At 39.4% G+C, this 134,474-nt stretch overlaps 2 protein-coding genes across 2 annotated transcripts; one reads left to right on the top strand and one right to left on the bottom strand.

The window, feature by feature from the left end:
* Positions 1–11,317: 11,317 nt before the first annotated feature.
* On the bottom strand, positions 11,318–66,569 carry LOC118908927 (serine/threonine-protein kinase TAO1-like). The gene is given in 19 exon segments (XM_057499494.1): positions 11,318–12,569; positions 12,572–12,832; positions 15,901–16,083; positions 16,981–17,184; positions 23,883–24,131; positions 26,476–26,679; positions 29,222–29,350; positions 37,481–37,705; positions 41,343–41,681; positions 43,529–43,645; positions 46,180–46,261; positions 47,685–47,778; positions 51,151–51,248; positions 53,695–53,808; positions 55,331–55,427; positions 55,991–56,036; positions 57,297–57,398; positions 60,005–60,076; positions 65,449–66,569. Coding segments are annotated over 19 exon segments (2,934 nt in total). The 5' UTR covers positions 65,581–66,569; the 3' UTR covers positions 11,318–12,383.
* Positions 66,570–70,413: 3,844 nt separating this feature from the next.
* On the top strand, positions 70,414–116,736 carry LOC130683228 (uncharacterized). Its single transcript, XM_057499495.1, has 7 exons — positions 70,414–70,424; positions 71,980–72,291; positions 105,491–105,540; positions 106,217–106,279; positions 110,812–110,910; positions 114,125–114,226; positions 116,438–116,736. Exons 1-6 carry the CDS (start codon positions 70,414–70,416, stop codon positions 114,199–114,201), a joined length of 612 nt encoding a protein of 203 aa, XP_057355478.1. The 3' UTR covers positions 114,202–114,226; positions 116,438–116,736.
* Positions 116,737–134,474: the final 17,738 nt, after the last annotated feature.

The raw sequence follows: 134,474 nt of genomic DNA on the forward strand, positions 1-134,474 counted from the left end.
AATTGGTAGTTAGGAGCAGAGGCTTGAACAGCTTCAACTCTGATTTTTTTTTGGCAAGACTATATCATTAGGTGGTGTTGAGTTCTTCTATCAGGAGGAACATGGTGCCTGATTCTTTTTTGTGATGTTAGCAGTCATTCAAACAATTTGTTAGGGACTGCAAAGTGTTATATCCCATTCCTTCTGCATTTATTAGCTGGACTCTGCCTATAGAAAAACTTATACTCTTTTCTATTATTTGATTACATAGTGATTGATTACATATGATTACATACAAAGTTTATGTACTCCATCAGTGGACCCTGGCATAAGTGGACCAGAGAGGGCAGGTCCCTCTCTAAAGGACACACAGTAAATTGGGAGCAGGTCTAGAATTTCAAGCAGGTGCTGCATTATATGCAGCACCAATCTGGAGGCATGGTGGAGCAGAGAGGGCTTGGGTCTGGGAATCAGAGGCGTGGACGTGAATCTAGGGACTGACATCTGTAAGCAGTGGGAGCTTGGGCACATCATGTGGCCCTGATGCTCTCTATAATGTGGGGATAACACCCCCTTCCTCATACAGCTCAAGGTCATCAACCTTTCAGCCCCTTGGTAAGAAGGAACTTGTAGAAGCCCAGCCTGACCTTGCAATGTGGGGAATGTTCACAAGCCAACACTCAGCACATGCTGCCCATGGCCTCCCACTTTAATTTCCTATGGCGGCTTCAGGGACCCTCCTTTCCTTCCCAAAGGAAGGTGACTGAGGAGTTTCTCGGAAAGCTCAGGCCTCTCTCAGCAAGGCCGTGAGCTCAGGACCGGCCACATCATGTGAGGCCTTTTCCTCAAAAATGATTATGAATGTCAAGACAGCAACAGCAGAGCATCCGACCAAAGCACAGGGCCTTCTGCACACCGGCCCTTCTGCACAGCGGCCCTGTGTGACTGCGCAGGTCACAGGCCCACAGAGCTGGCTGGGCAGAGCTCTGTCCCAGCAGGACTCCTCTCACCCTATTCAACAAAATTTGAGTGTGTAAGTTGGGACCTGGTGGCCATAACCAACCAAACCCCAATCCAGCTTCAGTTAAAAGGGAGTGTTTACAGTGAACATTATTGAACAAAGTCATATAAATGCTGTTTCATGTCTTTGAATCTTTTGAGGCAAGATGTGGACAAAGCAGTTAAAAGTTGATTGTGGAGCAGAAGAAAACATGCTTGTCAGGAACACAATGTAAAAAACGTAATGCTGGCCAGGTGGCATTTAAACAGGGAGAGGAGGTGGTAGGGACATCGTATCTGTTCTTGTCTCACAAAAAAACTGCCTAAAGTTGAACAAAAGAAATGGACATTTAAATATAGGTAATCAGTAGATACATACTAGATGTAAATTCAAAAGTTGAGAGGAAGGAGATAGGAGTATAAGTGAGCTAAATTCTTACCAACCTTACAGAGAAATCAGGGGATTTGGTCTCCAGTTGTAAATCAAGAAATAGCTGTATAAGCATATTGCCTAGAGGTAGGGAGATTAGCGGTCAGAAAAACACAAAAGGAAATGTGCTAAAGAGTTTGCCTCTGGAATGAAGAGGGAAGAAGAGGGTGGAGCCCCCTGCTTTCCTTTGTAAGCTCTTTTGTATAATTTGATTTGTTACCATGTTACCACGTTTTGTTTTGATTATACTTTAAAATTTAAAAGGGGTGGGAATCAATTGGCAGATGTGGAAAGAAGGGCAGAGGGGCCGATCTCAGCTGACTGCTTCAGGGCCTCATTCTCCCAGACCCTTATCACATGGCCACCGGAGGCTCTGGGAGCCTGAGGCTTGCAGTTCATGAACCAAGGGGGAAATACAGAGTATTTAAGGGAAGGACTCTGATCCGATCCTAGGCCCAGCCTTTGGACCCATCCAGGGCATGCTGCACTGTGACTGGGGTCATCAGGGCCACGTGACAACCCACCCACCGCCACCCCATTTGTCAGGAAGGCTGAAATACCCCAGGCCCAGACAGAGTGGTAGAGGAGCAGTTCTCCAGGGAAGCAGTTCTTGAAAGAAGGGGAGAAGGAATGCTGGGAGACTAAACCAGTAGATGCTCATGACACTGAGACTGCCATGGGCCAGGCCATGGTCAGGGGTGTCAGGTGTGGAAGACATAGCAACATGGAACCTTTACTGGGATGGGAGATGGAGATAAGGGAACGAATAGCTGTTATCCAAGGGAGAATGTGGAAAGAGCCCCAGTGATGCTCGCACAGGGTTGTCACACATGGGAGCGGGAGGACAAGCACGTGCTGCCGCGGGGACACTGAGGCCTTATCACTTCCAATGGCACCCCAGAGGCTCCCAGGTGTGGCACGGTGAACTGGGTCCAGCCCCCATTTCTGCTCAGGAAATTACTTCACCTCTCTGAGCTTATTTCTCCATTAGTAGAATGGGACAATAATTCTAATTTAGCAAATGGATTGGTTTGGGAAGCTGAGTGCAGATGACCCTTGAAGAACGTGAATTTGAACTGCTCAGTTCCACTTCTACTTGGGTTCTTTTCAGTAAACGTATCGGAAAATTTTTTCGAGATGTGCAACAAATTTGAAAAGACTTTTCCTCTAGCTTACTTTACTGTAGGACTATAGTGTATAATACATATACCATACAAAATATATGTTACTCGACTATTTATGTAACCAGTAAGGCTTCTGGTCAACAGCAGGCTATCAGTAGTCAGGTTTTGGGAGGGTCAAAAGTAATACATGGAGTTTTGACTGCATGGAGGGGTCATTGTCTCAACCCCCACATTGTTCAGGCGTCTGCTGTACAGAGCTCGGCACAGAGCAGGCATTTCCCTACTCTCCCAGAGACCCAGGCCACCTGCCTACAGTGCCACCTTTTCTTTGAAGTTAAATTGGTTAGTTCCAACTTAGCTTAAAATGACAATACAGGGTATAGGTCTTTCACTTCCTTGGTTAGGTTTATTCCTAGGTATTTTATTCTTTTTGATGCTATTGTGAATGGAATTGTTTTCCTGATTTCTCTTCCTATTAGTTCATTGTTAGTGTATAGGAAAGCTACAGATTTCTGTGTGTTAATTTTGTATGCTGCAACTTTGCTGAATTCCGATATCAGTTCTAGTAGTTTTGCAGTGGAGTCTTTAGGGTTTTTTATGTACAATATCATGTCATCTGCCAATAGTGACAGTTTGACTTCTTCTTTACCAATCTGGATTCCTTGTATTTCTTTGTTTTGTCTGATTGCCGTGGCTAGGACCTCCAGTACTATGTTGAATAACAGTGGGGAGAGTGGGCATCCCTGTCTAGTTCCCGATCTCAGAGGAAAAGCTTTCAGCCTCTCGCTGTTCAGTATGATGTTAGCTGTGGGTTTATCATATATGGCCTTTATTATGTTGAGGTACTTGCCCTCTATTCCCATTTTGCTGAGAGTTTTTAACATGAATGAATGTTGAACTTTGTCAAATGCTTTTTCAGCATCTATGGAGATGATCATGTGGTTTTTGTCTTTCTTTTTGTTGATGTGGTGGATGATGTTGATGGACTTTCGAATGTTGTACCATCCTTGCATCCCTGGGATGAATTCCACTTGGTCATGGTGTATGATCCTCTTGATGTATTTTTGAATTCGGTTTGCTAATATTTTGTTGAGTATTTCTGCATCTACGTTCATCAGGGATATTGGTCTGTAGTTTTCTTTTTTGGTGGGGTCTTTGCCTGGTTTTGGTATTAGGGTGATGTTGGCTTCATAGAATGAGTTTGGGAGTATTCCCTCCTCTTCTATTTTTTGGAAAACTTTAAGGAGAATGGGTGTTATGTCTTCTCTGTATGTCTGATAAAATTCTGAGGTAAATCCATCTGGCCCGGGGGTTTTGTTCTTGGGTAGTTTTTTGATTGCCGATTCAATTTCGTTGCTTGTAATTGGTGTGTTTAGATTTCTGTTTCTTTCTGGGCCAGTCTTGGAAGGTTGTATTTTTCTAGGAAGTTGCCCATTTCTCCTAGGTTTTCCAGCTTGTTAGCATATAGGTTTTCATAGTATTCTCTAATAATTCTTTGCATTTCTGTTGGGTCCGTTGTGATATTTCCTTTCCCATTTCTGATTCTGTTGATGTGTGTTGACTCTCTTTTTCTCTTAATAAGTCTGGCTAGAGGCTTATCTATTTTGTTTATTTTCTTGAAGAACCAGCTCTTGGTTTCATTGATTTTTTTTATTGTTTGATTGTTCTCAATTTTATTTATTTCTTCTCTGATCTGTATTATGTCCCTCCGTCTGCTGACCTTAGGCCTCATTTGTTCTTCTTTTTCCAATTTCGATTAATGTGACGTTAGACTATTCATTTGAGATTGTTCTTCCTTCTTTAAATACGTCTGGATTGCTATATACTTTCCTCTTAAGGCTGCTTTTGCTGCGTCCCACAGAAGTTGGGGCTTTGTGTTGTTGTTGTCATTTGTTTCCATATATTGCTGGATCTCCATTTTAATTTGGTCATTGATCCATTGATTATTTAGGAGCATGTTGTTAAGCCTCCATGTATTTGTGAGCCTTTTTGCTTTCTTTGTACGATTTATTTCTAGTTTTATGCCTTTGTGGTCTGAAAAGTTGGTTGGTAGGATTTCAATCTTTTGGAATTTACTGAGGCTCTTTTTGTGGCCTGGTATGTGGTCTATTCTGGAGAATGTTCCATGTGCACTTGAGAAGAATGTGTATCCTGTTGCTTTTGGATGTAGAGTTCTATAGATGTCTATTAGGTCCATCTGTTCTAGTGTGTTATTCAGTGCCTCTGTGTCCTTACTTATTTTCTGTCTTTTGGATCTGCCCTTTGGAGTGAATGGTGTGTTAAAGTCTCCCAAAATGAATGCATTGCATTCTATTTCCTCCTTAAATTCTGTTAGTATTTGTTTCACATATATTGGTGCTCCTGTATTGGGTGCATATATGTTTATAATGGTTATATCCTCTTGTTGGACTGAGCCCTTTATCATTATGTAATGGCCTTCTTTATCTCTTGTTACTTTCTTTATTTTGAAGTCTATTTTGTCTGATACTAGTATTGTAACACCTGCTTTTTTCTCTCTGTTGTTTGCATGAAATATCTTTCTCCATCCCTTGCCTTTGAATCTGTGCATGTCTTTGGGTTTGAGGTGAGTCTCCTGTAAGCAGCATATAGATGAGTCTTGCTTTTTTATCCATTCTATTACTCTGTGTCTTTTGATTGGTGCATTCAGTCCATTTACATTTAGGGTGATTATTGAAAGATATGTACTTATTGCCATTGAAGGCTTTAGATTCGTGGTTACCAAAGGTTCAAGGTTAGCTTGTTTACTACTTTACTGTCTACCTTAACTCGCTTATTGAGCTGTTATAAACACAGTCTGATGATTATCTCTCTCCCTTCTTATTCCTCCTCCTCCATTCTTCATATGTTGGGTGTTTTGTTCTGTGCTCTTTTTAGGAGTGCTCCCATCTAGATCATCAGTCCCTCTACCATACCCTGTAGAGGTGGTTTGTAGGAGGCAAATTCCCTCAACTTTTGCTTGTCTGGGAATTATTTAATCTCTCCTTCATATTTAAATGATAATTGTGCTGGATACAGTATTCTTGGTTCAAGGCCCTCTTGTTTCATTGCATTTAACATATCATGCCATTCTCTTCTGGCCTGTAAGGTTCCTGTTGAGAAGTCTGATGATAGCCTGATGGGTTTTCCTTTGTAGGTGACCTTTTTACTCTCTCTGGCTGCCTTTAATACTCTGTCCTTGTCCTTGATCTTTGCCATTTTAATTATTATGTGTCTTGGTGTTGTCCTCTTTGGGTCCCATCTCTCGGGAGTTCTGTGTGCCTCCATAGTCTGAGCAACTATTTCCTCCCTCAGTTTGGGGAAGTTCTCAGCAATTATTTCTTCAAAGACACTTTCTATCCCTTTTTCTCTCTCTTCTTCCTCTGGTATCCCTATAATTGCAGATATTGTTCCTTTTGGATTGCTCACAGAGTTCTCTTAATATTGTTTCATTCCTGGAGATCCTTTTATCTCTCTCTGTGTCAGCTTCTATGTGTTCCTGTTCTCTGGTTTCTATTCCATCAATGGCCTCTTGCATCTTATCCATTCTGCTTATAAATCCTTTGAGTTTGTTTCATTTCTGTATTCTCCCTCTGGAATTCATCCCTTAGCTCTTGCATATTTCTCTGCAGCTCTGTGAGCATGTTTATGATTTTTATTTTGAATTCTTTTTCAGGGAGATTGGTTAGGTCTGCTTTTGCAGATCCTCTCTCAGGTGTTGTCTGAACTATCTTGGACTGGACTAAATTTTTTTGCCTTTTCATGATGATAGCGGTGGCTGTAGGCAGGTTGCGGGTCGGTCAGCCGGGAGAAGAAAGTCCTTTCCTGCTTGCTGGATGCCTTGTCCTCCGCTGCCTGTGTTGGTTACCTGCACTCCTGGAGCAGCCACTGGGTTAGTCCCCTAAGCTGCTGTGGGCGGGGTCTCCATCAGAGCAGTGTGGGGCCCTGCGGGGAGTGGCAGGCACACCAGGTGTGCTCCTCTATGATAGCGGCGCCCCTGCCGGGCAGCTGTGTACCAGCAGCGGCCTTTGGGTCTGGTCTGGGCGGCTATGCATTGGACTGGGATTCCAGTCGGCTGCTGGGAGTGTGCCTGCTCCCTCTGGCTCCGCTGCAGGTGTGTGCAGGGCACTCCTGCGCGGGCCTCTACCGGGCTCCTCTGGCTCCACTGCACTGCCACAGGTGTGCGCAAGCCACACCTGGACTGTTCGGTTGCGATCTGCTCCGGGTCCCTTCTGGCTCCGCTGTCCCCGACACGCAGTGCCACTCTCCTTCTACTGGGCCGGTGTGTCAGGGTCTGCGCCAGTTGGAGGAATGACTGGCAGGCTGCTTAGTGCCATGAGGGGCTTCAGAGCTGTGCTGCCTCCTCAGGGTTTAGGGCACCTATGGTTCCCCGGGATTCCCAGCTCCTGGCTAAGTGTGCCAGGACGACTTTGTCTAGCTATGGGGTCCCTGTCTCTTTAAGACTTGCAGAAAGCACTCATTTTTCTTTTGTCTCAGGGTTGCTGGTTGTGGGGACCTGCCCACAGGTTTTGCTTTTCCATTTGTCTAATATCCAGCACCCCATGCACCTTGTGTCTGCGTTCTGGGTGTGGATTTCTAGAGCTGGTTGTTTAGCCGTCTTCCGACTCCTTTCTTCCCACCTGGTTCTGGGGTGGGGAAGCGTTCGGGTCCCGCCTGGCCGCGGCTTGTATCTTACCCCCTTCGTGTGATGTTAAGTTCTCACAGATGTAGATGTATCCTGGCTGTTGTACAGCATTCACTGGTGTCTCTTTTAGGAATAGTTGTATTTATTGTATTTTCATAAATATATATGTTTTGGGGAGGAGATTTCCTCTGAACTACTCACGCCGCCATCTTCCCATGATCCCTGTATCTTACCCTTTTAACGAGATGCTGAGCCCTCGCAGATGTAGATGTAGCCTGGCTGTTGTACTTTATCTTCTGGGCTCTCTCTTAGGAATAGCTGTATTTGCTGTAGTTTCAAAATATATATGGTTTGGGGAGGAGATTTCCACCACCCTACTCACACTGCCATCTTGAGAATCTCCTCTTCACTGCTGAATTTTATCATTTAGTGAATACCTAATACCCAACCTCCTTAAAGTTTTCCAAAAAGTAGAAGAGGAGGGAATACTCCCAAACTCTTTCTCTGAGGCCAGCATCACTCTAATACCAAAACCAGGTAAAGACATCACAAAAAAAAATAAAATTACAGAACAATATCCCCGGTTTGGGTCAGGCCGTTAAACAATACAATTGGACATCTGGAGCCATGTGTAGCTGAGCTTTGCCATGAAGTTCAAATTTGTCATTGAGAAAGAGGGCAGCTGTTTTGACAGGAAGCTCCATCCTGGCCTCGCAAACAACAACGAAGCAGTTTAAAGAGGCGAGATGTTTACCAAAAGCCATATCCTAAGGCTTGGTATGGGGAGTTCCTGGGGTTACAGTTTGAGGTTTGGATAATCTTAGCCTAGCCTTGTTCTTATAGAGCAAATGAAAAGAAAATGAACTATCCAAGAATCTAAATTGAAATGCAAATAACACTCAGTTGTTACTCTGAGTAACATGTTACTCGGTCCTGGAAAAGTTACCTAGCTCCTCCTCCCCCACATTCCTCACCTAACATTTTTTCATCATTTCTGATCAGGACAAATAACAAAAAATGAAATCCAAAGAAGCCATTCTACTGCTGGGTAACAGCCTCTGCATTATTCTTGATGAGGAAGAATGTCTGACACCCGGCCCCCCTCCCCCAGCACCTGGTGCAGTGGGGATTTCATTAATTAGGGTCTCCTGTCCCATGTGCAGGACTGTAGGATTATGCAGAACTGCCAGCAAAGTGGAAGCAGCCCCGTGGTGTTTTAACACCCCTCACCTCCCCCCTCCCCACCCTGCTGAAAGGGCCCCTAAGGACTAAATCTGGATCATGCCTCTAGGCCAGATACTATGGGACTCTGATTTTTTAAGATAATATCTTTTGGAGAAATTATGGTTGGTTTCCTTTCCTTTTTCATAGGAAAGCAAGCTTGCAGGGGGTGGGTACACAGACATATACCTTTTCGGGTATAGTCTTGAAGCTCTCAGAACAGCAGAACAGCCCTCGTCCAGGTTCCACTAATTCCCTTGGACCCACAGCACTAACACCTAAGCCCTCAACTATTTCTCCTCCGTGGCCTTTGGGCTCACAGGCTATCTCAGGAAGCTGCTTCTTTCTCATCTCCTCATCGCTACTTGATGGCATCACTACTTTTTCAGTCCCCTTTGGCCAAGAAAGTACAGTTCCTATTCAAGCAGGTTTGGGTAACCATGTCCTTTAGTCTAGCAGTGAAGGAATCACCTGAATTGGCTCTGCTTTGGTTATTAGCAAATCACATGACACCAGTTAGAGAAACCCCAGCTACACTTTTCTGAGAGAATGTGAGTCCCTCCTTGACCAGAGTAAGCTACAAGTTTGAGGAAGCAAGGAACAGACAAACCCAAAGTACCACTGACTTGGAGTTTTCCAGGTAGTGAGTCTTTAGCGATCCTCTCAGGCCTCATTTGCAACCTCTGGGTCTCCTCATTACTCATAAACACCTCCAGGCAGTGAGGGGGAACACTCCAGTGACGTAATTAAAGGAGGCATTACTTCTGAAGTAGAGACTGGGTCCTCTGTCTACACCAATGAATCAGAATGCAGGAAGCAGACAGCTGCCTCTGCAGGCTTCTTTGAGTTCCGCTAAGTTCTGATTTCTGATACCTAAGTGTCTTGCCAATGGGTTTCAGTCCTGGGCAAGTTCACTATGGATTCAATGTGACCAAAGAAATTGACAGCAAAACGTTCTTGGGGTGAAAGGGTTATTCCCAACTTTATTCCCAGGTGGCAGGTCAGTCACTAAAGTCCTGTTCACTCAGAGTGAGTCTGCATGCAGCAAGTCGGTCTCTGCCTCTGGGCTTCTCTGCCTGCACACTCATCCCACACAGCGGTCCCCTGGGCCTCTCTGCACAGTCGTCCCACACAGCCGTCCTCTGGGCCTCTGTCCTCAGCGCTGCCACCACTCCAGCCTCTGCTCTCCTGCAGCCTTGCAGCTGTGCCACAGTGTTGCACCCAGAACACTGGGAAGAGCTCTTCATATAGAGTCAACAGTCATCTTTGCCCACAGGTGTGCAGTGAGCTAGTCAACCAGGGCCAGGTGAGAATCCTGGCCCCAGGAACTCTCATTTTATTCACACTAAGGCTGCTAAGTGATAACTTAACTCTCCTTTCTAAGACTTGAGTACTGTTAGAAAAGAGGGACTGATACAGGAAGTGTCATCTTGGATTATATATATATAACCTCAAAACCACCCGAGTCAGAAGCTCCTCTGTACTCATCTTCCACCCAGACCACAAGATCCTTTGTCAATCACTCTTAGTAACATGCCAAGATCTCTCTCTCTTTAGAAATGAACTTCAGCATGAATCCTCTCCCTGCTTAAATAAGCAGATATACTTGGTCACTTTGGTAGAACTTGGTAACAATGCCAATGACTATCAGTGATTCTACAGCCAAGCCACAAAGGACAGCATCAGAAAGTGCCTTCACTAGTTTGCAGAGATAAGATTGAGAAGTTGCACCTATCTGGGTGCCCAGAGATGGAATGAATGCCTCAGGAGGCAGTTTAAGCGCCACATCATTGGTGGGATATGCAACCTGGACTGCCACTTGGCACACATCATAGAAGGACATGTGTGGGGAAATAAGGTGGCCTAGATTAGATGTAAGGTCTCTTCTCATCTGAGAGCCAGTGAACTGAAATAATGCTATTGAGCTCAATGGCTTATAAAATTGTCTGGTTGGTTTATGTACTTGAAGATTAGATCACAGACCTGATCCAGATCCTGAGAGTTGGGAGATGACATAAAGATTTTAATTAAAATAACTCTGCTAAAGTGACCAGAGGATGTTTTAAAATAGCCAGTAATCATGCACTAAAGTGTCCAGGAAGAGCTAAAAGTTTGAAAAGTGGAATTTCATGAAAACAAACAATAGAAGACACCAATGCATCAAAAAATAAACATCTCTAGCCTTTCAGCCATCCTGTGTAATCAGAGAGTACCTTGCCCGAGTGTTTATCACTAGTGTGGCTGAACAAAAATCTCTCTCCAACTCGTTTGCCTCTGAATAATATATAAATTACAGTTTCCCTGCAATGATGGCATGTCATTATTTTTTGAATGTCCAGAAAGAAATGTTCTGTCTGTCCTCTGAAGCTCTCTGTGTGCTGAGCCATGCTCGCCCGCCTGTGGAGCTGGCAGAGCCCCCTGTCTGCCCTCCATCCTCTAGGTGCTGCTTCTGTAGATCTAGCCTCTGTGCCCAACATTAACCAGTAGCAGCTCTGTTTAATCAACAACCTGGCCTCCTGCTCTGGGCTAATAATTTGCCAGCAAGCTCAAAATTCCCCGATTATCAATGGTACCTATGTAGAGATATTTTCCAGAGGGCAATTAGTAACTTGTGTGGGGGATAGAGCACTGAGGTAGTTTGGAGATGTGGCTTCTTGTTTCTACTTCATCTGATCATGACCTTGGGAAAGTTATTTCATGTGTATGTCTCACTAGTTTGCAGAGATAAAATTGAGAAGTTGTACCTATCTGGGTGCCCTATGAAAAGACTGAGACTGTGAATAGACCTTAATTTGGTCTGTTAGAATATAATGAAACAGTCAAAGTAGCTAGATCCTGTTCTCCGAGTCTATTTAAGACCTCTATGATGAAATGGCATCTACTTTCTGATCCGAATCTATTCACTTCTTACAAAGCCAGACGTCCCAGTTATTAATTCCATTGCAAAGTTGGGAAGGGCCTGGAAGACGGGCATCTCTGAGGCTCTCAGGCTGGGCCCTGGGCTGCCCACTGTACACTCCCCACACACAGACACACACACTCTGAGAACCATAATATGGCTGATGAGTCTCACACTGGTTCATTTGTTCAAACCAGAAACCACCTGTTTTCCTATTTCTTTTGAATCATGGTCAGAGAAGCTGTGGTTAAGGTCTCACAACTAGTATTGATGGTACTGAAGATGACCCAGATCAGTGCTGTGAAGCAATTCCCACAAAACTTGTGACCCCCTGAAGCACCTCCATCTCACCATGCCTCAAAGAAGGCACAATTGAATGGACCAAAAAAAAAAAAAAATCAGTGACAAACTTGCAGCATTGAGAAAAAGAATTAGGTTGTCTTCTACTCTCTGAAAAAGTCAATGCAACCCTTTAGTGTTCATGGATTTCCACTTTTTTTCCTACTTCAAATGAGGCCAATTTAATAAACCAAAGTCAGACAAAATACATTTATTTAATAAACAAAATACATTGGTGAGGGGATACAGGTGTGTTTCCATAATAACTTGTTTTGGCATATGCTGCCTGCTGTGAGTGGCTCATAAGAACCTGGGTGGGGTATACGGAGAAAGGCTTTAGATCTTTTCACAAATTTCTTAGGATAGAGTTGCCCAAAGGTGATGATGACTCAGGCCACTGCTGAATTCTGTTTTTGGAGTTTTCAGAAAATACCCTATCTAACCAGTTTCTTTTTCCTACGTGCATTATGTGTGTGTGTGTGTGTGTCTGCATATTTGATAAATACACATACACACCAATTCCCCTTTTCATAAAATTTCCCCAAAAGTTAAAAACAAAAAACACAAAACCCAACAGCTAAATACTATGACATCCCAATTAGTAAACACAAAACAAAACGCTTTACAAAAATGAGTAAAATATACCACATGCACTCAGCTTCCACACGGTATTAGCCAAGTGAGGAGGCTGCTGGGGTGATGTCTGTAGTGGCGGCCAGCTCAGCGGAATTGCCATTCTCAGTTATTAAGTTACGTGTAAGACATGTGTGACCCACTGGATGTTTGTGAAGTGACGCTCGTGCTTCTGCTCATGCCCTATTCGGTCCGTCCCCCGGCAGCTGTCCGCCTCAGAGCCTGAGGGCCATTGCCAACTCCCATACTGCTACCTCGGGGTACCCAATGCATTGGCGTGGAATGGTGACCTCCATGACTAGGGACCCACCTTGCATTGGATGGCCGCAGGCTTGTGGTGGGCCACCTATGGGATGCCCCGAGTGAGGTCCTGGACCCCCAGTTGGATTGTGAGGCCAATCAGAAGCTCTGGAGGAGCTGTGGCTGAATGCGTCAGGGGCAAGGTTACTAAAACCTAGTCTCTCGCTTTCGGACTGGAAAGCTTTCATTTGTGTTGCTCGACGCTCCAGCAGGCTTTGTATTCGTTCCGTAGATTCATTCTGAAACGTCAGTACCTCTTCTTCTATCTGTTGTGTTTTGGGGGGGGAAGCAAAAAGAAAGCTCATTTATTTAAAAAAATCTATAAACTACAGAAGCAATAATTATTGTGGTTTAAAGTGAATCATAAAATGTCCACTCAGGCTATTTTAAAGGATGTACATTTAAAAATCAAAGAGATGTACTGTAGGAATCATATATAACTTATATTGCTAAAATATATAAAAACAAGTTCTTAAAAGCAAAGGTAATAACCTCTATTAAAATAATAAATGAAGGCAATTATCATCAATGGCTACTAAATCCATTAGGTAAAAATAATGAAAAAGAAAATGTGTAAGGACAATCTAGCCTTATTAGACATACCATCATGTCACTCTAATAAAGTAAATATGGTATTGGTGTAGTAACCAGCAATTAGTAAAACAGAAACAGAATGAAGCTTGTAAGCTTTTAATGCAGGACAAAAGCACTAATTAATTTAATGGGAAAAACAACACAGGCACAAGTGGCCAACCACCTGGAAGAAAATAAAAATGGAACCTCATCTGATACCATATTTCACACAGATCAGAGCATTAAGTGATTAAGAGTGTAAGTGAATGCACTGAACAAACAAAAACTATAAAGTTTCATGAGAAGTTAGGACACTCTATGTACTTAGAAATTATTGGTTGGGTAGCCATCACAATCAGTTCTGGACAACTCACAGGCTTACAAATACATATAGCTGACTATAAATTTTTTTAATGTGAAAAAATACATAATAAAGTCAATGACAATGGGAAGAAGTTGATGGAGAACTTGTTAATGAATGAGAATACCTGAACCCACTCATCAAATATCACTTCAAAGTGGGACAACTAGACATTATATATCTCTTGATGTGATGCAAAAGGAAGTGTAACACAGTAACCCTTACGAAAATTCCTCACAAAAATTTTTAAAAGAAAAAAATTTTTTAATTTAATCATGCCCCTAGATCTAATTACCAGTTTACAGGAAATATAAAGTAAAGAGGAATCCATTAAATGACACCATGAGGTTGGAATCAGCCAAATCCAAATGTGAGAATTCCTACAGAGCAAATGACCCAGTCCACAATAATACAAGAAAGGGCAGGGGAGACCGAAAGGCTTAAAAGACAATCAAATGCAATGTCTAGATTGTGTTTGGGCCCCAGTCTAAATAAACCAAGAAGACATTTTTTAGATACAAAGGGAAATTTAAGTATGGACTGAGTATTAGGTAATCTTAAACATTTATTATACTTTTGTTAGTTAACACAATGGAATTATGACTATGTTAAAGTAAAAGAGTCCTTATTTCCTTATCTGTGTTGGGAGTGAAATGATTCTATGCTGGGATTTGCTTTAGAATATTCCAGATACTCTGCCCCATATTCTGCTCCCCTAAAAAGCTGCATGTGGAGTGGGGAAACAGATGAACTATTAGCAAGATACTGGTAACTGTTGAAGTTGGGTAATGAGTATTTGGGGACTTCATTGTACTAATTCTTAATAATTTCACTAATATTTTTGTGTATGTTTGAAAATTTCCATTATACAAAGTTTTTAAAAATAATAAATAAAGAGTATTTGTAAATAAATATTCAATTAGGTTTCAAGATATTTTGAGGACTTAAACCAATAGTCATTGCTCTCTACAGAATTCTAGTTCAACAGATATGTTTAATTTTTATGTATTTTTTTTACTAAGTTATCATTGAAATACAATCTTATGAAGGTTTCACATGAGCAACATTGTGGTTACAATATTCACCCATATTATCAAGTCCCCTCTTATATGTCATTTTTTAAAGTGCCCTTTAAAAAAAACACAATTTAGCATGGAAACACATGCAAATAAAAAACTACCACATAATATGATCAGACGTAATAACAGATTTATAAGGTGAAGCAGAAATACAAAGGGATGGAGTAATTCACTCTATAGAGGAAGAAGAGTGAAGGATTGACATCTAAAATATATAAAGAGTTCACACACCTCAACAAACAAAAGGCAAATAATCCAATTAAAAAATGGGCACAGGATCTGAGCAGACACTTCTCCAAAGAAATTCAGATGGCCAACAGGCACATGAAAAGATGCTCCACATCGCTAGTCATCAGGGAAATGTAAATTAAAACCACAATGAGATATCACCTCACACCAGTAAGGATAGCCACCATCCAAAAGACAAACAACAACAAATGTTGGCGAGGTTGTGGAGAAAGGGGAACCCTCCTACGCTGCTGGTGGGAATGTAAATTAGTTCAACCATTGTGGAAAGCAGTATGGAGGTTCCTCAAAATGCTTAAAATAGAAATACCATTTGACCCAGGAATTCCACTTCTAGGAATTTACCCTAAGAATGCAGCAGCCCCGTTTGAAAAAGACAGATGCACCCCTATGTTTTTATCGCAGCACTATTTACAATAGCCAAGGAATGAAAGCAACCAAAGTGTCCATCAGTAGATGAATGGATAAAGAAGATGTGGTACATATACAAAATGGAATATTATTCAGACATGAGAAGAAAACAAACCCTACCATTTGCAACAACATGGATGGAGCTAGAGGGTATTATGCTCAGTGAAATAAGCCAGGCAGAGAAAGACAAGTACCAAATGATTTCACTCATATGTGGAGTATAAGAACAAAGAAAAACTGAAGGAACAAAACAGCAGCAGAATCACAGAACCCATGAATGGACTAACAGTTACCAAAGGGAAAGGAACTGGGGAGGATGGGTGGCAAGGGAAGGATAAGGGTGGGGAAAAGAAAGGGAGCATTACAATTAGCATGTATAATATGGGGGGGGACAGGGCGGGCTCTACAACACAGAGAAGACAAGTAGTGATTTTACAGCATCTTACTACGCTGATGGACAGTGACTGTGAAGGGGTATGTGGGGGGGACTTGATGAAGGGGGGAGCCTAGTAAACATAATGTTCTTCATGTAATTGTAGATTAATGATACCAATATATATATATATATACACACATATGGTTTTGGGAGGAGATTTCCACTGCTCTACTCATGCCGCCATCCTGGCTCCGCCCCACCACAATTACTTTTTCCTATTACTTATACCTGTTGTTGTATGAGTGCCCTGCGGTAGGAGACCCTCTGTTCAAGCTCCCGAAGCTCTCGATCATCTTGTGCCTCAACCTGCAGCTTGATTTTGCTCTGATATGAATTCAACAGCTCCAGTTCCTGCTGCAGCTGCATTTTCAAAACCTGGCACTCTGCCTCCTGTGCTTCATCCAAACGCAGCTGAAAGAGAGAAAGAAAACAGATATATCCTCCTGTGAGCTATGAGCTATCTTTTCATGACGTCTGGAAAGGAGGAGGTGTAAGTTAAGACAGACTACTCTTCTATAGGGCACAGCTGTTCTCTCTCACATCTTTCAGTAAACATCTCTGAAAAAGGAAAACACAGCACCAATGATAGCATTATAAGGATAAAGCTATCATAAGCTATTTGGATGATGCCTAAATAATCATTATTTTTTTAAAGAAAAATATAGAATCTGATTGATGTAAGACTGAATCTTTTCTCTCCAATGGAAATAACTATAGAACAGGGACAAGCATGCTACAGCTTATGGGCCAAATCTGAACAGCTACCTGATTTTTTGTTTTTGTTTTTCAACAGCCCACTGATTAGGAATGGTTTTTACATTCTGAAATGGTCACATTTTAAAATGGCAATGTAAATACCCACATAATAACCTCAATTTTTCCTCCTGGCCCACAAAGCCTAAAATATTTACTATCTGGTCCATTAAGAAAACGCCTCTAAACTTTCATAGCAGATATTTTGTATCTGCACTCAAATGGAACCACCTGGATTCCCAATCAAGTACTACTTTTCAAACACTGCTTAACAAAGCTGCTTCTCCAATCTTGATACGCTGTTGGTGTATGTACTAAACCCCTGCAAGGCACCAGCAGAGAGCCTATGAAGAACCTCATGTCCAAGTGTATCAAAGAGGATTATATATGCATCATGCATATTTCCAAGCAATGCTGAGAACAATAAGAATATGGATGAGCAGCACTATTTCCCAAGGTGCAGCAGAGTTTTCATTTCCATCTTTGTTGGGATTTTATTAATGTGGTGGAAGGAAAGGGGCACATATTTGTTTTGCCTAAGTAAAATAAACTTACGGCTTGAGTGGAGAGCATTTCACAAATGCTGTGGTCACACTGCTCAGCTAAGATGGCTAACTTCCGGGTCTGCTCCTCCTTAAGCCGTTTCAGAACAGCTTTGCGCTCACTCTTTGGTGTAGATTCCCGTAAGTGTTTTCTTAAAGCTTTGTACTGTCTGGTTTGGATTTTGCAGGTGTCCTGGAACTGCTTTTTGATTTGGAGCTTTTTTTTTTTTTTTAGATAATTATTTTTTATTGAAGGGTAGTTGACACACAGTATTACATTACATTAGTTTCAGGTGTACAACACAGTGATTCAACATTTATATACATGATAATTCTAAGTACCAGCTATCACCATACCAAGTTGTTACAATATTTTGACTATATTCCTTATGCTATACATTACATCCCGGTTGCTTATTTATTTTACAATTGGAAGTGTGTACTTTTTCTTGGTTGTTGTTGTTAGGGCATCTCTCATTTTTATTGATCAAATGGTTGTTAACAACAATAAAATTCTGTATAGGGGAGTCAATGCTCAATGCAAAATCATTAATCCACCCCAAGCCTAATTTTCGTCAGTCTCCAATCTTCTGAAGCATAACGAACAAGTTCTTACATGGAGAACAAATTCTTACATAGTGAATAAGTTACATGGTGAACAGTACAAGGGCAGTCATCACAGAAACTTTTGGTTTTGCTCATGCATTATGAACTATAAACAGTCAGTTCAAATATGAATACACATTTGATTTTTATACTTGATTTATATGTGGATACCACATTTCTCTCTTTATTATTTTTAATAAGATGCTGAAGTGGTAGGTAGATACAACATAAAGGTAGAAAACATAGTTTAGTGTTGTAAGAGAGCAAATGTAGATGATCAGGTGTGTGCCTGTAGACTATGTGTTAATCCAAGCTAGACAAGGGCAATAAAACATCCACATATGCAGAAGATTTCTCTCAGAACAGGGGGGGTAAGGTTCTAAGCCTCACCTCTGTTGATCCCCAATTTCTCACCTGATGACCCCCCAGCGACTGTGCCTGTCTTAGGTTGTTCCTCCCTTGAGGAATCTTACCCGTCTCTGGCTAACCAGTCATCTTCCGGGGCCACACAGGGAAATGTTAAGTTGGTAAGTGAGAGAGAAGCCTTATTGTTTGAAATGGTTAGCTTTTTATTTCTTTGCATATTTATGCCCTGTGGCTTCTATGCCCAGCATTTGTCTTGAGGTATCTTTACCACTTGGAGGAGTTATGATACTCGGTAAATTTGATATGAGGCACGAATTCTATTTAAGAATTCGTTGTAATTAGGAAGGAAGAAGAAAAGCTATAGAAGTAGCAGGCGGGAGAAAACATGGGAAGATTGATTATTTCTTTGACATATCTTCTTGTAGAGTAACTTCAGCATGTATATATTTTAAGCTACTACTTAAATTGCGCACACACATTAACATAATAGGAGTATAGTTACATAACCAAAGCATACCTGTAATTACCAGCCATCTCCAGTGAAACCAAGAAAACCAGTTAGGCACCCTAGGCATTTGTGAAAACTTATCAATGATATGATGGTTATTATCTAACTGAATTTGAATAGTTTGAGAAAAATCAGACAAATTAAAACAACCCATTCCTGGGCACTGTTCACATCCCATATGTTCTTTTAACAGTAAATAGTCTGTAGTTGTAAGATTTTGGAGCGCTACAATTTGCACTTCTCCTAATTCTTGGTTGAGTTCCAACAGTATAGATCCAGTCAAATTTGTTGTTTTACTGTATGCACAGGCCAGCTTAGATATCTCCTTCATTCCCATGGCAAGTCCAGGAGCTGGTGGGATGAGTGCATCTACAGCTGTAGCAGTGCGTGGATCTTTGTTGGGGTTTTTTGATGATCATCTTCTGGCATGAGTCTTCCCGAGAGTGCTGATGTTGGAAGTTCTCTTTCATATCGTTTCTTAGTTCATTTTCGGGGTAGCCAAATTAGGCTTTGATCCTCTGTATAAACACAAACAGACCCTTTGCCTACACTTTTATATGTCCTTTATATTATTGTGTAGAACTCATTAGAGGTCACCACATAGGAACTGCATTTTTTTTTTTTTTAATCATTAATCTACACTTACATGACGAATACTTACGAATACTTTGTTTACTAGGCTCTCCCCTATACCAGGTCCCCCCTATATACTCCTTTACAGTCACTGTCCATCAGCGTAGCAACCTGTTGTAGAATCACTACTTGTCTTCTCTGTGTTGTACAGCCCTCCCCTTTCTCCCACCCCGCTATGGATGCTAATCTTAATACCCCCCTACTTCTCCCCCCCTTATCCCTCCCTACCCACCCATCCTCCCCAGTCCCTTTCCCTTTGGTACCTGTTAGTCCATTCTTGAGTTCTGTGATTCTGCTGCTGTTTTGTTCCTTCAGTTTTTCCTTTGTTCTTATATTCCACAGATGAGTGAAATCATTTGGTATTTCTCTTTCTCTGCTTGGCTTGTTTCACTGAGCAAAATACCCTCCAGCTCCATCCATGTTGCTGCAAATGGTTGGATTTGCCCTTTTCTTATGGCTGAGTAGTATTCCATTGTGTATATGTACCACATCTTCTTTATCCATTCATCTATCGATGGACATTTAGGTTGCTTCCAATTCTTGGCTATTGTAAATAGTGCTGCGATAAACATAGGGGTGCACTGATCTTTCTCATACTTGATTGCTGCATTCTTAGGGTAAATTCCTAGGAGTGCAATTCCTGGGTCAAATGGTAAGTCTGTTTTGAGCATTTTGATGTACCTCCATACTGCTTTCCACAATGGTTGAACAAGTTTACATTCCCACCAGCAGTGTAGGAGGGTTCCCCTTTCTCCACAGCCTCGCCAACATTTGTTGTTGTTTGTCTTTTGGATGGCAGCCATCCTTACTGGTGTGAGGTGATACCTCATTGTAGTTTTAATTTGCATTTCTCTGATAATTAGCGATGTGGAGCATCTTTTCATGTGTCTGTTGGCCATCTGATTTGGAGCTTTTTAGACTGTAATGAAAAGAAACAGACATATAATTTTTAACATATGGCATTTGGTATAGCATACGCTTACATGAAAAGGCTAGAATAGAAAAGAAGAGGAAACAAAAACTCAGATCATAAGGTCGCAGGTACCTCTATACTTGGGTCAAACCACTGGATTCCATGCAATTTTATAACAAACTCTAAAACATAAGAATACCAAGAACTTCATTTATCATAGGACCTCAGGCAATACTTATTTTGTTTTTAATTTAGTGACCTGAGTAAATATTAAAATTACCTTGATTACTGTGTATATTGATGGCAGAAAATTATATTTCTTTTCATGCACTTAGTAGATGTAAAATAATTTTACTGGCCAGTCATTATTTTATCAGATCCCTGAAGCAGAAAATAACTATATTTACTCTGTTCCTCATCTAAGACATTTTGCTCCAATTTCTTTTAATGACAATCTCAACTGTAAACATAGTCTGTGATGGACCCCATAAAAGTAGGGCACTAGTAACTGACTGATATTGTTATTACAATTGTCTTTTTCCTTAAGATACTGAACTAGGTAGAAACTACTTAATAAGGGTTTACTCTTTAGCACCATGAGCAAAAACCTGAAAGTTAACTAATCTTTCAAAGGTCAAAGAAAAGTTATGAGGCAACGGAAGGGATGACAACCCTTCTTGTGGTAATGATAACAGACATGAACTACATAAGCAGTTTTGAGATAAAATAATTTGAGTTCAGAAACAGAATAACTCTGGCTTTAAATCACAGGTTAATTATTCTATGAACTCAAATTTTAACAAAACTTAGTAAGATGAGATATATTTTATAAGGTATACCCATCAAGTCTACCAGTAACAACACTCATTTACTACACAAAGGCAGAACCTATAGTCGAAATTATTTCCCTCAATATATATACTGCCAGATATTGAATGGTTGAGTCAGTGTGCAAATGCATGTATGACCAAACACTCTTGTCAAGGAAGTAGTTCACACTCTTTGCTCCAATACTACAAAATCAAATATATATCCTTTTCTGCATTTTACACCAGTTGAGGTACTAAGTCATAGTCATGTACCTTTATTCTGTGAAGGGTCAAGAAATGTCTAGCTAGAAAGACAAACTCTTGGTTTAGTTGGCTCAGCACTGCTCTTAAATACTGCCCTTGGTTAATAAAATTCCTCCAAGTTAGGAATGGAACAATGAAATTTAGAATTCTCTTCTGACTTTGTGTAACAGACTCCATTCTTTAAAAAACTTTTAAATATTCAAATATTTTGCCAAGAAAACTATAGTCACTCCGTATCACTAGCTAATGACAAAAAGGAATGCCCTGAAAATTTTTTTCAACAAGATTAATACTTATACAAAGAATAAACTATGTCCCTCAAAGTTTCACTCAAGTGAAAGCAGGATAAACATGTTCCAGTTGTTTCTTAATCACTTAATACTGACAAAACATCACCTGATGGCAGATGAAGAAATGGCAGATAGACAATAGGTGTTTACCCAAGTCATTCCACAGAAATGGTGCCCAATGTCTACAAATACTGTCAGCTTATCTAAGCGTGCACACTGACATCCTCCTATCCCCCTTAAAGTCTTGGAGAAAGCTGGAATAGTTGCCACTATTGCAGTTGAGCTATTACTTAGTAAATAAAAATTTACCTAAAAAAATTGCAACTGTTACTTACATAAATGAAATGATCTGATGTTAATATAGAGTCTGTTTTCTCCACAAAGGGACTAGGGTTACCAAAGGGAAGGGATTGGGGATCGTGGGTGGGGAGGGAGGGAGAAGGGGATTATAGGGCACTATAATTAGCACTCACAATATAGGTGGGTCATGGGGAAGGCAGTACAGCACGGAGAAGACAAGTAATGACTCTGTAGTGTCTTACTATGCTGATGGACAGTGACTGCAATGGGGTGGGAGGGATTGACAGTATGAGTGAATGTTGAAACCACAATGTGCTTATGTGAAACCTTCATAAGATTATCAATGGTACCTTAATTTAAAAAAAAAACGGTGTTTTGTTCAAATGGTGCAAGTAGATACATATATACAACTAAGAGGAACATGGTGATTTTCTTTCCCACTAAAGTAACAGAACAATTTCTTTAATGGAAAATCTTGAGCTTAAGTATCACGAGAAGGAAGCTTTCTATCCAAGATCTGACTATGATTGTGAAACATTATTTTTCCCCTTGATTTTTTAATAGTATCTGTGAGAATAAGACTAGTGTTGCACAAGCTTTCAAACTGAGAAGGCTGCAACAACAGGGGAAAAAAAGGGAGGGTTAAACAGCAAACAACTAACCTATTCCAAGCCCCAGAGAAATGAAGTCATATCAGATTTGTGGTCTGACCAAATAAAACCAACAAGCTTTCAGTTTGGTTTACTTCTGGGTGCTGCTCACTTTAAAATTGTAATTCGTTTTATAGACATGCTTTAAATATCTTTTGGTGGGAAATTCTACTGTGTAGCTACTACAAAGACAAAATAAATCTGGAAAATCATTAAGAAGTCTGATTTTCATAAGCATTAACTAATGATGGTTATGTGGGTAGTCAACATATGAGCCACTCTGGAAACGATGTTCATTAGCTGTTTTGAAGATACAGTAAAGTAACATTTTACTTAGATTCACAAGGAAAGGGTGAATCTTAGCTTTGCTTCTGTATTTTGTTCAGGACAACCTGTATGAATGGAGCTGAATAGGAATCAGAGATACCTCTGATTTAGCTTCTGGTTTTGACACAGATTACTTCTGTGAGTGAAGTTCACTTCACTTCAAGACAGTTATTCAGGTAAGTGTTGTTACATGATAGTTCTATAATTAAATTGTCAAAGAGTTTGAAAAAGGGGGTAAAGAAGATACTGTGGGATCTGGGCGGATGTAAATAAAAGTTTAAAATGTGCAGACATGTACACATTAATTGAGGTACTACTATGGATGACAACTTATATAGTGGGTTGTTTCAGTTTTATGTTTATTAAGATGCATGTGACTATACTTCACATATTTATTACAAGTTATAAAATTTGAAAATTCCTTGGAATTGTTAACTCTGGTTGATTTTGGTAGAGGGGGCTGGACCAGGTGGCTTAAAGGACAAGGAGAGGGAAACCTTTAACTTTATAATAAATACACTTTGGCATCTTTTGAATTTTGTTTCCTATGTATAAATTCATCTATGCAAAGCAAATACAAAATTTAAAGTCCTTAGATATTATATATCACCAACAGTTGTCTCTCCTTATTTGTCTACAAGAGGGCATATAATAATAGCTTGCTTCACTCTGATGTGCTAATTAAAAAAATACACTCCAACTACACATGCCCTGGTCTTACCTATGCTACCAAGCACAGAAAGAATGGGAGTAACAATGTGATAATTCCACTATTCCTCTTGGGATGAGTATAGACAATGAAGGGAGAGGGAGTAAAAAGGCATTTTTCATTCACTGGTTTCTGTACTAATCAAGAATTTACTACCTCTTTTGGATACAAATTACATTCAGAGGAAATAAGATCCCAAAACTATAAAACTTGGAACAACAGAGAGAAGCCAACAGGTTAGTATGTTGATATATAGTTGTAGTATCAACATTGGACATCTGGGTACAGTTAAAATAAGAATTTTGAATCTCATTTATGGCACTTTCTGCAGTTAAGAAGTTCTGGCCATTTTTTGGTACTCTGCTGAGAAATACATAAGCAGAAGTCTAGCTACAGACCCTCTACATCAAAACTAACCAAACATGCTTAAAGTGAAAAGAAAAAAAGCTTATTCAATTTCTTTATAGCAGACATCTGGCTTAGACTTTTAGTGTTTACATGATGCCTTTTATCTGTTCTCCTTTGTCAAGAAGCTTAGGCTAAAGGTACCTTCAGACTCTTAGACTGTTGTTGAACCTCCATGGCATGCTTTCGCCTTAGTCCTTGTTCTCTCCGTTTATTATGCTCCAGCTGGTTAGTGAGCTCGGCTTGATGCTGCAGTCTGATCAGCTCAGAGCGCATCTTCTGCCTTCTGTTGAGCTGGCGGAACTCCAGTTCTTGCATGGATTCGTGATGACGCAGTAGCGTTGCATGCTCCAAGTCCATTTGAGTCTGCCTCTTATTTAACTCCTAATTCATAACAAAAGACAAAGGCATAATTTACTGATGTACAATGCCAGGAGAAAAAAATCCTAAGAAACAGAATAACCAGGATATAGATGTAATCCTCTGATTTAATAATGGCTGCACAGTAAATATTAGAGTTTTATTAGTGTAACTGTAGAAAATGGGCAATTGGTAGCATAATTTCCTTATCTGTTCATTAGCTATTTATACTATTTTTAGCAATAAGCTTAAGACATATCAAATCTGTCCCAAGAGACTTAATGTCCTTTCCACTCTCTTTCATTAATGTTTCCTGATTTTGTATTTGAAGAGGACTTCTAAGTCATCCTTTGAATTTCTTCAGTGTATACATTCAATTCTATTACATGCAGTATACCCAGTATAGTGTAGTGGTTAAGAACACAAGACTCTAATAACAATGAAGCAAAACTGAAGGAACAAAATGGCAGCAGACTCAGACTCCAAGAACGAACTGGTGGTTACCAAAGGGGAAGGGTGTGGGAGGGTGGGTGGGGAGGGAGGGAGAAGGGGACTGAGGGGTATTATGTTTAGTACACATGGTGTGGGGGATCACGGGGAGAACAGTGTTTCACAGAGAAGGGACATAGTGGATCTCTGGCAACTTGCTGCACTGATGGACAGTGACTGCATTGGGGTATGGGTGGGGACTTGACAATATGGGTAAATGTAGTAACCACATTGTTTTTTCACGTGAAACCTTCATAAGAGTGTATATTAATCATACCTTAATAAAAAATTAAAAAACAAACAAAAAAGAACACAAGACTCTAGGGCTAGACTGCCTGCTTTCTAAACCCTGGCTCTGCTACCAACTAGCAGTGAGTCCTTGGGTTAATTACTTAAACTCTCTGTGCTTCAATTTCATCACTTCTCAAATGGAGACCATAACATAGCTGTTTCATAAAATTAACGTGAGGCTGAAATGAATTCATAAGTGGAAAGCTCTCAGAATACCTACCTCATGATCAATAAATGTTACAATTTTTTCAGTTTAAAAAGATCAAATATACAACACACACACATACACTCACACACACTCTCTCTCTTTTTCTCTGTCGAAGGAAGCCAGACTTGGCCCTTTCGCCTCTGCTGCCCCTTCTCCAGGGGCCAACATTTGGTGCATATGTTTCCCAACCTTCCCCATGCTATCGTGACACAACTATTGCACAAAAACATACAGTTTTAAAATTGAATTAAAATATATATTACAGGCATATAATATGCTTTCTTTACCTAAAAATATAATGGACAAATATCCAGATCAGATCAGGACATACAGATTTTTTTTTAAGTTTTATAGTAAGCCTCTGCTTTGTGATGCCATAGTTGTTCCATTTTTTGCTTATGACAAATTTTCAATAAACATCTACACATGATACACCACATGATTATGTTATTATTTCTTTAGGATAGAATTTGAGAAGTGGATTTGATGGATAGAAGATACATGCAAATTAAATTGTAAAAGCTGCTGAATTATGCTCCAAAATGGCAGTAGCAATTTATACTCTTCCCAACGTTGCCCACTTTCCCGTGCCACTACTAGGACTTACCAATTTTTTAGACTGATCTTATCGAATTGATTCAATTGTTTTAATTTGAATTTCTTTAATTATTCGTGAATTTGAATAATTAACTTATATTTGAAGTTTATTTTAAGTCACTCTTGGAAATAAATTGATCTTTGCTCAAGGTATACCTGATAATGAGAACCGTTGTTTTCATTGGCATAAGTTTCTACATATGCCCAATGAGTAATTTCATGATTATAAAAATGTTAAATGGTAGTATATACCTTCATGGCACCCATTTCAGATGAAAAGACATAAATTATCCAATTAATTTTCTCACATTTAAAAATTAATACTTCTTTCACTCATGGATTTAATATTTATTAAATATTTACTTAATACATAGTTATTGAATACCTGTTATGGGCCAGACACTAGGTATAAGGCCTGGAGATATCTATCCACTGGATATAAAAACCTTGAACAGAACTTGGGACTTGATATAATTTCCATTCTCCTTGGGGAGAGAGAGATCCCCATAAAAAGTGTGCACATGTGTGTGTGTGTGTGAGAAAGAGAGAGAGAGAGAGAGACAGAGACAGAGAGAGGAGTGCAAGAATATTTAAAGAAGGGAGAAGGATTTGGTGATCAGAATTGGGGAGATATGAAGTGAGGGAGAAGGTGAACCGTGTGGGTTGGGTTTCCAGGGAAGAAGGACTTAGGCAAAGGGAAGCAGAAGCGCTCTCAGGCCTTGAGGGTGGGATGTGACTGACATCTTTTCTGGAAGATTCTGATTTCACACCAGTTAAACATACCTCCATGACAAGGTCCTGCTCCAAGTTACAGCGCCCAAGGAATATCTTTCTTTGGAAGCGACGGCATTGCAGCCCTAGGCACTGTCTCTGATGTTGAAGAAGATCAGTCTTTTCCGCGGCTTGGAGATGCTGGATGTTCTCTATCTGCTTTGACAGCCATTCCTGTTTTTCTTTCCTTGGGGCGCTCTGGCTTTCATTCAGCGCCTGGCAAGATAAAAAACAACTGAGTTCAAAATACATAAAAATTAACTACATGAATATATTATTTGGTAGCTGGTAATCTTCAGTAAAAGTACTTAATTTGTGCCCTCTCTCAAGGGCAGGCAGGGCGATGACCTTAAGGAAGTAGGTTAGTATTTTTCCATTTCTTGAGTTATCCATGAAGTAGGACAAGAAAATAAAACATACACTAGAAAACATGCATACTTTTTAGCTTTGCACAGCTATATTTATGATGGCTCATTGCTTTGAGAGCACACAATGATTGGTGAATGAAGTAAAGCATCTTTCTTTAAATCCCTCCCCAAAAGGGGAAGAAGGCAGTGCTTTCAAGTAAAAGTCACACACGAATTAAAATCAAGGTTAAAATATAGTTATGTCTCACTTCTTGATTTTCAACAATAGAAATGCTAAGTTTTTGGCAAAGTTAAGGATGGTTTCAGTATAAAAGACTTTGGAAATTAAATGGAAAACGAAGAAAACTATAGGAAAATAGAGACCTTTTAGAATGGATTTAATATTCAGCACTATAACCACTGCACAAGGCAAGACCAATGTTTTTCTACAACATTTTAAATATCATCTCACAAACTACCTAAAAAAATTCATTTATACTGGACAATATGAGAATATTGACAATACATTCAATGATACAAACCCGAGGATGCTAATACTAGTATATTTTCAACCTAAAATGCATCAACCTTGTAGAGAATATAAATCAGCCATCTTTCCTAGGTCTAAGATGACTTTTCAGAGACTATTAACCTTATGGTTCTTCATCTGTTATTCAAGAAAGAAACCAATTATTCATTACTTTCATTAATAAGATATTCAAACACATTAAAATAAAAAGCACATAAGCTTGTAGTTCTCAACTTACAGATGTCAGTGATAAGACAGGGATAATACAGGCATGTACACAAAGCTCACTTGGCTGTTTTTCAAAATCTTTTGCCAAGGAAACTCCCCACCCACCAAGACTCTAGTAGGTTCCTTCCTCTATACTGATAATAATCATTCTAAATGAACACACACACACACACACACACACACAAATACACACACACACGCACACACAAATACACAAAACTACCTTCTAAAAGAAAATGAGCTTATTAGTTAGACTATGAATTATATGCTTGAAGGATTGATTATCTAAACCAACACATTCATTTATAAAACTCAAACCTCATTTCACTAATAAACAACTATAGAACTGCATTTTGTTGGGTATTTATTTACAGTTGAGAATCCTATTTACCATCTTTTCAAATTCCATGTTCTAGTACTGAGTTTAGCTTTTAGATTACAGTAATGGGAATACATACCAGGTTATACTCTTTCGAGTCAGAAAAATCTTATCAATGAACCTCACTTGGCAGGGTATATATAGCAAGGCTTTGTGCCACTAATATGTCTTTAATAAGACTTAAATATCTAATTATAGGTCAAATTTCTACACACACAAAAGCACTGTACCAAAGATATTATGGTTATGTTATCAAGATTAATTTATCTGTGTGCTAATAATTTATTACATGGGCTAAAAATTTCAGCCCATCAGTTTGTAAGAGTGGGTGTAACTGGAGAATTCTTGGTGGGTGGGGAATTTCCATGGCAAGAGATTTTGAAAAACATAGCCAAATGATTCTTTGTGTGTACGCCTGTATTATCTCTGTCTTCTCATTGACATCTTTAAGTTGAGAACTACAAGTTTATGTGATTTTTTATATTTATGTGTTTGAGTATCTTATCAATGAAGCTAATAAATAATTGGTTTTTCTTGAATAACAGGTGAAGAACTGTAAGGTCAATATTCTCTGAAAAATCACCTTCGACCTGGGAAAGATGGCTGATTTATATTCTCTGCAATATAATAAATATGCAATAGCTGACACATATCATTTTCGTGTCCTGACCACTATCCTGAATAATAACCCCCTTTCAGAAATCGCCTTGGAACAACCATGGCTTTCCTCAAAGTTAGAGTACATCTGCAATAAAAAGAAGTTCAAGAAAGCAGCACATAAAGGGCAAACACACATGAAATCATGTAACCATAAAGACATAATTAGCATGCTTTCCTATTAAAGAAAATGGGATGAGCAGAAATGCCTCTTATCCTTATTCTGTGTTAAAATCAGAATAAGAACAAATTATTGTAATCTGAGCCCAAAGTAAGAAGGTATGATTTACTTTTAAAGGAAGAAATGTATGGCTCTTTTTCACAGCTAAAGTATTTTTATTTCTAGTGACTCAGTTACTAAGTGCTTAGGAAAGCTATTATAAATAATAGCTTCGTAAAATAATTTAAATGTTCAAGAGATCACTCTTTTTGGATCCCACTCAACTGAGGATATCAGCCATTGAGAATAGGTTATAATCAATGTCCTCACTTAAACTGATATATAGCTAGTGGCCACAAACAAAAGAAAAATTTATGCTAATGGTTCTATGAGTAGATCACTATTGAATATAATCAGTAAGCGGGTAAGTGGCTTGAAAAGTTCTATAAAGTAAATACCTTCTTAAGCTGTTCCTTTTGAAGTTTATATTCTCTCTTCTGGGACTTCAAAAAGCTGTTCAGTTCTTTCTTCTGCTGGGCCTGTAGATGTTGCTTAAAATTTTCCTCCTCCTTGGACATCACTTTAGCCTATAGGAAATTTTTTAAATGGATCAAATTAGCTAAGCAGGTAAGTTCAAAGCAGCCGTTTAATACACATTAGCAAGGATACTTCCTCCCACCTAAGAATATAACATCAGTATAATCATTACCAAAGCAAGAATATCCAATAAATTATTAAGTATTACTCAGCATCCTTATTTGAATTTCAGAGAACCAATAAAATGGAACTCATCTTTAAAATGCTGATCTTTTACAGGGTCAGTGTTTTCACCTTCTTTCCCCCATACTGGAGTATGCTGCCCGACGCCCCCCCAATAAAACAAAACAAATGTAATTAAGTTATGACCTTTTATCTAGCTTGACTTGTATATTAAATAATGTAATACATTCATCTTCAAATTAATCCCTGACTTTTAATTTGTATTTTAAGTAATATGAAAATGTTAAATATTAAATCCCAGTATAATATTATCTTATTTCTGATGATATATGCAATAGTTGACCCATAAAAAATGTGGGGATTAGGGGTGTTGACTCCCAACATAGTAAAAAAATCCTCATATAACTTTTCATTCCCCAAAAAGTTAACTACTACTAGCATGCTGCTGACTGGAAGCCTTACTAGCAACAGGAACAGATATTCACACATATTCTGTGTGTTGTATAAATTATATACTGCATTCTTACAATAAAGAAAGCTAGAAAAAAGAAAATGATCTTTCAAACCATCTCTCAAAACATTTTCCAAGATCTTTATTGAAAAGCAATATGTGTATAAATGAGCCTGTGCAGTTCAAACCTATGTTATTCAAGGGTGAACTATACATATTCATTGCAGAACATTTAGGAAATACAGAAACACACAAAGAAGAAAAATCTTATATGATTTTACCAGCCAGAGATAACCAATATTAACATTTTGGTGCGGATCCTTCCTAATTTTTTCTAGGCATATATAGACATAGATATAAATATATAAAATAAATCTAAAATCATATTGCACATCATGTTTCACGAATTGCTTTCCTAAACATGTTAGTATCTACCAGTTTACAAATTATTCAAGAAAGTACAAATAAGTAGAAACACGATTCTAAATATTTTTACATTCTCTCACCAAATTATTTCAAAATCAAATATTCATTTACACCAGAAATTATTTTGCTAAATTCTCTATTACTGTGAGAGAGTGATTCTTCTTTTTTTGCAGGGAAGGGTGAGCAGGGTAGCTATAAATGCCTCAGGGTGGACCAGCCAGACATATTTGAAGATATAGTGTAAGTTTACTGAGAAGTTTACATTTTACTTGACAATTGTAATTATCAAAATAAATTGAAACAAATGGGAAACCAAGGAAATTAGAAGACAAGTTTTCACATAACTCCTAAAAAAATGCACCTTTATCATATAGTCGAATGATACTTATTTGCAGTAAACAAATGGGCTAAATCTGGATCTGAAACCCTCTTAATCCCTCTCACTTTAACATTCTCTGTATATTATAGTACTCTTCAATTCTTCTGATATAGAAATGCTACTATAAATTTAAGGTTTCCAGAAAGTACACAGAGAATGATGAATGATTTCTGAAACCAAAATTAAATACTGATTTATCAAACTCCTCAGATAACCAGTGTCCAAGGCCTAGAACAGAATACTTAATGACTTTTTTTTTGGTAAGTTATCATTGATATACACTCTTATGAAGGTTTCACATGAAAACCAATGTGGTTACTACATTCACCCATATCGAGTCCCCCCTCAAAACCCCATTGCAGTCACTGTCCATCAGTGTTGTAAGATGCCACAGTCACTACATGTCTTTTCTGTGCTACACTGTCTTCCCAATGATCCCCCCCACACCATGTGTGCTAATCATAATAGCCTCAATCCCCTTCTTGCTCCCTCCCCAACCGCCCTCTCACACCCCTCTCCTTTGGTAACCGCTAGTCGCTTCTCGGAGTTTGTGAGTCTGCTGCTGTTTTGTTCCTTCAGTTTTGCTTCATTGTTATACTCCACAAATGAGGGAAATCATTTGGTATCTCTCCCTGACTTATTTCACTGAGCATAATACTCTCTAGCTCCATCCATGTTGTTGCAAACGGTAGGATTTGTTTTCTTTGTATGGCTGAATAATATTCTGTTGTGTATATGTACCACTTCTTCTTTATCCATCCATCTACTAGTGGACACTTAGGTTGCTTCCATATCATGGCTATTGTAAATAGTGCTACAATAAACATAGGGGTGCATATGTCTTTTTGAATCTGACAGCTTGTTTTCTCTGGGTAAATTCCTAGGAGTGGAATTCCCGGGCTAAATGGAATTTCTATTTTCAGTTTTTGGTGGAACCTCCATATTGCTATCCACGATGCTTGAACTAGTTTACATTCCCACCAGCAGTGTAGGAGGAATCCCCTTTCTCCACATCCTAGCCACCATAATTGCTCATAGTTTTTTCTATGTTGGCCATACTAACTGGTGTGAGGTGATATCTCATTGTGCTTTTAAAATTAGTGATGTGGAGCATCTTTTCAAGTGCCTGTTGCCCAGCTGAATTTCTTCTTTGGAGAAGTGTCTGTTCATATCCTGTGCCCATTTTTTAATCAGGTTATTTGCTTTTTGGGTGTTGAGGCATGTAAGCTCTTTACATATTTTGAATGTTAATCACTTGTCAGATATGTCGTTTACAAATATATTCTCCCATACTGTAGGATGCCTTTTTGTTCTGCTGATGGTGTCCTTTGCTATACAGAAGCTTGATGTAGTCCCATTTGTTCATTTTTGCTTTTGTTTCCATTGCCCAAGGAGATGTGTTCAGGGAAAAGTTGCTCATGTTTATGTTCAAGAGATTCTTGCATATGTTGTCTTCTAAGAGTTTTATGGTTTCATGACTTACATTCAGGTCTTTGATCCATTTTGAGTTTACTTTCATGTATGGGGTAAGACAATAATCCAGTTTCATTCTCTTGCATGTAGCTGTCCAGTTTTGCCAACACCAGTTGTTGAAGATGCTGTAGTTTCCCCACTGTATGTCCATGGTTCCTTTATCATATATTTATTGACCATATGTGCTTGGGTTTTTATCTGGGATCCCTAGTGTGTTCCACTGGTCCATGGGTCTGTTCTCGTGCCAGTACCAAATTATCTTTGCAGTAGAGCTTGAAGTCAGGGAGCATAATCCCCCACCTGCTTTATTCTTCCTTCTCATGATTGCTTTGGCTATTTGGGGTCTTCCGTGGTACCATATGAATTTTAGAACTATGTGATCTAGTTCATTGAAGAATGCTGTTGGCATTTTGATAAGGATTGCATTGAATTAGTAGATTGCTTCAGGCAGGATGGCCATTTTGACAGTATTAATTCTTCCTTTCTATGAGCAAGGGATGTTATTTCTATTTATTGGTATCTTCTTTCTCTCGACTGTCTTGTAGTTTTCAGGGTATAGGTCTTTCACTTCCTTCATTCATTTTATCCCTAGGTATTTTATTCTTATTGATGCAATTGTGAACGGAATTGTTTTCCTGATTTCTCTTTCTGCTAGTTAATCGTTAGTGTATAGGAATGCAACCAATTTCTCTGTATTAGCTTTGTATCCTCCCACTTTGCTGAATTCATTTATTAGTTCTAGTAGTGTAGGGGTGGATTCTTCAGGGTTTTTTATGTATAATATCATGTCATCTCAAACAGTGACAGTTTAACTTCTTCTTTTCCAATCTGGATAACTTTTATTTCTTTGTGTTGTCTGATTGCCATGGCTAGGACCTCCAGTACTATGTTGAATAAAAGTGGGGAGAGTGGGCATCCTTGTCTTGTTTCTGATCTTAGAGGAAAAGCTTTCAGCTTCCCACTGTTAAGTATGATGTTGGCTGTGGGTTTGTCATATATGGCCTTTAGTATGTTGAGTTACTTGCCCTCTATACTCGTTTTGTTGAGATTTTTTACCATGAATGGATGTTGAATGTTGTTGAATGCTTTTTCAGCTTCTATGGAGATGATCATGTGGTTTTTGTCTTTGTTTTTGTCAATGTGGTGGATGATGCTGATGGATGTTCGAATGTTGTACCATCCTTGTAACTGTGGAATAAATCATATTTGATCATGATAGACGATCTGTTTGGTATATTTTTAAATTTGATTTTGTTGAGTATTTTTGCACCTAGGTTCACAGGGGTATTGGTCTCTAATTTTCTTTTTTGTGGGGTATTTGCCTAGTTTTGGTATTAGGGTGATGCTGGCTTCATAGAATGAGGTGGAAGTATTCCCTCCTCTTCTACTCTCTGGAAAACTTTAAGGAGGATGGGTATTAGGTCTTCACTAAATGTTTGATAAAATTCAGCAGTGAAGCCATCTGATGCACAAGTTTTATTCTTAGGTAGTTTTTTGGTTACCAATTCAGTTTTGCTGCAGGTAATTGGTCTGTTCAGATTTTCTGTTTCTTTCTGGGTCAGCCATGGAAGGTTGTACTTTTCTTGAATGTTGTCCATTTCTTCTAGGTTATCCAGTTTGTTAGCATACAATTTTTCATAGTATTCTCTTCTAATTCTTTGTATTTCTGTGGTGTCCGTAGTGATTTTTCCTTTTCATTTCTGATACTCTTTATGTTTACTCTCTAGTTTTTCTTGATAAGTCTGGCCAGGGGTTTATCTATTTTGCTTATTTTCTCAAAAAACCAGCTCCTGCTTTCATTGTTTCTATTGTTTTAATCTTCTCAATTTATTTAAGCGAGCTCTAATCTTTATTATGTCCCTCATTCTACTGACTTGGGCCTCATTTGTTCTTCTTTGTCTAGGTTTGTTAATTGTGAGTTTAGAGTGTTCATATGGAATTTTTCTTCTTTCCTGAGGTAGGCCCATATTGCAATAAACTTCCCTCTTAGCACGGCCTTTGCTGCATCCCACAGATTTTGTGGTGTTGAATTAGTGTTGTCATTTGCCTCCATATGTTGCTTGATCTGTTTTTATTTGGTCATTGATCCACTGATTATTTAGGAGCATGTTGTTAAGTCTCCATGAGTTTGTGGGCTTTTTCACTTTCTTTGAGTAATTTATTTCTAGGTTCATACCTTTGTGGTCTGAGAAGCTGGTTGGTACAATTTCAATATTTTTGAATTTACTGAGGCTCTTTTTTGTGGCCTAGTATATGATCTATTTTGGAAAATGTTCCATGTGCACCTGACAAGAATGTGTATACTGTGGCTTTTTGGTGGAGCATTCTGTAGATATCAGTTAGGTCCATCTGTTCTAAAGCATTGTTCAGTGCCTCTGTCATGTTACTTATTTTCTGTTTGGTTGATTTGTCCTTTGGAGTGAGTGGTGTGTTCAAGTCTCCTAAAATGAATGCATTGCATTCTATTTCCCCTTTTAATTCTGTTAGTATTTGTTTCACACATGTAGGTACTCCTGTGTTGGGTGCATAGATATTTATAATGGTTATATATCCTCTTGTTGGACTGACCCCTTTATCATTCTGTAATGTCGTTCTTTGTCTCTTGTGACTTTCTGTGTTTTGAAGTCTATTTTGTCTGACACAAGTACTGCAACTCCTGCTTTTTTCTCCCTATTAGATGCATGAAATATCATTTCCCATCCCTTTACTTTCAGTCTGTGTATGTCTTTGGGTTTGAAGTGAGTCTCTTGTAGGCAGCATATAGACGGTTCTTCTTCTGTTATCCATTCAGTGACTCTATGTCTTTTGATTGGTGCATTCAGACCATTTATGTTTATAGTGATTATCGATAGTTATGTACTTATTGCCTTTGCAGGCTTTAGATTTGTGGTTACCAAAGGTTCAAGGGTAACTTCCTTACTATCTAAGAGTCTAACTAAACTCAGTTACTATGCTATTACAAACACAATCCAAAGGTTTTTTTTTCTCCTCTTTTTTCTTCCTCCTCCATTCTTTATATATTAGGTATCATATTCTGTATTCTTTGTCTATCCTTAACCTACTTTGGGGTAGTTGATTTAATTCTGCATTTGCTTAGTAATTAATTTTTCTCCTTTCTTTACTGTGCTTTCATGACCTCTGGTGACAGCTATTTAGCCTTAGGAACACTTCCATCTATAGCAGTCCCTCCAAAATACACTGTAGAGACAGTTTGTGGGAGGTAAATTCTCTCAGCTTTTGCTTTTCTGGAAATTGTTTAATCCCTCCTTCAACTTTAAGTGATAATCTTTCCAGGTAGAGTATTCTTGCTTCTGCTTCATTGCATTAAATATATCATGCCACTCCCTTCTGGTCTGTAAGGTTTCAGCTGCAAAGTCTGATGATAGCCTGATTTATTTTCCTTTGTATATGATCTTTTTACTCTCTGAGCCTTCTTTTAATACTCTGTCCTTATCCTTGATCTTTGCCATTTTAATTATTATATGTTTTGGTGTTGTCTTCCTTGGGTCCCCTGTGTTGGGAGATCTGTGCACCTCCATGGCCTGAGAGACTATCTCCTTCCCCCGACTGGGGAAGTTTGCAGCAATTACCTCCTCAAAGACACTTTTCCTTTTCTCTCTCTTCTTCTTCTGGTACCCCTATAGTACAAATATTCTTCCATTTGGATTGGTCACACAGTTCTCTCAATATTCTTTCATTCCTAAAAACCGTTTTGCTGTGCCTCAGCTTCTTTGTATTCCTTTTCTCTACTTTCTTTTTCATTTATTGTCTCCTCTATCATATCTAATCTGCTTTTAAATCCCCCCATTGTATTCCATAATGAATGGATCTCTGTCTTGAATTTTTTCCTGAGTTCTTAAATATTTTTCTGTACCTCTATGAGCATGTTTATGACTTCTTTTTAAAATGTCTTTCAGGAAGGTTGATGAGTTCATTTTCACTTGATTCTTTTTCTGGTGTTTTTGGGATCTGGGGTTGAACCTGAGAAGAATGTGTATCCTGCGGCTTTTTGGTGGAGCATTCTGTAGATATCTGTTAGGTCCATCTGTTCTAAAGTGTTTGATCCCTTTGATGTTTCATATCTGTATGTGGCACCCTCTATTACCCAGAAAGTCTACTCTCTGGAGCTGCTTAGCCCATGGAGGGAAGTCAAGGGTTGCAGGGGAGTGGTGCTGGTCACTGGGGGTTGGGAAGAGCTGTTTCCTGCTTCCTGGCTACTGTGCCTCTCTCCACAGCCAGACCAGTGGGCCGAACACACAGGTGTAACCCTGTATGCTTTGCATTTGTAGCTGCTGTAGGCAGGGCTTCACTCTGGCTGGACTGACACCAGTGCAAGGGCAGCTGGTTTGCAAGCCAGTGCCAGCTGTCTGGAAGGTGCAGCAGGCTGCGTATCATGGTGGAAGGCCTCGGAGCTGGGTAGCTAGCCTGGGGGATGTAGCGCCTGAAGTTTCTGAAAAGTTCCCAATCTGCTAGGCAAAGTGTACCTGGACAATTTTGTCTACCTGTCCTTTTTCCAGAGCAGCTAGCCCTGTGCAATCCTTGCCCCTTTAGTAGTCCTCTCACTGTTAGGAAGTCTGTCATACTGCCTGCCTTTCTTTTGTCCCAGAGCAGCCAGATGTGGATCCCCATTTTCCACAAGTGGCTGGAATCTCAGTCTCTCCAAGTGTTCCTCCTGTCTTAGCTTTCCAACCTCACTAATCGCCAGAGCACCATGCAATGTGGGTTTGTGTTCCCACAGCACAGCAGATCTCCAGGGCTGGGTGTTCAGCAGTCCCAGGCCTCCACCCATCCCCACTGCATTTCTCTTCCTTCTGTCAGTGAGCTGGGGTGGGGGAAGAGCATGGGTCCTTCCGGATCATGGCTTTCATATGTTACCCTTTTAGAGGTTTGTTTTTTCTCCAGGTGTAAGCAGTCTGGGGCAGACTTTTTTTCCTGTTGATCTTTTAGGGTTAGTTGTATTAACTATATTTTTGTATTATATGTGGTTTTGGGAGGAGGCCTCTTCTCACCTGTCACGTCGTCATCTTTAATCTGATCTACCTGACTTAACCACCGTTACACGATAAAACTATCAAGTCATCAATCCCATATCTACAGGTTCCCAGACTCAGCACTGGAAATTTTACCTATTATATAAATATTACTCTCTTTCCCCAACTGATTTGCTTGGTTCTGGGGAACAGATACCCTAATAGCAAAATGCCATCTTGGTTAATTTTGAAATAGTCACAAGTTAGGATAAATACATTAGTAATACTGATCAGCTACCTCTTTTTCCAGAGCAGCCTGATGTCTCTTTATAAGTTTCTCCATTTCTGCCGCAAAGTTGTTACACTGAGTTTCAAAATATTTTTCTAATCTGAAACGATGCTCATCCATCTCAGCCTTCAGCGTGTTTTCCAGAGTCACCAGCTTTTTTCGATGTTGCCACCTCATTTCGATGTAACAAAACATTTGTTCTCTAGGCTTGTGTTCTTGCATTTGCCTTGTAACCTACAGCAATGGAGAGGAAAGAGTGAAATAAAGCAAAGCCTTTTTCTTTCAAAACCATCTTAGACCAGTCCACTATCAACTAAGCAGGTAATTCATGTAGGAGAATCCAGTCAACAGTTTCTAATAAAATTTCATCTGAAGAAGCAAACTAGCTGGTTCTATAATTTAAATGGGAATGTAAAGGACCTAGAATAGCCAAAATTTTGAGTGGGAATAAAAAGTTGGAAGATATAAACTTCAGTAATCAAAACACTGTGGTATTGGTGTAAAGACAAACTGAATAGAGCAAAGGTACATAGTAAAATCTGGAAACTGACCCACATATATTCAGTCAATTGATTTGCTACCAAAACGTCAAGTTAATTCAAAGAGGAAAAGAAAGTGTTTTTAGCAAACCCTGCTGTAACAACTGGTTCTCTGTATTCAAAGTGAATAAATGCTTAATCATTCTATATAGAGAAACTGATTTGAAAAGAATAACTTGACCTAAACCTAAAATCCAGAATCATACAGCAGAAGAAAACACAGAATATTGTCATGACCTTGGGGTCAGCAAATATTTCTTGGAAAGGACAGAAAAAACACTGATTATAATGAAAAAAAATGTAACAACTGCATTCTCAGAGACAAAATTCATAATGTAAGATTAATCATGTAAAGTGAACAGCTGAGTAGCATTTTGTATATTCATGATGTTCTGCAACCACTGCCCCTACTATAAAGAAAAAAATGTACAAATTGGGTTCTTAAATAGAGGCAAAATTCACATAATGTATGATTAATCATTTAATGTGAGGAATTCAGTAGCATTTAGTATATTCATGATGTTCTGCAATGACTGCCCATATCTAGTTACAAAGCATATTTAATACCTCAGAATAAAACAGAAAACCCTGTATGTTTTAAGCACTTGCTCCCCATTCTCCCCTTCTCATCACCACCAAACTATTTTCTGTCTATGGATTGATCTATTTTAGATGTTTCATATACTATGTGACCTGTTGTATCTGGCTTCTTTCACCTAGCATGTTTCTAAGGTTCATCCATATTGTATAGCATGAATCAGTACTACATTCCTTTTTATAGCTGATTAATATTCCACGGTATGCACATACCCTAATTTGTTTATCCATTTATTTGTTGCTAGACCTCTGGGTTATTTCCCCCTTTTGGCTATTGTGAATACTGCTGTTATGAACATTTGTGGATATGCATTTGCTTAAGTACCTGCTTTCAATTGTTTTGGGTATATATCTAGGAGTAGAATTTCTGGGTCATGGGGAAATGCTATGTTTAACTTTTTGAGAAATTGTCAAGTGTTTTCCACAGCAGCTCACATTTTACATTCCTACCAGAAATACAGAGCAGGAGTTCCAATTTCTCCACATGCTCCCTAATTGTTATTTTCCATCTTTGTTTTTGCGTTTCTCTTTTAATAGCTAGCCATCTAACAAAACAGCAGCAGACTCACAGAGTCCAAGAAGGGACTAGCAGTCACCAAAGGAAGGGGGTGGGAAGGGTGGGTGGGGAGGGAGGGAGAAGAGGATTAAGGGGCATTATGATTAACACACATAGTGTAGAAGGGGGAGACGGGAAGGCAGTAATAGCACAGAGAAGACAAGCAGTGACTCTATAGCATCTTACTATGCTGATGGACAGTGACTTCAATTGGTGTTAGCACGGGACTCGATAATATGGATGAATGTAGTAACCAATGTTGCTAATATGAAACCTTCATAAGATTGTGTATCAATGATACCTTAACAAAAAAACAAAATAGTTAGCCATCCTAGTGGCTGTAAGGTGGTACCTCATTGTGGTTTTGATTTGTGTTTCCCTAATGACTACTTATATTGAGCATCTTTTCATGTGCTTCTTGGCCATTTGTATATATTCTTTGGATAAATGTCTATTCAGGTCTTTAACACATTTTTAAAAATTGAGGTATAGTTGACATATTAATTCTAATAATCTTTTGGTAGAGTCTTTAGGGCTTTCTCTATGTAGTATCAGGTCATCTCCAAACAGTGACAGTTTGGTTTCACTTCTTCCTTACCAGTGTGGATGCCTTTTATTTCTTTTTCTTGCCCGATTAATGTAGCTAGGACTTCCAACACTCTGTTGAATAAAAGTGTTGTGAGTAGGCATCCTTGTCTTATTCCCAATTTTCGAGGAAGCTCTTTTATGGCCTTTACTCATTTTTAATGGGTTGTTTAAATTGGATTTTAAAACTAAAAAGTTTTAATTTATTACAGATGGATAAAAAATATTTGCAAGACATATCTGAGATATAATACTTGTACTCAGAGTATATAAAAAAACTCGTACTAATTAGTATTAAAAGATGAACACCTGAATAAGAAAACAGACAAAAGACTTAAGAAAACACTTCACTAAAGAGATACACGAATGGACAATAAACACATGAAAAGGTGATTCTGGTGCCATCGTCAGTCATAGGGAATTGCAAAAACAACTATCATGAGATTCCATTTCATTCCCACCGGAAAGACTAAAATAAAAAAGACTGACAAACCAAATGCTGGAGAATATGTGAACCAACTGCAACTCTTATACATTGTTAATGGGGATGTGAAACAGTACAACCATTTTGGAAAGGTGTTTGACAGTTTCTTATGAAGTCCAACATACATATGCCCTATGACTCAGCAATATTACTCTATGTATTTGTCATAGAAATTAATACATCATGTTCACATAAAGACATGTACAATGTTTATAGTATCTTAGTATGCTGATGGACAGTGACTGTAATGGGGTATGTGGTGGGGATTTGATAATAGGGGGAGTCTAGTAACCATAACATTGCTCATGTAATTGTACATTAATGATACCAAAATAAAAAGAATAAAAGTATTTATTTCATTTTCCACTTGCCCCTTAGCAACCTCTAATCTACTTTCTATGAATTTGACTATCTTAGATATTTCATATGAGTGGAATTCTAATAATATTTGCCCGTTTGTGTCTGGCTTATATCACTTAGCATGTTTTCAAGGTTCACTCACATTGTAGCTTACATTAGAATGCCATTTCTTTTCACAGTTGAATAACATTCCATTATATGTATATATTATGGTTTCTTTATCCATTCATGTGTTGATGAACATTTGGGTTGGTTCCATCTTTTAGCTATTGTGCCCAGTAACTTTTTGGTAATATTGAAAGCAGTGAAGTTAAAAAGGAAGCATTTCCATCAATTGCAAAAAGGAGTTACCTGACCTTCAAATGTTTTCAAGAAAATTTAAAATCTTACACGTGAAAGTGTAGCAAACATCCGTATTTCCTAAACCAAGAAGGTGTAATTTTCTACAGTTACACTGTTTTACTTAAAAAATGTAAACATTATGGAAAATGCAAAAATCACTTTTGATTATCACCCACCTTAACCCTTTCTCCACTTCCCAAAGGCAACCATTATCATTAATATCATGTTGTATACTTACTATTTTTAAATACCTTCATTTTCATTTATGTAACTTCAGATAATACATTATATGGCATTTCTTTCTCTCTTTCTTTGAAGATTTAAAAAATATTCTTTTTGCATTCCAAAACATGTTCCCTAAATGCAGACATTAAACTGGGAATTTAAAAGCCTTTTGCCACTTTAAAATAAGTTCCCTAAAATTATGTTCCAAACTTCTGAAACATCAAAGGAAAAGAAAGAAACCCAAACTCTTAGACTAACCAGACTAAGAAAATTAGTTATTAAATTTGAAATTTTTTTCACTGAAATCCAAATACTCACAGGTTTTAAATGGGTGGCAGAACTACTAGGCGTGACTGGGTGGTTTCCCTCCATCATGTCTAGCTCTCTCTCAGCATCTGAGGCATCTGGAAAACTGCTGACACTAGTGCTTTGACTACTGGCCCCGCTGGACATACTGGGAACAGCCTGATGACTTTCAACACTATTCACTGTCCCTTTCCATCCAACACAGTAATCTAGTTCCTGAGGGAAAAGAGCATTAGATTCAAATATCTTTATCTCCTAAATACTTGATTATTAGCACCTAGCACACTGCTTGGCACACAGTCTTTAGAAAGTTGGTGATTTATTTTGAGAAATTCCTTGTATTTGCCAAGACCAGGAAGTTTATCAATTGTTAGTTGACAGATAAAAAAAAGTGACCAAAAAGTAAATACCAAAAAGCCCAACCATGTGAAAAAGTGAATCAATTCTGAGTTATTTCCAAAGTGTAGTCTTTTCTCTAAAATTTTTGACATTAGTTTGAAATCCATTTCTACTACACATCTCACGGGGTATACACAGGGACGCTGCTCATTTCTCAATGATTCCAATGGTGAAAACAAACCCCAATCTTTTTTTTTAATCCTATAAACATCATTTTTACTTATTTTTTATTGAAGCCTTTTATATTTCTTTTCTTCTCAGAATATAGTCTTTAGGCTAAACTTTTTCCACTAAGTAATTTAATATTAATTCCTATCTATTTCTGTGTAAAATTAAAAATTGTATATTTAATCATAATTAGAAGACTATTCCGAACAAATCCGGCAAGCTTTGGTATCTGGGCCCCAATATTATAGTCTTACCATACCAAAATTATTTAAGATAAGCAGAATAATAAATACAGACCCAAGGTATCTAGAGGGTCTTTTCTTACATGCACAGCCTAAAAAAGTTGCTGTTATTCTAATGTTTAATGACATTAGAATTTTATTAATTTCACTTTACTGAAGTATTTCATATACCTAAAATAGCCCCAATTTTCTAGTGACTACTGTTAGAACTAAAAGGCAATATCAAAAACACCAAAACTGTATGTAAGAGAGTCTTTTATTTTATAGTTCATTAATCATGTAGTGCTTTTAAAAAGAAAAGTAACTACTACTCCTCTTTTCAGAATGCAGAGATCTTTCTCAGTAGAAAACAATAAAAAAGAATCAAAGCTTTGGCATTGTGACATGAGCAAATAAGAAAACAGAAAATACTTAGACTAAAAAAGATAGCTCCACAAATAATAAGCTTTATATTTTCCTTGTGAGAAAGTTCTATAACATTTCTCCAGCAAATTTGGAAACATGGCAAAATGGAAAGAACTTGGTCTCAGGAGACATATATGAATCCAAACACATATGCTTCTACAGTATTAAGTTAGTTAACCACTCTGGGCCTTACTTTACTCGCCTATAAAATGAGTATTTTAGAACCATGTAGAGGAATGAATCCCTGTACACAACTGAAAAGAATCAAGTGTTCTTAGTAACAGAATAAGAATGCTTGGTAATTTTTTTCCCTCAGGATAAGTTTAGTTATGTCACATGTTTATTTTATTTACTTATTTATTTTTAACGAAGCAAGAAATTTCCAATTTAATAAACACTTATGAAACATTATATAAAAGGCATTGGGGGAAAGGTTTATACAATAACCAAGATAAGGAGAATGGTTGGTAATTCTAATGACTTCTGTGTGAGCACCGTCAACTTCCAAAGCCTGTAATTTCAAATACTTCCAAAAGCATGTCCCAAGCCATCAGACAATCAGCAAAAAAGCGCCCTGTAACCCAGAATTTTGAGAGGGACTAGATTAAATAAAAGTTGAACAGGTTTCTTTAATAGACTTCACAGAGCTTTACTATGGTAATGTGCACTACCAAGAGGATGGTTTAAAGAATGTAAAACCTTTTTCCCCATCTGGGTGGAACCTTAGAGAATCACTGTTAAGGCACAATCTGGAATCCACTGATATAAAAGATTCTTGGCAAGAAAAGTTGCATAAGGAAAGAAGTCAATAAAGAGACCCCAATACTTGAGCCATTTCTAAGTTATTACCTCTTCTTCCTGTGATTCTACTGCTGGTCCATTATGTGCCTCCTGGGAAAGCACCTTTGTTCTTTGAATTAGATCTATTAACACTGTTTCAGGGCGCTCCCGAAGAACAAACATGTGCTGGTTAAGAGTAGAAGGCAAAAGTCAGGTTGAGAACTATATATTTTTTCATTCAGGACAAATGAATCCCTTCTTAGACCCCAGAGTTACTATCCTAAATAGTGATAGACAATGCATGTAATCTATAGCTACCTAGTTCTGTTATGCTTTTTACTTTTTATATTTATAAAATTTAATTTACATGTATACACTCTGTGCCTACATAACATCCCCTGTACTTTTTATGAAAACTTTGAACATGACACCTTTGTTGGCCAACTGAAAATGCAGAGTTGAAATAATGAGAGTCTAAGTAAACATTATGAATTAAATCCAATTACAGCCCTAAGTAAACGCTCACAAATTCTTAGAACTGATTTCATAGAGGAGACACTTTCAGTTCTGAATTACATTAGATTTCAACAGGAATGTATTCAGTGATGGTGAATTACATAACATACCACTTGGGTATTACGGGTTCCTTTATGTTGCTTAATTGACACTTCATAAAACACTAACAGTTGATTAAAAGACATTATGTATTAGTGATTTTTACCATTAATACTTAATAAAGCTTAACATTATCAAATACAGAAAACTAGAAAGAACAATTCTACCATAAGATTATCATTGTTACTTTTGGTATTTTTTTGATATTTATTTCTTCTCAGAAATTTTCTGTGTATAGATTTTGTTTTGTAGTTAGCACGGATTGCAGAAAGATGCCTTGTGCACTGGAGTTCATGAGATAATCTTGAATTCTTTTAAGACTTTTACCTCCTTTACTAGCTCAAATTTATTTCTTCTCTGAAGAGTTGTAACTATATATTATTCTCTTTTCATTGCTGTAAGTATTATACTATTTCAACTCATAAACATAATGCCTACAGACTACTTCATCAAATGTTCATGCCAAAATTACATAACTGTTATTCTTATTCTGGATAATTATTTTCAATTTTGCATTCTGAGACAAATAGCTTCATACAGTAAGTCACTTTTTTCCATCTTAGTTTTTTTCCTTATGACAGACTGTAACAGAAATGTGATCAGGCCAAAGTGAAGGATGCACTTGATAGATACTTCCTATCACTTCCAATAAGGTCAATATACAAAATGGACCAGTTAAGTGAATGCATGTTTGGGATCTGATCACCCAAGGCCAAGTATCGGCTCCTGGAGAGTTGGGTTATTACCAACAGGGCTTCTTTTGCCTTCATTAGGCAAATGTAAGAAGCCAGTCACATTCTTCCTTTTCCTGAGCCTTAGCTTGGTATGTACCACTATTTATGATATTTGGTCTTTTTTATCTGAGAATAATATATCTTATAATTCTAAGTTATTTAACAGTTTTCTACAAATGGATCCTGCTTATTTTTCACTAACATAATTCGCAGCTCTACTAAACCTTCTGTTCTTACCATGAATACCTATTTTTTGGGCTTTCATTTGAGACTGTGTGCTTATGGCCTAGAATTCCCTAAGTGTTACTGAAACTTTATACTGCTCTTCTACATACTGTAGTTGCAAATGACCCTACTGAATATGTACATGATCCTTTCAATATCCTTGCATCTTGAACTGTGTGTTGGTGAAAATAAACTGAACTTCTTTAAAATTCTAAAACATTCATGCAGAAATTCTTATTTTCTAGTGAAAAATCCACAAAATTCCTTAGGGTCACAAAGAGATAGAGTTAACTGCTACTCAATAATGCCTTATCTAGATGTTTTAAAAGCTATATTAAATCGAATAATACTATTATTGCTATTAATAAGATATCAACCTCAAAATGAAATAAATTTATCTTGTAATTCTAAGTTATTTAACAGTTTTCTACAAATGCATCCTGCTTATTTTTCACTAACATAACTCATAGCTATACTAAACCTTTTGTTGCTATTGTGAATACTTATTTTTGAGAACAGAAAGCATATACTAATAATTTATTTAAATTAGGTAACCAAACCTACTGAAAAATGAATAGAATTCACATTACTTTTAAAATATTTTCATTGCTAAGTTAGAAAAACATATTTCTCAAAAGGAAACAAAAATGTGCTATCAATTATTAGCAGTGCTTTTGAAATCTCTTTTCTCCCACGGTATTTACATAAATGTATTACACATCATTTCTCCTACTTTCATATTATTTTATATATGACAGATGGATATATCAAGTGTGGTACATACAAAAATTAAATCCAAAGTTAAACTATGTTTTGCCAATTCTGAAATGCCATGGTTCCACATGAATTAAAATTTATAGTTGTAACTCATGAATATATGCTTGCACATATAAAAATTAAGCCATTTAATACTACTAAATTGAATATTTAACTATATATTCTATTCAGACATGGTAAAAGCAGTTAATTTTGAAAAACAAATGAAAAACCTTAGTAACTATCAAAGTTTCCAAGGAAGAACAGTATTATGAAATTAGTATTTTAGCAAAAACCAGTACCATAGTTAATACTGATTCGGAATCAAAGAAGAATAAAACACATTCTTTAAAACAATTACTTGAGTGTACAAAACAGAGTATAACTGACCTTTAGAAGTTCCTGTGATGTAGGGCGATCTTGAGGGATTTTCTGGAGGCAAGAATCTACAAATTGTCGAAAATGATAAGACCTATTGTAAAGGAAAGTATCAAGTGAACATATTGCTATTTCCTTTAAAAACATGTCCACAAATAAAGGCATGTGCCTATGGGTGGGAGGGAGAATAGAAATGATGAAAAAAAAAGCAGACAAAATACACTATATATTTCATCATGTAAATCTATAAAAAGTTATGCAAAGTAACTAACGAAACTTTACCATTTCCCAAAGATAAATTTGCACACATTATTTTAAAATCCTGCTCTCACATACTTAAGTATCACAACTCATTCTACGTTGAGGTGAATTAGGGAAGTCAATCATTTTCCTTTTCACATTCAAATCTAAGATAATATTCTTAGTTTTTTTTTTCTTTTCTCTAGGCACGTCTTTTTCTTGCTTGACCCTTGGATCATCTTCCATATAGCATGTTTCAGAACATCACGCTATTTGTTTTGGAAGGAACATTTTTTTATACCTAAGTATTTAGCATTCTTGAGCAAATGGATAAAAGTTCCAGAAAACAGTAAGGTTTTTTAAAATTAGAATTCTGTAACATACTATTATACAGTGTTAATGATGAGAGTTCAGTAAGGCAGTAGGTAAAAAATATTCTATCAATATTTGTCATCAATAGTCAAATAAGATTTTTAATTCTTTTATACAAGAATGTTTGTCATCAATATTCAAATAAGATTTAATTCTTTTATACAAGAATTCTTTTTTGCTAATTTATGCATCTTACTTGTGAATTTTAAAGTATTTGTTAAGTATGGTAGGTAGTCCCCTAGAACTTTTCAAATGCTAGATACAACTGAAGAATTTCCCATTAAAATTTTTTATCACTGATAAAAATCCTTGTTTCCTAAAATCATCCATCTGTTTTCAATAAACTTCTTTATATGAATAACAGTATTATCAAAGAAGCACTAAGAGATGCAACATCAAAACACATTCTGAATAATAAATAATGACAATTAGAATGATCCAAAAATTAATAATTATCGGGTAACTCTGATAAATTATCTAATCATTTTTACCTATGTTTTATACCATATCAATTATAAACCATTCCCCAATTAAATATTTCTACAGGTTGTGGCAATCTATATATTGCAGTTACAAAATATGAATGTTTAAATCATGCTATTTATTATATAATTAGGGTTGTATGTGTTGCTAAGGTACAAAAAATAAATTAATTTTTATACAAAAATCATACTTTTTGCTCCCATGTAGCATCATGTATCTTTTATTTCTAAACTGAGTTACTTATATGCTATGAAAAGTAGAGATAATAAAGGATAAACATGATGTATGGATAAAATTAAGCTATTTTAATATTTCTGCAGGTTATATACACTTCACCTCATTGAAATGACATCCTTTTGATAACATTATGAAAAATATTTAAATTTTACCATGTGAACAATACATCTCTCAGCCATACTCACCATTCAGTAGACTGTAGTGTAGGGGATTCACTTCTGATTATATGACTGAAGACACTTACTGAACTATTACTCTGTAAAGGAGGCTTCATTTCCGCTATGAAAGAAAGAAAACTTCCTGTTAAAATATGTACCTGTTATACAGGAGAATGGAAGTACTGTTAGTTTTTTTTTTTAAATAAACCCAAACTTAGTAAAAAAGTTGAAAGTAGAGTTCAGAGAACTTATTCAAGGGAGTCCAATAGAGAGGAAATTGCAGCCCTGATGCACATCATCTCCAAATAGTGTATTTTTCCAATAAGCAAGAACATTCTAAGAGAACCTAGTACATTCATTAAATCAGACCATTGATATGAATACATGACTATTATCTAATCCTCAAACTCCATTGCAGTTTCAATCAAATGTCCCAATAATGTCCTTTGTAGCAAAAATGAGCTTCAACCATCTGCATCCTTCAAGGAAATTGTCCATTTTTTCTAAGTTTTAAACTTACATAAAATTGTTCATAAAATTTCCCTATAATCCTTTCAATATGTGTAAAATCTGGAGTCATGTCCCCTGTCATTCCTGATATTGGTCGTTTGTGTCTTCTTTCTGCTCAATCTAGCTAGAGGTTTATTAATTTCATTACTTTTCCCAAAGAACTAATTTGTGATCTCATTGATGATCTCTACTGCTTTCATTTTCTCTGCTTTGATCTTTTGTGGGTCTCTTTATTTCTGCTTACTGTGGATTGAATTTGCCCTTCTTTTTCTAGTCTTAAGGTGACAGTTGAAGTCATGACCTTGACAATTCACAAGTATAATTTTGACTCTCAAATGTCCCTCAGTTTGGCTTTGTGCTGTTACTAAATTTGGTTTCAACATCTCTGGCAGGAATATCACAGAAGCAAATATCACGCTTTTCTCAGTGTATTCTGTGATGTAGTTCATGGTTTCAGATCGTCTTGTTTTTGATGGTGTTCACTTTGATCACTTAAGGCCATTCCACAAGTTTTCATGGTAAAGTTTCACTTTTTTCCTTTGAAAAAATCCTTTGTATTGAGTCTGACAATAAGAAACCTCACTCTGATTATCCTTAATATATGTGATGAATCCCCCCTGTACATAGCCAGTCTCCCATCTTGGCCACCACCCTTTCCGCTTTTCCCCATCAAGTTTTCAAACCCCATTCCAAGTCTGTCTACTTCATCCACTCAGTTTCTGACACCCCATCCAAACTGGATCACTTTCTGCGGTGAGGCCCTCCTCATCAGTCCTCAGGAGGGAAGCCCCCTTCCTTTCAGTCAGGCACCGCCATGTGTCAGGTTTACCCACCCCAAAATGTGGACCTGCTCCTTGGCCTCTGACACCCCATGCTGGGCTACTTCCAGGTATGAGTGCTTCGGTTACCCCACCAGGACTCTGATCTCCAAACGTGACTGCCGCCCTTCCTGCATAGGTTCTGCTTCCACTTACAAGGCACTCTGTCTGTGGGAACTCCCTCCTCTCCTCACAGCACTCTGACACGCCACTCCGGGCTACCATGACTCAGCAGGTGACGTGGACACCTGCTTTATACTGTCCTCCCAACAGCTTTAAGAATGACTAGTTTGATCCAGGAAGGGGAAGGGATTACTGAAGAAATTCTTAATGAATAAAATAACTTGTGTTTCTACTGTGATTTATTAAAGTATTCAAAAATTCTAAATGGTGTACCATCAGTATATCAGACCAGAGGATGATTTTTGATTCTGTCATTTACCATAAACCTGACCATCTCAATTTAGTCAAAGAACACTGCACTTCGCTAAAAACCATAGAGATTTACTAAATCTAAACTGTGGGAGCCTTCAGTGGATTCAAAGGATATTTTACATTTCAATTATTTTTTAAATGAAAGTATCCTTTATATTCAATCTTATATTGATTTCAAGTATACAACACAGTGGTCCTACAGTCACCCATATTAAATCCTCACCCCCCCCACTGCAGTTACTGTCAACATAGGAAAATGTTACAGAAGCAGTGCTTTTATTTTCCATGCTATACTACTATCCCTGTGACCAACTTATGACTGAAAATTTTTGTGCCCTTTTATTCCCCTCACCCTCAACTACTCACCCCAACCCCTCCCCCATAGTAGCTTTCTTCTTTCTCAGAATTGCTTTGTTCTTTCTCAGAACTGCTTTGGCTATATGGGGTCTTTTGTGGTTCCACATGAATTTTAGAACTATTTGTTCTAGCTCATTGAAAAATACTATTGGTATTTTGATAGGAATTGCACTGACTCTGTAAATTGCTTCTGGCAGGATGGCCATTTTGATGATATTAATTCTTCCTATCCATGAACATGGGATTATTTCCATTTATTGGTTTGTTTCTCTCGTGAAGAAAGTATAGGTCATTCACCTCCTTGGTTAGGCTTATTCCTAGCTATTTTATTCTTTTTGATGCCGTTTTAAATAGAATTGTTTTCCTGTTTTCTGTTTCTGCTAGTTTGTTGTTAGTATATAGGAATAACAGATTTCTGTGTATTAATTTTGTATCCTGCAACTTTGCTGAATTCGGTTATTAGTTCTAACCATTTTTTGGTGGAGTCTTTAGGGTTTTCTATATGTAATAATATGTCATCTGTAGACAGTGATAGTTTTACTTCTTCCTTCCTGATCTGTATACCTTTAGTTTCTTTTTCTTACCTAATCGCTTTGAATGTTATTTCCAATACTCTGTTGAATAAAAGTGGTGAGGGGATATCCTTGTCTTGTTCCCAATCTTAGAGGAAAAACTTTTACCTTTTGGCTACTAGGTAGGATATTAACAGTGGGATTGCCATTTATGGACTTTGTTATGTTGAGCTATGTTCCCTTTATACTTATGCTAAGAGTTTTTATCACAAGTGGATGCTGAATTTAGTCAAATGCTTTTCTGTGTCTAATGAGATAATCATGATTTTCAGCCTTCATTTTGTTAATATGGTGGATCACACTGATCTGCAGATAGTGATCCATATTTGCATCCCTGGGATATGTCACAGTTAATAATGGCTTTAGAGACCCTTCATACATGGTAAATCTATAACCATAGACATAATCTAGGTGTTTAACAAATACTCATTAAATGTTAGACAGAGATATCTCAAAATTAATACCACGTTATAAACTATTTTAGACCTAATTTAATACAGCTAACCTAATACACTATAAACTATATACTATAAATATACTATAAACTATATACTATAAATATACTATAAACTATGTAGTATAAATGTACTACAAACTATTTTAGACCTAGTTTAATACAGCTAATCTAATACACCTAACCTAATATATATATAAATTGCCAAATAACCAAAGTGACAACTTTAATACATTTATTGCTCCCCTTAAACACTGACATAAAAATTAAAATCTGTAATTCTGTACAGAAATTGAGGTAAAACATTGATCAAAACTTACTACACAGTAATAAAGAGCAATACTTACCTAGTTCAATACATGTTTTTCCAAGAGACCAAATATCTACTTCGGTACCATATTGTTGTTTTTCATTCTCCTTGGCTAAAATTACATCTGGGGCCATCCTAAAACATAAAATGTCACTTAAAGTTAAAAAAGAAAAGAAAAGTATACTATTCTTTAAAAACGTAATGACCGTCTACATGGAGAATACCCGTGTGAATTCCAGATGATATAACTGGACATAAGAATTCTTGTAAAGGGAAATAAAGGCATTACAGGTTGGGAGGTAAATATTTACCATTGCATATACAGTGTTAGACTTATTCTCACCATTTGTCATGATCATGTAACAGCATCCTGGAGGAAAGATTCCCCAGAGCACGGTTGTATTCTGCATCAATTCAAGTTTGCAGATTCTAATATTGTATATCCTTTATGCCAGTGAATCTCAAACATTTTCATTTTAGTATCATACTACAAAAGTCTAAGTTTTGCTTGAAAGAGGGCATTTTATCACTGGCACTTGTTTCCTTGAAGTAAACAAGCTCACTACATTTAGCTGAGAAATTATCTGCCACAATAAGCAACAATGAATAAGCAGTTTGTCAGTCTTTTTTGCAAATAGGAGTAGTGTTCTGTGATAAAAGTGGCTAGGCCACTCATAACTAAATAAATCATACAATTATTAACTTTGTAGGCATCTTGGTTATAAAATGAAATGCTAATTCACATCTTCAGCTAGACTCTAATGTTCTCACTGGTATGCTTCACCTTATACTTCCTTTGAACTTGTTGTTAAGCACAGACAGACATTTAGAACAGTTTCTGACTGCTTAGTAAGATTGTCACCAGGCGTATGTGTGTTCCTCTGTGTAAAAACATGTAAATATGTACACAGTGCTGTGTTTCTAATATACTATATACAAACTGATACATATGTAACTTCCAATTGCCAATAATAAAGGGCGTCTAATGTGTTAAGATGTTGAAGTAAGCTTGGGGAGTCAGTAAGTTAAAAAGTTAAAAAAGTAGTTTTGTTTTTAATGCACAACTTTCTAGCTCCTTTCTAGTATAAAATATTGATCACTGATTTGTAAAAGGGGACCACGAAAAAGAATTATTTCTTCAAAGAACCCTTTTTTTATACAGGGGAAGAGGATTCTATCTAAACTGGGGTTCAACATAAGTAAGTTTTGGTCATACAGAACAGTAGCCTTCAAACTTTTTATTTTCTTACTTCCAATGAATTTATTTTAAAAATGTATCTGCTTGTACATTTTTGAGTTGGTATCAAAATTTTATAAACTTAGTTGCAAAGGATAAATGCACACATATGTATATACATTATTTTGTAAACGTGCTTTATAGATATTTACAACTTGGAGCTGAGGACCTAGCCCATTCAATTCATTAAAAACACTGCTGTATAATAACCTAATTAGCAAACCCAGTCTGCATGGTCATATCAACCATTCAAATCAGAATTATTTTCTATCAGGAAATGCCAAACTTCATTTTTCAATGTAAATAACATGTTAATGTGTCCCCATGGCAATTGTCCCAGTTATAAGTGAGGTAATTTATGATCCACTAGAAAAGAAGATGCGAGGGAAGATAATTGGGGAAAAGAAAGAGCAAGGAGTAAAAGGAAGTGAAGAGAGATGACTGTGAAGGCAGAAGGCCCTTGCCAAAACTTTGTGTCCTAACTCTTCAATATTTCTGATGCTATATATTCTAGATGTTATGTATTCTCAAGTTGTCCCTCTGGTGATGGTTTGAGCCTTTAAATCCTCAGAGCAATGCATCATTCTACTTTCAGGGTGGGTGAGAAGCCTTTCTTTAACAAAGTGGGAGTTGGGAGATTTGAAAGGTAAGTGGAAAAGAAGATGCGGTAGACCTAAGACACCTCTCAACATATACAGAGAGAAAACACCTATGGAAGTTGAAGATGTGGAAAATTATTCCCTTCGGACTTGCTGGCATTGATATGGAATTATTTATGAATAAAATTAGATGATGTCTAGAACTCGCTTCAAATAACTGGAGGTGGAGGGAGGGCAAGAGGAGCAAGTACACAGGGCAGCTGGGCCCCGGGCTAGTGCTGTTAGGCTTAGCTGACCGCTGTGTGAGCCTTCCTTATATTTTTGTCTATTTCCCTGTATACTTGAAATTTTCCAGAATAAAAAATTAAAAAAAAATTCGTAATTAGCTACCAGTCTTCAGATACTCGTATTCAGAGATACTGACACACAGTAAGTATAAATCTAAAGAAAATTTCCACTTAGCACTTCTATCCTCTCCCTTCTTAAATATTTAAATGTTTTCACTCCTACACCCAATACATGATGTAGATGATAAGAGGAAAGAAACATTGGGGGGGACAAATGAAACAATAGGAGATACAAGGGCAGCACTCCAAATCTATATCTGAAACTAACTATAGTGCTTAGAGTAATGTCTAAAGCAGCACTGTATTTCCAAGAAAAAAGATAAAGCATCTGAAAAAAGTACAACCACACACTGCCTATTTCAATTATGAGGATCAATACCAGACAGGACTATTCTTACCAATACAGCGTTCCTGCAAAAGAACTGGCAGGAGAGACCATGGAAGCCAATCCAAAGTCAGCAAGTTTCACCTGGCCTTGTTCTGTCAGAAGGATATTTGCTGGTTTGATATCTCTGGGTTTAAAGAACACAGAAAATTATTTGTCTTTCCTTCATAAGATTATACTGAAAATGATAAAAATCATATAAAATTTTATAAAACACAGAAGGAGAAATCAGAATAATTAAGGCCTTTGATAATCTCTCAGTTGAGATAATGAGAATTAAGATCCAAATTAAGAAGTGAGATACATAGAATTCCTGTAAGTATATAGTAACAATTTTCTAAAAGAGAAGATAAAATAGCAGTAGAAACAGGAGAAAAAATTAGGTAATTAATAGCACATACTCTATATTTGAGTTCCTGTTCATTTGTACAAATAATGGTTTTAAAAATTTAGCTGAACATTCTTACATAACTGTAAGATTTCTGAGTATACCCTTAACATTAAAATGGAAAAAAAGAACCTCATGCCCTAAATTTGTTTTTTTTAATTACTCATATCATTCCAAACTTTAGCATAGTTCTCCTACCTAAATATGAAATGAAAACTGAAACACATGGATAAGGTAATATCAATGATCCCAAATTTACTTTTAAGATCTTTTCTAAATCAACAATTACAAGTGAACTAAGAAAATTATAATGGGATTGTATGCCCAATGGGTACCATACATTCAAAAAGAAATAAATTTCTAAGCACTTGTCAATTCATACTAGATAGTACTACAATGGATATAATAGTAAGTCAATCTATTTTCTTCCATTTGATTTTTTAAACAAATGGATAGGTTCTTTGAAGTTGAGAAGACCTTAGGTTTTACTTCCAACTCTTCTATTCTCTTACTTACTATGCATGTGGATTCTCTTGGACCTTAGTATTCTCATCTAAAAAACTGATAGCCCATTAATTTGCAATGACTCTACTATATAAGTTTACTCTGTATTGTCTGGTTCACATAGATAATTTAAAAAATGCTAGCTTCCTTCTAAAAACAGGGAAAACCAATACCAATGCTAAAAATGTAGTTCATGATGGTTTAATCTTTAAATTACTATTCACTATCAAGGATTATCAAGGATTATCTCAAAAACATAGAGTCTTAAGTAGCTTTTACTTCTCTCTGTCATGGAATCAAATCTGGCATTATGAGTCACCAGGAGGACAAAAGATCTAGGTTAGTTCTAGTCTAATCTATCTTGCTTGTAAGCTTTGGGAAGTAAGTCACAAACTGGGGCATCAGTTTCTTCATCTGTAAAATGAAAAAAGTAAGAATACATCATCCCTATCGTCTCTTCCACCTCCCAAATTATTCTATAATTAAATTTCTATCACAAACCTATAAAGTGCACATACTTCAGAAAGCCCAGCAGCATGTGTAGAAAAAGATAAAAATTATCCTCAACAAAGAGATCAAATAAATTAGTATATTCTTTTTAAGACATGGATAACCTAAAAAAATATGAGTTTGTAAAACTCCAGAATACTTTTATTTACCTAAAACAAATAAAGCTTTCAAGATTAATAAATTCTAGGTCTGATAAATTCAATAAGCCATTTGCTTATTGACATATGATCATTTTTAAAGTACTTACCTATGGATCATGGTATGAGAATGTATGTAGGCTAATCCCTGGAGAGCACCATGTGTAATTGCTGCTATTTCCATTTCTTGTAATGGCTTTTTGTGAACTTAAAATAAGAATTCATTTGAAAATGATTATTCTAAAGAACATTTCTATTTAAAAATAAATATACACATATCTAACATATGGGGAAATTTTAAAAAACTAACATTTAGCAAGAAGGAACTTTTTGCTTTCCAAGATAATAAAACAAGGCAATTTAACTTTATAACAAATGTGCAGTTGTGCCTATTTGTTATAGTTCACAGGCAATTATCCTCAAAGTTAACAAACATTTAACAATTATTTTGTGATTATAAAAACAATGAAAGAGAAGCTTTCCCTTTTTATATTCCTACATATCTTCATTCTGAACAGAAGGAACCAATCAAGTTTAATGATAAAGAATGCAGAAAAATGCCTGTTAAATCATAATGAATGAAAACTCATCTGTATGCTAAAACATAATATTTAATGAGGACAGTGCACACCACGCTGAGACTCTAGAAAAGACAAAGGTTTTCACTCTTCCTGAAAAGTTTTAACATTATTAAAAAAATCTCTTACTGAACAAATTCTCATTTTATTATACTAATACTTTTCTTTTCTTAATAAATAAAGGAAACTTACCTTTCAGGAAATCTGAAACAGATCCTATACAATATTCCATTACAAGCTACATGGGGAAAAAATGATAAAAACATTAAAATACACTATTAAAATTAAAAGATTCTATATGAGATAAAACAAATTCAGCAAGGAGATCGAGAAGATACTTTGAAGTGAAACAAACTCTAGTTATCAATTACCTTTAATTACACATTTTGTGAACTTGTCAAATGCATACATGAAGTTAAGCCAATACTACATTAATCTTTTATAATGCCAACATAGAACTGCTTGCAGATGTGTGTTTCATATAATTACTAACTAAAGCTATAAAGGAATATACATATTCTATTAATATTAACCTATAGTAGCAATACTGGTATTGTTAGGAAGCAGAAAATTATCCTCTGGTACTATATATACAAAGTTTAGGTTACAGTTTAAATCTTTCCTATAAAGCCAACACAGAGCACCTCTTATGTGCAAGGTATTTTATATATATTAACTAATTTAATCCTCATAACCACATTTGGAAGTAGACCCTATTATCATCCTTGTTTACAGATGGAGAAACCTGAAAGACAGAAAGGCAGTCTACCCTGTCAGCCACTGTTTTTTCTTTAACTGCAGCCTCAAATTTAGGAGTACCATCACCACTAAATTAAACCAAATGTTACAAATCTAAATCTAAGTTCAGTATATTAAAATGATAATCAGCTATAGCTTATTAAAAATAAAAGGTCATTCCTGTTGAAAGAAAATTTAGCTTTCCTCTTAAAAGACATAATTACTATGCCTATACTGTTGTAAGATTACTACCTTATCTTAGTTTAAACAATGGGGCAAAATTAATTTCCATTTTCTGCAATAAAATGTCTCAATTTTCTACCTTTAGTATCATTCAGCCAAAGAATCACAATCAGTTCAGATTTCTTCAAGATTCACCACCGACATTCCACACAAGATCCTTGTGGTTAAATAGTTTACAATACATTTATGTCAAAAATATATGCTGATTTTCATGCTTGAGTGATAGGATTGTTCTCAACAAATGTTTGATAAAGCATTTGAAGAATGATACCGCTAACATACATCAGAACATTTTCCCATGCACGTAATGATCAGGTGAATCTCTGAAGTAAACTGGCAAAATTTCTATTATCTCCTACTGCCCAAGAGTTCCAGGAAAAGCTGCTCCTCCTTTCTCAGTATGAACTAACATTTCAAGGTGTTTGTGCATGGCTTTACACGACTATTTTGAGACATTTTTGAATTAATTATAAACTAAACCTACTAAAATTACAGCAAGGGGAGAGCAGATACCTACCCATGCTGTGTGCTCACTTAAATAGCAGCCTTTGTATTCTATAATGTTGGGATGTTTTAATATTTGTAGAATCCTGACTTCCTTAATAATGTCCTGCCATTTCTGTGGGGAGAAAAAAAGAATAAAGGAAATAATTAGGAACAGTTGCTTTTCCTTAGAAAGCTATACAAGTAAAAAAGTAATTATTAGATTAAAATGTTAATAAGAACATACAACTTTGTTTCATTTGTAATATTTAAATGTCAAACTAATACATTTTAAAGAACTTACGTCCATATAGTTTACAACTCAATTACATAAAATTCATTCCAGGTAGGACATATTTTTATTTTCATCAAAGTCATTATCAATGAGTCTTATTAAAATTTTACAACCACACACCAAGCCTGTTGAAAACTATATACTATATTTAGTGGTTTTTCTTCAAAAGTTCAACCTCTCCCTTCTTTTGTGCAGCTTTATTGTTGCATAATTTACATACCTTAAAGTTCCACTATTGTGTTTTTGGCTTATATTGTCTACCGAATGTTAAGTTTTTTCTGCTGTTTAAACTCAAATCAAGTAATTACCTAAATTCCTTGCACATATTCTAAAATGCTAGTGAACACTTAGGTTATAACAGAGGGGAGTTCCCAGAAAAACCAAGCAGCATGAAAACATTTTCCTATAGGATTTTAGGAAGAGCCTTCCCATTGATGCCTACTAGTAAATAACAGATGAACCTTCAGCAATTAAAGCTACTCTATGACAACTTCAGAAACTTAGGCCATATCCTAACTATAGTTACTTCTAAGAAGCAATCAGGGAACTCTGAAAATACAGGTACTTGGGCCCATACCCAGAGACTCTAGGAGCTTAGTAGATGTGGGATGGGAACTTGGAATCTGTATTTTGTTCTTGTTTCAGCTTTTCTAAGCTTTACCACTCACTTGTGTCATATTTCTAAAGGTAGGGGAACTAGAATACAGAACTTGAAGAAATGTTTTGTACTAGAATTTAAGATCCTATATCTCCTATGTTATTTCATAAGCCCTCAACAAAATAGAGCAGAAGATATTAACAGTGTAAAATGTGTTAGCTGGAAGATGCTAAGTTTAGAAAGTGTTTTATGGGCTTTACATTTCAAATTTGAATGCTCTGGGAGCAAACTCTCAAAACAAAACAAAACAAAACAAAGCTAAAACCTGTATTCGTCAATGTAAAAAAACACTTCCAGGAAGAATACAATATTAGATGAGAGGAGATGCTGCCCTAGGTGAAACTTTTTGTTCTAGGTGTGACTAATTAAACAGACTCCAACACAAGTTGGCTAGGAAAGCTAGTTGTAAAGTTATGCTATGGAATGGCAAATAAAATTACAGTAAACTTGTAAAAAATGGAATTTTTTTAGGGGTTTTAGAAATTATTAAGAGTTTTTTTAGGTATCAACATAATGGAACAGTGATCAATCACAACAGTGTTATCATACCCGTAAGTGTGATTATCACAAAAAACAAGATTTACCATAAAATAGGGATTCCAGAAATATACAAAAAGAAAACCTTTAAAAATTAAAGACTGATCCAGCAATTCTACCTCTGAGCATATATCCTGAGGTATTAAAAGCAGGGACTCAAAGAAATATTTGTGTACCTATGCTCACAGCAGCATTATGCACAATAACCAAGGGGCAGAAGCAACTAAGGGTCCGTTTACAGATGATGGATGGACAAAATGTGGTGTTTTTACACAGACACACACACACACAGTCACAAACACACACAACAACATGGATGAACTTTGAGTGCACTATATTAAGTGAAACAAGCCAGTCACAAAAGGACAAACAGTGCATAATTTCAATTACATGAGATACCTAAAGGAGTCAAATTCAGAGAGACAGAAAGTAGAAAGGTGATTTCCAGGGGCTGCGGGGAGAGGGAATGAGGAGTTATTGTTTGATGGGGGTAGAATGTCACTTTTGCAAAATGAAAGAGTTCTGCAGATGGATGGTGGTGTTGGTTGCACAGCAATGTGAATGTCCTTAACGCCACTGAACTTACACTTAAAGTGATTTAGATGGTAAATTTGTTTTGTGTACTTTACCACAATTAAAAATAATTAAATTTTTGAAGAATTAAAGAAACAGATAACACTTAGGAAGTAGACATTATATAAACTTATGCAATTAAGAACTAATCACAATACTGAAGACCAAAAGTACATGCAATACAGTATCAATAATTTTATTTTTCAGATTATTACCCACTGCCTTATTTTTCAGACTAGATATATGCTGCCTGATGATTATTTGAAACAGCCATTAGATAATTTCTCTACCATTAAAAATTTATATCCAGTATACTTACTATCAAATGTACCTTATTCTAGTTTACTTTCGTAGACATGATAATCCCTCTATTATAGAATATTATAGAATAAACTGCTAAACAACAATTTAAAAAATTAAACTCGTGTCAGCAGCACATATCTAAAACAATTAAATGTAAGGGACACAGTTGGGAGGTTTCTGGAATGTCAGGAATGTTGTTTACGGCTCTAGGTACAATTTAAACGGGAACATTGAGTCTGTAGAAGAAAATTCACTGAGATATACACTTAATATTTGTATGTGTTTCAACATTAAAAAAAAAAATTCCCACCTATCCCCAATTAAAATGGTATGGCTTTCTTTAACATGCCAATACAAACATATATATCTGACCTACCTTCATACGCCGCATTCCAGTATAAGATAATTTCTTGATAGCCACCACTTCATTGGTGCGCACATCTCGTGCCTAAAAAAGACATAAGAGCATTGTAAAAATTATCAGATTAAATCTGGGAAATCATTTCTTTGAGAATAAAAGCATTTATAAACTACCATGTCAAAAAAGATATCAAAACTGCTTTTAAAGAACATTAAAAAAATAACTAAATAGATAGCAAAAAACATCAAATTATCAAGGAGCTGGTACTTTAGAAATAAAAATAATGAATGTTTATCTTTTAATGAGCTAGTTGAGAGGAAAAATATAGAAATTTGAATGGAACTGTAAACAAACAAAAAAAATGACTAGTACATACAAGTCTATGCTAGGCCCGTAAACTTCAAAATTTCAATGAAATGGACAATTCTCTAGGAAAGAACTACTAAAATTGATCTAGAGAAGAACATTTGAGTAAAACAGTGGTGGCAGACTGAAAAGAATACTAATCATCTTTAAAATAGTTGTGAGTGGAAAAGTTTCACCAGGGAACTTCCCAGGATAAAAGGGGAGAAAAAAGGAAAGCTATCCCATTAATTTTATGGAGGCAGTCTAACCCAGCAACTAAACCCTCACCAGCAGCACAAAATAGAAACTTAGGTACCAATTTGACTTATAAATTTAGACAAGGGAACTCAAAATAAAAATTTTAAACCAAATATTACAGGGCATTAAAACAATATTTCATTTGGATAAAATACATTACCACAGAAGTGCAAAATTTTGATACAGGAAAACATTTCAGAATTTGCCATATTTTTTTACAAATCAAAGGGGGAAAATATATACTTATATATATATATATAAATGCTCAATAAATGCTGAAAATGCAGAAAAGGCCCAACTCCAAATGTATTCAATGCAGGGAAGACCAAACTCTTAGAAAACCCACACGGGAAAGGTAATTCCTCAACATGATAAATCATGTCTATTGTAAACAACTATTAACTAGAATTAAGACAAGACAGCTAAAATGCTACCACAATTACTATTTACCACTGTTCTGGAAATTTTGATAAAATAAAAGCATAACAGAAACATGAAAGTTAACTCTTTAGAAACTAAGAACCAAATTCTCATTATGTGTTTAAAAAAGAAGATTATATGTAAAGAAGGCACAAGAGGATAGCTGCAAAATATTTCAAATGAGTTCACTAAAAAGGGTTAATCATCTCTAGTCATCTGTGGAAGAATTCATCTTCAATTCAGTCTTTAATGAATTCCCAAAGATAAAATGTTTTAAATTTAAAATTAGATTATGGTGATAGCTACAAAATTCTAACTTACTAAAAATCTATGCAATGCACACTTAAAACTGGTGAACTTAGAGTATGGAATTTAAATCTCAAAAAAACTGTTAAAAAATTAGACAAGCACATATATATATATACATATATTCTTTTAAGTGGGTCCTGGGAACAACTAATGACATTCCAATTTCAATTACTGGCAGACTGGTTAATGAAAACGTGCACCACTTACCATAATGGGTGAAGTGGATCTATCTGCATAAGATCTTGAATATGAATTTATTTTTCCAAAATGTTCTCTACTCATCTATTTGTGAGCCCCTTGATTTTAGTCAATAGGTCTAACCAGCTATATTCTTTTCTAACAGTTTTAATGAGATACAATTTACATACCACACATTTCACCCATTTGAATGTGTGTAATTCAATAGCTTTTAGTACACTGAAAGATACACGGCAATACTGATTGATATGACAGATACATGCAATTTACTGATAACTACAATTTTACAATGTTCATTACCTCAAAAAGAAACTCCAAATTGTATCATTTAAAAATGATTAAAATGGTAAATTTTATATTATGTGTATCTTATCTCAAAATTTTTCCCAATTAAAAAAAAAGAAACAAAACCCCACACCCTTTAGCTATCACTCTCCTATCCCTTTTCCTCACCCCTTCAGCCCTAAGGAACAGCTAACCTACTTTCTGTGTCTCTGGAGATTTGCCCATTCTGTACACTTTGGAACCATATAATATACAGTCTTTTGTGACTGGCTTCTTTCACTTAGCATAATTTTTCAAGACTTGTGACAAGTGAGTGTTGAGCATCTTTTCATGTGCTTTTTGGTCATTTGTACATCTTTGGAGAAATGTCAATTCAGATCCTTTGCACATTTAAAAATTGGGTTGCCTTTTTATCATTGAGTTGTAAGAGTTCTTTATATATTCTAGACACAAGTCCCTTAGCAGACATATGATTTCAAATAATTTCTCCTATTTTGTTGGTTGTCTTTGCACTGTTTTGAAGCATAGAAGTTTTACATTTTGATCAAATCTAATACCTATGTTTTTCTTTTGTTCATGTTTTTATTGTCATTTCTGAGAATCCTTTGACAAAACCAAGGTCATGCAGTTTTACCCTAAGAGTTTTATAGTTGTAACTGTTATATTTAGGTCTTTGATACATTTTAATGTTTATATATGGTAAGAGGTAAGGGTCCAATTTCATTGTTTTGCTAAAGAGCTACCTTTCTAATTAGCACAAGATAAAGCTCAAAAGTGGGTATACTAAATGCAGTGCAGTATCCTGGAGTAGATTCCAGAATAGAAAAGAGCACAAAGACTGGGAAAATCTGAATAAAGTATGTAGTTTAGTTAATAGTATCAGTGTGTCAATGTTGACTTCTTAGTTTCGATAAAGGTGCTGTGGTTATGAAACTTGTAAACTTTAAAGGATTTGGGTGAAGATTATAGGGTAAAACTTTACTATTATTGCAAAATCTGTAAATCTAGTATTACTTTAAAACAGTACATTAAAGTCATGGTAATTTATTAAAATCCAAACATTAGATTACATTAAAATTAAATCAGATTAAGAGGAGATTACTTTTGCCTATCACACACACACACAAAAAAAAAACCCACAGAAAAATATTTAATGTCCACAGTCATGTTTCTTTCTCCCTTCAGGATTACAAATTGTGCTTACTCATCATGTTTTATTCATCTCCTCTAATCTGGAACAATTTGCTCAACCCTTCCTTGTCTTTTGTAACACTGGCAGTTGCTGAGACTACACAGCAGCACTTACCTTACTAAATTTGTGTTTGTCTGAAGCTTCTTCAAGATTAGATTCTGGTTACACATCTCTGGCTGAAATACTACATGAGTTACATTGTGTCCTTTTCAGGGTATCATATCTGGACACATACAATGTCTGTTCATCACTGGTTACTAATTTTCATCACCCACTCAAGGTATTTGACTGTTTCTTTCCAATGTATATAGTTATAACCCCTGTTTCCTACTTTGTATCTAACAAGCAATCTGTGCAGAGATACTTTTAAACTATATAAATATCCTGCTCATCAAACTTTCCCCCTAGATTTAGCAACCACTAAAGATTCTACCCAAAACAATCTTTGCAATGATTGCTGCAATCTTCAAAATGCTGGTTTTTCCCAACTCTATCATTCCCTTCACATGTATCAGTCAGCATTCTATTATAAAGAAAATCCCTCCCTTTCCAACTATCTATCCATCCTTCATCTATCATGGAAATAAGAAATTCCTATTTTATTCAATGGGTTATTATCAATAGATGTTTATGTTGATGCTCAAATTGTTCCGGATCTGGCCAGTGGGAGCACCTTCAAGCTGGTTCTAGCATTCTCTTGAAAGGGCCCTTTTTTTTTAAAGCACTTTATAACCTCCTGGTACAAGATATTCTAGAGCTTATCTTTAATGATCCCTGTCCCCACAATAGAATGAACCATTACTCCAAGAGCTCTTGATCCATGTAGTGAGGAATTCAAGATCTGAGTGCTAAGTGTGCTTGTTGCTACTGGGATATCAATTGAACTAGAATCTTACAGAAGAGAGAGCTAGGAAATATATATGTCATATAATTAGTTCATATTAATGCCACAAATTCCTATCCAATACCTATCTAGTCCCACATGGTTCTTCCTTACTTTTGCCAATTTCCTATTTCTATCATTCTTTCAGTTAGGATCTGACTCAAAATTGCATCAAAATTACTCATTGCTCAATCTTGAAACACACAGTTTCCGAACTGTCACTCCCATTCCAATATGAAACAAATTTACTGAGTAGAGTTCAAGATTTGTTTGCAGTTTCCTCTTCCCAAGGAGACAGAGGGTATAAAGTTAAAATACTGTGTATGAAAGTTACTCGTATTAGTTTTGGTTTTTACTCCAATGTGGTTATAGCCCAAATACAGTTGGATTCATTGTTCCTGCTTGCCTTTTCATGACTCCCCCATACATAATGACTTAATTTAAACTTTTAACTATACAGAATATTTATTATCAAAAGAGGTAAAACAAGTTATCATTCTGTCCTCTATGTACTTCTTTCTAGTCCCCACACTATCACCATTCTGTATCTTGAATAGTTGTTGTATGGCATATAACTTGTTTAATTTCTTCAAACTATACATTTAATATATCTGTATTTACTGTATATAAATTATACTTAATAAAGTAAGTCAATTAAAAAATACTACTCATTGAAGGGCTACATGACAGGGATCTTTTCAACAGGGTTCTCTTATTGGGTCCATTTCTAAGAGTCTGTATATTTTTTTCCTTTATTATTCTATATTTCTCCACATTAGTATTAAGGAGAACAACAGGAGAAGTGTACATTCAGACAAAACTGTAACACAGAAAAAAGGTTGTTAATGAAATACCTGTTTCTGAGTGCCTCTTCCCTTATTCTGTGTCCAACTCAGAAATCAAACAAACATAACCTACATCACACACACACATAAAGCATGTGTACACAAAAATATTCTGAAGGATGTTTATCTAAATTTTAACAGCAGCTGTCCTTGGGTAGGAAAATTACAGAGGGAATTTCTAGTACCTTATTTTTACCTCTAATTTACAAATGGGAAATAAATAAAAAGTTCAAATTGTTACAAATTTGGAACACTTTTTCTCTGAGGAAATAATATTTCAAATTGGTGTTTTATTCTTAAGGTACCCATTAAAACTAAAAAACGAAATCTCTAATACTACCAAAATATTAAACATCTATACAAAACTTTTTGCTAAGTTAAAAAAAAGCAATCTTAATAGGAAGAAATAATGAATGAATAATAATGAAATGTGTGTACGGGACTTTACGTAAGTCAGTGTTTTGCAATATTTGATTCAACAGCAATGTAAGTCATAAAACTGCTAAAGTAGTGTAAACAACATGGAAATTAAAGCAGAATATCTTTCCCATTTTTTCAATAATCTAAGAAGCTCAATAAATAAAATGACCTTTTCATATACACCTAATGCAAGTGACTATAAAATAGACTATTGCCTATATCTCTTTGTATTACAGATTTTTACTCTTCCAGGACTGGATATTAAATAAACGCTGGTCACTGACATTAAGCCTTTAACACTTACAGAGTACACTGCTCCAAAGCTCCCATGGCCAACTTCTCTGAGATCTGTGAAGAGCTTCTCTGGATCTTCTTTGAAGAAGAGTTCTGCAGTTTCAGGGTCCTTCAGGCCCTCTGTTGGGATAGTCGACGGCATCCTGCTGGGCAATCAGCTGTCTGATTCTAATGGTATAGCGCTAGCCCAATCCTTGGTTCATCCATATGAATGAAGCCACTTTGGCATAAACTATTGTAGAGAAATAAGAGAAGAAAAAAGGAAAAGCAAAGTTGCTAAGAATAATTAATATAACATCATTTTCTGACTACATATATAAAATTATCTTAGACCTGGAATTTCACTGAAAAGAAGTGTTGCCTAGTAGTGCAGGAGTCTTAAACCCGGCTCATCATCACAATCACCTACGCTGCTTTAAAAAAAAAAAGATTCCCACTATACATAGTATGTAAGTACATACTATACATACACTTCTAAAACTTAGATAAATCTTTATGTCCTGGAAGGCTTTCTGTATCAGTACTTAAAGATTTATCTAACTCTGATGCAATAAGCTCATCAGCAAAAGAGGTAAATATAGTAGGAAGACCATTAAAAACATGCCCAACAACTCAAAATGTACCCATAATATGTTTCTGACAACAGGAAGATTCCCACCTATTAATGACCTTCAAATGCAAGAAAATAAGGCAATAGATTTAATTTGGTAAATTAAATCAGTAAGATTTCTTTTCCTTTCAGATACCACATGGCAGTGTTTAATCAACTTTAACACAGACATTCCTAAGAAAATTGAAATGCGAGAAAATAATGAATTTAACATAGACAGATAACTGTTTCCTTCATAACCTGATTCACATTAAAATATGGCCTCATCAAATCTGCTTCCTTACATAAGTAGATACACTACAGAATTCCTGGTGGTTCTGATAGCAGTTCCTTTATATCACATTACCAAATTTTAAAAATGACTGCCATAAATGAGAAGCTTCAGAACCTGGTTCTAGAATGACACTGCTTAGATAGGAATCCTGGCAACAATTATTTACCAACTATGAATTTGGGTAGCCTCATTTTCCAAATCTATAAAATGAAAGAAATAACCTACCTCCTAGGGTAGCTGTGAGGGTTAAATGAGTTGATAAATGTTAAGTACAGAGTAGTACTCAGGAACAACGAGCAGTACATTAAATGTTAGTTATCATGACCTCCTTAAATGTACCAATTAAAATGAAAAACTCCAAAATTGATTTCATTAAAGTCATAAGGGAAAATAAAGCTCTAGCCAGTTCTTTCCATGCCCAAAGCATATTTTTTTAATATTTAAATGTTAAAAATTTTTTTAATTTCAAAAATTTTTTAAACTAAAGAAAAATTTTTAAGCCTGTCTCATTTTTAGTGAAGTCAACTGAACCAATTATAATGCTTGTTATTAAACTTCTAACTACATAAAACAGATTTACATATCTTTTGCTCCTCCCTAAATTAATACTACATTGCAGTAAAAACTCAAATCATTAGTTTGTATTCCTTTTCTAACATATTTTCAAAGCTGCCCCATATTCTACACTTTTACCAATCTCTCTGCTCTGGAAGTTAGTTCCCTGGAACAGAGCTTCAATTACAATTCTTCCAAGAATATGTGACCACAGGAAAGTCACTTAACTTATCACTTCTAAAATGAGGAGACTGAAATAAATTCTATATAAATTACACACTACCTCTTACAGTTAATATACAGATATTTGTTGGACTAAACGATTACTTAATTATTTTCCCTACAGCCCCTTTAAAATTTTTTAAGAAATTTTGCTCAAATTTGAGAAAAATAAAATAGAATATTTTAAAAACTACAACACAAACTCTGATTAGGGAGACTATCCAAACAGATTATAGCAAATTTTTTAATCCACAAAAGACTAACTCATTAAAAAAATTTCTATGTCAAAAAATTTGAGTCAAACACAAGAACAGAAACATCCACATTAAGGGTTAATATTCCTTAAATATATATACATTATTCAAATCATTCACAAAGTACCTAATCCAACAATATATAAATGGCCAAAGGATATCAATATTCCATAAGCAGGTAATATAAATAATTGGACAGAGAAGTCAAAACCTGAAATATAATGGGTGTAGTCATGAGTTTTCTGATTCCGCTTTCCTCTATCTCCCGGCTTTGACCAAAGAGTTGCCTGAGTAATTATTTTGATAGTACTGATGACAAGAAAACCCTTAAAAGGAATCCTGCTCTTCTGTCCCAAAGGGGACCCTGTGAGGTTCAGATTGTGAGGAAATATGCCACTTTTCCCCTTTTCTTTTTTCTCTCAGCCGCAGACATGCAGTGCCAAAGGAACAGAACAGCCCTGTGAGAAAAACCTCACTCTCAGGCCAGGAAAGCTAGGAAACAGGGTCTCTGTCGTTCACAAAGGATGAGGGGAACTGTCATTATGCTTTTTCTCATTTTCTCTCTTCTTTCTGCACTTTAAGCAAGGACAGCCCCAGTTACAGGGGAACTGTACAATGCAGAAGTCTAAACACGTCTGTGTCTTTCTGATCAAAGTAACTGGGAAAAAGGCCACTGGAAACTGAAGAGTATGGAGGAAATCATGGAGAAGAAAACAAGTGGAAAAGACAACCCCATGCTGGGTATGAAGTAATACAAACAACAACTTGTGTTTGTTGAAAATAGACTCAGAAAGTATAGCAAAGACTATGAGAAAGAGAACTAATAATGGATGACATATACTACTGCCTAAGTCCTAGGCTATCAGTGAGAGACATAGCACAGGGCAAATGCAAAGAGCTCGGAAAGTTTTGAAAACAGAACTAGTATTAGAAGCACCACATACAGAAAGTGAGACAGAACGTGTCATCTAAAACAAACAAATTATGACCTCACATCAGTAAGGATGGCCAGCATCGAAAAGACTAAGAACAACAAATGCTGGCGAGGATGCGGAGAAAGGGGAGCCCTCCTACACTGCTGGTGGGAGTGCAAGCTAGTTCAACCATTATGGAAAGCAACATGGAGGTTCCTCAAAAAACTAAAAATAGAAATACCATTTGACCTGGGAATCCCACTCCTTGGAATTTACCCAAAGAATAAAAGTTCTCAGATTCAAAAAGACATGTGCACCCCTATGTTTATCGCAGCACTTTTTTTACAATACCCAAGATATGGAAGCAACCTAAGTGTCCGTCAGTAGATGAATGGATAAAGATGTGGTATATATACACACTGGAATACTATCCGGCCATAAGAAACAAGTTGTACCATTTACAACAACATGGATGGAGCTGGAGGACATTATGCTCAGTTAAATAAGCCACGTGGAAAAGGCAAATGCCAAAGGATTTCCCTCATTTGTGGAGGATAACAATGAAGCAAAACTGAAGGAACAAAATAGCAGCAGACTCAGGACTCCAAGAAGGAACTAATGGTTACCAAAGGGGAGGGTGGCTGGGGAGGGAGGGAGAAGGGGATTGAGGGGTATTATGTTTAGTACACATGGCGTGGGGGATCACGGGGAGAACAGTGTACCACAGAGAAGGCACATAGTGGATCTGCGGCATCTTGCTGCACTGATGGACAGTGCCTGCATTGGGATATGGGTGGGGATTTGATAATATGGGTGAATGTAGTAACCACATTGTTTTTTCATGTGAAACCTTCATAAGAGTGTATATCAATCATACCTTACTAAAAATTAAAAGTAAGTAAATAAAACAAATCAACCTTCTTGAGAAGATGAAAACATGACTCAGAAATCACAATATCATATTCAATATGGCCAGAATAAAATTCAAACTTTACTCCACATGCTGAAACAAACAACACACACATACACACAACTGGAAAATGTGACAAACTATCAAGGGAAAGAAAGGACAGATGCCTATTTTGAGATGCCTCACGCTGGAATTATCATATAAAGACTTTAAAGCAGCTGTTATAAGCATAGTAAATGTGCTAATGGTTAACACTCTAGAAAAAACTGGAAAGACTTAAGTTCTTAGCAGAAAAATACAAACTATAAAAAAAGATCCACATGGAAAAATTTAGAACTGAAAAATATAATTAAAAGAAATCGCATGGGCTCAACCACTGAACAGAGATGATAGAAGAGTCTGTAAACTTGAAGATAACAAAGCAATAGAAATTACCTACACTGAAGAAAAGAGAGGAAAAAACATTGGAGAAAATGAATACATCCTTAGAAACTTGTGGGACAGTATCAATTTGTCTAAATTTCACATTATAGGTGTTATATAAAGGAAAAGAAAATTTAATTATTTTAGAGAAAACAATTCTTACTAAAAGCTGAAAAGATCACAGATTTGACAAAAACATAAATTTAGAGATTCAAGATGCTCAGCAAGCCCCAAACAGAGCAAATTCAAAGAGTTTAGGTCTGAGAAGGCCTCAACTCAAAATCAGTAACAAACAGTCAGGCCTGATAAGGCCTAAACATGTCATAATGCTGAAAACCAAAGATAAACTAAAATTTGAATGATTACAGATTTTTCATGAAATACAATGGAGGCCACAGAATGTGGAATAATATCTTTAAAGTGAGGAAAGAAAAGAACTGCCAACCCAGAAGAGAATCTTCCATCTAAGCAAAAGTCTTGTGGAATGAATGTAAAAAAAAATAGAGAAAGACACAGATGATGGAAAGCTAAGAGATTCTGACCTCCATTAAGAGAAATGTGAAATATTAAACAAAAGAAAGCTAAAGGCTATATTATTACCATATATTCGGAGCTTCAGAGTTATGAAAATTACAAAAAGTAAAGAGGGACATTACATAATATTATGATTCCATTCATCAAATTCCAAATGTACACTCACCTGACAAAAGAGCTTCAAATTACATGAAGGAGAATTTGATACAACTGAAAAGAGAAAATTCAGTAACTCGAACACCACCACCATAGACCAACACCACCAACCAACAGGACCGAATGACATTCAGGTATGTAACGTGGCCACAACACAGTGGACATTCTTTTCAAGTTTGCATTATGACATTCACTGTGACATCATATTTTGGGCCACAAAACTAATCTTGACAAGTGAAAAGCAGCCAAAGAGAGTAAAAAGGTCACATGCAAAAGAAAACCCATCAGGCTATCATCAGAACTTCTTAGCAGAAACCTTACAGGTCAGAAGGGAGTGGCAGGATACATTTAATGCAATGAAGCGGAAGGGCCTTGACCCAAGAATACTCTACCTGGCCAGGTTATAATTTAAATTTGAGGGAGGGATTAAACAGTTTCCAGAAAAGCAAAAGCTGAGAAAATTTAGCTCCCACATAGACAACAGGAAAGAAAGTAGTACAATCGATTACTAAGGAGTGTAAGATTAAGCAGGCTTAAAATAAGATAATGATAAAAATGGCAGAGAAAAGAGTTAGGAAGTCTGACCTTTTAATGAAACTAGCCTTAAAGCCTTTTCAAGTATTCTTTATTAGGCAATGAATTTCTTTTATTGTTAAAGTTAGAGTATTTTGTAAATTGCAGCCGAAGGTATCATAAAGAACGTAAGATGAAAAAGGCCCAGACAGGAAAAAGGAGATTCTAGGTGCAACTGACCTATGTAAAAGATGTAAATGTATACTAAAACTATTAAGGAACATTCTGAATAAATCAAGAGGCCATTGAGGTAAACTCAGAAAAGACTGCGAGAAACAAAACGAATTAATATGTATACATTCTCAGCCTTGGCCCTTATAACCCAGCCTACCAACAAAAGGGAATTTTGCCTTCACCTTGTCACTTACAGGTTGTCTTCTACCTGGCTCCCTAGCTTCTTTGGTACAAAATTGAGAGAAATGACTGAGGAGGCTGGTGGGAAGAAGAAAACTGGATATCAGGGGGTTTGCACTGATTAGGTAGTAAAAGACGGAGGGAGAAATTCCAGGGCACTAATGGGGAATAAGAGAATGGGAGAGGAAAAGAGGATATTAACAAGAGTTTTATGATTTATGGCGCCTGCCAGGAGATAAGATTATCCAATGCAACAAGTGATTCTGGACTGGATCCATTTGCTATAAAGGGCATCATTGTGACAATTGATTTAAACTTGAATGGAGGATGTAGGTTTAAATGTAATAGAGTATCAGTATTCAGTTTCTGATTTTGATGGTTGCATTGTGGGCGCATAGAAGAATGTACTTACAGGATGTTGGCAACTTATTCTCAAGTGGTTTATTCAGGAAAAAAAATTTTGCACTGCTTTTGCAACTTTTCTGTTGGTTTCTGAGATTTCTGTAAATCTGAGTTGTCAAAATTAAAAAAAAAATAGCCTTAATAAAAAAACTTTCTTTAAGAGACACAAGTCAATATTAGGACTCTCTCAATTGTTTTGGATTGCGGGAGAATATTGCTTTGTAGGAGTTGCTGTTCAAAAACTAAGATTCATTTAGCTGTAGCCAGTTGATTCTAAAGAATTAAGTATGCAAAAAGGGAGTCAGGAGTAAAAAAAATTGTATGTGCCCACTCCAGTTAAAAGCCTTCTCCGCGTGGAAGCCCGGCGGAGGCCAGGTGGGCTTGTGAAGCGGGAGGCGCTGAGAACCGGACGACGGTTGCGCGTGGCGCCGGCGCGCGACTGTCAATCAAGGCTGCAGAGGGGCGGGGCGGTACTTCCGCCTGCGCTTCGCCGCTCGGCGGCGCCCGGGACAGTCGGGAACCGCGCCCGCAGCCGCCGGCCGAGTGGCCGGAGAGGGCGATGGAGCTGGAGCCCGGGGTGTTGCTGCAGGAGGCTCGCGAGAACGTGGAGGCGGCGCAGAGTTACAGGCGGGAGCTGGGCCAGAGGCTGCAGGGGCTGCGGGAGGCGCGGAGGCAGGTCGGAGGGCCGCTCTCGGAGGGGCGCTGTGGGCCCCGGGGAGGGCACGGGGTGCCCAGCGGGTGGACGAGGGCAAGGAGCGCGCCGAGCGGTGAGAGTGTCCAAAACTCTGAAGGGAGAAGGCAAGAGTCTCTGAAGGTGCAGGGAGACCTAGCGGGGCCCGGGAATGGGGGAGGTGGGTACTGGAGGTTGTCTTAAGGGGAAGAGACAAGTTTGGGGGATCGAGGGAGAGTGTGAGCTGCGTTCCCTAAACTGTGTAGGGCCGTGATGGGGGTAGGGGTGGAATCCGAGGTTGGGGAGAGTGAGGGACCGCCGCAAAATGAGAGGGCGTCACCGAGGGTAGGGATGAAGGAGAGTTGGGGGAGGTGGAGATTCTTTGGAAAAACCTGCCGTGGGGATGGAGATTGATTAGAGAGCCTGAGGAAAATGTGGGGCAGTGACTTGGGGAGAGCTGAAGGTGGAGGCAACATGAATATAGAAAGGGAGGGCTAAAGAGAGAGGGAGATAGGGAGGGGACTGAGAAGCAGTAGCGTGAACAGTAAATGAATGGGATTAATGCCTGAAAGGAGTACTTCATTATCTCATAGGATCTTGAATGCCTTAAAAAAAATTCTAGATGGTCTGGAATTTAAGGTGAAGCTGTGTTGGAAGAGCAAAAGAAGGAAAATTAAGTACTCGAGGGATGGCATAAACGGTGTAGGGAAACGGAAAAACAGGTTTAAAGAGAGGAGTGCTGAAAGGAGAAGCTAAATATACTTTCAAGTGACAGCAGTCATCTGTTCCATGGGGACAAGGTTATCAAAGACATAGGAAGGCCACATGGTTTCTCTACCCCTTGGAACGTATACAGAAAGAGATGTAACTCATTCTCAACGTGTAATAGGACAGATAATCCTCAAGCTACTGTTTACAGGGGTAGCGTAATAAATGCTCTTTGAATGTGTGGGATTCCATCTGAGTGGAATCGCTTGGGCGGGTGGGATATTTCTCCATCACACTTGATATTAATCTGTATTATCAGCATGGTAACTCCCAGGGTGCAGAGAATCTGAAAATGTGCATCTAGTAGAATAGTGCCATGGTGCTAGTGCCTTTGGCTCTCATCATTAAGAATGCTCAATATGCTTCACGTGTTATATATTTTTAAATCCTTGTAGAGCTTGTGTAGACCAAGCATCATTCACAGTTTAATAGCAAAATCTAGATGTGGTTGTCCTGATTTGGTGAATGCTTTTTAAGGTCTCTTCCAAAACATTCATCTTGATTTCCATTTCATCTACATGATTACTTCTGCTATTTTGAAATAGTTTCTAAATCTAGGACATTGTAAAGGAGATTAAAGTATTTCTTATTATATGACTAATGTTTCAGCCAGTTAAGATACCTTATATATGAGCATGTCCATTGTTTAACTGCATCAAGCAATTAAAAAGCAGTAGAGTTGATACAAAATGAATAGAGTTAGCACCCAGGAATAGTACTTATTAATTTCTTGTGTAATATGGAATGCATTAAAAAAATTTAATATCCCTATCTGAATGGTTTAGTATTCAATTTCCAAACTTACATTCCTTTACGTTTTCTATGCAATAATTTAAATACAGGACATACTTTCTTATAATTTAGTGTAGCTTAGTAAGGGTTTTTGTTTTGCTTTGTTTTTGAGGCCCATTGTCTTGGGCTTGAGACAGAAAACATGAAGAGAACATCCATCCATCACAGTTAGGTTCCTGATGACACTGCCTTCTGACTAGACTGAATGACAGTGTAGTTCTCTTTTGTGAATTGGAATGTGTTTTGTGCCAGTGCCAGTTACAGCTGCGTCTCCCCTCAAGGGTAATTCTAGTGGATTGTACACATTTGGCTTTGTAGAATAAGTCCTCAGTCAACTTGGATTTGAAGGAAGGCCCGTGTTACAAAAATGTTATCAAAATAAGCAGCTGCTTTTGTTTGGTGGTTAGGATATTTTTAGGGTTTCAGTCATTTTCAGAATAACTACATAATATATGTGGCTTTTTAGTCTAAGATTTTGCTTGGAGGAAAGATGAGAAAAGCAGAGAGAAAGGGATGCTCCCCTTTGTGTATATTTCTTACACACTGATTTTATTTCCTTTTGGCATATGATTGTTTTATTGATACATAGTTTGCATACCATAAAATTCTTGCCTTAAAATGTGTAATTCAGTGGTTTTTAGTATATTCACAAAGTTGTGTAACCATCACCATTATCTAATTTCAGAACATTTCCATAACCCCAAAAAGAAATCCCATACCTACTAGCTGTCACATCCCCGGCCCCTGGCAACCACTAAATTATTTTATATCTCTGTTTGGACTTGCCTATTCTGGACATTTCATATAAATGGAATTGCCCAATATGTGTCCGCCTGTGACTCGTTTCTTTGACTCAGCATATTTTTTTTTTTGTATCATTACTCTACAATTACATTAGGAACATTATGTTTACTAGACTCCCCCCATCACCATCAGCATATTGTTTTTAAGGTCCATCTTTATGGGGGCATGTATCAGTACTTCAGTCCTTTTTATGGCTGAATAATATTTGTTGTATGGATTTACCGTATTTTATTTATCCAGTTGATAGACATTTGGGTTATTTTCACTTTTAGGCTATTATGAATAATGTTGCTATGAACATTCACATATAAGTTCTTATGTGGTCATGTTTTCAGTTCTTTAAGTATATACCTAGGAATTGCTGGGCTATAAGGTAACTATTTAACCTTTCCAAGAGCTCTTGGCTTACTTTTTATCTTTGCTTTTGTTTCTTACCCTTTACAAATCTCTCGTGAAATTTGTCTCATGCTAAGAAATCATGTCTATGAAAATCTAGGAGGAGGAAGAGTAAAAATCTTTTAAGTTATTCCGTCAAAAACAACTGCCAGCATGTAGCAGTTTCTCCTCTTGTGGTTAAATTTAGGCCCTACCCTCTGTCTTCAGAGAAAAGGAAGTTCTGTGAAGGAATGCAAGGGTAGTCTGTAACACTTACTGTTTGAATAAATTAAAGGCTAGAGAGATGTTTGCTATCTTCTGGAAATCAGATAATGTTTATAGCCAGCCTGGCCTAACTGATGTTGAAATTATTAGGAATGGTTCTCTATAGCTCCCTGAAATCCTTTGTATTAAGATGTAAATGCCAAAGAAATGAACTCCCACTCTCCTTAAATACTCATTTGTTCATTCACTCATTAAATATTGGGCGCTTACTATGGGTCAGAGATACTTACAGGTTCTAGGAATATTTTGGTCAAGGAAACAGACTGTTCCCCTCATGGATTTACTCTTTCTTTTGTGGTTGATCCTTCAAAGACAAAACAAATAGGAAAAACCTAAATTCTTGTATATTCATTTTTAGATTTCACTTCCATTGTGTTTTTCATCACTTGTTTATTTCTACAGGATGGGCTTTCCTGCTTGTTGTAAGTAGAGATAGCTGATCTATCATGTAGCATCATGTAGTGATGTCAGGTGATCAGTCACATATGCCTCACAGGGTGACACTACCTTGATAACACTGCCACTCTCTGGGGCCTAGTCCTTAAGCTTTGCAAGTCCAAAAATGTCCTCCCTGTATACTAGCAAAGGTGATTAGTTGGAGGTACTGGAGGTGTTTACAGTGAAAAATACCGATATTCTTGTCTATATATAGTTGCAGTTCACTCTGAAATGAATGTGTTAGCCTTCATGTGCCTTTTAGTTCGTGTGTCTCAGGGCTTTAACAAAAGCAAGTCTGTTCTTTCAGAGTAAAGGGCCAGACCCTGGCACCTAATTAAGAAATTATTTGGTGAGAAACCCTGCCAGTTCTGACCAGTGATGTCCCTTTGATCCCTGCTCCTGCAAGTGTGGTCCATGACCCCAGCAGTGGCATCATGACCTTGTGAAAAATGCAGAAATGAACCCGACCCAGACATACTGAATCATAATCTGTATTTAACAAGACTTCCAGGTGTGATACTATATGCGCATTAAAAGCTGAGGCACTATGCTGATGGACAGTGACTGTAATGGGGTATGTGGGGGGGACTTGATAATGGGGGGAGTCTAGTGACCATAATGTTGTTCAAGTAATTGTACATTAATGATATCAAAATAAATAAGTAAGTAAGTAAGTAAGTAAATAAATAAATAAGCTGAGGAATACTGTCTTAGAGTATATATCCTCACTGCTTCATCAGCTCTCTACTGATTTCTATAGTTTAACCTCAACCATAGGTGTGCTGTCATAAATAACAGTGGCTTATCTTCAAATTAAAACATAGTTTGAAATAGCATAGATTTGTTAGATAATTATACAGCGATATACAGGTCAATAATTAACAAAGCCAGTGCTTATCCTAGCATATCTTAACACCTGTAATGTGGCCATTTGTCTTTTATATTTTGTTTTGGATTTCACGTAATCTTTTAAAAATTTAACTAGAGGAGGGGCAGAAGATGGCGGCGTGAGTAGAGCAGCGGAAATCTCCTCCCCAAACCGCATATATCTATAAAAATATAACAAAAACAACCCTTCCTAGAATAAAGACCAGAGGACACAGGACAATATCCAGACCACATCCGCACCTGAGAGAACCCAGCAACTCGCGAAGGGGGTAAGATACAAGCCCCGCTCCGGCAGGAGCCGAGCGCCCATCGCCCCAACTCCCGGCCGGAGAAGAATAGGCAGAGCGGGAGGGAGACGGAGGCCAGGTCTGCCGAACACCCAGCCCCAGCCATCCGGGCTAGAGTGCAGGGCCCTCGATACTAGGAAAACAGGGCAGCAAGAACAGTGAGCGGGCACTGGAGGCTGGGCGACAGAGGACATAAGAAAAGCGCGCGACCATTTTTTTTTTTTTTTGCTTTTTTGCTGTTTTGTTTTGGCGAGCGCTTTTTGGAAGTCTTAAAGGGATAGGGACCCCAATACTAGGGAAACAGGGCAGCAAGACCGGTGAGCAGAGGCCCGAGGCTGGCACCGGAGAATAAAGAAAAACGAGCGACCACCTTTTTTTTTAATTAAAAAAATTTTTTTTCTTTTTTAAATTAAAAAAATTTTTTTTTTTTGGTGGTCGTTTTGTTTTGGCGGGTGCTTTTTGGAAGTCTTAAAGGGGCAGGGCGGGACACTTAATCCAGAGGTAGGGAATCCGGGGATCTCTGGGCACCCTAACCCCTGGGCTTCAGGGAGCAGGGAGGCCCCTTACGGAGATAAATAGCCTCCCAGCTGCTCCTGCTCCAACGCGACTCCACCACTTTGGAGTAGCTGCCCGAGCCAGGCCACGCCCACAACAACAGCAGAGATTAACTCCATAGCAGCCGGGCAGGAAGCAGAAACCCTGTCTGCACGCAGCTGCGCAGCACAAGCCACTAGAGGTCGCTGTTCTCCCAGGAGAGGAGGGCCACAAACCAACAAGAAAGGAAGTCCTTCCAGCCGTCACTCGTCCCAGCTCTGCAAACTATTCCTATCACCATTAAAAGGCAAAGCTACAGGCAGACAAAGATCACAGAGACAACACCAGAGAAGGAGACAGACCTAACCAGTCTTCCTGAAAAAGAATTCAAAATAAGAATCATAAACATGCTGACAGAGATGCAGAGAAATACGCAAGAGAAATGGGATGAAGTCCGGAGGGAGATCACAGATGCCAGAAAGGAGATCGCAGAAATGAAACAAACTCTGGAAGGGTTTATAAGCAGAATGGATAGAATGCAAGAGGCCATTGATGGAATTGAAATCAGAGAACAGGAATGCATAGAAGTGGACATAGAGAGAGACAAAAGGATCTCCAGGAATGAAACAATATTAAGAGAACTGTGTGACCAATCCAAAAGGAACAATATCCGTATTATAGGGGTCCCAGAAGAAGAAGAGAGAGGAAAAGAGATGGAAAGTATCTTAGAAGAAATAATTGCTGAAAACTTCCCCAAACTGGGGGAGGAAATAATCGAACAGACCACGGAAATACACAGAACCCCCAACAGAAAGGATCCAAGAAGGACAACACGAAGACACATAATAATTAAAATGGCAAAGATCAAGGACAAGGAAAGAGTTTTAAAGGCAGCTAGAGAGAAAAAGGTCACCTATAAAGGGAAACCCATCAGGCTAACATCAGATTTCTCGACAGAAACCCTACAGGCCAGAAGAGAATGGCATGATATATTTAATACAATTAAACAGAAGGGCCTTGAACCAGCATGACTATCATTCAAATATGACGGTGGGATTAAACAATTCCCAGACAAACAAAAGCTGAGGGAATTTGCTTTCCACAAACCACCTCTACAGAACATCTTACAGGGACTGCTCTAGATGGGAGCACTCCTAGACAGAGCACAGCACAAAACACCCAACATATGAAGAATCGAGGAGGAGGAACAAGAAGGGAGAGAAGAAAAGAATCTCCAGACAGTGTATATAACAGCTCAACAAGCGAGCTAAGTTAGGCAGTAAGATACTAAAGAGGCTAACCTTGAACCTTTGGTAACCACGAATTTAAAGCCTGCAATGGCAATAAGTACATATCTTTCAATAGTCACCCTAAATGTTAATGGGTTGAATGCACCAATCAAAAGACACAGAGTAACAGAATGGATAAAAAAGCAAGACCCATCTATATGCTGCTTACAAGAAACTCACCTCAAACCCAAAGACATGTACAGACTAAAAGTCAAGGGATGGAAAAACATATTTCAAGCAAACAACAGTGAGAAGAAAGCAGGGGTTGCAGTACTAATATCAGACAAAATAGACTTCAAAACAAAGAAAGTAACAAGAGATAGAGAAGGACACTACATAATGATAAAGGGCTCAGTCAAACAAGAGGATATAACCATTCTAAATATATATGCACCCAACACAGGAGCACCAACATATGTGAAACAAATACTAACAGAACTAAAGGGGGATATAGACTGCAATGCATTCATTCTAGGAGACTTCAACACACCACTCACCCCAAAGGATAGATCCACTGGGCAGAAAATAAGTAAGGACACAGAAGCACTGAACAACACAGTAGAGCAGATGGACCTAATAGACATCTATAGAACTCTACATCCAAAAGCAACAGGATATACATTCTTCTCAAGTGCACATGGAACCTTCTCCACAATAGACCACATACTAGGCCACAAAAAGAGACTCAGAAAACTCCAAAAGATTGAAATCCTACCAACCAACTTTTCAGACCACAAAGGCATAAAACTAGAAATAAACTGTACAAAGAAAGCAAAGACGCTCACAAACACATGGAGGCTTAACAACACGCTCCTAAATAATCAATGGATCAATGACCAAATCAAAATGGAGATCCAGCAATATATGGAAACAAATGACAACAACAACACTAAGCCCCAACTTCTGTGGGACACAGCAAAAGCAGTCTTAAGAGGAAAGTATATAGCAATCCAAGCATATTTAAAAAAGGAAGAGCAATCCCAAATGAATGGTCTAATGTCACAATTATCGAAATTGGAAAAAGAAGAACAGATGAGGCCTAAGGTCAGCAGAAGGAGGGACATAATAAAGATCAGAGAAGAAATAAAAAAATTTGAGAAGAATAAAACAATAGCAAAAATCAATGAAACCAAGAGCTGGTTCTTTGAGAAAATAAACAAAATAGATAAGCCTCTAGCCAGACTTATTAAGAAGAAAAGAGAGTCAACACAAATCAACAGTATCAGAAACAAGAAAGGAAAAATTACAACGGACCCCACAGAAATACAAAGAATTATTAGAGAATACTATGAAAACCTATATGCTAACAAGCTGGGAAACGTAGGAGAAATGGACAACTTCCTAGAAAAATACAACCTTCCAAGATTGACCCAGGAAGAAACAGAAAATCTAAACAGACCAATTACCAGCAACGAAATTGAAGCGGTAATCAAAAAACTACCAAAGAACAAAACCCCCGGGCCAGATGGATTTACCTCGGAATTTTATCAGACATACAGGGAAGACATAATACCCATTCTCCTTAAAGTTTTCCAAAAAATAGAGGAGGAGGGGATACTCCCAAACTCATTCTATGAAGCTAACATCACCCTAATACCAAAACCAGGCAAAGACCCCACCAAAAAAGGAAACTACAGACCAATATCCCTGATGAACGTAGATGCAAAAATACTCAACAAAATATTAGCAAACCGAATTCAAAAATACATCAAAAGGATCATACACCATGGCCAAGTGGGATTCATCCCAGGGATGCAAGGATGGTACAACATTCGAAAGTCCATCAACATCATCCACCACATCAACAAAAAGAAAGACAAAAACCACATGATCATCTCCATAGATGCTGAAAAAGCATTTGACAAAGTTCAACATCCATTCATGATAAAAACTCTCAGCAAAATGGGAATAGAGGGCAAGTACCTCAACATAATAAAGGCCATCTATGATAAACCCACAGCCAACATTATATTGAACAGCGAGAAGCTGAAAGCATTTCCTCTGAGATCAGGAACTAGACAGGGATGCCCACTCTCTCCACTGTTATTTAACATAGTACTGGAGGTCCTAGCCACGGCAATCAGACAAAACAAAGAAATACAAGGAATCCAGATTGGTAAAGAAGAAGTTAAACTGTCACTATTTGCAGATGACATGATACTGTACATAAAAAACCCTAAAGACTCCACCCCAAAACTACTAGAACTGATATCGGAATACAGCAAAGTTGCAGGATACAAAATCAACACACAGAAATCTGTGGCTTTCCTATATACTAACAATGAACCAACAGAGAGAGAAATCAGGAAAACAACTCCATTCACAATTGCATCAAAAAAAATAAAATACCTAGGAATAAACCTAACCAAAGAAGTGAAAGACTTATACTCTGAAAACTACCAGTCACTCTTAAGAGAAATTAAAGGGGACACTAACAGATGGAAACTCATCCCATGCTCGTGGCTAGGAAGAATTAATATCGTTAAAATGGCCATCCTGCCCAAAGCAATATACAGATTTGATGCAATCCCTATGAAACTACCAGCAACATTCTTCAATGAACTGGAACAAATAATTCAAAAATTCATATGGAAACACCAAAGACCCCGAATAGCCAAAGCAATCCTGAGAAAGAAGAATAAAGTAGGGGGGATCTCACTCCCCAACTTCAAGCTCTACTATAAAGCCATAGTAATCAAGACAATTTGGTACTGGCACAAGAGCAGAGCCACAGACCAATGGAACAGACTAGAGAATCCAGACATTAACCCAGACATATATGGTCAATTAATATTTGATAAAGGAGCCATGGACATACAATGGCGAAATGACAGTCTCTTCAACAGGTGGTGCTGGCAAAACTGGACAGCTACATGTAGGAGAATGAAACTGGACCATTGTCTAACCCCATATACAAAAGTAAACTCAAAATGGATCAAAGACCTGAATGTAAGCCATGAAACCATTAAACTCTTGGAAGAAAACATAGGCGAAAACCTCTTAGACATAAACATGAGTGACCTCTTTTTTAACATATCTCCCCGGGCAAGGAAAACAACAGCAAAAATGAGTAAGTGGGACTATATTAAGCTGAAAAGCTTCTGTACAGCAAAAGACACCATCAATAGAACAAGAAGGATCCCTACAGTATGGGAGAATATATTTGAAAATGACACATCCGATAAAGGCTTGACGTCCAGAATATATAAGGAGCTCTCACGCCTCAACAAACAAAAAACAAATAACCCAATTAAAAAATGGGCAGAGGAACTGAACAGACAGTTCTCCAAAAAAGAAATACAGATGGCCAACAGACACATGAAAAGATGCTCCACATCGCTAATTATCAGAGAAATGCAAATTAAAACTACAATGAGGTATCACCTCACACCAGTAAGGATGGCTGCCATCCAAAAGACAAACAACAACAAATGTTGGCGAGGCTGTGGAGAAAGGGGAACCCTCCTACACTGCTGGTGGGAATGTAAGTTAGTTCAACCATTGTGGAAAGCAGTATGGAGGTACATCAAAATGCTCAAAACAGACTTACCATTTGACCCAGGAATTCCACTCCTAGGAATTTACCCTAAGAATGCAGCAATCAAGTTTGAGAAAGACAGATGCACCCCTATGTTTATTGCAGCACTATTTACAATAGCCAAGAATTGGAAGCAACCTAAATGTCCATCAATAGATGAATGGATAAAGAAGATGTGGTACATATACACAATGGAATACTACTCAGCTATAAGAAAAGGGCAAATCCAATCATTTGGAGCAACATGGATGGAGCTGGAGGGTATTATGCTCAGTGAAACAAGCCAAGCGGAGAAAGAGAAATACCAAATGATTTCACTTATCTGTGGAATGTAAGAACAAAGGAAAAACTGAAGGAACAAAACAGCAGCAGAATTACAGAACTCAAGAATGGACTAACAGGTACCAAAGGGAAAGGGACTGGAGAGGATGGGTGGGTAGGGAGGGATAAGGGGGTGGGGAGAAGTAGGGGGGTATTAAGATTAACATGCATGGGGCGGTAGGTGAAAAGGGAGGGCTGTACAACACAGAGAAGGCAAGTAGTGATTCTACAACATTTTGCTATGCTGATGGACAGTGACTGTAAAGGGGTTTATAGGGGAGACCTGGTATAGGGGAGAGCCTAGTAAACATAATATTCGTCATATAAGTGTAGATTAGTGATACCAAAAACAAAACAAAACAAAACAAAAAGGGCAGTTCCTGTGTGGTAACCTCCAATGAGTTCTACACAAGGGTATAAAGGGCATATAAAAGTGTAGGCAAAGGGTCTGTTTGCGTTTATACAGAAGATCAAAGCCTAATTGGGCTACCCCGAAAATGAACTAAGATACGATATGAAAGAGAACTTCCAACATCGGCACTCTCTGGAAGACTCATGCCAGAAGATGATCATCAAAAAACCCCAACAAAGATCCATGCACTGCTACAGCTGTAGATGCACTCATCCCACCAACTCCTGGACTTGCCATGGGAATGAAGAAGGAGATATCTAAGCTGGCCTGTGCATACAGTAAAGCAACAAATTTGACTGGATCTATACTGTTGGAACTCAACCAAGAATTAGGAGAAGTGCAAATTGTAGCGCTCCAAAATCTTACAACTACAGACTATTTACTGTTAAAAGAACATAAGGGATGTGAACATTCCCCAGGAATGGGTTGTTTTAATTTGTCTGACTTCTCTCAGACTGTTCAAGTTCAATTGGGCAATATCCACCATATCATAGATAAGTTTTCACAAATGCCTAAGGTGCCTAACTGGTTTTCTTGGTTTCACTGGAGATGGCTGGTAATTACAGATATGCTTTGGTTATGTAACTATACTCCTATTATGTTAATGTGTGTGCGCAATTTAAGTAGTAGCTTAAAACCTATACATGCTGAAGTTACTCTACAAGAAGATATGTCAAAGAAATAATCTTCCCAGGTTTTCCTCCGCCTGCTACTTCTATAGCTTTTCTTCTTCCTTCCTAATTACAATCCTTAAATAGAATTCATGCCTCATATCAAATTTACCGAGTATCATAATTCTTCCAAGTGGTAAAGATACCTCAAGACAAATGCTGGGCATAGAAGCTACAGGGCATAAATATGCAAAGAAATAAAAAGCTAACCATTTCAAACAATAAGGCTTCTCTCTCACTTACCAACTTTACATTTCCCTGTATGGCCCCGGAAGATGACTGGTTAGCCAGAGACGGGTAAGATTCCTCAAGGGAGGAACAACCTAAGACAGGCACAGTCACAGGGGGGTCATCAGGTGAGAAATTGGGGATCAACAGAGGTGAGGCTTAGAACCTCACCCCCCCTGTTCTGAGAGAAATCTTCTGCATACGTGGATGTTTTATTGCCCTTGTCTAGCTTGGATTAACACATAGTCTACAGGCACACACCTGATCATCTACATTTGCTCTCTTACAACACTAAACTATGTTTTCTACCTTTATCTTGTATCTACCTACCACTTCAGCATTTTATTAAAAATAATAATAATAAAGAGAGAAATGTGGTATCCACATATAAATCAAGTATAAAAACCAAATGAGTATTCATATTTGAACTGTTTATAGTTCATAATGCATGAGCAAAACCGAAAGTTTCTGTGATGACTGCCCTTGTACTGTTCACTATGTAACATATTCATTATGTAAGAATTTGTTCTCCATGTAAGAACTTGTTCGTTATGCTTCAGAAGATTGGAGACTGATGAAAATTTGGCTTGGGGTGGATTAATGATTGTGCATTGAGCATTGACTCCCCTATGCAGAATTTTATTGTCGTTAACAACCATTTGATCAATAAATATGAGAGATGCCCTCACACACACAAAAAAAGATTTAACTAGTAATCTTGATATTGCTGATGTACAATACCAGGTTCTCTATAGAGCATTATTTCAGTAGAGTTTGAAAACACATAGCATACTAGTTAAAGACTGAGACAGATACAGAACTCAGCAGGAAAAAAAAGTTATTTTAGAAAACCAGGGCAGGAAGTCTTAGTAGCTCAGCAAAGAAAAGAAAGCTATTATTGCTTCTTTTATCTCCCACTTCCCTTTCTGTTACCTATTTTCAAAACAGTTTAAAAATCTGTTTGAAAATCATTTGTTCCTGCAGTAGTACTTAAAATGTCCCTGTTGTAGTGTCCTAAGAAAAGGTTAAATCTAGAGCTGAGAAAAGCTAAGAACAGATGAAATAATTTAAAAATAACTCATAATTCTACTACTTACAGAATACCAGTTAACATTTTGGTGTATCCTTCTAGACATATTATTTTGCAGTACAGTATATGCAACTTTGTATCTATTTTTTTCTTTTGGTTAGCAGTATATCACACATTTACTGTGGAAATTTTCCCATGTGCAGTCTAATTTTTAATGCATACGTGAATAGAGTCTATTACATAGGTACTTATGGAGCATTTGTTGGTGGTAGGCTGAAGTGTATGACTCAGGTATGCCAAAATACTGGAAGCTGAGCTCTAGAAGCAAAACAGATCAATGAAGAAAAAAAAAAGTTGCACATATATTTGTGGACAAAGGACCACATATTTACATGGGATTTTCAGTCACCTTTTCTCAAGTAACTCTTTTTACAAATTGTCTTTAAATATGACACTGAAAGCTGCTTGTTGAGTCCAAGACTCACATGAAATATAGGATACAGGTGAGAATTAAAACAAGCCTTCTGAATGAATAATGTTAATTAACATCAGTGATGTTAATTAAAAAGTATGTGACTGTCACAGAGGTGACCAGTTTTTCTCTGTGTAGGTTTTTTTTTCAATGTAAATTGTCATGTAAAATTTTATTTATAGAGAATAACTTTTTTACAGATAGAGAAGAACTATTCTTACTACTATAAGCCTAGTAATTAGTATGGCTAATTTGTGACCTAAAAAGCCAAACAAATGTGGGACAGGCTTTATTATTGAGGAGTATCAATGAATCACTTAACATTTGCAGTTATTTTACTTTGTTAGCATTTGTTGCTATTTGCCATGAGACCCGGAGAACCTTAACTTTCCTGATCCTCACTTTCCTGTCTGTACAATGAGATAAGGAGAGTACCTACTTTACGTGGTCAATGTGAGAATTAAAATGAGAAATGGATTTAAAATGCTTAGTACAATGCCTGGGACATATGAAGCGCTTAATAAACTTAAGTCATGACAATAATACCACTAAATGTTATTGTTATTCAAGGTAACATCCCCTACTTCTCCAACTGGAACTTACTCTGTAAATGTCTCTTACTCTCTTCCCCAGCAGAATACCCCTTTTGAGCTCCTATGGCAGTTTGTGTCTGTCTCGCTTATATAAGAACTTAATATATTTTTTTATAGGGAGGTCTGCATGCAACTGTCTCCTTTACCAGAGTGACAGTTTTTTGAGGTCAGAACATGCTAGGCCTCAATACATACTGAATGAGTGCCTTTATGAATGTTGTGGGTGTAATTTTGTGGACATTCTTTTTAGACTGCCTATGGTCTTGATTATATGCACCCTACTCATTAATGCAAATAACAAAGATTTAAACAATTTATTATATGGTTTGGTTATGTGTTGCTGCATAATAAACTATGACAAAGCGGAATGGCTTAAAAAGCAGTCATTTTATTTGTTTACTATTCTGGAGATTGACTAGGGCTCAGTTGGACAGTTCTCTTGATTTTGCTGGCAGTGCACATGTCATTGCAGTCAGATGAAGCTGAGACTGGGATTTTCAAGACAGAGCATCCACTTACTAGTTTGGAGCCTTGAGTGATACCAGGTCTCAGTTGGAATGCTGGCATGGCTGGGCCTTTATGCCAATTTCTCTTCCTCTCGCATCTCCTACTCTTCTCCACCTTCCCCTTGTTCTCTCCAGAAAGATAACCATATTCACATGGTGGCTCAGGCCCCGCTTAAGTGCAAAAGCAGAAGTTGCTAGGTTTTCTTAAGGCTGCAACCTGGACCTGTCCCAGGATCAGTTACACCCTATAGCTATGCAAGTTCCTGCAGTGCTAGTCACAGGCCCCGCCTACGTCCTAGGAGGGAGGACTAAACAATGATAAGACTACCAGCAGGTGTAGTTCATGGTTCACTGGGGCCACTGTGTAACAGAGTACCAAATCATATAATAAAGATTTTCCTTTTGGAAGTTTTCAAATAAGCATTAAAAAAAATGTTGAACTGTAAGAGAGACAAGATGGACATGTAAAGTCCTTACAAGAATCAGACAATTCAAATTCTCTGCCCCTATCCTAGCTTCATGCTGTCACATGTTCATCTGTATTACCATTTACAGATGCTTTTTTCCTGGGTTTGTGGTAGAATTTAAATGATACCGTGTAATAAGTATCTGGCACATTATAGGTTTTCTAGATGATAGCTTTTGCTGTATTGTTATTGCCATCATCATTTTTTAATGACTAAAATATTGGTGTCAGTGCAAAGAAAAATAGCTAATGCAATACATTTCATATGAACTGAGAAGAAACATTTTGGTTAGCTTCTTCAGTTTCAGTTGGCTGTGTCCTTACTTCTTCAGTTTCAGTTGACTGTATCTTTCCTTTGTATCTCTGGTCTGTAGATAAGATTCCACATAGATTTTAAGACTTTTTAGTAGCTAAACTCTGGAGGAAAGTATGTCTGTCTGTACTGTCTTGGAAGGCTAGGAAGTATATATTTACTAGGCTTTTACATGGCTTAGTATTGGTGTATCAACTTGATGATTTTTAGTATTTTGTGACTCATGCTCATGTTAAAACTTTAAAAATACAGTTGCTTGGGGATTTGATCCAACTGCAGTGGAAATTTTGTAAATACATTTTAATAGTCTGTTGTGATAGAGGTTTTAGTGGAAAATTGGTTCAGAATATTATTAATCAACATAAACAAAGCATATTAAAGTTTTCTTTTTGAGGGGCCTTGAGTTGTGTGTCATTTATTTTCTTCTTAAATCTATGTTGTTACAAACCACCATAGTTGTTTTGCCCTAAAATAGCTAGGTAGCATTTGGGGCTGGTTCCTTGTCTATCACATGATTCTTCATGCAGGGGAAAGAAAGACATGTTACAGCAGGAAATGTCTTCAGTCAGTACATAATTACAGGTTTACCTGGGAACTCTTTAAAATGGGATGGGTTAAGTATGAGACAACCCAGTACAGGGGTAAGACCATGGTCCTTGGAGTCAGACAGTTCTGGCACTGTGAAGCCTTGGAGAAACTGACTTCTTCGAGCTTCACTTTTTCAACTGTCAGCATCAGTACAGAGATGTTGTGAAGATTTAATGAGCCAAGAATGAACGTATTGGGCCATTGGACCACATCAGATATGAAGAAATGCACTGAGCAGTGAAGTCTGTATTTTTAAGTGTTTCATAAAGCCAAGGAGATGAACTTGATTAGTTACACGATTGGATTAAAGGTAACTGAGGCTTTAAATGATGAACTATTTCAAGGAGAAGAAAATGGTGCTGAGGTAGTATCAAGTTTGAAACAGCTACAGTTGGGATTCCATGAACAAAGGGACCAAATTTACAATGAATGTACAGAAGTGGATTTGGAAACGGATTCTAGCCCTCTCACTTCTTTGTGTTCACATACTTCCTTTTTTTCCTGAGGTTCTGAAACAAAAACAAAATGTAGTCGGGCCCTGAGACAGCTGAAGGAGCTTTTGAATTCTTTCCAAAGAGCAAATTGACTTTACCTAACCAATGCACTTCCTGTGTGTGCCGTATCCGTTAAAGAGTGAGACAGAACCTGGTTGGTACGTTGCTCAACTGCAGAATTTCCTCTTGGTAGTAGGACTGCAAACTATATTTCAGTGCTTCGACATGTTGTCTCATTTATTCTGGTATTTGTAAGGTCTGTATGAATTACCCATGGATCTTGTTCAAAACGTAGGTTCTGTTTCAGTAGTTCTGGGTGGGGCCTGAGATGCTGCATATCTAACGATATTTCAGGTGATGTACCAAAATCACAAGGCATTCTCTCCCTGGTTTGCCTGGTTTTGGTATTAGGGTGATGTTGGCTTCATAGAATGAGTTTGGGAGTATTCCCTCCTCTTCTATTTTTTGGAAAACTTTAAGGAGAATTGGTATTATATCTTCTCTGTATGTCTGATAAAATTCCAAGGTAAATCCATCTGGCCCAGGGGTTTTGTTCTTGGGTAGTTTTTTTATTACCACTTCAATTTCTTTGCTGGTAATTGGTTTGTTTAGATTTTCTGTTTCTTCCTTGGTCAGTCTTGGAAGGTTGTATTTTTCTAGGAAGTTGTCCATTTCTTCTAGGTTTTCCAGCTTCTTAGCATATAGGTTTTCATATTAGTCTCTAATAATTCTTTATTTCTGTTGGGTCCGTCATGATGTTTCCTTTCTCGTTTCTGATTCTGTTGATGTGTGTTGATTCTCTTTTTCTCTTAATAAGTCTGGCTAGAGGCTTATCTATTTTGTTTATTTTCTCAAAGAACCAGCTCTTGTTTTCATTGATTTTTTTCTATTGTTTTATTCTTCTCAATTTTATTTATTTCTTCTCTGATCTTTATGCTGTCCCTCCTTCTGCTGACTTTAGGCCTCATTTGTTCTTCTTTTACCAATTTTGATAATTGTGATGTTAGACTATTCATTTGGGTTTGTTCTTCCTTCTTTAAATATGCTTGGATTGCTATATACTTTCCTCTTAAGACTGCTTTTGCTGTGTCCCACAGAAGTTGGGGCTTTGTGTTGTTGTTGTCATTTGTTTCCATATATTGCTGGATCTCCATTTTAATTTGGTCATTGATAAATTGACTATTTAAGAGGGTGTTGTTAAGCCTCCATGTGTTTGTGGGCCTTTTTGCTTTCTTTGTACAATTTATTTCTAGTTTTATACCTTTGTGGTCCGAAAAGTTGGTTGGTAGAATTTCACTCTTTTTGAATTTACTGAGGCTCTTTTTGTGGCCTAGTATGTGGTCTATTGTGGAGAAGGTTCCATGTGCACTTGAGAAGAATGTGTATCCTGTTGCTTTTGGGTGTAGAGTTCTATAGATGTCTATTAGGTCCATCTGTTCTAGTGTGTTATTCAGTACTTCTGTGTTCTTACTTATTTTCTGTCTGGTGGATCTGTCCTTTGGAGTGAATGGTGTGTTGAAGTCTCCTAAAATGAATGCCTTGCATTCTATTTCCTCATTTAGTTCTGTTAGTATTTGTTTCACATATGCTGCTGTTCCTGTGTAGGGTGCATATATATTTATAATGGTTATATCCTCTTGTTTGACTGAGCCCTTTATCATTATGTAATGTCCTTCTTTATCTCTTGTTACTTTCTTTGTTTTGAAGTCTATTTTGTCTGATACTCGTACTGCAACATCTGCTCTTTTCTCCCTATTGTTTGCATGAAATATCTTTTTCCATCCCTTGAATTTTAGTCTGTGCATGTCTTTGGGTTCGAGGTGAGTCTCTTGTAAGCAGCATATAGATGGATCTTGTTTTTTTATCCATTCAGTGACTCTATGTCTTTTGATTGGTGCATTCAGTCCATTTACATTTAGGGTGATTATCGATAGGTATGTACTTACTGCCATTTCAGGCTTTAGATTCGTGGTTACCAAAGGTTCCAGGTTACTTTCCTTACTATCTAAGAGTCTAACTTAACTCACTTAGTATGCTATTACAAACACAATCTAAAGGTTCTTTTCTATTTCTCCTCCTTTTTCTTCCTCCTTCATTCTTTATATATTAGGTATCAAATTCTGTACTTTTTGTCTATCCCTTGATTGACTTTGAGGATAGTTATTTTAATTTTGCATTTGCTTCAGAATTAGCTGTTCTACTTTCTTTACTGTGGTTTTATTACCTCTGGTGACAGCTATTCAACCTTAGGAACACTTCCATCTATAGCAGTCCCTCCAAAATAGACTGTAGGATGGTTTGTGGGAGGTAAATTCTCTCAGCTTTTGCTCATCTGGAAATTGTTTAATCCCTCCTTCAAATTTAAATGATAATATTGCCAGATAAAGTAATCTTGGTTCCAGGCCCTTCTGCTTCATGGCATGAAATACATCATGCCACTCCCTTCTGGCCTGTAAGGTTTCTGCTGAGAAGTCTGATGTTAGCCTGATGGGCTTTCCTTTGTATGTGATCTTATTTCTGTCTCTGGCTGCTTTTAACAGTCTGTCCTTATCCTTGCTCTTTCCCATTTTAATTACTATGTGTCTTGGTGTTGTCTTCCTTGGGTCCCCTGTGTTGGGGGATCTGTGGATCTCCATGGCCTGAGGCACTATCTCCTTCCCCATATTGGGGAAGTTTTCAGCAACTACCTCCTCAAAAACTCTTTCTATCCTTTTCTCTCTCTCCTTCTTCTGGTATCCCTATAATGCAAATATTGTTCCACTTGGATTGGTCACACAGTTCTCTCAATATTCTTTCATTCTTAGAGATCCTTTTTTCTCTCTGTGCCTCAGCTTCTTTGTATTCCTCTTCTCTAGTTTCTATTTCATTTATTGTCTCCTCCACCGTATCCAACCTGCTTTTAATACCCTCCATCGTGTTCTTTAACGATTGGATCTCCAACCTGAATTCATTCCTGAGTTCTTGGATGTCTTTCTGTACCTCCATTAGAATGTTGATGATTTTTATTTTGAACTCCCTTTCAGGAAGAGTCACGAGGTCCATATCATTTAAATCTTTCTCGGTAGTTGTATTAATAATTTTACTATGGACAAGGTACCTTTGGCGTTTCATGTTTGTATATGGGGCCCTCTTGTGTCCAGAAGCTCTATTCTGGAGCTGCTCAGCCCGTGAAGCAATGTCGGGGGTCACAGGGGAGCGGTACTGGTGCTGGGGGGAGGAAAGAGCTGTTCCCTGCCTGCCGGCTGCTGTGCCTGTCTCCACTGCCTGAGCCAGTGGGCCGGGCACACGGCTATAAGTTTTTGTCCCAGAGCTGCCGGATATGGATCCCTGCTTTCCACCAGCGCCCAGAATCCCAGTCTCCCCAGGAACTCTGCCTGTATTAACTTTCCAACCCGGTAGTCATGCGAGTCTCATGAAAGCACCATGAAATGTAGGTTTGTGCTCCCAGAGCAGATCTCTGGAGCTAGGTATTCAGCAGTCCCAAGTCTTCCACTCCCTCCCTGCTTCATTTCCCTTCCTCCCTTCCGTGAGCTGGGGTGGGGGAAGGGCTCAGGTCCCACAGAGCCACAGCTCTGGTTCGTTACCCTGTTCGCTGAGGTCTGCTCTTTTCTCCAGGTGTGTGCAGTCTGATGCCATCCTCTTTCCTCTTGCTCTCTCAGGATTAGTTGCGCCAACTATATTTTCTAATTGTATCCAGTTTTAGGAGGAAGCCTCTGTCTCTCCTCTCATGCCACCATCTTTAATGTAAAGTCCCTTGTTTCTTTTTGTTTCAGTTTTCTTATATGTATTCATAGGGTTATTATGAAGATTAATTGAGATAATGTATATAAAATGCCTTGCTTAGATCTGATACATAGTATGTACTCTTGATGTTTAGGTCTCTTTTCTTCCTGGTAAATAGAGGCAAATAGACTACCTCTCAAAAGTCAGTCTTAAAAATTCAGAGGTTAAAAACATTTGCATGTGTGTGAATTAATAAGAACAGGTTTCTCTGAGAGACAACCCATCAGTGTAAACATACTATATATGTATAATGCTCTGTAAGATAAAACTGAAAGCAAGCTCTCCTGACACCAATTAATTTGTATTTCTTGTCCATTTCTTCCTGAATTAGGAAAATGTCCTTTTTCTTGTTTTCATGTTATATGAGATGTATTCTCTGTGGTCATATTTCTAAATAGCTCTTCCTAGAAACCAAAGCCCAGTTTTGATTTAGAAAAGTAAAGTTTGCCTAATGTTCACCATACTCACTTCAGTGCAGCAAACTCTTTGCTGTAAGTTTTAAGTCTTTACATCATAAGATCTTATTATGAGTGCATGTTCCAAGTACCTCTTTTTCTCTGCCCTTGTCATATAAAGCATGGAGAATATGGGAAAGTTTAAGGAAATGTTGGCATGTTCTCCACCAACCAAGTCATTTGAACTCTCAGCAGTTACCAGAATGCAGTAGTTTATGCTTTGTCTCATTTTGATACCTCCTCTCACTCCTTTTGATATGAAGAGTGACTTAATAGCCAGAAAAATACCAACAAAGAGAGAGAAATAAGGAGTCTAGTACCTAAAGTCTCCTTAATTATTCCCCAAGTAATCATGAGTTTTCTGTGCTAACAAAACTAACAAAACTCTTCTCTGCTGATGTCCCCTGTTTACAGAAATACTTCCATTAGTGAATCTCCTGACAACTATGGATTTCCGTGTAACGATAGGGCTTCCTGAGTTGATAGATTCAGGCCAGATATCTTGGACTATAATAACAATGGTAATTGTAATAATAATAATTATAGTTAATATTTAAAGAATTAACATTTACTATGTGCAGGTACTATTACTTTACTTATATTAACTATTTGGTTCTCACAATAACACAATGAAATAAGTGTAGTAACCATTTTAGGAATGAGGATACTGAGGCACAGAGAAGTAAGTCACTTACCTGGTTTCATATAACTAGTAAATGGCAAAACTAGGATTTAAATCCAGGCTGTCTGGCTCAAGAGTATGTGATCTTAGCCACTGGTTGTATTGCTTCTTGTTGATCTTTTCATGGTGATAATAGTTAATGTTGAAATCTGCAGTTACTCTGCTATACTGTATTCTTACCTCTTCTTTGACTTTTGTCCCCCCACAGTGGTGGCCTGATGTTCTCCTACTTTTAAATTCTTCCTCTGTGAACACGGGAACGTCTGATAGATGGCATACTTAGTTTTGTTTATAAGTCATTCAATAAATATTTATTAAGACATTGGAAATTACATAGATTGATTTAAATCCACTTAATCTCGCTGGACTGTGGCCTTACACTTAGTGGGCCTCAGTAAGCCATTAATTCCTTCCTCCTTCAAAGATGCCTGACTGGGCCCCACTTAGCAGGGTGGTTACCTGAAACTTAGTTAAGCTCAGTATTGTCTTAGCCAGATCTTTGCATTTTTGTCTTTTGTCCTTTAAATGCATAATAAGAATGTTTTTTCTCCTGCCTAAAGGAATTTCAGGCATCAGCAGTTAAGTCAGAAGATGTGAGAGCTGGGAAGGGGCACCCCTCTGCATGAGGGAGGAGCAGATGGGCCTCCTTGAATAAAGGTAAACTTGATTCCATTTTTGAGGGTGTTTGAGGTCCTCATAGTTGGAAAGGAGATTATACTCTGCAGGCACTGCTCTGCTGCTCAGGCCAGTCTATCCCTGCTGAAGTTTCTAGAATGTTTAGAGCTGCTGAAGCCGAAGAAACTTGTTACTGGCTGGCTCTTAACAGTCTCTAGCACCTAGTCTTGTTTGGTGCCCAGGTCTGCTAGCAATCCTTTCCTTCTAGGCCTCTCCCTGATTTCCTGTCTGAACATTCCTACTTTCCCCCTCCTTGTTTCTAAAATTTCCTGATCTTACCATTTTTTTAAATCATATTTTTACTTTCTCTTCTCTAACCCCTCCTTCCTTTAAAACAGCTTCCTTTCTAACAACCTTTAGCCTAACAGACTAGGAAGTTATTTTATTGTCTTCTTTTTATAGATGAAGAAACAAAAGCACAGAGAGACTGTAACTTGTCAGTATTCAAATCTTGGCAGCCTAAGCCCAGTCTGTGCTCTTAACCTGCCTCTCACAAGTAACACGAGGTTTTAAATGAGAGGGCAAGAGGCTAGCTATTTTTTATTTATTATTAACTTTTTATTTTGAATAACAAAAAAACAGATAATGTTCCAGTAATCTATTGCCGTGTTACAAACCACCCCAAAACTCAGAGACTTAAAGCAACAATAGTCATTCTGCTGAGGAAACTGCAGTTTGCAGACCTTGGCAAGGGCAGCTCATCAATGCTCATGTGGTATCTATCAGCTGGGGTAGTTTGCCTAGGAACGGTGGACCTGCTTCCAAAAGGTGGCTCACTCACACAGCGCGGGCTGATTCTGGTTCCCGGTGCCTCTCCCTGGGCTGCATGTGACTGGAAAGGCTTTTAGCTGGAATGTGACAAGAGCCAATTTTCAATTTCAGAAGATGCTTCTAGTTTCTGGTGGAGAGTGGTGGGGGGAAGTGAGATAGAAAGCAGGAGGCCAGTCTGGGGGCTGTAATCTAGAAAGAAGGATGGTGTCCTAAACTAGGGTAATAGCTATGGAGATGGAGGGAGAGGACAGATTGGAACTATTTTTAGAAGGTAGAGCTGACAGGACTGGGGACAGACTGCCTGTGTGGGTAGGGCAAAGGAGAGGAAAGAGTCTGGGGTGACCTTGAGGTCTGGGTTTGGGCAACCAGCTGGATGGAGTGGCCTCTCGGTGTGAATGACCTTTAGAATTCACCAGCACTTTCACATCCAGTATTCCAAGAGGTAGGTGCTCTGTGTTCTGGATGTTCAACTTTGACCTCAGGGTTTGGAAGACTCCCCTGGGCTGTGTAGCCCTGCACCTTGAGCATGCGAAGGTCATGCCTCTTGGGGGCAGTCTTCTCTATGCTCTTTCTCCCAGAGAGCAGATGTTCAGGAGATGGCACCTTGCTTGCACAGGGTGTCTGGGTGGACACTCTGGCTACATCTGCTACATCCTCTCCCCTCCTCTGGAAGACCATCCCTTCTCGTGCAGCCTGTGGGCCTTGGGGCAAGCTAACCCCCTCCCAGGACACAGGTGCAGGGCATGGGACTCAAGCCTAACTTAATCTCCATAATGAATCTCCTATCCTCTGTATTCATCTTCTAGGCTACCTATTGGATTACCAGGAACTTGGTGGCTTAACACAAATGAAGTTTATTTTCTCAAAAATCTGGAGCCCCAAATTTCAAAACTGAGTTATTGATAGGGCTGTTCTCCTTCTAGAGGCTCATGGGGAGATTGTGTTCCTTGACTCAGCTCCTGGCGGCTGCTGGCATTCCCTGGCTTGTAGCTGCTCACTCCACTCACTGCCTTGTCTTCATGGCCTTCCTCTCTGCGTCTGTCTTCTCTTCTGTCTCTTACGAGGGTATTTGTCATTGGATTTAGGGCCCACCTGGGTCACTCATGATGGTCTTGTTGCAAGATCCTTAACTTAATTGCATCTATAAAGACTCTTTTTCCAAATAAGGTCACATTCATGGGTTAGGAAGGAGTCTTGGGGGCTGTCATTCAACCTACTACAGCCTCTGTGGATGGCAAGACAGAATGATACTGGGACCACGATGACATCGCTGAGCCCTTATCAACCAGCCCAGAAGCCCGTCTGCTTCAGGTCTTCCAGTTACCTTATTGCTTTAAGTCAATTTGACTTAATCTTTCCCCCGGCCCTTGTTGCTGAATGCTCGCGGGCTGATACATGTGCCCGTCTGGAGTCCTGTGTACAGGGAGAGATCACAGTGATGGGAATCCTCCTCTGCTGGGCTCTGTTGTTGACACTGTGTTACCTCGTGCAAGCCGCAGCCTCACTGCCCATCGGTGTGACTATATAAATGGGGCCCTTGTCCCTGCAAAAGGCTTTTCAAAAAAGGAGGTCACTGTGGTTTCTGTTGTATTGACCTCTGCATTCCAAGAAAGACGTAATAGGACTGGAAATGGGCCAGACAATGGAGCAATGAAGGGCTTTTACCATGAGGGCAAGTGCCTCAGTCAGAATTCTTTGGCGCAGAAAGGTGGAGACTGAGGAGGGGACGCGATTAAAGTCCTTTATATGATAAGGCATACCAACAAGGTAGGACATCAAGTCCCAGAATCCTTAGAAGCCTAGGGTGCTCCTCCTTTTTAAAAGCTTGAGAAGTTATTGCTGGGCAAACAATAGAAAGTGGCCCTTTCCATGGTGGAGAGCTGAACTCGGTGTACCTGGGCAGGTCGGTGCACCTGGAGTCTGGGAGACCTGGGTTTCACTCCTGGCTCCAGCTGTGGGGTTGTGAGCAGTCTTCTTTTCTCCCTGAGCCTCAGATTGCTCGTTGGCAAACTGGGGGCAATAACGATTGATCTTCCTATCCCCAGCACTGCCACCCATGTGGTCAGCTTCCTGCCTGTCACTCTGCATGGACTAACTGCAGATTCCACTCGTGTGTTAGCTCTCATCTCCGCTCCCTTACTCACTTGCGCAGTTCTCTCCCACCTTTCCCTTGTCATCTATTTCCCCTTTTACTAGGTCATCCTCATATGCACAAAACCCACTATCATTTCTCTCACCAAAAAGAACCCTCCTCTAGGCACATTCCCTCCTTTAAGTGCCTGCCCACTTTCTCAGCTCCACCTCGTGGCAAAACTCTTGAAAGAATTGTCTATATTTGTAGTCTTTTGCTTTTATAAAATGAACACACTCATGTAACTACCATCCAGGTATAAAAAAAGGGGGATATTACTAGCACCCCTAAACCCTTGTTCTTGTGAATAATTATTCACCCCTCCCTAGACTCCAGGATACCCACTGTCTTGACTTATAACACCCCAGATTAGTTTTATATTTTTTATTTTACTATGGTAAAATATATATAAAATTTACCATTTTAATCACCTAAAAGCATGCAATTCAGGGGCATTCAGTACACTCACAGTGTTGTGCAACCATCACCTTCACCTGGTTGAGAACATTTTAATCACTTGGAAAGGAAATGGCAGACCATTAGCAGTCATGCCCCGTTCCCTGCTTTCCTCAGCCCCTGACAGTCAACCGCCAATCTTTTTTCTCTATGGGCTCGCCTATTCTGTATATTTTATATAAGTGGAATTGTACAATATTCAGCCTTTTGTGTCTGGAATCTTTCACTTAGCATGTTTTTAAGGTTTATCCATGTTGTAGCAGGTATCAACCTCAGTCCTTTTCATAGCTGAATAATATTCCATTGTTTGGACATATCATCTCTTCATCCATTCATCAGCTGATGGACATTTGGGTTGTTTCCACCTTTTGGCTATCACAAATACTCCTGCTATGAATATTCATGTACAAGTTTTTGCTGGAACACCGTCTTATCTGTTTTTAGACTTTAAATTGGCCACATACTTTATATTCTTTTTCTGTCCAACTTTAGGAAGATGACATTCTGTAACATGAGATTCATTGACATGATTGCATAGCTTGCTCATTTCCATTGCTGGATGATATGTCAATATGTGAATGCATCACCACTTACCTAATCTGTTGTTGATGGGGTATGTGCAGTGTTGGGTTATGATGAAGAATACTGCTTTAAACATTTTCATTCCTGTCTTTTGGCTAACACATGTACAGATTGCCATCAGACCTACACCTAGGAATGGAATTGTTGCCAACAGATGATGCACATGTTTAGCATTCATAGGGTTTTCCAGGTTAGTCCAGCTTTCACTCCCTTAGTGAGTGTATGAAAGTTCAAGTTGCTCCAGATCTTCCCCAACATTTGACATTTTAACAGATGTTTCAAACTCCTCAAATCCTGAACTTCTTGTGTTCTCTTATAATCCTGTTCCCAGTTTGGTACATGGCAACTTTGTCCTGATTGCGCAGGTGAGAAACCCCAGAGTCATCTTGACCTTCCCTTTTTTCATATCTTACGTCCAAGATTAGGAAGTTATTTGGCTTCCAAATGCTTCCAAAGTACGATCTCATCCCTTATCCTGCTACCATCCTTACTAGTACCACCATCATTTTTCTCCCAGGTTACTGGAATAATTCCAGCTTCCATTCCACATATTCTGAGCCCAGCAGCCAGTATGGTCATTTAAAAAATTATGGTAATGTATACATAATATCCAATTTACCATTTTAATGTGCACAGCGTAGTGGCATTAAGTACCTTCACACTGTAGGGCTGCCATCACCACAGGGTGACCCTTTTAATAGGTAAGTTAGATCATCTCACTCCACAGCTCAAACTCCTCCAATGGTTCTGAATTTCAGAGGAAGAGTCCACGGTTTCACAGCACCACATCAGGCCTTGCCCAACCTGGTGTCCTGTTACCTCTGTGACTTCTTCTCCTTGGCTCTCTCCACTCCAGCCCTGTAGGCCTTCTCCTGTTCCCCGAATGGAACAAGCCAGGTATGACCCTGCCTTAGGGCCTGAGAACTGGCTATTGCCTCTGCCTGCCTGGAATGTTCTGCCCCCAGGTATTCTCATGGCTAACTCTCTTGTCCCCTTACAGTTTTGCTCAACTGGCTTGAGAATTTTTGCCCGCCATCTGTGATTTTAAATATAAGAGTTGGCTTGTGGTTAAACAATTCTCAGGGTAGAAGTTTTTTTTAAAATTTCCACCCACTTCCAACGTTTAATGTGGATAATTTTCCTTGCTCCTCTGCCGGGAGCATGAGTTTATTTCTAGCCTCCTCTTGTACCAGAGACGTGGCCCAGCTTTACAGGAAGTTCTCTATTAAGTTCTCTACCTTGACTGGGCTAGGGTTTGTCTCTTCTTTCATGCACTCTTCAAGGCATTGAAAACCAAAGCTCAAGGTGGCTTAGTTTTGGCATATCTCCTTAGGGAGAAAGCCAGCTTCCTCATACTGTCTGGGTTCCTGCTTTCCCTTCGTTTTCGGCCTGTGACCTTTTTGCCAGCTCACTTGGTGCCTTTAAAAGATCAAAAACATTTTTATCCAGCATTTTTAATGTTCCAGCAGGAAGTAGTTCAGAGTGTCTGGTCTGCTCGATTGCCGGAAACAGAAGTCCATTAAACATCAGCTTTAGGGAGGCAGCATGTTATAGGACAAAAGGCTGGGCTTCAGGAATCCTTGGTCCCAACCCAGCCCTGCCTTCAACCAGCTGTGATCTTAGACAAGTCACATGGACCCTTTGGGCCTCAGCTTCTTACTTGGTAACATAAGGGCTGATGGGTGGGTGGCCTCAGTGACTCTGTGTTACTGAGTGGCTGTCCCTGTTTTGAGGGAGCCCAGGAGTGTGAGGGGCAGCAGCTCCCGGTTCAGGTGGCCGGCCTGTCTGCGTTCTCGCAGTGATGGGCCAGGCCCTAGGTCTCTGGTTCTGGAGAAGAGATAACAAATTCAGAATGTCAGTGGTGAGACATGTGAAATAAAGAGCAGCTAGTCAATTCTTAAGAGACTGAGGACTGCGGGGGTGCAGGGAAGAGAGTGTCTCCTTACACACAAGATAGGGGCCATTGTTTTGGGGTAGTGGAGACAAAAGTGCAGACGCGGTAAGTCTGTGGGTGAGCATCTGCCACTGTGCTGGTAACATGGGCCCCTCTGGAAAGAGGATCCTGCAGAACAGAGGCTTAGGCGCTGGCCATGGACCCCTCCCTCCCCACAGTCCCTTAGTCTTTCATATACATCCTTTGTTATAGATATATGTATATACAGGTAAAATTTTATTTTCTGTCATTTTATATGTAAGTATATGTATTAACATAAATAAGTATATTTATTTATATATAATTTTAATTAATAGAGTTTACTTTTAGATTTTCCAAGAAATTGAGATGGTACAGAGCGTTCCCATATACTCTGCAGCCATTATTCCCCCATATCTCACGTCATTATGATATGTTTTTTATAATTCATGAAGCAATATTGATGCATTATAATTAACTAAAGTCTATAGTTTATTTAGATTTCCCTAGGTTTTACTTACCATCTCTTTTCTGTCCCAGGATCCCACACTACATTTAACTGTTACGTTTTTAGGCTCCTCTTGTCTGCTGTGGCATTTTTTCAGACCTCTCTCTCTCCTCTTTATTTTGGTTCGATTTAAAAAAACTGTGGTGGCACATGTAACATAGAATTTACCATTTTAACCCATTGTAAGTGTACAATTAAGTGGCAGTAAGTATATTCACACTGCCATACAATCATCACCACTGTCCATCTTTAGGGGTTTTTCATCAACCCGAACCCAAACTCTGCACCCATTCAACACGGACTCCCTACGTGCCCCTCCTCCCAGCCCCTGGTAACCACTCTACGACTTCAGGAGTCTGACTGTTCTGGGATCTGCATGTAAGTGGAATTGTACTCTGAGACCTTCTGTGACTTCGTGGTTGTGGTGACAGTTTTGAGGGGTACGGCTCGGGTATTTTGTAAGATGGCTCACTATCGTAATTTCTCTGATGTTTTTCTTATAAGAAGACTGGGAGTTTGATGTATACTTATTACTCAATGCCAAACAAGATGTTGGGTGCTGAGGATTCAGAGACAAAAACCTATGCTCATTTCACAAGTGACTAATCTCAGAGAATTTTGGTTATCTGCTCAGGGTCATGCAGTTAGGCAATGGCAGAGATGAGAGCTGACCTTGGCCTTCTGACTGCAGACCTGCACTCTCTCCTCACACCCCCTTTCTGTGGGCTGACCAGAGCCTGTGCTTGTACTCCTTTGGGGCATTCATGACCGCTGGGCCTGGTCGGAGCTGGGCAGGCTGTGGGTGCTGGGCTGCCCCCACTTACCAAGCAGCAGCTCACTACTTAAGATTTTTAAGTTTTTTTTTTTTAATTTGAAATATTTTGTATATACACATGAGTAGGGTCACTGTAAAGAATCATAATAAAAATAAATACCCCTGGACCCAACACCTAACTTAACAAAGACGGTGTCCCCAATACTTTCCGAGCCCCCCGTATGTGCCCTTCAGGTCCCACCCTTTCCCCTTGCCCCTGGAAGATAATCGCTACCCTGACTTTTGTGTTTGTCATTCTGTCCCTTGTACAGTTTACCACATAAGTATATGTCCCTAATCAAGATGTTGTTTAGTCTGGAGTTTTTTGACTTCTATTTAATGAAATCACACTGTGTGTGTGTGTGTGTGTGTGTGTGTGTGTGTGTGTGTGTGTGTGTGTGTGTGTGTGTGTGTGTGTGTGCCTGGTTTGCTTTATTGAACACTTTGTGGGATTCACTCAGGAAGTTGTTGCCTATTCATTTTAATGGCTATATGCTATTGCATTGTATGAATAGAGTGTATGTATTTTTAACCCATTGTCATGTCCATGGGTGTTTAGGTTGTTTGAAGTTTTTGTTTTCATGAAGAGTGCTGCTATGAGCATCCTGGGATCCACGTGGTGGAAGAGTTTTTTGAGGCATATTGTGATGAGCAGAATCATTGGGTCACAGAGTGTGTATGTGTATGGGATAACAACAGACTCTTCCGAAGGCTTGGGTCCACTGATACTCCTACCAGTAGCGTATGAGGTTTCCCAGCACCCCGCATCCTCAGGGCCGTTCTGTCCACTCAGCTATGATGACTCAGAGACCACCTGGCCATTCTCAGGCCTCACTTGGCCTCTGGCCTGAGTACCTCTAGACTGGTTTCTCCCAGGCAGACTTGGACTTCCTGTTGCCCTGAGAGTTTGAGCCCATGCTCATATCGTTGGCTCAGACTCTGCATCCAGGCACAGAGCTCCAGCCTTGTCCTGGATTCTGGGTCCCAGCAGGGCCCTGTGGCTTGTGGGAGTCAAGGAGGGTAGACATCACCCTTGCCAAGCCAGGTGGCACTGGAATTTTCCATCATAAAGGAGGCACTGTCATCTGCCCACACCTCCCAGAACCAGCAATCCTTAAAGGGAGCTTTAACGGCTTTTCTTGAGGCCTTTTGGCAGGTTAGCATAAGCACTGTCAGCACCGGCAGGAGGATGTGACATCTGTGCTGGCCTTGGGCCAGGCCACATGGACGTCTTCATACACAGTGCCAGCTCATCCAGCCCCAGGCCTCAGGTGTGCAAGTATGCACAGAGCCAGCCCTACCCAACCAGGACAGTCCTGGGGGCCCTCTTCCTCCTGCATTCACCTTCCTTCCAGATGCTTCTCTTTTGGTAGTGGCAGGACCAGCTGCATGTCCCAGGCTCATAGTGCTTGGGTTTTCAGAGTGGGAAGACACAACAGTGTGATGGTTACCAACACAGGCCGACCTGGATTAGAATCCCCATTCTACCTCTTACCAGCTGTGGTATCTTGTGCTGGTGACTTAACCTCCCTTTGCTGCTCTTTGTAAAATGAGGACACCGTCTACATCTGCAGGGTTATTAAGTGAGCAAATGGGTGTAAAGCATTAGTACTCTGCCTGGCACAACCTGGACCCTGAGCATGGTTTTGGGTAGTTACTGTGATATGGTGGAAGGACCTGGGTTTGAGTCCCGATGCTGTTATCTGTTAGTTGTGTCATTTAGTGTGTCTGAGCCTTGGTTTTCCCCATCTGCAAAATGGTAAGAATTTCTACTTCATGGATTCATTGAACTAAACTATGTAGTGAGCTTGGCAGATAGTGGTTGATAATAAAACGCCAGTGACTGCTGTTAGTGAAGAGATGAAGGGGCTTTATCTTCACCAAAGGAAAATAGACACAGTGACAGAGAGTAATCATTTCCTGTGAACAGCCCAGACTTCAGATATTGAATTTATGCATATATTGTTTTTAAGAAAGAATATAAACATTTTGGAAAAAAAAAAAGGAAAAGAAAATCAAAAGCTCCTCCAGTATCTCACCACCTGAACACAAGCACTGTGAGCATGTTGGTGTTCTTCCTTCCAGGGTCTTTTCACATAGGATTAGTTGTATTAATCATATTTTCATATCATACGTGGTTTTAGCAGGAGGTCTCTGACTCATGTATCACACCGCTATCTTTAATCTCACCTTTGCTTTCTTGCTTTTTTCACTTACTACATCTTGCAAATCATCCTACAAAAGCCCTTATAGTTCTGACAAGATCTTTCTATTATTTATTTATTTAATTAAAAAATTTTTTTTATTAAGGTATGATTGATATACACTCTTATGAAGGTTTCACATGAAAAAGCAATGTGGTTACTACATTTACCCATATTATCAAGTCCCCACCCATACCCCAATGCAGGCACTGTCCATCAGTGTAGTAAGATGCCACAGATTCACTATTTGCCTTCTCTGTGCTACACTGTTTTCCCCTTGATCCCTCACACCATGTGTACTAAACATAATACCCCTCAATCCCCTTCTCCTTCCCTCCCCAGCTGCCCTCCCACACCCCTCCCCTTTGGTAACCACTAGTTCCTTCTTGGAGTCTCTGAGTCTACTGCTATTTTGTTCCTTCAGTTTTGCTTCGTTGTTATACTCCACAAATGAGGGAAATCATTTGATCTTTCTTTCTAATAGCTAATAGTATATATTGCATGGATGTACCATCAGGTATCATTCAGTCTCCTATTCACAATTATTCCTTTCTTTTGTTCTATAGATAATATTTCAAAGAACAGGCTTGCCCATCATGTGCATGTGTCAGTCCCATCTGTAGGATCAGTTCTGAGCAGTGAAATTTTGCTAGGTTGGCAGATTCATTTTTAAAATACGCACTTAAAATTTTGATAGACACCATCAGATTGCCTTCCATAGGAGTTATATGAATTTAAACTCCACCCAATAACAGAAAAAAGTGCATGTTTGTTCATACCATTGCCAACACAGTGTTAACAATGTTTCTGATCTTTGACAAACTGAAAGGTGAAAATAGTATTCCAATTTTGTTTTAATACAATTTTTCTTATAAGAAAGGCTGAATAACCTTTCAAAGCTGCATATAGTTTGTTTTCTGTGAACTGATGAGAGTTCATTTTTAGTTGTTAAAAAATATCCCATGGAGAGGATTTGCCATAATGTAGCTTACCATTCCTTTGTGTTTTTTCTAAATTTTCATTGTTATAAATAATGCCATAGTGAATATCTTTTTTTGCATAAAGCTTCCTCAGTCTTTTGTATTGTTTTCTTAGAATGAATTCTTGGAAAAGAAGTTTGTGGGTCAAAGGGTATAGGCATTTTAAGGACTTGATTGCTAAATTGCTCTTGGAAAGGCTTATACTAGTTTATATCCCCACCAACAATGTACACATGTGTCCAATTCACTTTCCAATTGCCAGTATTGGCTTCCCAAATTTAAAACATCTGCCAGGACGCAGCTTCTGTGGATTTATTTCTTACTCTAATCCAGTGTTAGCCTAACCTTTAAAGTCAGGAGATTCCCATTTTGTATCCCAAACCAAATCCTTCTTGTCAAAATGGGGTTCAGCTTTGTTCTGGAAGGACTTAGAATTCTGCATCAGATATGTCAATTTTCCTTTCTTTGTAAAACCCCATGACCAAACATGAGTCACTGAAGAAGAAAAACACTGCCATCGTTCCAAGAAGTACTCGAGTGCTTCTCTAACGGATTATCAACTGGAGTAGACGGCCTATGGCCCTGAGGTGTGGGGCAGCGGAGGATGTCAGGCTCTGTCCTGGGAGGAGCCATCGGATTCACTTGTGCTGGGATGTGGCAAAGTCAGTGAGGGTGACCCTGGGGAAGATATCCTGTGTACTGGGATGCATCAGAGCAGGTGTCACCTGGAGGAGTAGGCATTTGTTGTTATCTGCTCAACATCTCTTTCCTTTTGTGGTAATAGCGGCTTCTCTCACTCTTGCAAAATACTAGCCTTAGCCTAGGAGAATCTCTATTCCTCTTGGACAGAGTGACTGACTCATGAACAGGCACCTGACCCAAGGAAGATCGGCACAGTCCTTCTTGGAATTTGACATGTGGGTGCTGTGAGAAAGAAACTTTATTTGCCCAGGAAGTCCATTAAACTGAGATGATTGAGGCTTATGGCTGCTATGGTCCTCTTTTCATCTGTGTGGAAAGTGCTGTCTGCAATTGAAGCCTGGGAATATGGAGCTAAGGAAAGAATCAGAGATGAGGCAGGAGAGGTGGAAAGATACTGTCTTCACACCAGCTAGTTGAGTGCTTGTGTGAACTGGATTTTTTTCTGTATTTACAGTGGAGGAACTCTAGTTCACCTGGAGAGGCCAGAGAACTTGCATCTGAGAGGTGAGCACAGAGAGTTCTAGAAACAATGAGGCAGGGATTGGTACTAGAGGGAACTATTAATTGTCAGGTTCAAGCATCTCAGATGTTTAAGGTGATAGGATAGGGCAAGGTAAGAATAGACGGCTAGGGATATGAGCAGCCAGTTAAGTACAAAGCCAGAGAAGATCAAAGAGTCTGTTGTATTCATCTGGGTTACTGAAACATATGTACGTGTACATTTGACTTTCCTGCTAGACCATGCTGTCCTTGTAGATAAAAACTATGACTCGCTCAATTTAAAAATTTCAGTGCTGGCACACAAAATTTCACCCAGACACACCCAAGTTTATCCAGATTTAAATCCTGGTCCTGTCATGTACAAACTATATGACTTTGCACAAATCACTTACTATCAAGCCTCAGTTTCCTTATCTGTAAAATAACAATCTGGGAGAATTATTATTTTCATATAGCCCAATTCATATGATGATTGTATATAACATGCATTGTGTATGGTTACATGTAAAAGTCACCTCACAGGGATAGGACGTAAGAGCTTAATACATCTTACCAGTTTTGTTGATGATAGTAATGATGATTAGCACTTTGGAAATGTTTGTTGAATGAATTTCAGACTTTGCTTATGCACAGACAGAAAGAAGCAATGGCTTTTCTTTCTCCTTCTTGTGATCCCCAGGCCCCTCTCTAGAACCTGTTGCCAAATGTGCTCATCTTCCAGCCCTGAGATGCTTCAAATGCTGTAAGTTTCCCTCTTGGCCGCTTGGCTTGCCCTTAGGGCCCACCAGCTGCGTGAGGTTTGACTGACATTTCCAAATATGACAGACATGCTGACTCACCTGGGCTGGTGCCCTCTGTGAATGCCTGCAGGGGCCAGAACCCATTCCCTGCCCACAGCCAGGACTATCGCAGTGCCTCTCATCAGGCCTGACCTTCATGTCGGAGGAGCCCGTGACAAGAACAAAAAAAGAGGCCACATACCGTTTGTCCAAATATTTAAAAATTATGAATCAAGCTAACAAAATGTTACATGTGCCCCATCCTCCTGCCTTGACAGATGTATCCTTATGATGACAAGATTAAAAAATGTGTAAATATGTGTACAGCTATATAATTTCTAATACTGAAATGAGCAAAATAGTAAATATGACTGAAGTTAATCATAATTTTTTCTGTCTGGATGCTCTGTAGTGTTTGTAAGGGCCAGCAGTGTTTGAATTAATGTAATAAGAACATTAAAAATTGTTTTCATACATGTTTTCAAAGAACTAATTTTGAACATTTAAGAAGAAAAGTTATATTGAAATTAAGAGGTATCTATGAAGTTCCCCATTTATTTAGATCTTCTTTAATGTTTTTTCAAGAGTTTTATAATCTTCTCCATAGAGCACCTACAAAGCTTTTGTTAGATTTATTCATTTTAGTTTATATTTTTGGCCTGATTACCTTTTAAAAAATTCCTTTTTTATTCGTTGCTGATTGTAGAAATTCATTGACCTCTGCATATTGATTTTTTAAATTCAGCAACCTTGCTAAATTCTCTTATTAAAACTAATAATTTTTCTATCAATTTTTGCTTTTTCCATGGAGCTGATAATACATATGAATAATGAATGTCTTATTTCCTTTTTCCAATCCTGATACCTTTAAGTCTCTTCTCTTTCTCCAACACAATGCTGAATGAAAATAAAAGCAGGTACTCTTGTTTTGGTTTTAAAGGGAGAACATTCAATTTTTTCCCACTAAGTGGGATTTTTGCTGTCAATTTTCTGTGTGCATTTGAGGCATCTCAGGGCTGGAAGATGAGCACATTTGGCAGTAAGTTCTAGACAGGGGCCTGGGGATCACAAGAAGGAGAAAGAAAAGGCTTTAGGAGATTCTACTTCTTGCTTTCTAAGGACTTATTTTTTATTTGTTTTTATCATGAATGGATATTTGAATTTGTCAAAAGAAACTTCATTCACTGAGATGATCATGTAATTTTTCTCCTTTAATCTGTGTGAATTACAGGAATTGGTTTTCTAACCTTAAAATAAACTTGTATTCCTGCAATAAGCCCAACTTGGTCACGACTGTCTTTATACATTGCTGGGATTATTCTGCTAAATTTTAAAGAAGAGTTTAATATCTCTGCTCATTAGTGATATTGTCTCATAATTTGTCTTTTGTGCATTATCTTTGTGTTAATTTTGTGCTAGCCTCATGAATGAATTGAGGAATGTTTCTTCCTTTACTATAACTGGAAGGAGTTTGTATAATATTGGAGTTATTTGTTCCTTGAGTAATTGGTAGAAGTTACCAGTAAAACCATCTGGACTTGGTGTTTTCTTTGTGGCAAGATTTTAAACTACTGATTCAATTTCTTTAGTGGTTATAGGACTATTCAGAGGTTTAGTTTCCTCTTTAATCATTTTATTTTTATAGGAATTGGTCTATGTTTTTCTAATTTCTCAAATTTATTACCATAAAATTGTTTGTAATATTCTCAATCTTTTCAATCTGTGTGGCACCTGAAGTTGTATATCATTTTTCATTCCTAATATTAGGCCTTCTGTTAGTTTTTCTTGATGTATTTTAACTAAAGGTTTGTTAGTATTATCAATCTTTTAAAAAAACCAAATTTTGATTTTATTGCTTCTCTTATGTGTGTTTATTTTCAATTTCATCATTCTTTGCTCTTATGTTTATTATTTCTGTCTCTACAATTTTGTTTGTTCTATTAGTAATTTTTCTGTATTTTTAACATTTATTATATAATAATAGCATATAAAAGTATACATTCCTTACTAGCACGGTAATGCTTTAGGTAAACTCTGTTAGGTTTTAGCATAGTACTGTTGTTATTGTAGAATCCTAAAAATCTTAAAATTTCTCATGATTTATTATTTAACCTATGAGTTTTGAAAAACATGCTTATGAATTTTCCAAATACATGGGTAGTTTTCTGTTTGTAACTGACTTCAAATCTAGTAGTCTTATGAACAGAAAAAGTATTCTATAGAATACCAATCTTTTTAAATTTGTTGAGACCTGAATATAATTACATTTCTTAAATGTTTCATTTATTTCTGAAAAAATGTATATTCTAAAATACTTGGGTCCAGTGGTATATATAACTTTAAGAAATAAAGATCTTATATATAAGAAAACTTCCAAATCATTTCTTAAGAGGTTGTACCATTTTACATTCTCACTGCCCTTGGATGTGAGTTCCAGTTGCTCCCCGTCCTTGTCAACAGTTGGAACACTTAATGGTTTTCATTTCAGTCATTCTAATGGTATATTGTGGTATCTAGCTGTGGTGGTAATTTGAACTTCCCTAATGACCAATGATGTTGACCATCTTTTCATGTGCTTATTTGCTCTTGGTGATGTGTCTGTTCAAATCTTTTGCCCATTTTCTAACTCAATTGTTTGTCTTTTTATTATTGAGTTATAAAATTCTTTATATATTCTCCATACAAATTATCTCTCTGTATAATATATTCTGATTTTATATAAATATTTTTATGTATTCTAGACACAAGAACTTTGTAAAACCTTGTCAAATATATTTTTTTGCAAAATATTTTCTCCCAGTCTTGTCTCCACTGTGGCCATGTAAATAATTTTCATCAATGACAGTGAGTGGAAATGATGTGTACTCTTCATAGGTCAACTTTGAAGAAGCAATGAAGCTTCTGCACTTTTTTGTTATATTTCCACTGGCAGAAAAGCAGCCCCAGGGGATGGTAGAGTCACAAGATGGAAGGAGCTTAGATCCCTGAGTCACCACATGGAGGAAAACTCCCTGTCCACCAGGAACACTGAAATTAACTGTAGTGAGAAATGAATTTCCACCCAATTAAGCCACTGACATTCTGAAGTTCGTATATTACAGCAACTAATGTTCACTTAATATAATACCCTTGTCTTCTTTGATAAGGTTGGAGACTAAAAATGAGTTGGAATGATATATGTGACTTCTCTTCAACAAGTTTTTATGTGAAAAGGCTATCTGAAGCTATTTCCAGAAACTGTTCTAACCAAGCCAATTCATTTGTTAAGGAATGACTGATAATCTGGTTTAGGGAAATAATAATATGAACCTTTTATTAAGTCTCTCAGGTGTTTCTTTGTAATATTAAGGTAACTTTGGTGGGTTCTTCACATGAGTTTACAACCAGGTCCACAGTGGAAAGGTTTTCAGTATTTGTTGGTTGGCTGGGTCAGTGGAGTTCTTCTGGGGCCTGAGGAGGGCTCTGTCTGATATGGCCTCCTTTCAGTGAGCCAAGCTTTACGTAGATTCTTTCTCAGATCTCAGATACCATCAGGAGATAGGGACTATTATACCAGTTCCTGTTTTCTTTTTGGACTTTGACCCAAAACAGAGGTAAGGGTGTGTGATAGAAACTTAGCCTGGGGAGGATGTATGTGTGTGTGTGTGTGTGTGTGTGCACGCATACACACATATGTGCACCAATGATCTGGTACCAGTATAAAAGAAACTTAGCCATTAGTCTTTCTCTTCCTACTTTCCTTCCCTTCTCCCACCATCCCGTGATCCTACCTTTGCATCCACCAGAGGTATGGGTGCTTCCCACTGTGGAGAAAGCACACCTGAGTGTCCCAAGAGAATTCATAGTATCCATCTTGTACATGTATTGTCAAGGAAGTTCCAGGAAGCCATTTTTGAGACTGTCTTCAGAGCCCATAGGATCCAATCACTGCAGTTAAAACTAGGTTTAGAAAAATTCCTCTAAAGAAAAAAAGAAATGGAGTTTATGTGTTTTTCTTTCTTTTCAAAATTTTCCATAAGGTGGTTTCCTCATTTTTATCATTAAAAGTGATGAACAATGCAATGACTCACACAGCTATATGTATGTTGCTTCTCTATGTGAGAAATAACCTGGTAGCTTTCTCTCCTACAAAGTAGTAATACTGCATCACCAAGGAGGTTTTTAAAAATTATTAAAATTTTTTTATTGTGATAAAATATACAAAACATTAAATTTACCATTTGAACATTTTTAAATGCACAGCTCAGTGGCATTAAGTACATTCACACTGTTGTGCAACTATCGACACCATCCAGCTCCAGAACCTTTTCAATATCCCAAACCGAAGCTCTGTACCTGCTGAGCTCCCCGCTCCACCCTCGCCCAGGCCTTCATAAACTCCATTCTACTTTCTGTTTCCATGAGTTTGACTACGCCAGGTACCTGATGTAAGTGGAATCCTACAGTATTTGTCCTTTCGTGTCTGGCTTATTTCACTTGGCTTAATGTCTTCCAGGTCCTTGCATGTTGCTGCAGGCGGCAGTTTCCTTCCTCCCTCAGGCTGACTGTATGTGTGCACTCTGCTTGGCTTATCCACTCATCCGTCGGTGGACGTGTGAGTTGTTCCACCTTTTGGCTATTGTGAATAATGTTGCTGTGCACAAGACAGATATTTGAGTACCTGCTTTCCCTTCTTTTGGGTCTATTCCTAGAGTTGGAATTACTGCCAAGGAGATTTTTAGTACTCATTTTTGGGACCCTCATAGGACATTACTGTGAACTTCCATAGGATAGCTATGGGCACTCTTTGTCCTTTGAATGTGGATTTTTAGAAAGTTCCAGAAGTTTTGGGGAGGCATCAAAATGGACTGGTTTCTTACTTTGTGTTACATACACTGCCCCTTCAAATAAAGTAATGCAGAGAATTAGGACATGTGTTTTCCTTTCTGGATCAGGGAACTGAAGCAGAGAGGGCCTGAGGGCCTGCCCAGTGTGTAGAGTATAAGTCCCAGGGCCAGAGTTCAAGCCCAGATCCTACTGAGTTCAAACCATATGCTTGGTCTATTACCACGTTGTCTTAGTTTGGAACAATTGTTGAACTACCAGATTGGGGAATACCATTTTGGATCAAAAAGATATGACTAAGGACACTGATTTTAAAATATCCATTATTTTCACTGTCTAAAATTTGGAATATGGAAAAAAGCAGAAAGAAAAAAGTCTACCACTCACTGTCAATCAATTGTAAATCTCCATAAAATGTTTAATTGCATTTCCCCCACAGTTCAGCTGGGCGTCGTGTTCACCTGATCATGTCAGGTCAAGAAGAGACAAGCATTTAGCAACCTTAGTGATGCCATGCCTTTGCATTTATAAAGATTCACATTGTCAGGAGACGGGAGGGGGTGTGGCAGCCACAGAGGAGCACTGCTGGGCTCTCCTGTCAAGAAAGAACTTGCGAAGCTTTTTCAGCTGGGAAGAATGTGGTCAGCTGACAGCCTAGAGCAGCAGCCCTGGGACCAGCTTCATGCTCTTCCCAGGCAGCTCCCACGCCAGTGACGAAGCGTGGTGCAGGCATGGGCACTTGCCATTTCTGCCCAGAGTGGGGGGCAGTGGGGTGGTCCTCTAATGGGCAGCTTTGCTCCCCTCCCTGTGGGGTGCCCCAAGTCTTGACATGATCTGCTCTGTGGCCTGAGATGCTCCCTGCCCTATTTTCCTCCCTCCTCTTTCCTTTCACAGGACCATGTCTTGCACCCTGAGGGCTTTTCCTGCCCTGTCCTGCCTCTGCCCCCTTTCTCTTCTGCAGTTATTGCTTCCCACCCCCCACAAGTCCTCACCCCTCACTCCAGCATCTGCTTCCTGAAGGACCCAGATCAACACAGGTGGAGGCTATTAATGAGAATCTCTGTGCATCTTTCTGAGATTTTATTGAGTCTTTGAAAAGCTAAGCTTAGAATTTCGATCAAGTAATAATGTTCAACATACCACCAATGTTGGACTTAATACAGAGCAGAGAAGTGTAAGGACTGTATTTTCTGAGTATTTTCCTGAATCAAATAACCTTCTGTCTTAATATTTGAGATGTACAAAATAGTAGAATAGTATGTAACAGAAAAAGCACTAATGAAAGACTGGAGACAAAAGAGAATGGAAGCTGCACACCAAACACTAACAAAGATGAGCAGATAACATTGAAACATAAGGGGAATTATTGGAAACCAGACTGCCCTCTAGAAGCACTGGCTGTGAGTAATCAATGACGTCTGATTAATGTGGAAGAACATAACCTAGTAAAAATGTGTTATAGCTGAGTGTCTTGCAATGCAAGCTAGTGTGAATTAAGTGCGAAACACAGAAGTAAACATATGAAACTAGTTGCATCTGCTGTAACTCACACCACTGCAGGAGCTTTTAAGAGTTGCCAACAGAATAATGCATTCTATTTATCTGAATTCCCATTTGGAAAAGCAACAGATTGTTTCCAGGCAGCCTGGCATCTCACCTCCCCCAGTCAGGAAGGCCAGTCCAGTGCTGTAGTCACACTTTTGCTTTCTGTGCAAGCCCAGGGAGCAGCTCTCACAGTAAAGGCGGTGTCTCAGGCAGATGGAAGCATTTTCATGCCTGCATGCCTGATGTCTTCCCTGTGATATATGTAGCTGCCTTCTCGGGGGCAGGGACCTCCTCCTGCCCCTGTCAGGAGTGCCTGGGGCTTGCACGAAGAGCCATAGACCAGGGCTCTGGCCACTGTCCTCATTGGTCCATTTAATTCCCAAACACAAAACCCCCACTCATGCTCCTTTCTCCTCCCACACCCCAGTTGGCCCAAGAACTTTATTTATGCCTTGCTTGGGGGTCCTCAACCTGGCTGCCCATTCACTACTGCCCAGGCTGTACTCCTGAACACTTAACTCAGAACCTCTGCAGGTGGGACCAGGCAGCAGCATTTTGAAAGCTTCCTAGGTGGTGACAATGTGCAGCCAACGCTTAAAATCGCTGGCTTAGCTAAACCCACTTTCCTGATGGAAGGAGAAAGGAAAGATGCTCTGGCTATGAACTTTGCACCAGGCCCATCTCACTGGCCACACCACTGCCCCTGAGGACAGAGCCAGGTCACCCCCACCTTGTCCCATTCTACAGTGCCCACCATAGTTCTTGACATGGAGTAGATGCACCCAGTCTTGTCCTCAGTGAAATAAAATTGAATTTTTTATGGAGGGCCCTTAGATTTAGTCCTTCCCACATTGCCACCCAAGCTCCCCTCATCTGAGCCAGGCACAGGGGAATTAGGGTAAAAAACCCAGGATCAAGATCTTTGATAGCAAACGTACATATATTCCTTAACTCCTATGAGGCTGAGATTTTCCATCTGGAAATGGGAATTGTGCTTTTGTTCACTGATCCTTCTATCTTGGGAGCTTGGCCCAGACCTGATGTTATACTATCATTTCCTCTCAACACCCCTATTAGGTAGGCCTTCTTGTTACCTTCTTACTGATGGGAAAATAGACTCAGTGAACTAAACTAACTTGTTAGGGTCACACAGCTCATCACTGTCTGAACAAGGGGTGGCTTTGGAATTAGATGAGGTTCAAATGCCCACTGCAGCTCTTGCTAGCTGGGTAATCTTGGGCATAGTATTTAACCTCTCCAATCTTCACCTTCAATTATAACCCCAAGAATCTTTTTCTACTCCCCAACATGCCTTTGGGCACACTCCAGCTGGGCCATCGGAGGTGTCAGGAGAGCCATGTAAGCTGCAGGCTGCTGCACCTGCCCGATCCCAGATGGGATGAATGAACTTCCATTTTTCATTCTGGGGTTTCCTCTAGGTAGAGATGCCAGGGAGGAAAACATACACGACCATTGGATAAACGAGCACACAACTGACTCGCCACACCGACTCTGATCATCTTCATCAGCAGAAGCAACAGGTAGGGCTGAACTCTCATGGCCCCTTGAGTGCACAGGTTCACGTTGATCCGATACCATGTGTGGGTAAAATTGTAACATTTCCAGAATATATCGCCTGTCTTTAGTACATCTGCATATTGATAGGCGTTCAGTGGTGGAGAGAAGTATGGCTTTAGTGCATTTGCATCATTCCTCAGGGGTGGAGAGAAGTTCATCTCCATATCAGTGGGTAATTACATGGGCAAGGAGGGCTTATCTGTACCCCAGAGGTGAGGGGAGGGCCGATTTTGGCCTTTCCTGGAGCAGGAAAGAGAGAAGGCCCGGGACTGGAGTTTGTAAGCAATAAATGGATTTAAAACTTTATTTCTCCCTTTGACTGATTTTGGTTTTTAGAGTTATTTTGCCCTGGGGTTTCCTCTCCCCGGACTTACACCATGTTAACGCAGATGATAACACCTATGACTTCAGCTTATATTATGGTGCAAAGTACTCTAAAACTCCCCAGAACTTTCCTTAGGATGGAGCCAACTGGACTCCATATGGCTCCATCTGGAATGGTTGTTTACTTTATTTACATGTGGTTTTTCTCATTTGAGCATCATACTGTAAGGTGGGGCCTATTGCCTAGGCTACCAGATGTGGGGCATATGCCCTTTTAGCCTTTATTGACTGTAAGTCTGGTGCGCTGGCTAGAAGGAAAGCCTGCCTCTGATGTGGCCCAATGGCTACATCAGCGTTTGTTGCATGTGGGGCAAAAGACAATGTGGGCTGTAGCCTGTCAGCGGGGCTTGCCATTGACCTTTGAAGAAGTCAGCTGAGCCCGGAAGGAGTGCCCTGCACGTTGTGCAGATCAGCAAACCACCAAGAGGGGCCTAGAGTATCTCTTTGCAGCCTATGGCCAGTTGCCGGTGATTGAGAGCAATCAAGGCACCCACTTTATTTGACATGCGTTGCAAGGATGGGTGCAGCAATTAGGAATAAAATGGACATGGCCCTGGACCTTTCAACACATGAACCGGTGATGACTGGCTCTTCTGGCACCTTGGGGAAAAGGCCTGGAAGCTGGCCTCCTGTGTATTCCTGGAATGATAGCAAAGTGGACCCCCCCAAATCACGGTTATTTGCTTCTACAGTTCTTGTGTCCTGGATGTGCCCCCTGGCTGCAGCTGCCACGTGATGATTGCTCTGAACCCTCGGCTACTGCCTGCCTGTGGAATGGCGAGCTGTGGACTGAATCTGCATGGCCAATGCGTCTGCTTCACCATTCCCTGGGGATGCCAAAGGCAAATGACCAGTCACATGATACACGGTAGGTGTCTGTGCCACACCACTCCGTGGCCTTTGGGTCCAGTCTCTCACCCACGCCACGATGGGATAGGTGGTTATTGCCTTGGTCAGAACTTTTCCTGCAATGGGCTCTGTAGCCAACAAGGTGTGGTACACAGCAGCCAGTTGTTTGTCTATCAAGATGTATTGGACCTTTGCTCCTTTCCATAGTTGTGGCCAGGCTCCAGCTGGCAGCAGGAGCAGCAGCAGTGGCAGAAGCAGTAGCCTTAGGCTCTGGGCACGGGCTGTGGTCAGCGTGGCCAGCAGCGGCGGTGGCACCTCCATGACTACATGAGTGTAGACACATATCCCTTGATGCGAGCACTGCTTCTCCCCATTATTTCTAGGGGCAGCCCTCCCAAAGGTCACACCCATTATGACAGATTTCGGGTTCAGAGGAATCCTGCCAACTGCGCCAGATGTAAGTCCAGGGAGAGAAAATCCCAGGGCAAAATACCTCTAAAAACCAAAATCAGTCAAAGGGAGAAATAAGGCTTAAAACCTGTTTATTGCTTACAAGACACATCACACTCCAGTCCCGGGCCTTCTCTTTCCTGCTTCAGCAGAAGCAAAACCTTCCTGTCACCTCTCAGGTACAGATAAGCCCTCAGTTGCCCAGGTAATTACTCATTGATATGGAGATGAACTTCTCTCCACCCCTGAGAAATGATGCAAATGCACTAAAGCCATACTTCTTTCTACCTCTGAACGCCTATTGTTATGCAGATGTACCATATGATATGCCAGGTGAGATATTCTGGAAATGTTACAGTTTTACCCACACTGACCTGACCCAGTCTGGTTAAACTTTCCCTGTGTTCCAGACTTTCCTAGGCTCACTTTTATGGTTATTAAAACAGAAACATGCTGACATTTCTCTCTTTTTATTTTCTGTTTCTCCACAGGTTCTTCTGGATTTTTACCTCAAATTCACTGACTTCATGTTTTATTTTTGTTGACTTATTCTGACACCTTCCTCCCCTCTGGTATAATAAATTACTCCCTCTGAAGAATACAGCCATCCGACACCCACCTCACAGGTTATTGTGAGGAGTAATTGAGATAATGTGTGTAAACATTGAAATACTTACACAAATTAGCCGTAATTATGTAAACAACAGTCACCTGTGTGGTAGGAGCTAAGATTGCAGGAATACAAAATACACTAAAAGTGCTCAATAAACTGACAAATGTTCAACAGTGAGTGGTCACAGCTACTGTGTGTCTGTGTGTCCAGTGCCTCATGTGCTGCCTTTATTTAAGTATTCATCAAACATCTCTGAGATCTGCAGTGGCCATTGGCCATATTCAGAGATGCCCCATGTCTTTTTCTTTTCAGTTGTTGACTTGTCTTTCAGTTAACTTAAAATTTAGTTGTGGTAAATTTTACCATCTCAGTCATCTGTAAGCATTCAGCTCAGTGGCATTAAGTACATTCCCATCGTTGTGCAGCCATCACGACCATCCATCCACAGAATTCTTCTCATCGCGCGATACCCAGCATCGTTCGAATCGTCTTCCGGTATCTGGAGAAAGTCCTCTGTCTTCCTGGGGAGGAAGTCAGCACTCAGTGCTGGTTAGTGATTCCTGGGGGCGTAGGCGTGATTGCAGGAGCGCCAGGTCCTGGCCCCTCAGCTTGGTGTTGGTGACGGCTTCCTTATCAGGCGGGGGTTTGGGGTGTTCCCTCTGGATGTTTTCACTCGTGTCCTCTTCAATAGAGGGCTCCTGGGTGCTGAAGCTCTTTTTTATTGTTGTTTATCCCTCTCCCAGGGACCCCCTTCCAGACACTGGCCACTGGAAAGGGAGGGCTTTGTGGTCTGGTTCTGTGCAGGGGTTTGATTATTTTTCTCCTTTATTCATAGAACATTTGCCTGGCCACCAACTGACTGCTGACTACCCTCTTTCTTTCCTGTTAAAATTTTCTGCTGGCTTTTCAAGATTTTGTGTCTGGGAGGCAAAATCCATTGAGAGGCATATTTGTGGATGAGAGGCAGGCCGCCTCTTTGTCAGGAATACAGAGAAAAACCTTCAGCACGATTCCCCAGGACTCCTCTCGGACCTGTGATGGCCTGACGTCCTCCCGCGAACGCTTTCCTCTCAGCAGGCTTGGGCTTGGCTCCCCGTGTCCTGCATTGCGTGATTACTGAGGCTCTCCTCTGTACCAGGATCATCCTGGAGACACGAAGATAAGTAAGAGGTTTGGCCTTGGGAACTCTCAGCCCAGTGGAAGTGAGCAAATAGGCCCAAGCCTCAGCCAGTAGCGACTGAGAGAGATCACATTATCATTTACTATCTGTATTATTGTCACATATGCCTTGTCTTGCTTTCTTCTCTGAGATTTGCTACTGTCTACGGGGATGCTTCTGTGTTCAACTGTTCTGTCTTGTTGTCACTTGTCACCCCCACCATCCTGGACAGGACACAGGTGAGTGGGCATGTCAGAGCCTAGAAATCATCTGCCCAACTGGTTTGTCCTATATTCCTGCAGATTTTTTGGATGAGATGAGTTTATTTACCTTTTTGGTGAATGCCTGCAGCCACAGTCTTTATTTTACATCGCCGGGTGACCTCCCCATTGGAGGCCTGACAGTGGGGGTGTCCACTCCTTACAGGAGAACAGTTGCACCCCCCTCCTTGGTGTGCCTCTACATGGAGGGCACATGACCACACCTCCAAACTCGGTGATCCGGCTTCAGCCACAGCAGCCTTAGGCTAGAATAGCATCACGAGTGGGACATTAATAGTCCAGCCCATGTTCTTTTCATAGTCTTTCCTCCAGCACTGGTGAAGACCAAGCCTGCCTTAGTTTCTTATTTCCTGTAAGTGTTGCCTGCCTAAGATCAAACATCTTCCTAAGCCTAAGAAATGAATTTCAGCCCAGGGCAGTCCAAATCTATGCCCAGGGCAAGAAGCCTATATCTGACGGATACACAGTCTGCAGGGCACTTCTCCACTTACACAGATAACCTTTCCCTGGCATCTCATGGGTTTGTTTGGTTTCTGGGAGCCATAGCTATCCCTGCTATCTGCATAGTTACTGGAGCATTTGCTTTATATCTTCTTAACACGGACTAGATTTGTCCTTAAAAAAAGGCTGTCTTCTCTAAAGGTGAATTCAGCTCTGGTAAAATAGACACTGACTTAAAGATTTGAAAATACAGGCTCTTTACCATGCCCAGCTTCTGCCTTCCCCATTGAGGTCTCAAGGATCTTAGGGACTTTTAGTGGGCATATAATCTCAGAATGTCCTGTGTTTCCCCTCTGTTATGGGTTGAATTCTGTCCTCCGAAGTTTGAATGTTGAAGTCCCAATTCCTAATACCTCAGAAAGTGACTCAGTTTGGAGATTGGGTCTTTGAAAGGGTGATTAACTTAAATGAGGTCATTGGGTGGCTCCTAACCCTGTGTGACTGGTGTCCTTACAAGAGGAGATTAGGATGCAGACATGCACAGAGGGCAGACTACATGAAGATACAGGGAGAAGGTGGGCCAAGGAGAGAGGCCTCAGGAGAAACCAAACCTGTTGACACATTGATCTTGGACTCCCAGGACTCCAGAGTTGTGAGAAAACAAATTCCCATTGTTTAAGCCAGTCTGTGGTGCTTTGTGACAGCAGCCCTTGCACACCAAGATACCATCCCTTTTAGCAGTCTTTGCAAGACTCCTTTCCTCTTTGAGTGCCATGCAAGTCTTGGGCCCTGCCACATACTCCCCTGCACAAGGGCCTTGAGGACTGGTTAGGAGAAGCTAGTTGGGAGCATGCCATGCCTGTACCCATGCTCTGTCTACAAGGATCTTCTACAAGTGTGTAGCTTTCAGGGGGACATGGAGGGGCTTTGAGGACAGAAGGGGACATTGTTCTAGCTGGCCATAAAAGCTGCTTCCACTCTGGCCATGAACAAAGTGAGGATATTCACCTCTTTCACATTTGCAAGTCAAGCCACCAAGTCAGACGCTTCTAAAGCTGCCCTGTCCAATATGGAGCCACCAGCCACGTGTGGTTATCAAGCACTTGAAATGTGGCTTGTCCAAATTGAGAAGTGCTGTAAAATACATAGTTGAAAAACAAGCAAAAGTATTAATAATTTTTATATAGATTACATACCAAAATATTGTACTTTGAATAGACTGGGTTAAATATGGCTATAAAATTAAGTTCACCTTCTTCTTTTTGCTTTTTAATGTGGCCACTGGGAAATTTAAAATTACAAAAGTAGCTTGTGGTGTGTCTCTAGCAGACCGTGCTGCTATAAAGAGGGCAGGAACCCTTCACCCAGCCACTAGCCAGATCTCCTGTTTCCCAGACAGTCACAACATATTTAGGGCATTGAATAACGATGCGACTTGGCCCTGTCCTTGAGGGGGAACTCAGTGTCTAGTCCCTCCTGCAGGATGATCCTGGTTGTATTTTATCTTCATTTAATGCGGACCCCCAACCCCCATCCTTTACTCTTTTGTCCTTTTATGCTGCTGTGATCACCAGCTACTCTCAGACCTCTGACCTCTGCTCCAGGACTGGTTACTGCTCTTACCTCCTAGGCTTATGGCCCTCCCTGCCCACCCTACTGAAAATCACCAGGACGGGGGTTCGTGGTGGGTGGTCTGGACACAGGTCACCTGGGACTCACTGAGCCCTTGTTCAGGGTACATGACATTGGCCTCAGCCCTTGAGGTCAGGAGAGAAGGTTGGGAAAAGAGGCCGCCATCCTTAAACGAAGCTGTGATCTGTTTTGAACTCATCTCATGAACAACCCAATGCGGGTCCAGCCTCCCCAACTAGACTCTATTTAGCCACCTCCTGGCCTTGCATATGAAGCTCTGCCAAGCTGCTCTTCAGCACAGACAGCTCAGCTTTCATGTAATACATTTCTGAGGCCCAGGGGAAACGTTGCAAATACTGGGAATGTGTGAATTGAAGAAATGGAATTAATTAAGTGTAAATCTAGAAAATGTGGAAATAACATATAAAGGGAGGCTAGACTCTTCTGGTGGCCACCAGGGGAGGCATGAAGGGGAGGGAGGCCTGGGGTCCCTTCAGACTCCTGTTTGTGACTTCTCATCCCCCAGACACTCTGCTCCTAGGCTCTGGGTCCTGCACTCTCTCACCCCTAGACCCTTCCAAACATGTCTTCTTGTTCCTGCCTCTATACTTTTGCTGACACTGTTCCCTCCTCCTGGGGTGCCTGGCCATCCCATCTCTGCTCCTTCAAATACACAAGTCCTCCCTTTCAGTCTAAGCTCAAATACGATCTCTCCCTGAAGCATTCCCTGATAGTAGCCAGAAATGTGTTCCTTTGGGGGACATCTTGTTTCTGCTTATCTAATGTCCCTCCCCTTTGGCCTTATGCCACGGCTGTTGCTTTCTACCTTTCCTCCTAGACTGGGGGGCTTTTGGGAACAGGACTGTGCTATATCCCTGTCTGTCTGGGCCTGATGCCTGCATTTTCACTGTAAATGTTTATGTCTATCATAGCACATCTTGCTCAGTGTATCTGCGTATGTGTCTTTTTGCCCTGATAAACTATAGTCTCCATTGAGTGCCTACCAGGTACAAGCTGCTGGGGATACAAAGATAAACTAGCCCCAGTCCTCCAGGAGAACTCAGACTAGAGGTACAGACAATGATTGCCAGCATTACTGTAAGTGGGCAGGCAGACTCGTGTCTGGGATGGAGGTGGAACAAACAGGTCAGTTCTGTTCCTCCGCTCAGAGCAGGTCTTGAAGTTTACGGGGAGTGTGGGAAGCTTAGGTTCTTGGGGAGAAACTGGAGATGGTCTGCGGGGGGGGGGGGGGGTGGATCTGCCCGCATAGCTGGAGACAAGGTGGAGACTTGTATCTCATCAACCTGTGTCCAGATATTAGCAATCTTTGCTGCAGGGCAGATGTGTAGAAAAGGCTTCTTGACTGACTGTCTGATCAACTGAATGAATGAACTCAGAGCTCTTTCAGGGTGGGGAACCATGACTCTTTTATCTCTTCATTCATTTTAGATGATGGCTCAGGGTTCACAATACCTTAGCTTGATTTTTCCATATTTGCCTGGTCCTAAAATCACCTGGGTTGCTTGTTATACACACAGCTCTTGGGTCCTGCTCTCGAGATTCATGTTCAGTGAGTCTGGTGTGGGATCCAGGATCTCTATATTTTACAGGTGTCCTGGGAAATCCTCGTGATCAGGCAAATTTGGGAGACTGCTACTAACAGGAAGGTAAGGATGGCCTGGTCGCTTGTTAAAAAGATAGCACCCTGGAAGCCATGCAGAGGCCTTGTAGGAGCTTCAGGCCTTGTGCTGAACAGGCCCCCTGAGAAGAGTCTCACTCGCACACAAGTTGGGGGGCACACTGCTTTAGCCCAGTGGGTCTCAATCCTGGCTGCTCTTTAGAATCACCTGGGAGCTTTAAATGGCCTGGGGTGGGGCTCCATTATTCATTTCTCTTGAAAGCTCCCCAAATAATTCTGGTAGGTATTCAGGCTGAGAACTGCTGTGAGGACCCTGGATTATAGCCCTTCTGGCACCAAGTGGGTATGTTAGCCCAGGTGGGGTTTTCAGCCCCCTTCAGGTCACATCCTGTAGACCAATGTTTCTCACATCTGGCTGTGCATTGGAGTCACCCTGGGGTCGGAGTGGGAGGTATTTTTAAACTTCTAATAACCAGGTCCCCACCGAGATCAATGAACTCAGAACCCAAATGCAGTTAGGCAGTAGAGGCTGGACTTGGTTATTTAAAAAATTGGATCTAGTAGGTCACCAGGGGTGAGGCCCCGGGAACATGGCTGCACGTGGGTGGGGAGCCAGGCAGTACTGAGGCAGGCACGACCCTCCGGTGACATGCAGAGCAGCCTTTTTCACAGCCTCTGCCCAGAGAGTCAGGATTTAGTGCACCTGCCAGATTCAATAAACCTGTGCTTCTGCCTCTAAAAATGGCTGTGAGCCCGCCTTGTCAGAGGACCTCTCTAGGTCATCGTTTTGTTATTTATTCAGTGTTTTCATAACTGATCCATCAGCCCAACTGTAAAAGTGCCAAGGAGAAAATTTTGCTTTATGGTCATGCATCTGTTTAACTTTGTTGCCATAATTTCTAGGGAACAACAATCACCTTGCATCTCACTGATCCTCCTCTGAGAGCAGCATCCTTCTAGTTGGTCTAGAGGGACCATCATTCTCAGGGACTGTTGCCCACTAGATGGTAATGCCCAGTCTCTGCCTGGGATTTGTACCTCAGGCAGAATGTCCAGTCTAGGAATCTGCTTGTCCATGCATTTGTTCATTTAAAGAATCTCTGTTGAGCACCTTCTAAATGCTGGGCTCTGTGGGGGTCAGAGATAAAAGGTGATGAGTGTCACTTTAAAGATAATGTATAAAACATTAAAGAACTGAGATGTGAGTGATGAACTCCAGTGTGTTTGTGCTGGTGTGGGGTGGCTTGAGAAGTGTGGATAAAATGAGAGTTCCTGTGGCCAGGATTCTCACCTGGCCCTGGTTGACTAGCTCACTGCACACCTGTGGGCAATTTGACTCTATATACAGAGCTCCACCCAGTGCTCTGGGCATGACACTGTGGCAGGGCGGCAGGGCTGCAAGGCTGCAGGAGAGCAGAACAGAGGCTGGAGTGGTGGCAGCGCCGAGGACAGAGGCCCAGAGGATGGCTGTGCGAGATGACAGTGCAGGCAGAGGGGCCCAGAGGCAGAGACCAGCTTGCTGCATGCAGACTTGCTCTGGGTGAATGGAATTCTAGTGACTGACCTGCCACCTGGAAATAAAGTTGGGTATAACCCTTTTACCCCAAGAATGTTTTGCTGTCAATTTCTTTGGTCACATTGAATCCATAGCGAACTTGCCCAGGGCTGAAACCCATTGACAAGACATGAAGCCTTCCCAAGGAGGTGACATTTGCCCTGAGTTCTGAAGAGTAAATAGGAGCCATGCTGAAAAGGGAGTGTACCTGTGAGGGCGGTCATCAACCTTGCCAGATAATTAGAATCATCCTACATTCTGGACCATCAAATGAGAACCTCTGGAGGTGAGACCCAGGGTGGGGAAAATTGAAGTTCCTGTGGCCAGGATCCTCACCTGACCCTAAACTACTTGATGATGTAATTGGCCTCCTGCTAGGCTAATAATGCTCACACACAGGTTGGCAGTGAGCTAGTATTGACTGAGTCACTATATAAAGAGCTCTGCCCCGTGCTCTGGGTGGAGGCAGAGACGGAGGTGGATTATGGACCTGGAGACTGCTTGATGCAGACATGATTGTAGTGCTTGACTTACTGCCAGGAGAAAAAAGCCAGGTATAAAGTCTTTTACCCCAAGAATGTTCCATTGTCATTTCTTGTTCTCACTGAATCCATAGTGAATTTGCCTGGGGCTGAAACCCTCAGGCAAGACAACCAGGCATCAGTTTTTTTTTAAGCTCCTCAGGTGATTCCAAGATGCAGCCAAGATTAGAAAACATGTAGTAGGGGAGTGAAGGGAAAGACCACCTAAGAAAAAAAATTAGCATAGCCTTGAAGGTCACCTTCCATAAACGTCTCCCCGGCCCTTCCCAAGCATTCAGAGAAATGGAAGGATGGAAGCTTCAGAAGAAGATGAATTACGCACTGACCCCTGTAAGCAGCTATGTGACTACTGCTCATTTAGTCAGGCGGTGGTAATTTGACACGTATTCGTTGAGTGCCTATTATATAGTAGGTGCTGGGAACCCAGAAGTGAATAGGATCAAGTCCTTGCTTTCAGGGAGCTCATTGGGGAAGACGGGCAGACACATTTCTAATGCCAGGAGTGGGGACATGGAGCTAGGGGAGCCCACTGGAGGGTTACCTAGTGTAGTGCTGTGGCGTTGGGGAAAGTTTCCCAGAGAAACTAGCCTGAAGGAGACATCTAAAAGACTTGGCCAGGAATAGGGGAAGAGGGATGGAAACATAGGTGGAGGAAATGCATGTGCAAAAGGCCAAAGGCAAGAGTGGGTATGGTTCGTTTGGGGAATTGCAAGTATTTGCTCTGGCTGGAGTGTGAAATGTGATGTGGGCGAGGGATCAGAGAGAAGGTGGAACACAGACAGGGGCCAGATCATAAGAGGCCTTATTAGCTGAGGTATACTTTTTATTAAGTACCACTTATTAACTGAGGTACAGAAAAGGAGCTGTACTTTTTCTTGATGGGAATGGGGAGCTACTGCAGGGTTTGCCTATCAGATGTGTGTTGATTTGTGTAGTGTGATCGGACTGAGGAGTGTTTCAGGAATTTTCATGAGCGTGGTCTGAGCTCAAGTAGTGCCAGTGAGGATGCAGAGAAGCAGATGGTGTCAAGAGACACTTAGGATCTCTGGAGTTCTCTGTACAGCTCTCTCTGGCACTGTCCTGTGAAATGCGGCTGCCTCTGTCTCCTCAACTCAGGGAGTCCACCTGGCTCTGCCTGGGTCCCTTTTCCTGCACAGTGGCCTGAACACTGCTGCTCAGGGATCACTGTCTTCTGTTAGTGACATCTACTGTCTTGAAAACTCTTGTTTTTTTGTCTGTTTCTTGGTTGTTTCAAGTGGGAGGTAAATCCAATCTCTGTCAGGGCTGTCATGATGAAGCAAAAGTCCTTCTGTTTAATTTTTTTTCAACCCAAGAATTACTTTTAAAAGAGTTTTAAAATTTCTGTATGACAAGGTCATTTTGTTTTCTGTCAATTTTTATTCTAATAACTTATTATTTTTGTGACTAGAGAATTTTTTTCTAGATCTACTTTTTGAGATTTAAAAAGATATATGTGATCAATTTTTGTGATTTGAATTTTAAAAAGACATACTTTATTTTTAAAGGACAAGATGTGAGGTGTATTAGGTGTACTTTGTTAGTTATGTTATTTAGGTCTTCTCAGTCGTTAGTTTTTATCCACTTGATCTGTCACAGACAGAGAGGTCATCCAAATTTCAGAATAAACACATGTGTATATTTCTCCTTGTGTTTCCATGAGTTTTAAAGTCATATTGATGGTGCTTTGTTATTTGGTGCATCAATATCTTTTTGTGACCACACTCTTTCTCATTATAAAATACCCTTCTTTTCTTTTCATTTGTTTCTTTGTTTTACCATAAGTCCAACTTGTTTGATATGTCCTGATTCCTAGTTTCTTTCTCTTTGCACATGTCTGGTGATCTTTGCTTCATTGTCATTTTCAGTTTAACAGTGGTCTATAATTTTGGTAGCTGTGATTCACTTGGCGATATTAAAGAGCCTGATCTAACTTCACCCTTGGTGCGTGGTTTTAAATTCATATTGCATTTCTACCCCTATGATTCCCCTTACTTCATTGGACACCCTCACATATCTAGCTTCAGCTGATATAGGATGGTTGCTGCATTGGTTTTCATATCTTTTAGTGAGTTCTGCATGGATATATTTAGCATCATCCATTAGAATGTGGGCGTATACTATGTGTTATTTGTTATTTTTAGCTTTGAGTCTTTACCTGAAAATCTGAGACAACGGAAAAGTCCCATCCCACTTGCTATCATAGACATAGAGCAAAGTGAATTGTTCATTGCTTCCAGCCCTGTCCAAGGCAGAGGGGATTAGATATGTATGGTTAATACTAGTCATCTAAACAAAGATAACCCAGGAATGTAGAAAGAAAACAGAGAAATTCAAAGTAACAAGCACCAGCCATGTGCCTGATGTGTGGCAGGTACTGTCCTATGTGCTGTGAGGATGCACCAGTGAAAGGGGCAGACCCTGCCCTCAGGGCAAGGAGATATGCATGTGTAGAATCAGCCATCCTACTATACTGGTTCTGGTGTGTGCCGCAGCCCAAGTGCAAGCAAAACCCAGTATGGACCCAGAGAAGGGAGGGGTGACTGGGCTGGAGGGTGGGGTTGGGCTCGATGGTTCATATTAGGAATGGCAGAGATGGCGAACTGTCTATGAGAAGTATGTGCTCCCCATTCCACAGGGTAAAGCCAGGGATGACGTTTCTTGCTTATATCCAAAAGTGGCCACATGACTGCTCTTGCCAATGAAATGTGAGTAACTGCGATGCAAAGCTCCAGACTGGAGCTTTTGAGAAGTGAGTGTGACTTCTCCATGTGCTTCTTTCTTGGCTGGAAGCAGAGGATTCCAGGCAGAATCCTCAGACAGCAGAGCCTGCATTCCTGAAATCATCCCAAGGAGGAAAGCTGACTGTAAAATGGGAGATTTCACAGGGGAAGGAGCATTAGAACTGAGCCTTGATTAGCATGTAGAATTTTGACAAGCAGAAACGAGGAGAAAGACTAGATGGGAGGAACAAGGTAAACAAAGGCTTAGAGGTAAGAAAATGCAGAGATGGGGTTTCTGGGGGAAGTCTGTGCTGGCTGGTATTGTTGAGGTTTGGCATTCTTGGTGGGGCTAGACAGAGAAAGGTGGAACGCTGAACTGAGAAATGGCAAGTCTTGAAGTAAAGGCAAAGGAGATTGTTTATGTTTGGAAGGCAATAGGGAGCCACAGGAGGTTGTTGAGCAGGAGAATCACATGTTATTTTGCCTGCCAGGCAGTTTTGAGAGAAGTAAGAGCCAGTCTTGGTATACCTTAAAGTTCCAATTTTAAGATTGGCTCAAGAGATTGAAAGGCAATAGATATCATAAAACAATTGGCATAAAAACTTTTTATTGTAGAAGATTTCAAGCATATACAGAATGAGACAGACTTGTACAATGAATTCCCTTGAATCCGTCACCAGCTTCAATCCTTTACACCTCATGGCCCATCTTTCATCTATACTCCCACCCATGTACTCCACTTCCTATATTATTTTGAAGCAAATAAGAGACATGTCATTTTATCTATAAATATATCAGTAAATTTCTCCAAAAGTGAATTATTCTTTTTTAAAAACTCAATCACATCCCCATTGTTATGTCTAGAAAGAAAATGAACATAATTCTTTAATATCATCAAATCTCTAACAGATGTTCATATTTCTAATCATCTTATTATTTAAAAGATTTTTTAAAATGACATGTTTGCTTTAAAACAAGACTTCTTCTGTCTGAAAACACCATCATACCCTTTTTAGAGACTAGTTCAGGTTCAACTTAGAGAACATTTAGGTATTTTAACTGTTCCTCAGTTCACCCAGTTTGGAAGTTTCTGTCACAATCTTGCAGGGAACCAGTGGTAGGGCTGGTTGGTCCCATCTTGTGCTGATGGGTTCAAATGTGTCCGGGGAGAGACCCCACCCGAAAGAAGCATCAGGAACCAGCCTGGGCAGCTCAATCTGGTCATGACAGCTCTTAGTGGTGGAGCCAGGAGCCCCTCTGCCAGGGACGTGGGGAGCAGTGCGGGGAGTGGGCAGGGCTTCTGCAGGCACAGTGCCGTCACTGAGGGGATGTTTCAAACTCGAAGAGGGGAAAAATCTTCAAACACCAGCCAGCCCCTGGTCCTGTTAGTGAGCATAGCTGAGTCAGTCCCCTGGGGACTGCAAGCTGCTTGGCGAAGAAGTACAGCACGGAGGAGCTTGCTGACTTCCGTCAAGCACTCTCTGAGAAAGGTACTATCCCCCTACCACCTGAGAGAACAGAGTTCAAGTGGAGGGAAGCGTCAGTAAGGGAGGTTTCTTTCAATGCAAAGAAAGTGGTCCCCTCTGATGCTGCCTCCACACAAAGGGGGCCTGTTTTGGGAAAGGCAGTCTCCTGGGCCGAGTCTGCTTCAGGAACCTGCTAGGGACGCCCAGACGTTGTTCATCTTAGCTTGCAAACCACCCTATGAAATAGCTGCCACGTAATGGGTGTCTGTGTTCCCCCAAACTCGCATGTTGAAATCCTAACCTCCCCTGAAATGGTGTGAGGAGATGGGGCCTGTAGGAAGTGATTAGGTCATGAGGGTGGAGCCCTCATGAATGGAACTAGTGCCCTTATAAGAGACCCAAGAGCTCCCTGGTCCCTTCCACCGTGTGAGGACACAGGCAGAAGGTGCCAGCTATGAGCCAGAAAGATCTCACCAGACATTGAATCTGCCAGCACCTTAATCTTGGACTTCCCAGCTTCCAGAACTGTGAGAAAAAAATTTGTTATTTAAGCCATCCAATCTATGGTATTTTTATTTTAGCAGCCTGAATGGGTCTAAACAGTAATTTTCATCCTTAATCTACAGATAGGGAAACTAAGCTGAGTTTCCCTAACTCCAAAGCCCGCAGTCTAGGTCAAAATAGTTCAGATGTTTCCTGGGAAGACTTGGCTTCTGTTTGTGTTTCAGGAAAAAAACTCTCTTCGGATTTGCATTTCAGGGTTCAGAGAATAAGCTTGATTCGTTCTCATTTCAGGTTCAACATTTTATTTGAATCCTTGGCCCTGGGAGTCTCTGGTTCGGCAAAGGTATTAAATGAGTTAAAAGCCATAAAGGTGATGTGGTGTGCTTGGGAATTTGGAGGTGGTGAGATTTTGTGCTGGCCAATGTCCATTGAGATGGACGATGGCTGTGGGGTGTGAAGCTGAGCGATGACTAATATTAAAGTGGGTGTGGGTAAATAAAAGTGAATTTTGCTTGGACCCATCTTTATCAGGCAGCTTCCCGTTCGGCATGATGTTCTGCAGACACAGGCAGACTGGGCCCCAGTGGGTGCTGGCCTGCTGCAGACAGCTGTGTTTTCTCTGCTCTTTCCAGACCCAGGGTAAGGGCTGTGGCAGGAGGCACTTTTCTGCCAGTCCCCCTTAGGCACCTCCAAAGGTGTGACTCAGAAAGTGGGGAGAAATGCCAGAGGCCGATCTAGGCACAGGCCTGGGCAAAACGTGTGAGGCTGGGTGTTTATGACAGTGAGAAACTGGAAATGACCCAAATGCCTAATGGTCAGAGGGGAGAAGGCAGGTGAAAACATTACAGTGCCTATTCTGTGCCTTACTGCGTGTAAGCCCCTAGGGACCGATCTCTACTTCGTGGATGAAAAACCACGTTGGGGGTGGGACGGAGGGGTCTCCAAAGGAGATCAGGAGCTCTTGTCTAGGGCTGCTTTGTCTAGAACACATGCCTCTAGGGGCTTACCCTGCCGTTTTCATGTGCCAGGCCTGTGCTGGGAAGTTTACAGACAGTAATCCATTTAACCTTCAACAACCCCTAGGGAAGTAGATGCCAGCACCTTCGCTTTAGGAGAAATGGAGGCTTTTGTCTTTTAAGGGAGAAACTGAAGCTCAAAGATAAGAAATGATTTCCTTAAGATCACATGTGGGTGAAGTGGCAGAGCCAGATTTGGAACTTAAATTTTGTAAAACTCCAAACCCTGGGTTCCGGTACCAGACTGCACGGGTTTGTATCTGGACTCCTCTACTTACTAGTTGTGTGTACCTAGGGAAATGACTACATCTCTTTTGGCCTTGGTAAAATGGGGGTGATAATTCCTGCATCTCTGAATGTTGGGAGAACCAAAGGATGGGCCTGGAACACTCCATAAATGTTGGTTATTGTTATTATTTTTACTACCACTTACTTCCCTGAGACACATGGCTCTAGGGATAATCTTGACACAGATGGCGAGTGACTAGGACTGAATGCCTCCTTGCCTTAGAATCCTTGAGCCAATTTGATGACAACTGTCTTTGCATATTCCAAGCATGGAGAAATATTTAGCATAACCCCCCCCACTCCCACCGGACAATGGAGTTGCTGTTTATCAGGCCGGTGATGACTTCTGGAATGGCACAAGGGCGAGGTGAAGGTGTTATACGATGGGGTAACTGGGTCATATAGGTCTCATGTCGTCTCTGGAACCATGAAGGGGAAATTGGACTTGAAAGGACCTGGTGGGTCTTGAGAGGGAGCTTTGCTTGTGGTTTAAAATAATGTCAAATTTTCATTTATTCATTGGTTTGTGCTCTTTCTGGCTGGTTTGATGAGGTTCTACTTAGAGGCAAGGGAATGGGTTGGGTGCTTGAGCCCTGCGGCGTTTCTCCTCCATTTCCATAATGTGTCCAAATTACAATCCATTTCCTGTTATAGTGGTTCAGATGGCAGGTCACAGACTTAAGGTATGTGGAGGGAACAACCAGTGTGTCCACTACTCAACCCTGGTGGAGAGCTATAACCCTGCTTGCAAAGCCCTGAATCTTCCAACCCAGTTAAGGAGTCCCTGCTTTTTCCCAACTCCCAAATTTCCCCGGTGACAGGAGATCAGGATCTGTGTAGACACTACCAGTGTGCACGAACGTCTAGTTTTCCTTCACTCCCGGCACCCAGAAGATGGTATTTCAACTGAGTGGGGCTCTGACCAATGGCTGTGAGAAGAAAGGATGTGTGTAACTTCGAGGAATATGAGAGCAGGTGCACGACCCTCTGGCTGCCTCTTTACCAGCTGTGGCAAGTGAGGAGACCCCTAGGCATGGGGCAGCTCCAGGACAGAGTGGCCTCCCTCAGCCAGGCCCCTGAGTGCCTGAGTTGGGCAAAGCACTGCCACTCACCCAGCCCTCGTGGGGCAGGAACTTGTGTGAGGAAGAAACCTGTGCTGTGTGAAGCCCCTGAGATTTGGGGTTGTTTCCACAGCACAACCCAAGTGACCTAACCATTCTAGGGCTCCTCCCTTGGAGCACCTCAGGTGTGTCCAGCAGTGCCTGGCCCAGCATGCTTCTCTGAGGGCTGGCAGGAGTTGGGAGACAGTGTGCATTTTGCTAGACTCATGCTTTGGTTTTCTGCTTTGTGCCTTTCTCCACCATGTGTCATGTCTGGTGTTTCTTCTGGCTTTTGCTTGCTAGGCAAGCAATAATGTTACTTTTCTTGTTTTATTCCCCTCTTAAAAATTAATTTAATTTTTATTTTTATCAAGGTAAAATGAGTATCTGGTTAAAAGATTTAAGCAGGTACATGTCACACTCTACTATGATTTCAATTCCCTAGAGTCAAGCTCCTTCAACTCTTTAAGTTTTCCTTTTGGCATTTTATACCACATTTCTAAATAATCTGTTTAGAATGCTATTTCTTGATTAAAGTTTTTTTCTACATTACGTATTGACTTGCTACTAAGAAAGATAAAGCTCTCTTTCTCCAATCCTGGCAACTCCCCCTGCGTTCACTTCTGTTCTCTTCAGCCTCCTAATATAGCTTTATTATAATTTTTGATTGAACTGAAATCCAGTGTTTGCATTACTGCTTATACAATATGGCAGAAACAATGCTATTTGTTCACCCCACTGTTTTCTATTCCTGGGAACACAGGAGATTACATTTCCCAGCCTCCTTTGTGGTTCAGCTGACACCACGTGACTACATTCTTGCCAATCGAAATGCAAGTGGAAGCGTTCGTGCTTTTTAAGTCCAATGCAGTCCAAAGTCATCTCCACGCCCTGGCTCTCCTCTCCAGGCAGCTGGAGTGAAGGAAGTAGGTGGTGGAGTTGCAAGAGGGAAGCAGCCTGGGTTTCTGAGTTACCACCTGGAGGAGAGCCACCAACCAGCATCAGCCTGTGACGTGGATAGGATTAAGCCACTGAGATTTTGAGATGTGTCTATTGTGTGTGTGTGTCTTTGTGTGTAATACCTAATGCTTTCAGCCTTTGTGTGTGTGTGTGTGTGTGTTTCTCCAGTTGCTTATATACATCTAATCATGCTAATTTTTCTCCAAACTCCTCCACAGAATTTCAAACCTCGCCTCAGTAAGGGCAAACACCAGTCTCTTCTTGTGCTCCCTGCCCTTTGCCCCCAACTAATTCTCACACCCTAGTGATGGGAGGGCAGGCTTTTAGCTGCCTGACGGGGAGGCAGGAGGCTGTTTGGAAGGGGAAGTAGGTTGTATTTAAGGAGAAGCAGTATAACTTAATGGTTAAGAACTCAAGTCATTCTAGTTTCGTAGCTGTGTGACTTCAGGCAATTTTCCTGAACTTTATGAGATTTAGCAACCTTATCTGAAAAATGGGGATAATAATAACCCCAACTTCATAGGCTGGTGTGAGGATTAATGAGATGGTACTTGCAGAGTGCTCTCAGCACAGCTCAGGCATAAGAGGATGTGCTGCTAAATGCTAGTTAGCATTGTCATTAAGATGCAAAAGATGCTCTGGGGAATGCCTAGGCTTCCCAAGCACCAGGGAATTTACTGACAAGTAGGTTCTACTTTGCTTCTGACTATAGGCAGCTGCTCCCAACTCTAGAGACCAGATGGGGAGGGAGCAGCCTGGAGAGGCCTATCCCAGGGCATGACAGCAGGGGTCTCCCCAGGGACTAGGACCATGTTTCAGGAATCTTTATCTCCTCAGCATGGGTTGAGCTGGGCTGAGCTGGGACTCCCTGCAGGTCTTCGTGTACCCCCACTTCACTCTTCCCCCTCTGTCCACCTTTGGGTTAGAAGATGGTGCTGCTCAAGCTCCTTCCTTCCCTGAGAATGGGGGTGGGTGCCAATTAATCAATACAAATATTTATAAGTGCTTGCTGTATGCCAGGCACTGTGCCTAGGCAATGGATTCTAAGAGTTAACAAAGAGAAAGACTTTGCGATTAAAGAGTTTATAATTCAGTGGGAGTAGAGAGTTTATAATTCATGGTGAATAAATAAGTATGTAACATACACTGCAGGTAGGCTAAAAAGGAAAACCATTGACGCCTAGAAGGGAGAATCAAGGATGACCTACGTCATATAGGGTAGTCAGGGAGGTCATCAGGAGGTGACAGATACCTAGGATGGCCAGGCAGCTGGGGAGGAGGGCGTGCAAAGGCAGTGAGGAGGGAAAGCCCTTGGCTTCTTGAAGCCTTGGGCAGAGGCCCCAGGGCCAGCAAGGAAGCTCATGTAAGGCCTAGCAGACCACGATAAGGAGTTTGGGTTTTATTTTAGGTGGAAGGCAGAGGAGCCCCTGACTGGTTTAGAGGAGAGGATTGACGTGGTCAGATAGATGTTTTAAGAAGGTCGCTTTAGTCACGACCACTTCTCTGTGCCTCAGTTGTCATGGGAAAGGCTGGAGAAGCAGAGGGTTAGGGGAGGACCGCCGGGGACGATGTGGCCTTAGCAACCTGACTATGGCCATTTCAGTTGCTACATCCTTCAGTCCCATCCTGGAGAGCGAGTGTCACCGTGGCAACATAAGTGGACAAACGTTTCAAGCTTTAAAAAATGTAATCTATGTCTCATCTGTCATCCATGAAGATCCATGTCAATGCAAATACAAATGCCCATTAAACCTCTTCTCCCCATACCCCCTGGAGGCATTTCTGATTTTGAAGCTTAGCTGGTTTCTGTTCATAGGAAAACTATACCATGTGAGGGCAAGTGAGAATTAGGCCTTAAAACTCCTTTCCCATTTAATGCCCAGGACAACATCTGCATCAGACTGAGCCAAACTGGAGAAACAGAATCGGAAGTGCAAAGCCAAAGGCCCCCCACCCCACCTGTGCTCATCTGGTTCTGGTTCCCTTTTATCAGAGTGGCACACAAATACTGTCTGTAAGAAAAACCTTCCCCATCCTCCTCCCAGCTCCTGCAGAGTTAATGACCCCTCCTTGGAGTTTAATTACACCTTGAACATCCCTCCATTATGGCATTTATCACACTTTATTCACTTGTTGGTTCATTCAGCAAACATTAAACACCCAGTGGTCAGGTATGAGCCAGGCACTGGGGACGGAGTGCTGAACAAGACAGGGCCCTGATCGAATGTGCATATATTGTCCTGGGGCAGGTGGACAATAGTCCAGTAAACAAAGGGCTGAGCAAGATCATTGCAGACTCTGATAGGTTCCTGAAGAAACAGAGATGAGGTGGCTTGGAGGGGGTGTGGGGCTTTTCTAGTTCGGTCAGTAGTGAAGGCCTCATGCCCTTCTTGGATAAGCCACCTTCATTCCCTCCTCCAGGGCCTTTGGCTTGCTGTTCCCTTTGGAAAATTCTCCTGGACTTTCCTGTGGCTGACTCCTTTGGATCCTTTAGGTCTCAGCTCAAAATCGCCTCTTCCGAGAGAGCCCCTCTGACCACCCTGACCAAAGTAGCTTTTGTCAGTTCCTTAAACTGTGCATGATCTGCCTCA

Source organism: Manis pentadactyla, chromosome 4 (assembly GCF_030020395.1).
Source record: "Manis pentadactyla isolate mManPen7 chromosome 4, mManPen7.hap1, whole genome shotgun sequence".
NCBI classification, from domain to species: Eukaryota; Metazoa; Chordata; class Mammalia; order Pholidota; family Manidae; genus Manis; species Manis pentadactyla.

Excerpts from the sequence above, each read along its gene's own strand:
- LOC130683228 (XM_057499495.1), top strand. Across the intron at positions 105,541-106,216 it reads AGAGAACTTGCATCTGAGAG|GCCCCTCTCTAGAACCTGTT; the intron begins GTGAGCACAGAG and ends TGTGATCCCCAG. Across the intron at positions 106,280-110,811 it reads CCTGAGATGCTTCAAATGCT|GTCCTTGCATGTTGCTGCAG; the intron begins GTAAGTTTCCCT and ends AATGTCTTCCAG.